General features: G+C 36.0%; 9 protein-coding genes across 21 annotated transcripts; 3 read left to right on the forward strand and 6 right to left on the reverse strand.

Moving 5' to 3' along the window:
- Window positions 1-897: 897 nt before the first annotated feature.
- On the reverse strand, window positions 898-4425 carry LOC132061398 (probable WRKY transcription factor 30). The gene is made up of 5 exons (XM_059454227.1): window positions 4159-4425; window positions 2833-2875; window positions 2589-2751; window positions 2339-2443; window positions 898-1507 (listed from the first exon to the last, which is right to left on the reverse strand). The coding sequence occupies exons 1-5, from the start codon at window positions 4423-4425 to the stop codon at window positions 1327-1329; spliced, it is 759 nt and encodes a 252-aa protein (XP_059310210.1). The 3' UTR covers window positions 898-1326.
- Window positions 4426-43963: 39538 nt separating this feature from the next.
- On the forward strand, window positions 43964-46843 carry LOC132061399 (putative disease resistance protein RGA3). The gene has a single exon (XM_059454228.1). The coding sequence runs from the start codon at window positions 43964-43966 to the stop codon at window positions 46841-46843; it is 2880 nt and encodes a 959-aa protein (XP_059310211.1).
- Window positions 46844-50067: 3224 nt separating this feature from the next.
- Window positions 50068-55586, reverse strand: LOC132059824 (pyruvate, phosphate dikinase, chloroplastic-like). Of its 9 annotated transcripts, XM_059452612.1 has the most exons (12): window positions 54601-54922; window positions 54433-54503; window positions 54169-54335; window positions 53732-53818; window positions 53454-53659; window positions 53264-53347; window positions 51997-52161; window positions 51753-51914; window positions 51578-51667; window positions 51179-51317; window positions 50809-50854; window positions 50068-50416 (listed from the first exon to the last, which is right to left on the reverse strand). In XM_059452612.1, exons 8-12 carry the CDS (start codon window positions 51807-51809, stop codon window positions 50386-50388), a joined length of 363 nt encoding a protein of 120 aa, XP_059308595.1. In that variant the 5' UTR covers window positions 51810-51914; window positions 51997-52161; window positions 53264-53347; window positions 53454-53659; window positions 53732-53818; window positions 54169-54335; window positions 54433-54503; window positions 54601-54922; the 3' UTR covers window positions 50068-50385. The 9 variants fall into 9 exon arrangements, with proteins under 9 accessions (XP_059308595.1, XP_059308594.1, XP_059308593.1 ...); XM_059452611.1 differs by lacking the exons at window positions 54169-54335; window positions 54433-54503; window positions 54601-54922 and adding an exon at window positions 55309-55586 and having other exon boundaries at window positions 52462-53347; window positions 53454-53649; XM_059452610.1 differs by lacking the exons at window positions 54433-54503; window positions 54601-54922 and having other exon boundaries at window positions 52462-53347; window positions 54169-54373.
- Window positions 55587-62071: 6485 nt separating this feature from the next.
- LOC132059826 (transmembrane emp24 domain-containing protein p24delta9) lies at window positions 62072-65040 on the forward strand. The gene is made up of 4 exons (XM_059452618.1): window positions 62072-62525; window positions 63211-63420; window positions 64509-64585; window positions 64663-65040. Exons 1-4 carry the CDS (start codon window positions 62316-62318, stop codon window positions 64805-64807), a joined length of 642 nt encoding a protein of 213 aa, XP_059308601.1. The 5' UTR covers window positions 62072-62315; the 3' UTR covers window positions 64808-65040.
- Window positions 65041-65636: 596 nt separating this feature from the next.
- Window positions 65637-72960, reverse strand: LOC132059827 (ARF guanine-nucleotide exchange factor GNOM-like). 2 transcript variants are annotated; one of them, XM_059452619.1, is made up of 3 exons: window positions 72820-72960; window positions 70652-71488; window positions 65637-69763 (listed from the first exon to the last, which is right to left on the reverse strand). In XM_059452619.1, the coding sequence occupies exons 2-3, from the start codon at window positions 71384-71386 to the stop codon at window positions 66164-66166; spliced, it is 4335 nt and encodes a 1444-aa protein (XP_059308602.1). In that variant the 5' UTR covers window positions 71387-71488; window positions 72820-72960; the 3' UTR covers window positions 65637-66163. The 2 variants fall into 2 exon arrangements, with proteins under 2 accessions (XP_059308602.1, XP_059308603.1); XM_059452620.1 differs by having other exon boundaries at window positions 70652-71492.
- A 25083-nt stretch (window positions 72961-98043) lies between these two features.
- LOC132059828 (uncharacterized) lies at window positions 98044-101056 on the reverse strand. 3 transcript variants are annotated; one of them, XM_059452621.1, is made up of 2 exons: window positions 100231-101056; window positions 98044-98549 (listed from the first exon to the last, which is right to left on the reverse strand). In XM_059452621.1, the coding sequence occupies exons 1-2, from the start codon at window positions 100669-100671 to the stop codon at window positions 98391-98393; spliced, it is 600 nt and encodes a 199-aa protein (XP_059308604.1). In that variant the 5' UTR covers window positions 100672-101056; the 3' UTR covers window positions 98044-98390. The 3 variants fall into 3 exon arrangements, with proteins under 3 accessions (XP_059308604.1, XP_059308605.1, XP_059308606.1); XM_059452622.1 differs by having other exon boundaries at window positions 98045-98467; window positions 100210-101056; XM_059452623.1 differs by lacking the exon at window positions 98044-98549 and adding an exon at window positions 98895-99183 and having other exon boundaries at window positions 100231-101037.
- A 4236-nt stretch (window positions 101057-105292) lies between these two features.
- Window positions 105293-106011, reverse strand: LOC132059829 (18.2 kDa class I heat shock protein-like). Its single transcript, XM_059452624.1, has one exon. The coding sequence runs from the start codon at window positions 105905-105907 to the stop codon at window positions 105440-105442; it is 468 nt and encodes a 155-aa protein (XP_059308607.1). The 5' UTR covers window positions 105908-106011; the 3' UTR covers window positions 105293-105439.
- A 21596-nt stretch (window positions 106012-127607) lies between these two features.
- On the forward strand, window positions 127608-135617 carry LOC132059830 (isopentenyl phosphate kinase). Of its 2 annotated transcripts, none has more exons than XM_059452625.1 (12): window positions 127608-127815; window positions 128947-129177; window positions 129735-129832; window positions 130225-130267; window positions 131178-131239; window positions 131368-131424; window positions 133918-133953; window positions 134064-134141; window positions 134407-134473; window positions 134587-134640; window positions 135033-135136; window positions 135254-135617. In XM_059452625.1, the coding sequence occupies exons 1-12, from the start codon at window positions 127761-127763 to the stop codon at window positions 135347-135349; spliced, it is 981 nt and encodes a 326-aa protein (XP_059308608.1). In that variant the 5' UTR covers window positions 127608-127760; the 3' UTR covers window positions 135350-135617. The 2 variants fall into 2 exon arrangements, with proteins under 2 accessions (XP_059308608.1, XP_059308609.1); XM_059452626.1 differs by having other exon boundaries at window positions 127642-127815; window positions 128942-129177.
- A 649-nt stretch (window positions 135618-136266) lies between these two features.
- LOC132059833 (eukaryotic translation initiation factor 5A-2) lies at window positions 136267-139623 on the reverse strand. The gene is made up of 6 exons (XM_059452627.1): window positions 139269-139623; window positions 137738-137860; window positions 137591-137647; window positions 137426-137500; window positions 136453-136678; window positions 136267-136422 (listed from the first exon to the last, which is right to left on the reverse strand). Exons 1-5 carry the CDS (start codon window positions 139389-139391, stop codon window positions 136577-136579), a joined length of 480 nt encoding a protein of 159 aa, XP_059308610.1. The 5' UTR covers window positions 139392-139623; the 3' UTR covers window positions 136267-136422; window positions 136453-136576.
- Between the last annotated feature and the right edge of the window lie 4556 nt (window positions 139624-144179).

The following is a 144179-nucleotide window of genomic DNA, read 5'->3' on the forward strand; positions in this document are numbered from 1 at the left end:
ATTTGAGGCTATTAAGTTGTTTCTGAATACTGAATTAAGAATCAACGGCCTAGGGAAATTGTATTATTTTCTAGGCATGGAGGTTTTGAGGGAAAAAGATGGTTGCATTGTCAGTCAGAGAAATTTTGCACTGGAATTACTAGAGGAGTTTGATTGAAGCAATTCGCCTATGGTTTCTTCCGCACTTGACACTTCTTCAAAACTCACAATCTCTTCAGGACCATTACTTACTGATCCAACCATTTATCGAAGGTTAATTGTGAAGCTTAATTACCTCACCCACACAAGGTCGGATTTATCATTTGCTGTACTTGCTCTTAGTACATGCAACAACCTTGTATGGGTCATTTCAATGCAGCACTAAGGGTTCTTCGATATTCGCGTATCCATCCAGGTCAAGGTTTGTTTTTTAATACAGATCCTTCCTTATCTCTTATAGCTTTTTGCGATGCCGACTGGGCATCATGCAGATATACAAGAAGGTCTGTGAGTAGGTTCTTTATCAGCCTAGGTGGCTCACCTATCTCCTGGAAATCTAACAGGCAAGCGTCGATTTCACTTTCATCAGCTGAAGCAGAAGGTCTATGAGAAAAGTTACAGCTGAATCCAAGTTGGGGGTCGTTTCTCTCCCCTGCACCTTGAAGGGGGTGTTGAGAACAAGAATCGAGCTCGAGCTGGTTTGATTGCAAGAAAGAAAGAAGAAGAAGAAGACTATGTCAAAACTAAAGAGTCTGTTTTGGGCTGTTTGGAGAATTGGGCTCAAACTCAATCTCACACATTTAAAATGAAAAAGCAACATTGCAGTATATTCAGAAGCAGAAGCAATCAGCCCAATATCAGAATGCAGCCAACATTCCATCTTAACCATACAAAGTTGACAAAACAATACAAGCCACATGATCAACTATACTTTATCAACAAGTACACCTGGACAATGTCACTTTCAGTTTACATTGTAAAGAAATAAAATTAGTTATAGCCTAGCCAACAGAAATTAGACAAAATTGTATAGGTTTAAATATTATTGTTTTATTCATTCTAGTACTTTTCGATATAATATAGAAAATTTTCACCATATTTTCTTTCAAAAAGTAATTACGAGTAGATAGGTTTTAAGGATTGAACAATCTTCGTGTTGAAATCCTATAAATGCATAATTTAGGCATGAAAATTGCTAGACCATGGCTGTCTAGCCATGTCACTTGCCTGCAATGACGCGACCTAGTTTGTAAAGTATCTAAACCCTAGAGCAGATAAGCATTGAATCAACTGCGAAGTTGCAAAAGACGTAGGTGTAAACGATATTATACCGAGCACATTAACCCATCAACATCCAAAAAAGAAGGAAAACATGAAAACCTTTTGATAACTAGATTCCAAATGTCTGTCGCAACTATGCCTTCCCCTGTAAGTGACCTCGAATGTGGAAGGATCATCTTCAGATCTTTGCACCGACCTTGTGGCGAAACAGCCTCTAGTATCTCTATAGATACATCTGTAATATGACCTGCATAGTATAAACAAAATGATGTTTCATGAAATAAGTGTAGCACGTACAAATGACATGACGTGATGTATACGTTAGAGGAGTTAATTTATGAAGAATTTAAAGTTAGGAACATGCTTACTATCAATCAATTATTTCATACAGTTCACTGAAACTTTTCATACTCCCTCCATTCCAAAATAAGTCATTTTTAAGACTTTTTTTTTAAATCCAAAATAAGTGAATTGTTCAAAGTCCAAGAGATCATTAATTTATTTTTTCTTCTCTTACTTTTTCCATATCCCAACACTCACTATTTCAATCTTTAAGAAAAGTTTGGGGAAAGACATAAGGTAATTTAGTCAAATGATCATTTCATTAATGCTATTAATTAGATTTCTTAAGGGAATGGAGGGAGTACTTCCAATAATTGTAAAATGAGCAATAACGACTAATTTTAATCAAATTTTGTTCCATTGAAACATTTGTGAACTTGCAGTATGAGACACAAAAATGCGCCACACAGAGTCTGAAGGTTCGTTTGATGTCATCCTCCCTCCATCTCAGATTATCTGTCATGATCTCTTTTACACATCCCTTAAGAAACATTAATTAGGAGGAGGTTTTTAACTATTTTATCCTTCATTGGTATTTGAACAATCATTACATCACCCCACAATTGAGGTGTCTGTAGTCTTCAAGAACGATAACTACTAAGGTAAAATGGAAAAAAATAGTTAATTTTGTTTGAACTTCTAAAGTGACAAAAAATTTAAAACAACTACTTTTAGAAATAACGATAGATAATTTGAGATGGACAGAGTATAAAGTTATGATTGAAAATTTTGGTACCTCAGGTACTTGGATCCAAGAATTTCTTTACTTCCGTATTTTTTCCAAGCAAAGCCATCATCAGGGTATTCCAACCCAGTCCCGTGCAACCGAATCACTTCTACACTGATCAACAAGAGAATAGGAAAAAAATGAAAATGGTAAGCACGAAACTATAGAGCTGATACTTGATGAGCAAATGCCTGGAAAAGAAAATAAAGTTAAGAGCACCAAATAATTAAAATTTTCACTTGGAAAGACAATTGAGAACCTCTCTGGGACCTTCTTTTGAGGATATTTCGATCTCACTACAGATTCAGATGATAATGTTGATATGCATGAAGCTCCCGAAAGTGTCTCATCATTGCAATGGAGCATATCTCCTTCCTGCGTTCCTGTTTTTTTTTCCCCTGCCAATGTTTTATGCATTGAACACTTTGGAGACTTCCCTTTGGGATAGGTAGGACATGCTGCCACAAATGGTCGTACAATCGACAGGCGTCGTTTCTTTGCTGTAGATGAAAGAACAGATCCAATGCCCTCCACAGTACTCTGTTTCTGCATATATAAAGAGATTCGGGTATCTGAGTTTATGTCTACATGTAGGGACAAATGTTGCCTACAGATTACCCTGTGAACTATTAGAGGTGTGCACAAACTAACCTTGACAACGCTGAAGTAAAAAATAATATGAAAAAAAAAAGAAAAAAAAAAAAGGTATCGTTGGATTTCAACATTTAACTTAGGAATCTAAATGCGAGCTACATGATTCATTCCAGCGGCAATGTTCAAGTTAGCCAGGTGAAAAAGAATATAACCTTAACCTTGTGATAGAGGAGTAAATTGGGCATGGAAAAGTGATTTTGAGAGAAGGACCATCACTGTAGGGAGCACAAGGATAGTACACTTCACCAATCAGTTCTGTTGAAGTGTGTGACCATCTCATCTAGATTTTTATTGTTCGAGAGTACATTTTACTTAATAATATTCTCAACCTCCTTGCTCCGACTCTTCAAAAATGCCGAGGGGTGCATGTCAGATCCTCCAAAAGTGTATTTTTCGAGGATCCGACACGGGTGCGGCAACATTTCTGGAGAGTCCAAGAAACATAGTTCTCAAGACGCACCCTCACGTGCGGGCCTGATTCTTTTTCACGGGCCAAACACGTGTTTTGCTGTGATACCATGTCGAAATGTGTGACATCTTATCTAAAAGCATAAGATGTTGAGAGAGCACACTTTTACTTACGTAATCATATTCTTAACCCCCTGTTTGGATGGTTATTTCCAGCGGTTTATTATTGTATTGTTTTCTATGAAACCATTTTTTTTTCCATTGTTCTTAAAATTATGTAGTATGGTATTGCAAACTCGTTGTAATTTCATGGTTATATAACCATGAAAAACTCAATTTTTGTAACCGCGGATTTGGTGGTTTTTGCGTGGTTACATATTTCATTTCCCCACTATAGCCCCACCCCCATCCCACCCCACCACACCACCACCCACTACCCACACCCCACAACCACCCTCCCACTACCTACTTATTTTTTAAAGTTCCTATTTTATTCTTTACCTTAGTTTTATTAGTTATATATATATATAACTAGACAAAGCAGACAATAAAAATGTTGCACAGCAAACGATACAATCCATCCAAACATTGTATTCATTATTACAGACCAATACCATACTATACTATACCATACTGTACATTATGAAAACCATGGGTAACGACCACCCAAACAGAGGCTAAGAGTTCCTACATACACATCAATCTTGACTATTTCTTAAAGGGTAGATTTCATAATAAAGAGAGCCAATTAAAACCTTTTGGTTTACCTGAGCAGTTTCAATTTCATGTGTTCTGCTGCGCTTGACTCCAGTACGAGCTTGTACTGCCTTCTCGGTCTTCTCTATCTGCTCTATCTGCAGAGTTTGTACTGTCGTTGTATTGTGAGTTGCTCTTTTCTTTGTATTCTGAGTTGCTATTTTCTTCACGAAATCATCTGTATTCTGAGTTTCTATTTTCTTCACGAAATCATCTGTATTCTCATCCATAGTGTCATGACAATCATCGACACATTCGTAAGGAGGGGACTCCGCCATTGTTGCAGGTGCAGCACAATCAGCAAATATAACTAAGCTGAGCACTAGAGAGATGTTTCCTTTCTTTTATACCTGTACTCTCCTATTCTTTAGAAATCATCAAAAACAGAGGAGGAGAAGGAGGAGGAGATTAGGGTTACATGTAAAATGGACAAACAACCAATAGCTTCTCCGTTGACTCCCTATACAGATCTCAGACTTCAGAGTCTCCCTTGCGTTCGTTTGGTTCACAAATAATGTTTTCCAAATTATAGAAATGATTGATAAGTCATCTTTATTTGTTTTATTAATAAAATTTTATGATATACTCATAAGTATACCTCCAACTTTGGATGTGCACAAATAGGCACCTCAATTTGCCCCCTTTTTGTCGGTTGAACACTCAAACTTATAAAATAATACACATCAGCATTTATGTTTACGTGTCCAACTTTATACCAGTTGAGGTGCCTACTTGTGTACACCCAAAATTGAAGGGCATATTTACCAGCTGAGGCCAAATTTGAGTGTCTTTATGTATTATGCCAAATTTTATCCATTATTTCACAAAAATAATTTCCATATAAAGAGCACAGAAAATGATACAAATAGTCTCCAAGTTTGTGAGTAATCAGTTTGAGGATAAATTTCACAAATGGCCAAATATCTATCACCTTTTTCCACCAAAATCACTTAATTATATTTTCTAACACAAAAGTCACATAACTATCACTTGTTTTCACTAAAATAACTTAACTATATTTTCTAACACAAAAGTCACATAATTATCACTTTTTTCACCAAAGTAACTTAACTGTGTTTTCTAACACAAAAGTCACAAAACTTTGAGCTTACTAACACAAAAGTCACTCCTACCAGAATATTCAACTTCCGATGGGTAATATTTTTTATTTTTTATTTTAATCCAATACACATTCAATTAAAAATAATCAAGCTACTAGAAAAAAATCTGGTTTAGCTCGATTATTTTTAATTGAATGTGTATTAGATCAATTTTAACGTGCATAATTTTCCCATTAATATTGGTGTTATTTCTTATATTTCCTATTTGCAATAATGTCTAGTAGAAGACACAATTAGGTCTAGTGTCTATGTGTGGAACTCTTAAGTTATCAATGCATATTTTCCCATTGTTCAACGTCTAGTAGAATAGACAATTAGGTCTAGTGTCTATGTTTGACAGCCAGCAGTTATTTCTTATTTTCCCCCATTTTCAACAACGTCTAGTAGAAGACATAATTACGTCTAGTGTCTATGGGTGGAACTCTTAATTTAACGTGCATATTTTCCAATTGTTCAACAACGTCTAGTAGAATAGACAATTAGGTCTAGTGTCTGTGTATGGTAGATAGCAGTGCAGTTTTTCCCATTTTCCCATTAATATTGGTGTTATTAGTTATTTCTTATTTTTAACATTTTTCAACAACGCTTAGTAGAAGATAAAATTAGGTCTAGTGTCTATGTTTGACAGTTAGCAGTTATTTCTTATTTTCCCTATTTTCAACAACGTCCAGTAGAAGACTCAATTAAGTCTAGTGTCTATGATGGAACTATTAAGTTATCAGTGCATGAAATAAAATGGAAATAAGTGAATACCAATAAAGCCAAGAGCCAACCTTAATATTTACATAGGGTGATTTACATGGTATGTCAAACAAAACAACAAAAACATCACCCTAAACACAAAAACAACAAAAAACATAAACTACAACTACTCGGGGTTGTGAGGGGGGGAAGCTTGAGGTGAATGTGAGGGTGAAGCTTCAGGAGAATGCGAAGGAGAAGGAGGGGGGGTGCGGGGGTTGTTGTAGTCTTCGAGCACCTCTGATCTCCATAACATTCTACTAACCCGAGGGTCTTCGTAAGGCTGTTGGGGTGGTTAGGGTCATGATGGCCATTTGGAAGGCCATTGGGAAGGTCTGAGTTTCGTTGAAGTTGGCCCTTTTTAAGACTATAGGAGGTTTATGAAGAGTTTTTGAAATCTGAATTTTTATGATCAAAGATTGAAGATGGAGGGGTTTATTTATACGGATTAAAAATGAGTGTCTTTTACACTTCTCATCAAAGCATGAGTTGTAAAACCCTCTTTTCATTATTTAGTGCTTGAAAAGCCACATTGGGAAGGGATCATATAGGTGTAATCATTAGATTTTTGGCAGAAAATATATAGCCAAAATTAGATTTTTCCACTATATGCGTGTGCATCAATTAATCCATAGACCACTTGTGCGCGATTGTCGATGCATTTTCAAAGTTTAATTTATCACATCTACACTTAATCTATATCCATTTGTGGAATTATGTTTACATTGGGTAAACATGTTGTTGTTTTTTATTTTACAAATTGTCCTAATAGTACAAATCAATTTATAATTGGCGCAACTGATTAATTTGAACATGTAGAATTGATTCTAAAAGTTAATATAAATTAATGCAACAACAAACTTAATGCTTAGTGCAGCTATTAAAGTCATCCATTAAATCTTCCCACAAACAAAGATAATATTACAAATTGTCCACAACTAAATCAATTGCCTGATGCATTTTTTTAAACTCAACAATTGATTTCTCAATTGCTGCAAGTCTACCTAGAACGGTATTCGGCCTCGACCACACTCCTTGCAAAATCCACTTCTAGAAATCAATGCATCGATTTCCTCATCCACTACACGTTGTTGGCTGGGCTCTCTTGGCCTAGTGATCCATGTAGCATCCGCAATCTCCTCCCTCAATGCATCTATTTCCTCATCCACCTCATCGTCGTCATAAGGCACAAGATTTCTTATGTAGTCCTTCTCTATCTCACCAACAGTTGGGTAAAGAAAAGGACGCACTATAACGACCCGCTAAGTCGTTATGTGTGTTTTGAACATTTTACCCGTGCTAGTTCATTTCCGAGACTAGGAGCGAGTCTAGTGATAACTTAAAGATTCAGAATTCTAAAACAAAGGCATTTGATTGTATTTTGTGCATTTTGTTGAAATTTTTTTTAATCCGTTAGGGGGTTGACTTAGTAAATTAGACCTCTGTTGTGAATTCCGAGGCCACGGATGAGTTCGTAGCGTGATTTTACATGTGTGTGCATATTTGGTTGTGTCTGTAGGGCCTCGGATTGATGTAGGTATTTTGGGTGAAAAACCAAAGGTCACTGGTCGAATACGACCACTGCAACGGGCGGGGTGCAGCTACAGCGAGTCAGCCGTAGCGTGACGCCGGTCGCTGCCGCGGGAATTCGGGTTTAATAAGGTCCACCATAGCGGGGGAATTTTTCGCTACGGCGAGACCGCTGCAGCGAAGCTATGATTTGCGCAGCGGTCGACGGGAGACAGAAATCCAATTTTTATATTGAAAATTTCGAAGTCGTTCACCATATAACACCAAAAACAGTCCCAAGAAAGTGAGAGGCGATTTTCTAAGGCTGGGGTGAAGTTCCTCCTTAAAGGTAAGTGCTAACCTCTGTGTAGTTCATTCCACTTTCTTCTTCAAGTCCCATTGTCACACCCTAATTTCCGATAGGGCATGATGGGCACCCGACCCTTACTTAGGGCCGAGCGAACCCGCTGACTCTCGTAATACTCATAATCATACTGGGCCCGCAAAATATGACATAAGCACATAATGAAAATTTTTCAGAAAACAAACATGCCTTTCGTCTTTTTCAAATCAAATAAAATCTGTAATCACAACAAATCTGTAACATAATGCATAATCATATACCGGCTTACATAGCCGCTTACAAACTGACGTCTTATACACACGACACTGTCTGCAAAGTCTCTACCATAACTTCAGACACCATACAAAAGTACTCTGACTCGGCAGCACTCTGGAGGCAATGGAGCTCGCCAGTCCAGCTGGAACATCTTCTGCTAACATCACCTACTCATCTGTGGGTACCTGCGCGGCATGAAACGCAGCCCCCGAAAAAAGGGGATCAGTACGGAATATGTACTGAGCATGTAAAGCATGGCATACAGAAAACGAGGTCATAACCAAAGTACGGAGTGCAGAAAGTGAGCATAAAATCCAGAATACCAAAGGGCTCGCGCCTGAAGTACAAATCATACATAGGCGGTACAGAAGACAAATGTGATAATCCGAATGCCAAAATGCTTAGCTTTCTTTAATAAAACGTTTCTGTCTCATATATATAGAAAGTAGAACAAATCATATGGCCGACATTAACCGACCGATCATGATCCGTCGTCAAAATCACATATCATATGCACACATATCGTGTCCCGCCTACAGTGAGGGACTCGGCAAATAAGATCATATCATCATATTATCACATATCACATACCACATATACACATACCGCGGTCAAGTACCCAGCGGCCAATATCACACATACGGCGGTCAAGTACCCAGCGGCCAATATCACATACACACATACCGCGGCCAAGAACCCAGCGGCAATATCACATCACATACCGCGGACAAATACCCAGCGGCAATATCACATCTGCAGCATCCGCGCCAAGAATCCAGCCGGTCAATATCACATACCTAAGATACCTGGGGGCAAGAATCGGTCAATATCACATACCTAAGATACCGCGCCAAGAATCCAGCGGTCAATATCACATACCGGCATACCGCGGCCAAGAATCCAGCGGTCAATATCACATACCGGCATATCGCGGCCAAGAATCCAGCGGCAATATCACATCACATACCGCGGACAAATACCCAGCGGCAATATCACATACCGGCATACCGCGGCCAAGAATCCAGCGGTCAATATCACATACCGGCATATCGCGGCCAAGAATCCACATCAATATCACATACCTAAGATACCGCGCTAAGAATCGGTCAATATCACATACCTAAGCATACGCGGCCAAGAATCCCCGGGCAATATCACATCACATACCGCAGACAAATACCCAGCAGCAATATCACATACCGGCATACCGCGGCCAAGAATCCAGCGGTCAATATCACATAGTGCGCACAAAACATACCGGCCCGAGACTCGGCGAAAGACATACAACAAAATGCACGAGCAGAATCATAAGTAACCAAATACAGTTTAAAACATTTTCAAAGACTTAATAGGTTAATCGAAACGAACCATCATTTATAGGCCAAAACAGTAGTCAAATCAGATTTTCTTCCGAACGTCACTCGGGAACATATCAAATCGAACTTCAGAAACCGTAGCTACGTATCAAAATCATATACATAAAAATCCTTATTTCAGACTCAACAGATAAATAAGTAATCATACTCGGGGGTCGAAAAAATAGTCATATTACGCTCTTTCAAAAGTCATCAGCACTATACAAAGGAAAGTCGCGGGACCCACGGACGAGCGCCAACCCGATCCGGGCCCGCCTATGAAAATCATAGTCCTTATACGTTATAGAATCATTTGCGAACATATCAAAGCCATCCGGTTCTGTCTGTGAAAGTTACGGACGTTCGTAGTTTCAAAACTCTTCTGAAAACAAAACTTTTTATGCAACTTTTAAAATCCAATCATACGGAAGACATAAGGACCATAATCCGACCGTATCAAAATGCGAACATCAAGAAACGAGTGTGAACCATAAACATGTTCGGAATTTCAGAATAGAGTTACCCCCAAAGCTCGCAACATATCATACCTTACTCATATCTAAGACATGCCAAAAGAAGGAAAGGTAAGCTTTACATACCTTGATTGCTTCCTAAGCTAATCCAAACTCAAGTCTCGGCTTCTCAAAATCTACAACACGTCATTAGACACCAAACATTAGTCATAGGCACCTCGGAATCCCATTTTAAGCTCGCACTTTATTTACGAAATTTCAAAAAGATTTCCCGTAAATTCAACACCCCGAGACTTCAACTCGGCCAAATATCCAACAACAATACCAACAACCACATCAACAATATCCATAAGCAATTCCAAACGCATTAATAACTCCTTTCTACATAATTCAACAACATTCATGCATTCAAACTAATATCAACGATCGCATATTCAAATACCAATCCAAAACCATTCAAACAAGATTCCAGATCATTCCAAACAATCCGCACAATAATCAAACAAGCCAATCCAATACATGCTTCTCACCCGAAACCATTCCAATTCAACAAGAACATTACCAACACCTTTCTTTCTTCCACATTCATAAATTATGTCAACAATACATACGTTTGACAACTTCATTTTCATAAATTCAAGAAACCATATCAAGATCACATTATCTTCCAATTCAGCCCACACAATTATAACCTTAACTTGGATCATTAAAACTTCATTTACATCATAGAATTCACAACTACGACAACCAAAATACTACATCACATTAGTCCAACATGCCTACACCAAATCAGCCCATTTTCGGCCACAACAACTAACCCACAACTTTCATGATTTTCATCCATTTTCACACATTACAACAACACCCAAACATGTTAGATACAATTAATTTACCACTCCTACACAATACTATATATACACGGCCACACACCACACATACACGGCTATAACAACAACACCACATATTCATGAATTTCATTCATTTCCACACTCCACAACATACACAAACCATTCATAACATATTAAAAAGAGGATTAAAACTCACCCTTTCCACTTTGTTCTTCACTTGGCTAGGGTTAGGAATTGCATGAACAAGGGATTTGTTTGCTCCAACAACCACTTTATGTTGTTTAGGACCTTCCATTTGGTAGGAAAACTAGAAGAAATAATTTTTTTGTTGATCATTTCTTGGACCTCATTCTTTTCTCCATGGCCGAATAGCTCCTTGGTTTCTCTCCAAGGTTCTATACGTTTCTAAGGGATGAAATAAAAGATGAAGATGACTTAAGTGTTCATCTTTTGTGTCCATATAAAGTTTACACATGTGGCCCTATGGCCCACACCCACACATGGCCACATATGGCCATTTTCATGAAGTATAAAGTTTCCAAAATTTCACTTCTAGCCCCAAATTCTCATGAAATGTTCAACTTTCCAAATTCACTTTTAACCCCAAATTTTTTCTTATTCCAAATTTACCCTTAACGCTCCATACCGATGAAAAGATGAATATGCAACTTATGCACTTTTAACAAAAATCAACAAAACCTAAAATTAAAAGCCTTGCCCATAACTTGTCGCAACCGACTTAGAATATTCCAACGTACAAAGTACGGGGTATAACACCCATGACCAGCCTAAGGTCTATTAATGGTGGGTGAAGGCCCTAGAACCCTAGAATTGATAAACCCCTTGAATAAATTGTGGAATGTTGATTTTATTGCTTTTCCACCACATAAGAGTGTAGATTATCACTTTCTAGGATGAGAATTTGATTAATAATGATGAGAATTGTGTATTGAGACTTAGGGTTCTAATAAAGATGGGAACTTTGGCCTAAAATTTCTTCTGAAAAAGGTAATTTGATTAGAAACCCACAAATCGGAAGAATATGGTCGTTGGGATTGAGAATATGATAAATTCACCGTTAAATGATAGTTTCACCCATTTTAAAAGGGTAGAAGTAATTAGGTCTTCTTCCCCAATTGTTGTTCTTATTTGATTAGAAGGTCTACTGCTTACTTAGCGTTATATTGCTAGACTTCGAGCGTTGCGTTCCAAAGCATTGTGAAAGAGGAAAGCTCCGGAGTAATATTTGTTCCAGTTCTGCATCTGAGGTAGGTAATGGTTTACTTGAGTTAGACTTTGATTATTTGATTGTATATGTAGTAGAATTGATAGGAGAAAGCATGTATAGATCTTCGGACATGACGTCTGGTTGGATATTTCTTAGGTTGGTACTGATTGCTGAATTATGTGGGCTTGTCGTCATTACTTTAAGTATTGAAACCTGAGGTGAAATTGTTTTGTTATGGGAAGGAAGGAGTCAATATATACTCTTCTTGTTGATTGAGATGGTTGCATATTCTTGCTGTTGTTGAGTTGAATTATCTGAGTCTTGTTATGAATTGTGGCATGGTGCCTTGTATTTCTTGACATTGACATTATTGACTGATCATGCTCCATATTGACTGTTGAACTAGAAATACGTTGAGATTCATATTGTGATATATATATATATTAAGGCACATTTTACAGGGGGTGAGGATTTGGCCTAGTTATGGGCTCGTGATCCGAGGTCAGTTTCGGAGCGAGTGGTACATGGACACCATGGGTTCCCTGCAGGTCATGACTAATGAGCGAACATAGCCGTTGACATGTGTGTACAGTTGAGATACTATCATTGGTCACGTTGCATTGCATTGGACCTATCTTAATCTTGTGATGCATTATTGATTTGTTGATGTTTGACTTTGATACCTGTGGTACTGTTGTGATGTTGAGCCTATCTGCCTATTTTGTTGATTTTATGAATGTATGCATGGTACTAATCTTATTCGTCCTATGATATCTATCGGTACATAGTGTTTGTACTGATACTACCTTGCTGCATTCTTTTTTAGTGCAGATTGTGTGCCAGAGACATCTTCCAGGCCTCATATCTAGCTCGAGGCTATTTCTTGTCCAGATCAAAGGGTGAGCTCCTAGCCATGCCATGCCGCCTGAAGATCTTTCCTATCTCGATGTCTACTTCATTTCAGACATTTATGTTATTTCAGACAGTTGTTATTTCTTAGACAGCTTATGTTTTAGAGTCCTTGTACTAGGGCAGGGCATAAACACCGAAAATCGAAAAATGGGACCGAACCGAATTAATTCGGTTTTTCAGTTCGGTTTCAGTTTTTTTTTTATTACAAATTCGGTGTTTCGGTTCGGTGTTATGTTCCGGATCAACGGTTCTTCGGTATTTCGGTTTAACCGATTTTTTATTTTTTATTTTAAGATTTACTACATGAATATTTTTTTTTTATAACACTCAATCCACTCTCTCAGGCCCAAATTAATGTATCCAAGCCCATTCCTATAGAGTATAGACCCACCCTAATTTCATTCACTTAACCTAAGCCCTCTTCATTTCCTCAGTTCCTCTCCTCTGTCCTCAGTTTAATGAACTGATGAATTGCAGTTAGTTTAATGATCAGCTTGACATCCATAATACAAAAGATTAAATCACGAGTTCAAATTTTGCAGTATTCATTCTTAAATATGATGTCTGTCCTGAATATTGCTAATATTGGTGCATCTTCAGTTGTTTGGTTTATGTATATCAGAAGTTCAAAACCTTTAGTAACTGTTCTTCATGTTGGCCTTTGATAGGCTCTGTTCATTAGCCATTTTCTTGTTGCTTCTTAGCTGCTTAATACTCCATTATTTTCTGTATGATATCAACTTCTATGTCCTCTTATGTGTTTTAAGTTAGGTAACAAAACAATGTGGTATTGGAAGTTAACATAGAAGTCAATATTTTGGTGATGATGTTTACTTATAGGACTTCGGCATATATATGAAGCATCTCTTGTTGAACCAATCAATAAGCATTCAATAATCAGTACTCTGCAGTCTACGCAGAACCACCAAATTAAATTGACCATGCTCGATAAAATAATTATTAACTGATAAAAATGCTCACTCCTAAATTTACAATCAGAAATTAGCCCATTTTAGGCCCATGTTGAAAAAAACCGAATTAGAAAATCGAAATCGAACCGAACCGAACTTCAAAAACCTAACCGAACCGAACTAATTTGGTTCGGTGTCCACTTTCAAAAAACCGAAACCCAAAAAATTGAACCGAACTTTGAAAAAATCGAACAGAAAAACCGAACGCCCACCCCTACCTTGTACGATGACTTTCACATTTTTGGGTTGTAATAGTTAGACTTCCGCATCTTTATTTTATTTATGGCATGACTAGGTTGTTTCATGGTTTTATTTCTTGTTATGGATTTATAATTGTACAATTGAACGAATAATTGGCTAAAGGGATGGTTAGCCCACCGGGGGGGTTAGTGTGGGTGCCATCACGATGGGTTGGGTCGTGACACGCACCCTCTTAATTTCAAGAAATCAACAAGATCAGTTCATAAAATAAGTAGTTTATAATGTACCAATATTGACATTCTAATAGATTTAATTTCAAATTGTTACAGCAGGTTTTTTCTTTTCGAATGCATCAAATAGTTTATAATGTACCAATATTGACATTCTAATAGACTTAAGTTCAAATTGTTACCTCTTCAGCAGGTATTTTCTTTTTGAATGCATCAAGTAGTTTATAATGTACCAATATTGACATTCTAATAGACTTAAGTTCAAATTGTTGCCTCTTCAGCAGGTATTTTCTTTTTGAATGCATCAAGTAGTTTATAATGTACCAATATTAACATTCTAATAGACTTAAGTTCAAATTGTTGTCTGTTCAGCAGGTATTTTCTTTTTGAATGCATCAAGTACTTTATAATGTATCAATATTGACATTCTAATAGACTTAAGTTCAAATTGTTACCTCTTCGGCAGGTATTTTCTTTTGAATGGATTAGGTTCTTTTTGGTGTGAAGTGTGCCATATCAGCATCCTTGGAGTTGGAAGTGGAACAACCCCTGATTTGGCACAATTACGTCCAACAAAGGGGATTGCTTCATTTTCCCATGTCTGTAATGGAATTCAACACATAATAGGGTCAACGGAATACCAATGGTCTATAATAAAATGATATCGGTATGGATAACTTACCATGAATGCCCAGAGGAACCCGTAAAGACATATTCTTGGCCTTGTAGTGGGGTCGTTTTTGAATTGTTTAAACAATTTCAACATGTCTACCTTGTTCGTCAAGTGATCCAGTGTCAGATCAAAGCATATCTTTCCCCAAGGATATTTGTTAAAGCACGGCAACAAATCCATCAAGTTTATCCATTTCTTCTTGACTGTTTTAGACTTGTTATGTGCCAATAAAATGCAGTGAACAAACCACATCAACGACACCTTAAGCTTGTCCAATTTGATCAGTGATTTGTTTTCCAAGCTTTTCACGAGCAAATCCTTGGGTAACACCTGAACCAACTTTTTAAAGTGTTTTAGTGAACTTGTCTCCTTTTGTACAGACCTTGAAACTTAACTCCTTTTCACTAGGGATGGCACCACAATTCAACCCAGTGACCAATGCAAACTCCCTTAGCCCAAACCAACATGGCATATCCTCAATCAAAAACCACATCTCATGCTTTTTCTTTCGATTATTAATTTGCCGTAGAAGAAGCGAATGAACAAACTTTCCACTAAATTTATCCCAATGTAAGGGCAGGTACAAAAAGTGGCCGAAACAAGTTTTACGAAACATATTTAGAAGTTTATGCTTTTGTAATTGAACTTTAAAGTCAAACCACGAATTCATAGAAGACCTTACTATGATACCGGCCGGGAAATCAATGCCTTCCAAAATTTATGAGGTCAATCCGAGCCTTTCCAGCTTTTCTACGGCGATGGACTTGACATTTTCATGAACGGATTGGCGATCACGATTTTCCTCCTCATCTTCCGGAACCTCGCATTCGCCAAATTCCTCTTCTCCAGCACCACATTTGGCTAATTCTTCTTCTTCTTCTTCTTCTTCATCGTCAAATTCAAATTCATCAATGTCCTTGAAAATCTTATCAAGAGACGTCTCGTCTGCCTCTTCTTCATTTCGTGTATTAATTACCTCATCTGGTTATTCATTTCTTCTAATAATAACCTCATATGGTTCTTCATTTCATCTATTAATCACCTCATCTGGTTCTTCATTTCGTCTATTAATGAACTTATCTGGTTCTTCATTTTGTCTATTATTTAATTCTTCTTGTTTCTTTGGTCTATTATTTAACTTCTCTAGTTGTTTCTTTCCTCTATTATTTAACTTCTTTGCTTGTTTCTTCTTTGGGGCATCAACTTCACCTACGTCAAATCTAGGTCAATGACCTCTATTCTTAACCTTTTTCTAGATGAACAAGGCCTGTAGTCAACTCTCCAAAGTGATCCGGAACGCCCTCTAGTCGTCACCATGACTATAAACTCAAAAGAATCAACAAATAAGACATGCAAAACACAATAGAACTTAACAAAATAAGACATGCAAACACAATGGAACTCATCTAAAAATCAGAAGAAAAAAAAAAGAAATTAGGGCTTCGCCATGACTGTAGAATAGGAATCAATAAACAATCAGAATCAACAAATAAGGGCTTCGCCATGACTGTAAACTCAGAACATCATAGTAAAAATACCATTTCGAACTTGAAAGAAATCAGAGTAGGAAAAAAATTAGGGCTTCTATAACCTGCAACTATTCTTCAGCTGAAATAATGAAATATTGGTTCTTGAAATAGCTTTTTTCGATCCCAAAGCGGCATTCAAAGTTTTTTGGAGATGAAGGGGTGGGAAAATTGGAAGCTCAAGATCGGTGGAGTTGGAGGGAAAAAGAACGAAGAAGTAAGAGGGAAAGAAAAAAAGGGACCCTGAAGTTTTTAAAAATACACAAAGGCCCCCGCGTGTTTGCTAATCAGATGATTAGTAATTTGTGGACCAAAATAAATGGAAAAGAAAATGGGGGCCCTGCCACTTAGAAAAAAAGTTTTGGGGTCCTGCCACCTTATTCTTCCCAGAGTCTGCCTTGGGTTCGTTTGGTTCACAAATAATCTTATCCAAATTATAGAAATGAGTGATAAGTCATTTTTATTTATTTTATTAATAATATTTTATGATATAATGCATAAACAGACCCTCAACTTGTCTTTGCTTTGTTGGTTAAACACTCCAACTTACAAAATGATACGCATCAGCATTTGTGTTTACGTATTCAACTTTATACAAGTTGAGGTGCCTACTTGTACACAGCCAAAGTTGAAGGGCGTACTTGCCAGCTGAGGCCAAGTTTGAGGGTCTGTTAATGTATTATGCCAAATTTTATCCATTATCTGATAAAAATAATTTACATATAAAGAGCACAGAAAATGATACAAATAGTCTCCACGTTTGCGAGTACTCAATTTGAGGGTAAATTTCACATATGGCCAAATAACTATCACTTTTTTTCACCAAAGTCACTTAACTGTATTTTCTAACACAAAAGTCACTTAACTATCACTTTTTTTCACCAAAGTCACTTAACTATATTTTCTAACACAAAAGTCACATAACTATCACTTTTTTCACCAAAGTCACTTAACTATGTTTTCTAACACAAAAGTCACAAAACTATCACTTTTTTTTTTTTTTACCAAAGTCACTTAACTTTGTTTTCTAATATAAAAGTCACAAAACTTTGAGCTTACTAACACAAAAATCACACCTACTAAAAAATTTCCGATGGGTAATAGTTTATTTTTAATCTAATAGATACAAACTCAATTAAAAAGAACCGACCCAACCCAAATGATACGGAATCAATCCTTTCCACCAAATATATGATCCTTCCCTATAAAGGCTATTAAGCAAAAAATGTGTGGAAATAAAATGATCTTTCTAGGATTAAATTTTTTCAGGTTTGATAATTTCTCTGCATCTTCATAATTTTAACGCAATTGAAAATATTTTTCTATGTGATTCAGTTTTATGAGCTGAAATAAAATGTTGTGATGCTAATTGCTGGATGGTGGAATTCACATGATTGTGGTATGCAAACAAAATATATCGATGGAGGACATGACAATAGATAAGCTTGTCCTTGATTATTTAAAAAAAATTGGAGAGTTGTACTCGGAAAAAAGTTACCTTCGTAAATATTATATTGCTTTATGTGAGTATTAGTTAACTTAGATTAATTTACTCGAAATAACTGTTTTTTCAATCTTAGGGCATTAGCCTTTTTTCCTAATACATAGTGAAAAGTGTTACATGTTGTTGGATAGTATAAAATTGAAATTTTATGGAGTAATAGTTATTACTATTTGCATCGGAAGTAATAATCTTGTGATAAAAAAAAAATCAAATTTATTCACTGTTACGATCCGTTTTTAACATTATGGTAAGAACGTCTCATAATTTGACTATTTGTGTGAAAACAGAGTCGCTACCTAATTTTTACGGAATTAGGAAACCATTTTTTAAACGGTGTTACGAAACCTTATTTTGAAAAACCAGAGAAAGGTAAGGGTTCTGATGATTACTCAGGGAAGATATCAAGCACCCTAAGAAATCCGCAAATGCGATTATCAACGGGTTTAAACATTTTTGTGGCTAAAAGATCAAGTTTTGCGCAAAAAATAAAGGAATGATTTAAAAATGAATATTTATATAGTAACAAAAATATTGATATCGGTATATGTATATGAATATGTGTGTAGTTAAATATTAGTATAAAAATGAGTGATGTTAATATAAAGAAAATAATATTAGTAGATGATAAAGTAATCTCGGTATGAGTCACATTAGTATAAATAAAAATAATATTTAGTATACGATAAAAATAATGTTAGTATAAATAGAAAAATAATGTTAGTAGAAGAAAATGACGTAACAATGAAATGATGTTAGACTACCGGGCATTGACTTGGATGCTTCAAATAAGAGCAGTTCCTATCTCTGCTTGTTCATTTTAAAGTCCGATACCATAATCATTAAATTAAAGCTTCATGCTTTGTAAGTCAAAATTGTTGAAAAATACTCCATTTATCTTGAGTTAATTGCTTTGAATTTTACTGACAAGGAGCTGATCAAGGCTTAATTTTGTGGTGCTTTTCAACCCAAAATTTATACGAAATACACTACTCAACCAAACATGATTTTTTGTTATCAATCAAAATAATAAAACATGTTGCTTTAAGGGGAAAAAAAAAAAGAGAGAATAAGAAATGGTTACACAGGAATAAGACATGTTTTGCCTAGCTTAAAGATGTAAAAATGTGTATTTAGTTAATCTAGTCATAAAAATGTGTTTACGGCCTAAAATTTGCCTCAACGATTAGTGAACTTGAAATAAACACAAGTAATACTCTCCCACCCGACATCCCCAAAATAAAGTGTTCACTATACTATAAATTTATGTTTTGTACAATTTTAAAAGATACGGAAAGTAAATACAAATAGTGATTCAATGAAGATCTTCTGATTCGTTCCGGGCGTCGTCTTGGGGTGTATCTTCGGGTATCTGCATAACCACTTAGTAAAAATGTTAGTAAAAAAGTAACATATAAATAAATAAAATGCAACCGTTTGACAGAGAACAATTATAAAACATATAATTTTTTTGGGTACCATATCCTTGATAAAATTAATATATATCTGTCTTTTAAAAATGAAGGCCTCAAAAATCGACGGTTATCTTTTCATTGGCCACGTGTAGTATTTTTTTTTTCTTTTTCAAATCAATTATATCCGACACAAGTAAACCAATAAAATGATACCACAATATTATAAAAATAAATACAAAAATGGGAAAACTTCATGGACAAAGCAACAATAGCAGTAGCATCGCATCAATGCAACAACAAGAAGAGAGGCATCAAAACATGCAAAATAAAAAAATAAAATAGAAAATGGGACAACAGTCAGTTGGAACTTGATGAATTTGAGAAAGAAAGTGGCGGTTGGTGTTCGCTTTTTATTCGTCTTCGACCAGATCTAATAAAATCCGGCCATAGTGTTTTCCCGTTGAAGCTTATCCAGCATGACAAAATGAGAAGAGAAATATAATCTATGCATATGTTGAGGTAGTATATACAATTGTATGTTTACATATGTAAATGTGTGTAACTGTGTATGTACAAAAGAAGTGTGTTTGTTGTAGCGGGTCGATATTTTTTCCGATTCATATTCGCACTTGCCCCATTTAAAAGGAAAGTGTCCCGGAAAAGTACGGTTGTCAATCGTACCGCGAAAAAGGAAAAAATATATCTCTACGTAATGGTACTCTAAATGGATATTGTTTTAGAGTCGCTACCTAATTTTTAGGAAATTAGGAAAACCAGTTCGAAAAGGGTTCATTCAACACGGTTAAATTTTAAAAGAATCCTAATCTAACCAAAGTATGGGTAAGGGTTCTGGTGATCCCCCGGGAAAGGTGTTAGGCACCCCAGTATTAAAGATCCGTAATATACGGTTCACCTACGGGTTCTAATAGTATGTTTTTGTAGATATGAGTTATTTATAGTGAAAAAATTGTTTTAGCTTATATTCCCGCAGTGAAAGAGTTTAGTCATTCATACAAAATATGTCACATTTTAAGAAACGAAGTGGTAAAATCCTGCCCAAAATTGGGCGTTTGGGTGTCGGACTAGAACATTTAGGCTAATACCCGAAGGCTCTTAACCTAAGTAGGACTCTACGTAAGTCCACCCAAAATAGTTTTAAAAAATATTTTTTAGGAAAATATTTTTAGGCATACTATTATAGTCCGTATTCTAATCGTATTTTATATATATTTCGCAATCCTTTAGTCCAATATCAGTCCAAGGTCATTTTGTGTTCATTTTGATCAAATTGTCCATAGGTACGGTCCCAATTATTTTTGTCTTGTAAGTCCATAAAATTTATCAAGTCATTTTTTATCCAAAATCATGATTTGCGTTCAAAGAAGGTCCATTTTTTTATCCGTAAGGCAGTCTTAGTCTCCAAAATCATTTACACGTTTAACATTTATCGAAAATTATTTTTTTAAAACTTAAAACCGGTTTTGGCAACTCTAGATTCCATGACCATTTTTAAAGGTTCCAACAAATACATTCTAAGTAAATAATACAAGGTAAAGAGGGTTGGGCCTACCAAGCCCAATAGAAATAAATGCAATTTTAAACTTATCCGCTCCAAATCTGCTCCAATTGCTCAGCCTATCCATAATGAGGTTGACTCGATCTAAGTGAGTTAGTGGGCCTCGTAGGACCCACCAACAAATGGGGAGGTTTACAAATAAAGGGTATAAATACATTAATATCTAATCTTAAGGACAAATTAAATTTACAAAGCCAAAATTTAAATTACAACACAACTGGCTAAGCCCATAACTAAATAAACGGAGAAGGGACATACATGCGGAAAAAAAACTGAACCGGTGTACGGGCCCAATTGGCCCAACTCTTGAAATCATGCGGGAAATTTTCTAAGTGTTGAACCGTGATATACATGGTATACTAGGTGATATACTCACATATAGAGAGCAAAATCCCTTAAAGGGACATACCCCCTATATACACTATATACTCCTCCCCAAATGCCACATTTAACTACTTATGAAATCCTCAACCTTCCCAGCAAATGCCAAAGGATTTTCAAAGTTTATACTACTCAAGATTCAACTAACAATTCAGGCAAATACACAGTCAAGGTCACAATTTCAAGAACAAATTCAAGTAGGAGCATCAAGAGGCAATCGAGCCAACACAAGAAAGGGGGAAACAAGCAATTTCAAACCAACATAAGTTACTCATGAACCAGTTTCAAAACACTAATGCAAAGAGTAATCTCTGAAATCAAAACATGATCAATTAGACTAGAGTAGGACAATATCAATCCAGTTTTTGGCAGACTTTTTCTTCTCCGTTTCTTTTCTAAAGAAAACTTGAAATCACAGGTTTTTACTAGTCTCACTTAAAAAATTACCAAACCACAAGCAAAGTTTAGAAACTGAATTCAATTGTCAACACGTCTTCCAGGAATTCAGGGATACCAGGGGTTCAACAATGGTGCACACAAAGTCTCTTGGCATAGATCAGGCCAAGCTAACACAAACCAAAGTGACCAATTTTGCAAGGCATACACAGATTTTGAAGAAAAAAAAAATGCAATCTTAAGTCTCAATTTGTTTCAACACCTTGTAGAGCCAATGAAGGCCATTGTCAACTACACACATAGTTTTAGAGCTCAGCCAAGTAAAAACACCTACACAGATTCCAATTGATCTCAAGTATAAGCCCAATGAAAGAACAGCAATTCCAAACTGAGAACTTCATCTAGATGATCATGGAGAAGTATTCTTATAACACAACATCTTCCTCCAAAAAGAAGGGAACAGAATTAAGATATTTCCTATTAGTTTTTCTTAATTAGTCAAGTACATCAGTCCAAACAAGATTCAAAGAGGGTTCGAGACAGTATCATTGAGGTTTAAAAGTGAGATCACACACTAGATGAAACTGAGAGGAGCAGCCAGGCTAGACAATTAAGGGCAACTTCATTTTTTCCAAAAATGCTTACTGTTTTCTTTTCCAAACCCTTGCAATCAATTCTCCAGAATAGCAATTAGTTTACAGTCTTGACTTAGCATTTTTTCAATATGTAAGGAAAAATCTAAGTAGATGAAAAGTTGAACTTTCACAGAATTCCCTAAACATTATATATTGTACCAAGTGCATTTTTTGTCCAGAACCAGTGTACTAATCAAGTCTTATTCATTATTAAAGGAACCCCATCTAAATATAGGGTCCAAAACAGGCAATCAAATGAACCAAAGGACACATACTTTCACAAAAGGCTTAAAGTTCTACTTTTACCATTTTTAGTAGCCTATTAACTGAGTAAGCTTAGTGATCATTGGTAGGCAAAACAAAATTCATAATTTCAACTTCAATAACTCATTCAGGTTGCATTACAACACTTAGCAAGAGTCATTAAGATCAGTCTTGACACAGGAATGAATTTCACTCAATTTCAAATTTCAGATTTGAGAAAATAAGCAAAATTACAAGTCATAACACAATCCCCAATCTTAAAGTCAAACATGTTTGTTTCTTACAATTTTAGTCAATTTTAGTCTTGTTTAGAAAACAGCAAACTCAGTTTTTCTCTAGAATAGCCAAATAGATTCAAGACAGTGCCAAGCTTCAAGATATAACATAGCAACATTTTATCACTTCAGGGTCAATAATAGGTTCCTTTTAATCCCTGTATGACTTAGATGATTCAAAATAGGAATAAGTGTCAAACAAAAGGGAACTTCTAATCTTTTGCTATTTCAACTCTTAAGACTTCAACTAGGCATACATAAGCATTTAAGAACCGATTAGGCTCCATTTTAACAAAAAAAAAAAAAAAAAGTCCCCATTTTGATTCCCATATTAACAATTTGTAATCTCAAGGTCCTACAAGTTATATTCTAAATCATTTCAACACTATTAGAATACTCAGTCAAGCTTGATAGGTCATAAAACTTATTCAGTTCCTATTTTCAAAACAGTAATGACACTTGAACAATTTTTGAAATTTTAAATTATAAATCAGCTTCCAAACATGACTTAAGGCCATCTTCACAAAGAACTGCAAATACATTAGTCATAAACCAAGTTGTAAAGGATTTAGTACTAGTTTTATGTCATATTTTTAGCAATCTAGATAGTAGGGATGATATGGCATGATCTTCAAACCCAAAGTAAATGCAAAGTGTCTAGTGTCACAGGGTGCAGCTTTACCATAATCCCCTTTTAGGTCTCTATATCTTAGCTTAAACTCATTCAAAGGTCATAAAGGCTCAGCTAATTACAAAAAATTGCCTCAGCATACAAGCAGTCTTGTAGAGAACATTAAGAGGGGGCCTTAAACTGCTATTCTCACTTCCTTACTTCAGGACTTAAACAAACAGATTCAATCACAAATACAATATCAAAATAGAGTCCAACTAAGATATAAGAGATAGTCAAGTCCTAACCAATAAATCCACAAGAATAGGAGGGAATATAAGACTATCCCTAGGAATGAACATGAGTCAAGTAGGGTCAAAGCAAATCACAAGTGATGGAAAACTCACATGGAAACAATTACAAGTCTCAAAGGAGGTTCATGTCACTGTCCTAGGTCACAAAGTGATATACTTCAAGAGTATTACAGTCAACAGGATAGCATATGTAAGTTGCAAGATCAGTCATAAGAAAATAAAGAAGGGAAGTCATGAAACTATCACTATGCTCAGTTTCCAGAATCCCATTTTTTAGGCTAAATTCTAGTTTTTATTAGTGTCAGCATGGTTTGGCAAGCAAGGAGGATATTTAGAACTTATCTAGCCAAGGCAAACTCACAGAATATATCAGCAATGATTCAAATGAAGGATTGATACACACACAAAACCTAAGAGATTCAAATCATTCTGGTGGACTAACTAGACAAGTCATAGACTTATCCAGTTCCTACTCTTAGACAAATTCTTCTATTTTCTAGAGCCTTTAATCCACATTTAACCATTCTAGTGTTCCTCAAACAAGTATACAAGATCATTTCCACCTCTCAGATGTCTAGCAAAGTTAAAAATGGCAAATGCATATCAAATAAGGCAAACAGTCATAAAGACAAGCAAGGAGTCCCTTCCTTATGATCTTAACATGTCACTTAAGTCAAGTAAAGGAGAATCAGGGATTAAGAAGTCATTCTTTACAGATTTGGAAAGAAAATCATCCCAAAGGAATGAAAACAAATTCTAGCACACATAATACCAAACAAGCAGAAGTTTAAATGTCTTTCAAGTTCAAATATACATGTAAAGGTATAAGCATCATATTCTAAGGTTTTAAAGTTATTTTCTCCATTTAAGTAATCTTAGAAGATCATTGAAATTAACACACAAGGCAGATTCAAACAAAACCAGAGGTGTACATGAACAAGTCATTTTTTCCAAAAGAGAATAAAGCCTTAAGTTCATTTTTTGAATCCAGTTCTTATTTGATGATCACTTAACCATTTCAGAGATGTTCATATCACTTCAAGATACCATTTAGACTAGAACTTAACTACTGATTAATGAACACAAGAAACAGGCTGACTTTAAGACTCTAAGCAGTTTTTAGATGATAAACATTTGGCAAACATCTATAAAAATAAACCAGATGATCCACACTTTATTAAAGACCATCCAACAACTAGAAGGTGAACTAAATAACCACGACAGGACCAAGGGTACTCAGAAACTATAGAAACAACAACCAAATGGTCTCAAAAAATGAAAAAATACCCTTGACCTTTTAAGACTAACAAATGAGGCAGTAAACAAGATCCAAAGCAATTGACTTGAGCCTTGGGGTGCTCCCTTTCAAGGTCTCAAGTTCGAAACCCGCTGGGTGCAAACAATTTCGAGGCCATCTGACCGGGGAAACCCTGAATTACCCGTGGTGCACTTGCGGGAAACTCCTTGCCGAGGGCCTGTGCACCCCCGGGATTAGTCGGGGCTCAAAGAGACTCGGACACCCGGTGCTTAATCAAAAAAAAACAAGATCCAAAGCAAACACATAACTCATTTTAACCTAGTAAACCTTAATACTCAATAGTTAATACTAAAAATCTTTTCTTTTTCTTTTTCTTTTTCTTTTTGAACTTCATTATACCCACATTATATCATGACGACCTTAAAGTTTTAATGAAACAGTAACTGAACAAGGCTTGTATCAAAATAAACTTAAAACCACATACAAATAGATACAGATACTAAGTTCTTCAAATGGAATCTTAAAGTAGCTTTGAAATCACACATAGGCAGACAATACACCAAACAAGTTGAAACAGGAAATATAGAAAAGCTAGAATAGGATAATACCTTTTTATGGGGCAACCAAAAGATCAAAATAAGAGAGATTGGATCACAACTTCAGCACCAACACTTAAACCTTTGGAAATCAACCTTTTCTTTGATTTTTTTTATATCAGTATATCTAGAGTAGTCTAAATAGAGTATGTATTTGTAATGCTCTTGTACGGTCTAGTAGTGATATAGTATAGAGTCTATAAAATATAGGTGGTATATCGGTTGAATATTTGTAAAATATTTGGAGATATATATGAAGAATTTTTTTTACTTCGGATTTTCAGATCCCCCCCCCCCAAAAAAAAAAAAAGAAGACCTCCCTCGAGTGGCCACTTTCTTTCTATTTATAGGAATAGAAATAGGTCTAAGGGACAAAAATGGAAAGGAAGCCAATCCACCACCGAATTCCCCCCAATTTGAAACCCTCATTCAAAATATTCAAAAGTCCAGTAAAGGTCCAACAGATTTACTGCCAATATTTGTACTAATTCGTACCTCAACCAATAAAAAATTCACATATCACACAATATAAAAAATTTATATCCTCAAATCAAAATAAAAATCCAACAAATCAGCAAAATACTAGGATAGTACACCTAGTCATTAATAGGACAAAAAACCAGTACATTCCAACTGCTAAATAGGATAGAAACCCCTAAAATGGTACCCAATCTGAGGGAATTTCTAGGAAATTTCCCCAGGTTCCCTCATTTGAGTGTGTATGGCGCACAAGTTGGCTAAAAGCTCATGACCTCGACCATGGCAACCACACACACGAGGAACCCTAAGTAACGTCCTAAAAAAACTCAATTTACGATTGGTAATTAAAACTTATACAAAATTGAACCTGGAAAACGTAAGAGCTCATGACTGAGCATGAAAGCCCTTTCAAATCTGCCCAAAAAAATGGTTGTGGAATGCCGTGGCATCGCCACCATGGCAGAACCCTAGAAATCGCTTAAATCGCCTGAAGGAAGAGAGGTGAGGGGTCGGGTGTGGGAAATGAAAAAGTGGGGGTGGAATGTTTATTTGAATAAACTTCCAAATTAACCCTCCTCCCAATTTGAATCAAATAATGACTAAGTATATAAATACCCATATAACTAAATAAAAATAGTTATTTAGGCTAATTAAAATTTAAAACTCGTAAATTTAAAATATTAGCTTCAAAACAAGCCTAATATTGACATAGTTTCGGAGAATATCTAAAAATGTAAAAAATGCGGTCCACATGAACCGTAATTCATACGTCGTCTTAATTAACAATATTCCCGAGTTAAACGGAGCAAGACTCACATTTTCTTTTTGAATTATATTTATGAAAGTAAATAACTCGTAATTTTCTTGCAATTATCAATTTTTACAGAGTAATAATTAAACGTCAATTTTGCAATTTTCTCGGGATTTTTGAATTTTTAATTTTTTAGGAGCATCCTAGCTCCGTCTTTGACTCGAAAATTTTGAAAATTAAAATACGCGTCTTATGAGGTGAAAATTAGGTGTCAACATTTGTTTGAAGAAAAGAAGAGAATAAAAATGATTAAGGTGAGGGAATAACTCTGCAATAAGAGAAAAGACATAGTAGGAGTTAGGAAATTTTTTTAAAGGATGAGAGATGGAAGAATTTAGAGCCTAAATTTGTGTCAGGCTGTTTGAGAGATTCTTGGGTTAGAAAGGACTGGGGGGACCACAATAGGTTCCTCAACAAGATGAGTGCCAAAAATTACAACAACATCTCCATTTTTTAATTGAGGTACAATACCAATAATGTCCCTATCACTTTTAACTTCTACTAGATACTGACAATTAGGTGGTCTAATATGTACACAACAAGATGAAACACTGTAACCTATTTCTTTAACATAGTAAACAAACTCAAAATAAGAGAATTCATCAACATCAACATCAAAATGATCTGTCATGAGGGTTTTTTTTCTAAATTACCTCCGTGGTTAAACCTCAAAGTCACAAACACATCATCCATTTTCTTCACAAAACCTAAAATCGAAAACAAATGAAAAATTACAAGAATCAGTTACCATTTACACAAAAAAACAAAAAACAAAATAGAAGTTAAAGATAAAGTTTTTTTTGCAAGTAAAACAGTAAAATCGAAATCTTAAGAAACCCTAACTTCAAAATACAAGAATCGTGTACCTTTATGGCTAACTAATCATCAATATCACTCTAAAACGACAAAGTTTACATATATTTTGGGTTTTTGACTTTAGAATGATTGGTTGTGTAGTGTAAAGGTGTGGTTGTGTAGTGCAAAGGGGTAAATGTCGATTTGGAACGATTGTTGGGTATTTGTTTGGGATGGGTCGGGTTATTTTGGGTCGTTTTTTTAAGTGAGGGCGGGTAAAAATAAATTGGGGAATAAATAATGACATGGACCAATGAGCTCACAGTGTCAAACAATACCCCTCCTCAACCTGTGCCGGGCAATCTGAGGTTGAAAATAATTGAAACTTCAGCTGTTAAGGGTGGTATATAAATACAAGTTAAGTTTAGTTGCTAAAGTAAGTTTTCATACCAAGTTCAAAAGGAAAATGATGCTTTTTCTCATTAAATAAAATAGTACAACAAAGGGGACAAAAGATAAGGTTGGTGGGTAATTGAAGAAAAAATGAGAGAGGGAGAGTGAATTTAGAAAAAAAGTCAAAAAGGAGGGAACAAGTGGGGTCCATATTTGAAAAAGAAGGGAAAAGAAATCTGATGGATGTGCCCCAATAAAAGAAATACCTTTTAAATTAAGCCCCCGTTTGGCCATAAGAATTATTCACTTTATTCCGGAAATTCTTTTCACTTTTTTCTAATCGCCGTTTTGGCCATGAGAACTCGAATACAAGTTAAAACAGTATTCGAATACCAAAAAACTCAAAAACTTGTTTTTCAAAATTTTTTCACCTTTTTCACTTTTTTACAACTACATTTCACCAAAAACTACAATTTCAAAAACTATGGAAACACAACTCCAACTCCAAAATTCCAAAAAAAAAGTAAATTTTTTTTTGGTATCTATAAACAAAGGGGGCCTAAATTTGACATGCACAGATGAAGCTGTGTGGATTTCTTTCATCTGGATTGGTGACGTGTCCTCACGAGATTGACTACACAGTATTGTTTGGACCTTTTGACACAGTCGGATCCGTATTTAAAATAATTATTTTCGATTTCCTGTACTGATGGACTGTATTAAAACATAACTAATTTACTTATAAAATATAAATAATAATACCCAATTAAGAAAAATAAGATAAAATGTGATTGATACTTGAAATATGCACCGTGTTGTGAAGAATTAAATATTGATTATTTACTGAATAAAATTGTAGTGTTGTGTTGTGCATGTGCATATATCTGTGAAAAAGTAATAATTATTGAAATTAATTTAATGACAACAAATTGATAAAATTCTAATATTTTCAAAACTGAGGATAATTATCAATAAATTATGTTAAAAATTGAAAAATGTGTAAAAAGTGCTATTTCGTGCTTTTTAACGATCAAGGCATAGAAATAATGATAATTATCAATAAATTGCTGAAAAATGCAAAAATGTGTAGAAAGTGATATTTTGTGTTTTGTTTTGTTTTTTAACAATCAGGGCTTCCTGAGACGTTATCTTTTAAATATGGTGAGCCAAAATTCGGCGGCAACAACTATCCCTCTTTGACCAGAGATGATGCAAGAGTCTTCGGGCAAAGAAGTTGACACAGTGGCCAATTTTGGCTCGGCTTTGATGAAGATTATTTTCCAAAGCTCTTGCGGCCTATCTCTTCTTCTTGAGTTGGATGAAAGGTAAAGTGCTCCGATGGCAACTGAAGATTATCCACGATAGGATGAAAGGTAAAGTTGCTCTGACGGCAATTGAAGATTATCCACGATAGGATGAAAAATAAAGTGGAAGATATTGAATGGTGTGACCGAGCCCATAAGGCACCTACGTATCTGTTAGCGGAAACGTAAAAGAAAGAACACAAGATTTAACGTGGTTCAGATTAAAATGATCCTATGTCCACCAGAGAACAATTGCCTTTATATTATTAATAAAGGAAGGGGAGATTTCCCAATTACACCTAAGAGAATTGCTCTCTCAACTCTCTACTCACTACAATGTATTGTATGACTTTTTGGGATGCTAAACAAAGAAGAATTGCCTCTCATTTTATAGGCATAAAATGACTTGGGCTCCAAGTGTGCTACATGAGCTCTTAAATTCTCCTCCACATCTTAGCATTCTTTGGCTCCAAGCAATGCATCCTTTGGCTCCAAGTATCCTTTGGCTCCAAGTAATTGAGCATTCTTTAGCTCCAAGTAATTGAGCATCCTTTGGCTCCAAGTAATAGAAAATCATCCAACACATAGATTTTTCTATCACATAACAAAAACCAACTCTTTCAATCTCTACCTTGGTTTGCATTCTGAGCATGCTATGAACAACTCTGGCCAAAACTTCTAAGCTTACTGGGCAAACCCGTTGTAAAAAACAAGAAGAATCAAACCATTGTTGAACATACCACCTCTACCTAACAATCGGTTCTCGAGTTGCATCATTGATGTGTACCCCCAAGTCCTTGCAATGTGCAAACTTAGCCGTCGGGACTATCTTGGTCAACATGTCATAGCGTTATCGTCCTGTGATAACCTTCACGACCTTGATAGTTCCCTCTTCAACAACATCTCGAATAAAATGAAATCGACATCAATGTGTTTAGCGCGCTCATGAAATCTCGATTTTTAATCGGATAAATAGCACTCTGACTATCACATCTAAGGGTTGATTCCTGCTGAACCAAACTCAATTCCCCCACCAAACCTTTCAACCAGATATCTTCTTTCACCGCCTCCGCTGCTGCCATGTATTCTGCTTCTATCGTACACAAAGCGACAATCGACTGCAAAGTCAATTTTCAACTAACGGCACTGCCAACAAGAGTAAAGATGAATCCAGTTGTGGACCTCCTTCTGTCAAGATCCCCTGCATAGTTAGAATCCACATAACCGAGAATTGAAATACCTCCACCACCTTTTTGAAAGGTCAGACCAACATTAAAAACTCCCTTGAGATATCTCAATATCTACTTGACAGCCTCCCAATGCCTCTTTCCTGGGTTGGACATGTATCTGCTTACCAGACTTACAGATTGAGCAATATCTGGACGTGTGCATACCATAGCATACACAATGTTACCAATCGCGCCGGCATAAGGAACCTTTGACATATGCTCTACCTCATCTTTCTGACCGAGGCATTTGTAACTCGAAAGTTTAAAATGAGGAGCTAACGGTGTACTTGCTGTGCTTGCATGTATGCATATTGAATCTCTCGAGAACCCTTTCAATGTACCTCTTCTGAGAAAGATGTACAACACCGTCTTCTCTTGAAATCTCCATACTAAGGATTTTCTTTGCAGCTCTCAAATCCTTCATGTCAAATTCTTTACTCAACAGTTCTTTAAAGCATTTATCTCTGTAATGTTGTTAGCAGCAATAAGCATATCATCAACATACAACAAGAATAAATCATTGAGTTACCAGACATCTTCTTGTGATACACACAGATATCAAATGCACTCCTTGAGAATTCATGTGTAGTCGGCTGATCCATATAGATTGTCTCTTCTAGATCACCATGTAAGAAAGCAGTTTTGACATCAAGCTGTTGAAGCTCCAAGTCAAATTGTGCAACCAATGCTAGTAGCACGCGACCGAGCTATGCTTCACTACCGTGAGAGAAAATCTCATTGTAGCCAATTCCCTCCTTCTGACTGAAACCCTTTGCAACCAATCTCGCCTTGAACCTGGCATCTTCCACTTCAGAAATTCCCTCTTTCTTTCTGTAGACCCATTTGCATCCAACTGTTCTCTTCCCCTTTTGCCTTTTTACTAAGACCCATGTCTGATTCTTGTGAAGAGACTCCATCTCTTCGCATGGCTAACCGCCATATGTGCAAAGATCCTTGCAAGAAGTTGCTTCAACATACGAGGAGGGCTCCGAATACTTAATCTCTTCTTCTGCAGCTACGAACGCATATGCAATCAGGTTTGCTTGATCTATAAGACGTTTCGATTTTCATATCTGCCTCTTCTCCCTTCCCTTTGCAATTGTGTATGGTTCATTGACAGCAAGTTCTTCAAGATCTACATCTTTTGACTCATCTTTAACTTGAGTCTCTTGATCCTTTTCCTTAGTAAGCTCCACCGAAAGCTCCACCTGCTCGTTGTTCACGTTTCCTGAAAACTCCACGAAAACTTTAAAGGGATCAAGTATAGAGGATTCATCAAAGGTGACATCTCTACTAACTATAAATTTGAGTAAAGACAAACACCAAAGTTTGTACCCTTTTACTCCATCCACATACCCTACAAATATGGCCTTCTTAGCCCTTGGTTCTAGCTTTCCTTCATTAACATGATAATAAGCTGGACACCCAAATACTCGTAAGTATGAATAGTTAGAGGGTTCACCTGACCATACTTCATTCGGAGTCTTAAAGTCAATCGCCGATGTTGGAGATCGATTGACAATGTGAGCAGTGGTCTGAGCTGCTTCAACCCAAAATACTTTGGACATTTTGGCTTGTAAGAGCATACAACGAGCCTTTTCAAGAAGAGTTCTGTTCATCCTCTCGGCAACTCCATTCTGTTGTGGGGTGTGCCTGATAATCCTATGTCTTGAGATTCCAAGAACCTTGCAGAAATCATTAAACTCTTCATTGCAAAACTCCAAGCCATTGTCTGTGCGAAGATATTTGATTTTTCGCTCTATTTGATTCTCAACCAAAATCTTCCACTCTTTAAATGCTTCAAAAGCATTACTTTTTGCCTTCAAAAAACGCACCCAAACCTTTCGTGAGAAATCATTAATAAAAGTAAGAAAATAACTTTTTTCGCCCTTCACGGGAAGTTTAGAGGACCCCAGCAAATGAATGGATGTAGTCTAGAACCCCTCCGGCCTTGTGCTTGCCAGTGCTGAAGCTGACCTTCTTCTACTTTCCTAGAACGCAGTGTTCACAAAATTCAAGGGTGCTGATCTTCTCACCTTTTAAAAGGTTATGGTTGCTCAACATCTCCAGTCCACGTGAGCTCATATGACCCAATCTCATGTGCCATAATCTTGCTTTGTCATCATTAGATAATTGCACTATAGATGTATTTGCAGAGCCAACAATGGTGCTTCCTGCCAATGTGTAAAGGCCATCCTCTAGCTTGCCTTTCAGCATGACTAAAGAACCTTTAGTCACCTGCATAGTTCCTCCTTCGCTCATGTACTTGTAGCCTTGTTCATCCAGAGCACCTGTGTGGAGATCAAATTCTTCTTCGTATCAGAACATGATGGACTTGTGTAATAGTCCTCAAAATGCCTCCATCATGGTAGCGAACCCGAACTGAGCCAATGCTAACTATTGCATAAGTTGCATTATTTCCCATTACTATGGTTCCTTCACTTTTCTCATAGTTGCTAAACCAGTCTTTTCGGAATGTCATATGCAGAGTACAAGTAGACTCTAACACCCATTTGTTTCCATAACTTCCATTATTGTTTGATGTTGTAAGCACATAATCATTATCAGAATCAAGTACCTGTTCAACTGTGGATGCACTCGCCTTTTCCTTGGACTTTGACGTTAGGCAATCTCGTTCAAAGTGCCCCTTCCTGCCGCAGCCCCAACAATCTGCATTCTTCTTGTTCACACGAGACTTTGATCCGTGCTTTGATTTGCTCCTTCCCCGTTCAGTCCGCCTCTCGCAAAGAGCCCACTTGCTCGATCATCTCTATCTCCTTCAAAATCCCTCCTCACATCACTCGAGTTAAGTGCTTGCCGCACTTGCTCAAGGTTGATAGGCTTTTGCTATACATCATTGAATTCTCGATATCACGATATCCCGAAGTCAATGAAAAGAAAGCATACGCAGTTCGTCTCCTCGTCCTTTTTAATTCCTCGCAACCGTAAGTCCATGACAAGTTTATCGAACGCGCCTAAACGATCATGTAACGAAGTACCGACCCCATCTTAAATGTGTGAAGACGCCGTTGTAACAATATCCTTGTTGTCACCGATCTGGCCCCGGTAAAGCCTCAGAACTTTGTCCCATAATCGGTGGTCGTTCTTCGTAGATTGTACTCACTTCACAAAGAACGTTAGGTGCAAGGGACAGTTGGATTACACTCAATGTATCTCCTTCAATCTTCTTCTTGTCGGAAGCTGATGTATCATCGGGATACTTTCCGTCAATAGCATGGATTGAACCTTCCCTCTACAGTAACGTCATCATCTAGATTTTCCAGATATTGAAGTTATTGCGTCCACTGAATCTATCGATTTCAAACTTCATGGAACTCATCTTTGCTTGTTCTTCCTCCTAGGATCTTCAAAGATTCCTAACGCTCTGATACCAATCGTTAGCGGAAACGTAAAAGAAAGAATACAAGATTTAACGTGGTTCGGATCAAAATGATCCTACGTCCACCAGAGAGCAATTGCTTTTATATTATTAACAAAGGAAGGGGAGATTTTCCAATTACACCTGAGAGAATTGCTCTCTCAACTCTCTACTCACTACAATGTATTGTATGACTTTTTGGGATGCTAAACAAAGAAGAATTGCCTCTCATTTTATAGGCATAAAATGACTTGGGCTCCAAGTGTGCTACATGAGCTCTTCAATTCTCCTCCACATTTTAGCATTCTTTGGCTCCAAGCAATGCATCCTTTGGCTCCAAGTAATTGAGCATTCTTTAGCTCCAAGTAATTGAGCATCCTTTGGCTCCAAGTATTAGAAAATCATCCAACATAAAGATTTTTCTATCACATAACAAAAACCAACTCTTTCAGTATCTCATTGGGATGAGAACAGGTCGAACGTAGTTCCGGAAGCGATATCAGAGTTTGACACTACTCCTTGAAATAATGTATCCGGTGAATTTTTTGAGAATCTTTGAGGATTCTCGAAAATTTTTGTCCCAGTGTCACTACATTGATGAGCTCTCATATTTGATCTTGGAATTTTTGAGATCTTCTAAAAAGTTCTGTCCGCTTTCTTCCCAAGGGAGAGTGAACATTTTGTGTGACGTGATCGAGCCCACGAGGCACCTACGTATCCCACAAAGACAGGAATCAGGTCGTGCATAGTTCAAAATGCTACTGGGGAATGGAAATCTAATTTCGAGTTGTATGACCGAGACTCCATGGAAAAAGAGAATAACTTTTGTGCAAGAGAGTGATCAAAACTTGAAAAATCATGATGCAGCATATCTTTTTTCTTTTTAATTTTCGTAAAATAAAAAAGACGGAATCACGTCTTGATTTCAGTTAGTACCAACAATTAGTATTGTGTATAAGAATTCCCGCTATTTTCTTTTGTCTAACCGAGACTGAGTCCGGAGTAATTCTCATAGCTTCAGATAGTACATCAGACATACCTAAGTATAAACAGGATTTGTTCGTCTTGCTTTAAGCAAAGGTTTCGAACTATACTTATCCTCACGTTTCAAGTGCGCTCACTAGAAAAAAAGTCCCTTCCTCACACATGTTTCAGTATTTTTGGATTTTGGGACGTCTAGAGAAGTACACTCACACTCAGAAATATGTTCAATGCATGCAATTGTAATACCATAGGCTTGACCGTTATGTAAGTATCCACTAATATGAGAACACTTGGAAGAGGATCACGTAGGGTTTGATATCGGCTTGTAATGTAGGCTTAGGAATAGGTAGGATATCGTTTGGGTAAAGAGTGACTAATCCTTCCCTGGGCGTTTCACTGTGTATGTGCTTGATACTTGATATGCTTTAATGCTAACTTGTTTTGCCTTGATGTCCCTTTCTTTCGTATTGGCTTCTTCTGAATCTTTCATTTGGAGCTTCTCTCCCTTCTCAGTGTTACTTCCTCATTCATCTTTTTTCTTCTTCGAATTTCTCCTTCGGTTGACATTGTTGAGGTTTTTGGCTCTTTTATTGTGTGAAGTCATTCTTTGTTTTTTTCTGGGACTTTCGCAACTTTTGCCTTTGGCAGTTTCGAACTGGGTCTTCGTCTGCAATTTGCACATTTCTAGTGCACTTAGGGAAGTCGGGCCAAGAGAGGGATAGTGCGTGTAAGCACTCAGAAAGGTATGAGCTAAGATGTGGTTGTCAAAGAAAAGGCTTTAGGCTCAAAGGGGGAGTGCGAGGGATAATGTTATTTGGAAGGCTGGAAAGGCTCAATCGGGTCAAAGAAAGCCTACGATCCTCTCTTACAATAAGTGTTACTCAGTATTTTGACTTAACAGACATTCAGGCCAAGTTCTAGATCACAATGCGATGCCATTGAACTTAAACTAAAGCTCACCACACAATGCTAAAGCTCACCAGACAGTGCAAATGAAACAATGAGGTCAGTTTTGTTCTTATCTTAGATGCATGCAAGAGAATATTTTCAAGTGTCACAAAAGTACGAATGAAAGGTACCAAAAGAATCTACGGTTTATCACGAAGCCAGTGTTCTCTATCATACTAATTGCTTCTTGTTTTTCTTATGCACACTCCTAATTGTGTTGGTACCAACCAAGTCAATAATATGATTCTAAAAATATTTTTGTTATCTTGAATAAAGAGTACCGAACCCAAAAGGGCTGCCTACGCATCTCATTGAGATAAGAATCAGGTGAATGCAAAGTAAAATTTCCATGATGGGACAAATGCAAAGTAAAACTGTCCATGATAAGACGAATGTAAATGAAATGACTGTCCACGATAGGAAGAATGCAATGGTCCTCTTGGCGACTGATGATTGTCCACGATAGGATGAATGCAAAGTAAAATTGTGTCCATGATAGGACGAATGCAATAATGATGACTGTCCAAGATAGGACGGATGCAATGGCCCTCTTGGGGACTGATGACTATCCATAATAGGATGAATACAAGACTCACGACTGTCCACGATAGGATGAATGCAATGGCCCTCTTGGCGACTGATGATTGTCCACGATAGGATGAATGCAAAGTAAAATTGTGTCCACGATAGGACGAATAGTGATTGTCCATGATAGGACGAATGCAATGATGACGACTGTCCATAATAGAACGAATGCAATGGCCCTCTTGGCGACTAATGACTGTCCATGATAGGACGAATGCAAGACTGGAGACTGTCTACAATAGGACGAACGCAAAGTAAAATTATGTCCACGTTAGGACGAATGATGATTGTCCACAATAGGATGAATGCAATGGCTCTCTTGGCATGCAAATGATGGTCCCCCATAAGATGAATGCAAAGTAAAATGCGACTATGATAGGACGGATGCAATGGCCCTCTTAGCGACAGGTGTTATCCTCGACTGGATGAATGTAAAAGGTTGACAAACGGAATGTGTCCCTTTCTGAGGTGGATGAGTCAGATGTGTCCCTTTTTAAGATAGACAAGGAGGTGTGTCCCTTTCTAAGGTGGACGGGGAAGTGTGTCCTTTTATTAGGTGGACAACTCTCTTTCTAAGGTAGACGAGGCAGTGTGTCCCTTTCTGAGGTGGACAAGGAGGGGTGTCCCTTTCTAAGGTGGACGGGAAAGTGTGTCCCTTTGGTAGGTGCATTCTACTTTCGGTGGGTAGCATTCCATAAGGACTAGATTTTATTTATTTAAGTGGTGTCGGACCCAAGAAGGGTTGCCTACGTATCACACCTGTGTGGTGAGAATCAGACACGCGTAGTTCGTCAAAATATGTTAGAAGAAGTACGATCTAAAGGGATTTTTCTCTAAATTGACTTTGTAAAAAAAATAATGAATATCAATTAAATGTACAAAATACAAAAGTATAGACAAACTCGGAGCGATGCCTCGTTGAATCTAGTGCCAGCTAACTTTGAAATCAAAGGAATGTCTCCCAATTATTTTGGGAACTACTCTTTGTTATGCTCTTTTTTGGAACGTCTCGGGAGACTATATATTATTAGGACCATCCCTGACTGTTTGCAGGGAAGGTCTTCCTGCAAAAAATAAAAGCAATGGGTGAAAGTAGGAAAGTCACAAGAATAATAAAATGGATGAGTGACAGCATGGTCAAAGACCCCCCTGATTGGTCTGTTCAAATCGGAAGGTGATGCTTCGTAAGGTCCGAGCTGTAATGTTCGGAGCGGTGTACCCTGCAAAGTTTAGGAAAAATGTGAGAGGCACTCTAAAATGTAAAATGAGAGGAACTAGAGTTAGGCCACGTGGCCAATCAATTGTCCGATCGGATATTGATACTCCGGTGAGTTATGAGAACGATGTTGTCTCTCTTGAAAAAGGAGAAATTTGACTTATGTTTTGTGAAAAGGATAGTGTGGTCCTCATGAGTCAATCATTTTTTTTTTTTGGTTTTGGAAATTGTTTAAACAAGGAAAAATAAAAAGAAAAAAAATACGTTAGTATGTGAAAATAATGAATAAAGACACAACAAATAAAGTCCTGTAGCGGATACAAGATGAATCAATTTGTAAAATAATCAAGTAATTCAAATAAAAGTGTGTCCTAATATACATGTGACCGTTATGCCAAAGGTAAGCCTAGCGAGTTCGAAGGGTGTATATGCCGTTATGAGACGTTCTGTTTGCCCCCAAAAATAAATTTTATACAAACTGTATTAAGCCGAATGGGGGATACACAATAAAGGAAAGGGATACAAATGTCATTCCTGCACATGGAAATTTTTAAACTAATACTCTGTGGAAGATCCTTTGCTCTTGGACTTATCGACGATTCTGAGCGCCTTTCGGATGAAGAATACCCTTCTTTCGACTCATGATACCTGCGAAATAGAGAAATGGTTAAACAATCCCCAACCCCGAGAGCATACGATTCGTATAACTTGGCACGTACATCCTTCAAATTTATCAAGTAGTTGGATGACTGTCTTTAGGTCGTGGACCTTTTTCGACATAAGGTGTTCTACTAATGGACTGGACACACCTTGGGTATTAAGCCAACTTAAGTGAATGCACCTAAGAAAAAATGGATTTTGGCTTTGCTCTATCTTAAGTTGACTAGAGTGGGCTTTGAAAAGAGACTTGTACCCGAGTGGACAACTCGAGCTGGAATAATGACAACCATTGGACGGCTCGCGAACCAATTAATCGTCATGAAATTCCGAAAAGGGTTTTTAGTAAAAGACGGCTGCTAAGATCGCATAACCGCTTTGTGAGTGTGTGAAAAACTGTTTGCTGCCATTTGGCGGTAAATATGCCATGAAATGCAATGTCAGCATACGTATAAAATAAACAGATAAAGAACTTAAATAAATAAAGCAATTAAAAGTTATCCACAAAAATATCACGAAAAACCTTTTGGTTAGAATCTGGATAAATCCCCAGCAGAGTCGACATGTGTTACGATCCGTTTTTAACATTATGGTAAGAACGTTCATAATTTGACTATTCCCACCTAATTTTTATGGAATTAGGAAACCATTTTTTAAAAGGTATTATGAAACCTTATTTTGAAAAACCAGAGAAAGGTAAGGGTTCTGATGATTACTCAGGGAAGGTATCAAGCACCCTAAGAAATCCGCAAATGCGATTACCAACGGGTTTAAACATTTTTGTGGCTAAAAGAACAAGGTATGCGCAAAAAATAAAGGAATGATTTAAAAATGAATATTTTTATAGTAACAAAAATATTGATATCGGTATATGTATATGAATGTGTGTAGTTAAATATTAGTATGAAAATGAATGATGTTAATATAAAGAAAATAATATTAGTATATGATAAAGTAATCTCAGTATGAGTCACATTAGTATAAATAAAAATAATATTTAGTATACGATAAAAATAATGTTAGTATAAATAGAAAAATAATGTTAGTAGAAGAAAATGACGTAACAATGAAATGATGTTAGACTACCGGGCATTGACTTGGATCCTTCAAATAAGAGCAGTTCCTATCTCTACTTGTTCATTTTAAAGTCCAATTCCATAATCATTAATAAAGCTTCATGCTTTGTAAGTCAAAATTGTTGAAAAATACTCCATTTATCTTGAGTTAATTGCTTTGAATTTTACTGACAAGGAGTTGATCAAGGCTTAATTTTGTGGTCCTAAATTTATACGAAATACACTACTCTACCAAACATGATTTTTTGTTATCAACCAAAATAATAAAAGATGTTGCTTTAAGGGGGGGAAAAAGAAGAAGAGAGAATAAGACATAGTTGACATGCTTTGCCTAGCTTAAAGATGTAAATTTAATCAAGTGTGTATTTAGTTAATCTGGTCATAAAAATGTGTTTACGGCCTAAAATTTGCCTAAACGATTAGTGAATTTGAAATAAACAGAAGTAATACTCTCCCACCTGACATCTCGAAAATAAAGTGTTCACTATACTATAAATTTATGTTTTGTACAATTTTAAAATATACGGAAAGTAAATACAAATAGTGATTCAATGAAGATCTTCCGATTCTTTCCGGGCGTCGTCTTGGGGTGTATTTTCGGGCACCTGCATAACGACTTAGTAAAAATGTTAGTAAAAAAGTAACATATAAATAAATAAGATGCAACCGTTAGACAGAGAACAATTATAAAACATATAATTTTTTTGGGTACCATATCCTTGATAACATTAATATATATACGTCTTTTAAAAATGAAGGCCTCAAAATCGACGGTTATCTTTTCATTGGCCACTCGTAGTATTTTTTTTTTCTTTTTCAAATCAATTATGTCCGACATAAGTAAACCAACAAAATGATACCACAATATTATAAAAAAAAATACAGAAATGGGAAAACTTCGTGGACAAAGCAACAATAGCAGTAGCATCGCATCAATGCAACAAAAATAGAGGCATCAAAATATGCAAAATAAAAAAATAAAATAGAAAATGGGACAACAATCAGTTGGAACTTGATGAATTTGAGAAGGAAAGTGGCGGTTGGTGTTCGGTTTTTATTCGTCTTCGATCAGATCTAATAAAATCCGGCCATAGTGTTTTCCCAGTGAAGCTTATCTAGCAGTGACAAAATGAGAAGAGAAATATAATCTATGTATATGTTGAGGTAATATATACAATTGTATGTTTACATATGTAAATGTGTGTAACTGTGTATGTACAAAAGAGGTGTGTTTGTTTGAAGAAAAGAAGAGAATAAAAATGATTAAGGTGAGGGAATAGCTCTGCAATAAGAGAAAAGAGAGAGTAGGAGTTAGGAAAAATTTATAAAGGATCAGAGATGGAAGAATTTAGGGGTCGTTTGGTATGTGCACTAAATTATCCCGGATTATAATTTCAGGATTATAATCCTGGGACTAATTTATCCCATCTCCTAGATGGGATAAAATAATCCCAAGGTTAATGGGATAAGGTGGGATATTTCATCTTTAAGTTTGGACTTCATTTTATACTTTGTTTGGTAGAAGGTATAAATTTATCCCAGGACAAATTTATACTTTCTATCAAACATAGTACAAAATTAATCTCAAAGTTAATGCTAACATATCCACCTTATACCGTGTACCGAACGACCTCTTAGAGCCTAAATTTGTGTCAGGCTGTTTGAGAGATTCTTGGGTTAGAAAGGAATGGGGGGACCACAATGGGTTCCTCAACAAGATGAGTGACAAAAATTACAACAATATCTCTATTTTTTAATTGAGATACAATACCAATAATGTCCCTATCACTTTTAACTTCTACTAGATACCGACATTTAGGTAGTCTAATATGCACACAACAAGATGAAACATTGTAAATTATCTCTTTAACATAGTAAACAAGCTCAAAATAAGAGAATTTATCAACATCAACATCAAAATAATCTGTCACACTACCTCCAACATACTTAATACGAGGGGTTTTTCCTAAATTACCTCTGTGGTTAAACCTCAAAGTCACAAACACATCATCCATTTTCTTCACAAAACCTAAAATCGAAAACAACTGAAAAATTACAAGAATCAGTTACCATTTACACGGAAAAAAAAAAACGAAATAGAAGTTAAAGATAAAGTTTTTTTGCAAGTAAAACAGTAAAATCGAAATCTAGAGAAACCCTAACTTCAAAATACAAGAATCGTGTACCTTTGTGGCTAGCTAATCTTCAATATCACTCTAAAACGACAAGATTTACATATGTTTTGGGCTTTTGACTTTAGAATGATTGGTTGTGTAGTGTAAAGGTGTGCTTGTGTAGTGCAAAGGCGTAAATGTTGATTTGGAACGATTGTTGGGTATTTGTTTGGGACAGTTCGGGTTATTTGGGGCTGGGTTGGGTTTTTTAAGTGGGGGCGGGTAAAAATAAGTTGGGGAATAAATAATGACGTGGACCAATGAGCTCGCGCGTGTCAAACAATACCCAGCCCTCAACTGGTCTGAGCAACTGGAGGTTGAAAATAATTGAAACTTAAGCTGTTAAGGGGGGTATATAAATACAAGTTAAATTTAGTTGCTAAAGTGAGTTTTCATGCCAAGTTTAGAAAAAAATGATGCCTTTTCTCATTAAATAAAATAGTACAACAAAGGGGACAAAAGATAAGGTTGGTGGGTAATTGAAGAAAAAATGAGGGAGGGAGAGTGAATTTAGAAAAAAAGTCAAAAAGGACGGAACAAGTGGGGTCCATATTTGAAAAAGAAGGGAAAAGAAATATGATGGATGTGCCCCAATAAAATAAATACTCTTTAAATTAAGCCCCCGTTTTGCCATAAGAATGATTCACTTTATTCCGATTTTTTTTTTTCACTTTTTTCTGGAATCAGCGTTTGGCGTAGAATTCCGAATACAACTTGAAGTTGCATTCCGGAATACCAAAAACTCAAAAAACTTATTTTTCAAAAAAAATTCACTTTTTTCAATTTTTTACAACTACATTTCACCAAAAACCACAATTTCAAAAACTATGGCCAAACACAACTCCAACTCCAAAATTCCAAAAAAAAAAAGTGATTTTTTTTTTGGTATCTATGGACAAACGGGGCCTAAATTTGACATGCGTAGATGAAGTTTGTGGATTTCTTTCATATGGATTGGTGACGTGTCCTCACGAGATTGACTACACAGTATTGTTTGGACCTTTTAACACAGTCAGATTCGTATTTAAAATAATTACTTTCGATTTCCTGTACTGACGGACTGTATTAAAACATAACTAATATACTTATAAAATAAAAATAATAATATCCAATTAAGAAAAATTAAATAAAATGTGATTGATACTTGAAATATGCACCGTGTTGTAAAGAATTAAATATTGATTATTTACTGAAATAAAATTGTAGTGTTGTGTTGTGCATGTGCATATGACTGTGAAAAAGTAATAATTATTGAAATTAATTTAATGACAACAAATTGATAAAATTCTAATATTTACAAAGCTGAGGATACTTATCAATAAATTATGTTAAAAATTGAAAAATGTGTAAAAAGTGCAATTTCGTGCTTTTTAACGATCAAGGCATAGAAATAAGGATAATTATCAATAAATTGCTGAAAAATGCAAATATGTGTAGAAAGTGATATTTTGTGTGTGTGTGTTTTTTTTTTTTTTTTTTTTTTAACAATCAGGGCTTCCTGAGATGTTATTTTTTAAATATGGTAAGCCAAAATTCGGTGTCAACCTCCACCCTTTTAGAATATTAATTTCTGCATGTGTTTTGGGTCAAGTCGATTATTTTTAATTGAATGTGTATTAGATTAAATATATATATATATATATATTACCCATCGAAAGTTGAATATTCCGGTAGGAGTGACTTTGTGTTAGTAAGCTAAACGTTTTGTGACTTTTATGTTAGATAACATAGTTGAATGACTTTGATGAAAAAAAGTGATAATTTTATGTGGTTTTTGTGTTAGAAAATATAGTTAAGTAACTTTGGTGAAAAAAATAATAATTACGTAACTTTTATGTTAGAAAACATAATTAGTGACTTTGGTAAAAAAAAAAAAAAAAAGTGATAGTTATATGATGATATGTGAAATTTACCGCCAGTTTGACTAGGACCAAAAGTAATTTCCGTCTTAAAGAGAAGGGACCATTTATGTTCAGTCTTATATAATAAGGACCAAAATGTATTTACTTAAGTTTTGTCATCTGTCTTCTTTCGAGAAGTCAAGCTAAGAGCCAAGCAGTTGGCTGGTGATAACCACACAATTTTTCTCTAGCTGCTTCTGTCTCCCTTTTAGAAATCTTTCTGCATCTGCTTTTAGAAATCAATCTGCTAGGTATTATGGGCATCAAGGATGAGCTACGTTCAGGCTTCATCTCGGCTTCGTTCCAGGTTTTACTTGGTGGGTTAGCCAAGTTTGCTTTAGAAGAGATAGGCAAGATATGGGGTGTTGATGCTGAACTAAGAAAGCTGGAAAGAGCTCTTTCAAGAATCCAGGCCATGATTGAGTACGTGGAGCATGGCCATTGGAACAGTTTCTTCAGCAACAGCAGCAAGAAGGCATGGCAGCTCTGGCTTGAAGACGTCAAGACGCTTTCAAATGTTGCAGATGACCTTCTAGAGGAGATTTCATTGGAAATGGATCTTGCCAAGTCCAAAGTTGATTGTTACCAAACATCTAGTGGAAACCTGATACGCAATGAGATCTTGTCTTCAGGAAGACTAGATGTGCCGCGTGAAATTAGTAAATTAAGAAAAGACTTAGAAGATCTTGCTTGCGAAATGGATAAATTTTTCACTTTTGAATCACTCAAAGTTGAGGGTACAAAAGTGACGTCCTTAGCGCAATCCTATTGTTATAGTGCTAACAGGAGCAGTTCATTCGTTGATCATTCATTAATTGTTGGGAGAGATATTCAAAAGGCAGACATCGTTCAAAGGTTACTATCTGACGCTAATATGGTTAGCCATAATTTATCTTTAATTTCCATAGTTGGAATGGCAGGAATAGGCAAAACAACACTTGCTCAAGTTGTTTACAATGATGAGCAAATCCTAAAATACTTTGAATTGAAGATATGGGCCTCAGTGTCTTTGGAATTTGATGTAGTTAGAGTCACAAGATCAATTATTGAGTCAGTCACGAAGAAAAGTTGCAAACTCACGGATTTAGACCCACTTCAAGGAAAACTTCAAGAATTGCTTAATGGTAAAAGGTTTTTGCTTGTGTTAGATGACTTTTGGAGTGAGAAGTACAATGATTGGCAGGTCTTATCCGCACCATTAAGATCTGGTTCAAAGGGTAGTAAGATTATTGTTACTACTCGAAGTAGAGGTGTACCAAGTCTTGTTGGTTCAGATCCATACCTCGTACCATTTTTACATGACAAGGATTGTTGGGAATTAATGAAGCAAAGGGCACTTCTAAATAAAAATATTTGCACAGTAGAGAATGTTGATGCATTAGGATTACAGATAGCCAAAAAGTGCAAAGGATTGCCCTTAATGGCAAATATACTTGGGAGTACAATGAATTGCATTCCTTTTGAAGAGTGGGATGCCATTTTGAAAAGCAATTTGTGGGACTTGACTCAGTTGAGAGATGATATATTTCCAGCTTTAGCACTTAGTTACCATTATCTTCCTACAGAATTGAAGAAATGTTTTGCTTATTGTGCTTTATTCCCTGCAAATCATAAGTTTGAAGATGAAAATTTGGTGTCACTTTGGATGGCAGAAGGATTCATTCAACCTATGGGTGAAAGAAGAATGGAAGACATTGGTAAGCAGTACTTTAAGGATCTGGTCTGGAGGTCCTTTTTTTACCCTGATCCAATAGACAAGAAGATACACAAAATGCATGATCTCTTTCACAAAATGGCTCAATTCATTTCTACAGATGTATGTTTGCAGATGGATAATGATAGACCATCTTGCTACCCATCATTTATAAACATTCGTCATTTGTCATTCTGCTGCAACAGTTCTTTGTCTGTTGAACTGAAGGAATTTCCTAAGTGCAAAAGATTACGGACCTTCCTTTTGACATGTAACAATGGTGCAAATGTTGGTCAAGGAACAATTTACCTCTTTCAGAAATTCAGTATGCTAAGAGTATTGGATTTGAGTCAAGGGGGCATTACTGAGCTTCCAGATTTAGTTGGTTGTTTAAAGCACCTCCGTTACCTAAATCTGTCTGGTAACCCTATCAAATTTGTTCCAAATTCAATAGGTAAACTCCCTTATTTACAGACACTTAAGCTGATTAATTGCAGAGAGCTTCTTTGTTTCCCGAGGAACTTCAGGAATTTGGGAAACCTTCGGCATCTTCAGTTTGATAAGAATAGGCGAATAACACACATGCCACCAGGATTTGGAGAACTAAAAAATCTTCAAACCCTGTCTGCATTTGTTGTTGGTCAAGGTGAAGGTTATACTATCATGGAACTGAAGAAAATGGCATTTCTCAAGGGATCGCTTCATCTCTTGAGACTTGAAAATGTAAAAGATGAAATTGAGGCAGCAGAGGCCAAGTTAGACATGAAGCCGTGGCTCGAGGAACTTGAGTTGGAATGGACCATTCCTAGAAATAAGCATGATGCTGAAATAGTCCTTAGTCACATTCAGTTTCATGGAAATCTGAAAAAATTGGTGATAACAAACTATTGCGGTGTGGCTTTTCCTCCACGTTGGTTAAATGATTCAGTTCACTCCCAACTCAGAACTATTCACCTGCAGAGTTGTCGAGAATGCTCGTTGCTCCCAGTTCTTGGACATCTCCCGTTCCTTGAATCTCTCCGTATTGAAGATATGCCTGCACTGGAACGCGTTCACTTTGAATTTTCTGTGGGATTTCCGTCATTGAAGTCACTTGAATTCAGGAACATGCTGGAGCTGAAAGAATGGGAGGGTTTAAGAGATGGAGATATGTCTTCCCTTCATGTTCTCATATGCAAAGATTGTCCCAGCCTAATAAGTCTACCTTCTCTTCACATCCTTAGTTCTCTCACCGTATTAAAGATCAAACGCTGCTCAACACTTCAGTCATTGTCTGAAAGGATGCCTATTACTCTCAAGAAGCTTGACGTAAGAGGAAGTACGACTGTTGAGGAACGATGTGAAGAAGGTGGAGAGGATTGGTTAAAGTTAAGATCAATACCAGCCCTCAAGATTGTTAGTGACAGAAGCAGTATGAATGAACCGACTCCAATGGAGCTTTGATTCGTCTACTACTTGTGATGCTGGTAGAGTTGGTGCTTGACCATATTTTTGTTTTGAATACTTTCCATTTTTCAAAGATCTCTCGGGTTGCTTAGTTACTTTCTATTGCTTCGATGTTATGTTTGTGGTTCAGCAGCAGAGTACCCAATTTGCACCCATGTTTTCATGGAACTGTCTATATACTTCCTTATAATTGCAAATTGGATTTTAACATATTTTCCCCTTTTACTTGTCAGTGAACTAGCAGATTTTGAAAACTTACTTATCCTGAATTTATTATGTACCATTTATTCTACTTATCTAATTTAGCTAGGACGGTTTCAATCTGCATCACTGAATGTGGCATTGCTAAATCTGCAACTCATATTTTGAGCTAATCTCAGTTTTTACATGGTGTGGCATTGACATATTGTTAGCAGTGCAGAAATTTTGCCCTCATTTGTTGATTATATAGACGTTATGGCTGCTTCTCTTTCTTAATTGCCACTGGAAAAGATAAAATAAAGAAAGATGCTTGTCTGGGCAATTGTCAATAATGTGATCTCTTTAACAATGAAACTATATAGACACGGTTTCTTTAACTATGAAATATATCGTGTTTGAAGCCCCGTCCATCTTTGCCAATCCACAAAATTGCTCTCGGCTTACTGTCTTCCCAAGTTCCAAGAGCAATTTCAATAAACGCGTTTGGTAATTCTGGGCTATCTTATTATCACAGAAGTGATCTATTTCGGTTAGGAATTAACTGGAGAAGTATTTGAACTGCCCCATATAATTAACGTTAGGAATTTACTGGTAACCTCTGTATTTCATATATACTTATCAATTATCCGTGAATTATTTGGTACTACGGGAAAGTATTTATACTAACAGTACTGTCGAAAGTACACGGCTAAATTAAAGTCTCTAAGTCAGACAAAATGCCCTTCCGTATATTCTTCATCAGTTTGGCGTAACTTGAGCCCATGAAGGAAGCTTGCAAATGTTAGTTGACTAATGCAATTTTAATGCTAGTTGTGCCAGAGCAAAACAGAATATATTTTGGCACTTCTTAGTAATTTCTGCGATCAGCAATCAAGATCCTGGAGCTAATCATATAACATTTCACTCACCTTAGCAGTCAACATACAAAAGTTAACACAGTTCTTGGTGTTATGCCAGTAGATTTTTGGACTTAACTGTTTGTTATTAATGACATAAAAATTGTCCATCTTAGAGAGCTGATGTCCATCTTAGAGAGCTGAACTTTCACTTTCTCTATTTATTTTTCTTGTTTGAAAATAGATTGTCCCGTGTAGTCTTAATAGAGTTTGAGAACAGTTCAACTTCATTCATTTATCCATGTGATGTACAATATTTGTGGATAAAGCAAGATAGATTCTTCTACTGTCACCGAGCCTTTTGCTGTAAAATCATCTAAATGCTTTTGCCAGCAGATCTACAAGTTAAAACAGTTGAAAAGATCGTGATTTCTTTCTACTGATTTAGGTTGATCCATGGAAAAGACAGACTTTGCATATATACAAACACTAGTAGCATTTGGCCCGTATTAAATCAAAATTTTTACCAAACTATATTAGATTTTTCAAATAAACATTTAAAATTAAATAATTAAAAGGCTTGAAACAGCGAAAGGAATTGAAAAGGTAATGGAGTAATTTATTTTTCTTACTCTAATCTTTCCTTGTCCTTAAAAAATGCATGTTAATAAATGATGTATTTTTTTATTTTTTCTTAATTTAATTTATTTTTTAAAGAAATCTATATTGTAATTTCTTAAACGATGTACTTTCAGTATACGTTTAACTAACCACTTGTCCTAAATTATACAAAACATTGATTATATTATCTTTTGTAAAAATTCAATATTCAAAAATGTGAAATGATCACTCTCATTTTGAATTATTTAATTATTATAATTCTGATAACTTTTTAAAAAAAATTTTTTTACCCCTCCCCCAGGAGCTCTTCTCCTTTTAGTCCCTTGGTGACTCGAACCCACAACCTTCGGGTTGAAAGTGGGTGCTTCTATCTGAGCAACCCGCTCTTGTTATTATTCAGAGGGCTTAACTGTATTTTTTTACTTAATGTTTTAAACATTTTTAGTTATCTATGAAAAATAATTTTAGTTTTTATAATTAAGTACTTAGGTAGAAAGGGAATGTCACGATAACTTGTTTACTTGTCTATAATAAATTTCATAGGGAAAACAATACGTTGAAACAAATTTAATAATCATTTCCAGAAAAAAGAAAGACAATAATTTTTGGATTAATTTTAAACTTGGTTGAATAAATAGATCTTTTGTGGTGTCACTATCACTCAAATCCACATCATCACTCCTTGTCGCATTTAAGAAACCCATAAAATTATTCAAATTTACTAAAATGGATGAAAACTTATAATGCAATTAAAGCTTCAATTAGGGATAAAATGGACAAAAATTTTCATTTGAGGACTACAAAACTTTGAGATCCTGTCTTATATATAATAGTAATGTGAAGGCTAAGTTTGGCAAAACATTCTGCTAAAAATAAACGAACACCTCACAAACCACAAATTACACTTCCGCGTATTGATATTAACTGTTAAAAAAATGTTTATCATCTTGGTTGAACATATGCGACTAAACCTTCTTTGTATCCTCATAATGTTGAGCGTGTGCATATTTTAATGTGTCTTAAATGACCGAGGCTGCCTCTTCACATGTAATTGAAATTAATGTCACCCTGCAGGTCCTTCTGCAATCAGATATTCCAAGGCAAATAGTGTTGCCCTCACCAGCAAGTGGCATGTTTTTTAATTGACAATATGTTACATTTTTCACTTGACAAGTAGATCTAAAAATACAACACTACACCAAAAGAGGCTTTTAGTGACAATAAAATTTTCTTTTAACGGCAATATTTGTTGCCGCTTTAACATTTACTGGCAATTGATTAAATGCCATTGAATCCAAAATCGCTAAAGCCTATAGCGGCATTTATACCAAATGCTGGTGAAGACTCGTATAATTGCCGCTAAAACTAATTACTTATAACAGCATTTATTTAGTGGCAATTATTATTGCCAGTAAAACTACCCTAGAAATGTTCTATTCAACATATTTTGCGGCTTTTGTTATTGCCAAAAAACCCGTAACAATTGCCAGTAAAGATGATATGTTTTGTGGCACTGATTATGGCAGCTAAAATTGGTCATGAGTTCACCTTAATCTGCATATATACCCAAGCATTCTTTTATAGCATTAAATTCAAAATAAAACTCATAAGAGCAATATGGTCATTACTGGAAGAATTATCAAACTCAAAACTACTTCATTCACTTCGAACAAGAACCACTTTTTGATCCTCTAGCAATCATCAAGTATGATTATCATTATCAAAACAGAAAGAATGCGTCCAGCAACGGAGAAACAAGGAAATCGAGCCACTATTTGTATTCTCCCTACAGAAACTATGGCAAACAGCTTAGTGGTTGGTTTAGTTATGATCTTCTGCTCCCCTCAATGTGATATTCTTGGCGAGAAGCCCGCAGTTCTTTCATCTTCCCTCTAACTTGCTGCAGCATTTCCTGCATTTGTGAAAATTGCTTTGTTTCAGCTCTCATTTGTTCGACGATCGTTCACCCTATAGCCTTGCAACACCCTAAGCATTTATTTTCCTCGAGTGGCAGATGTCCTGTTTGTATGAAAGAAGGGTGCAAAAACTGTCTCTTCAGTTCAAAACTAGCAATAAAACTCTATAGTATGGTGAAGACAAGTGCCATTAGTCAATCCAGTTATAGAACGACATTAGTTAATTTCTATCAAACAACCTTTGTGAAAGTGCTTATGGTAAAACTCAGTGGTGGTTGGGTTACTGATAAGAATAGGATTATCGAACAGAAAGTAAATAATAATACAAGCCAATGCATTTCGGCATGGAACAAAATATGCACTTGAAAGACAATTGGACCAGACTTACATCATGTCTTGCAACTGTTGACGGTATTCTGGACTTTGTGGCATCCCTGTGATAAAAATAGATGCAAGACCCTTTTAGGTTTATCTGATAGAGGAAGTAGATTAAAAAAAAAAGTTTTAAAAACTTATAGCAATAAATAATTAATGGCAATAAACTCTTGTTCTTGAATCGTCCTACAACGTAGCAATTCAGACAGAAACAGTCAGCCATAAAAGAAGAAATGAATCAACCATAAAAGAACAAATGAATTTTACTCTAAAACCTGAATCATGAGTTGGTTAATCACATCTACCGCAAAAAGAACACTAACAAGAAAAGTTGCACAACTTGGTGTATATTAGATGTTAATATTAGTTGCTACTAAAGTTACCATTCATTGCACGAAAAATGCCCTCAAAGTCAGATCTCTGGTAAGGCAACAACGAGTCGAGCGCTTCCTTCCTCTGCTCAGTAGTAGCTACCATTATCATCCTTCTCACAGCTTTTATTCTTTCATCTGATGCAAAGAACTGAAAGAGAGATATACATCAATTCACATCGAATAATTAATGAATTTCATAAATAAAAGATGTACCTTTCAAGGTGGGGGTAAAGTTTGCGTACACTCTACCCTCCCCAAACCCCACATTGTGGGATTCCATTGGGTATGTTGTTGTTGCATAAATAAAAGATATGAGACTTCTCTTGAGACGGTACTGATTATTATTCCCCTTCATTTTGCAAAATTTTACAACAAGACAGTATACATAGTAAAAGAAGAAAAAAGTACCATGTGCTCTGTCCGGCATAGACCATTCCCTTCAGCACCATTATTTCTTGCTGCTAGTGCATCTTCTGCTGTGTCAGCATTTTCCATAACCTAATACGTTGGCAACATATTCATGATCAGTTAAAAATATCGTAGTTACTTATGCAACATAATACTACTGTATATCCAGCGGCACCTTGATGCGCCTGATCTTATCATCCCAAGACATGAAGATCTCCAAATCACCACTCATAGCTGGAGGTGCTAGTGGCTGCTTTCCCAAGATTACGTCACCTGTTGATCCGTTCAATGAAAGCCAATCTCCTTCATGAATCACTTTGTCTTCAATTATGAGAACCTGCATTAAACTGGTCAAATGATTTCTTCCAAGTTCCTTGATTTCAACAGGTGTGTTTCAGTTTGAGTAGTTATAGCAGTACGTTTTCCGACTAATTGACACGAATTTTAGCACACCCGGACACACAACATTTACCCCAACCATGGGATACAACGGCTGCATGAAATGTCATGCCACCTCGTGCGGTTAAGATCCCAGCAGCAGCATGCATGCCTCCAACATCTTCTGGACTTGTTTCAGTTCTCTCCTTTATATGCCATGCCGGAAAAGTTCAAATTCAAGAATAGAGAAACTGTTAATTGCACAAAGAAAGAATGTTGTGGATGTTGTTTCCAAGATTTCCAACCAACATCCAATAAATGGTTGATGAAAAGATTTCAATAAACAATATCTAGGTTTGTAGTTACCTCCCAACAAACCCATTCCGATAGCCTCCCCTCATCCATGAGAACAATATAAATAAAGGATAATTCATTTAAACAAAGATACGACAGTGTGGTAGCATAGCTATCACCTTAATTAGATAAAGGTTAAGGTCAGGAAATACCAAAATAGCACTCTTCCCTTGAGCATGCCATGCTTCAGCATCTTCAGCGCTGAACACAACATGTCCCACTGCTGCCGCAGGAGAAGCAGGAAGGCCCTTTGCGATCACTTTATCTGCGCTTACATCCTTCTAAAGATCCATCAGTAGTTAAAATTAAGAAAAGGAGTTTTGGCAAAGTCAGATTATATAGACATGTGCATCAGATGGTCAAGCTTCAATACAACCTTGCTTTCAATGGTTTCTTATTGACCTCCAGTTTTACCAGGTTGAAATATAGTGTCAAAACATAATGACAGTTTTCCTACATGGTAAAAGAAGGAGCAGGGTAGTCCAATAACTTGTCGCATTAATGATCACATTTAATGTTGAGTTTCACAGACCTATCAAGGTTTTGAACACACTACACAAACTCAGTTGACAATCTATTCCTTCAAGACCAAATTGGCATTGATCCAGTTGGCTCGTAAACATTTACGAATTTGATGAAATCAAGTTCATAAACATGTCTACAAATAAAAATTATGTGATGCTTAAACGCACAGCTGAAACTTTAAATTCTTAGAGCACTTGAAAAAACTTATAAGAACTTATCACTTGTTTGTAGAAAACTTATAAGGTGTTTTTTTTTTTTTTTTTTAAAAAAGGTAACATTAAAACTTATAAGATTTTTGACAGTGTGAAAATCCACCTGAACTTAGCAAAGATACTCAATTGATATTTCTTTGTAAAAATCAGAAGAAAACTATAGATAAGAAATCCAAAGGAAGAGATACCACCAACCACCATGAGAGTAGAATCGAACCATCTCTTTTTGTCGATCCATGTGATTGGAGATCAAGGTAGTCAATTCAGTAAAAAGCTTTTCTGTTTCTGCTCTTGATTGTTCCTGCAACAAATAAGGAAATTAACAGTGTGAATCCCACTATCAGTAGCAAAGCAATCCAAACAACTAGAAAGCTTATAATAAAGGAAATAAAAGAAGGAATGTCAACCACTGGAATATGGTTGTCAACTTATCATGTGATTCAAGAAAGTTGTGACAGAACTTCTCAACACACTGGATGTATTCATTTTGCCGATACACTGATGTTGCTACTGAGTTGGAAAGAAAATCAAGTTGCTTCGCAAAATCAGTTTGGAAGTTGTTCACCACTGACCTATTGTAGGCAGTCAACTTGTCTTCTCTGGCTGCAGAAAACTATATTAGAAATATTAATTGATCCCAACAAATCATTTCTATATTTCTGCAGATTGTGATTAGACGCCTTACCAATTTTCAGAAATAATGAAGCATTGTCTTTAAGTGATATCTCCAACTGATTTCGTAAAGTACATGATTGCTGAGCAAGGGCATTTTCTGTAAATATTGATCACAAATTTAAGACCAAAGTCATGTGACATTCAAAACTAAAGGTCAGACCACGATACCAGCATCAATAATAAGAGCTTATCTGGTTAATGAAAGACTAACTATAATGAGATAAACATAGGCCTTATAAAAATTTAAGTTGCAACAATCAAGAAAGTGATCTCCTGACATCCATGCTCTAATATATGCATACATTTCACTTTTTCTTGTTTTTGGTTCTTTTCCTATAAGCATTTTCCTATTTCATCATGTTCTAAAATAGTGTCAATTTTCTCAGATAGTCATTCATATGGTTGTGTTTCATTCTTCGAGATATCTCTGCTAAATATATGACTTACGATTGAGATGAATGATTTCATCTTGTTTGGATCCCCATTTTCACGAATGAGTGCACATTTGCTAGTTATTAGTTCTGAGAAGAACTACTCCAAATGCAAAAACATCTGTTTTGGTAGCTATCTGTAGCTATTTCTTGCACCACTTTTCTCAATAGGAATGCTACACGCTGACATATTTAGATATCCAACTAATGTTAGACCATATAATTTATTCATATAGAACAGAAATTCCACGACTCAACGTATGTAATTTAAGGTATCTACCCATTCTTCCGCTCAACGCTTTCATCAAGAATCCCATTTACAACACTTAGAAGTGACTGCGTTGGGACAATCTGAAAGCAATTAAAAATGAAATGAGTGGAACAAGTATAAACTAGCAAGATAGCTTCATTGACGAAAAAGGGGGGACAAGTATAAACTAGAAATTACGATTGATTTCTCTCTCAGTCATTTCATCGAACACCTTGCATGCAAATCAAGGGTTGCTCAATTTGTTGGTATTGGTGCTTTCATTTCAGCCAAGGTGAATATTTTTCACAATCCATTGCGATGGTCTTTGTTTATTGACAAAAAGGTATGTCCCTCTTCTGTTACTCTGTCTTTTTTTATTGAGTTTTCTCTCAGTCATTTCATCAAACACGTTGCATGCAAAATAGGAGTTGCACACTTTATTAGTACTAATAGTTCTTTAATTTCAGCCAAAGGTGAAATTTTTTCACAATCCATTCTGAAAGAAAATACATAAAATCCAGATTACAATGGCTAAATTTAGTTATCTACATTCATATCGAAAACATCACAATTTCTATATTTATTTCAGATGTCAATGAAAATGAGAGATGTAATTTGCCCTAATTTGAAGAACAGTAAGTTGCTTTCAGCTTTCAATTTGATATAATTTGCCCTAATTTGAAACTTAGAGAGCAGTGAAGAAAATAATAAAAGTTGCTTTCAGCTTTCAATTTTTACTGCCGACCATTTCCTCTGGTCGTTAACTCATTACCAGCAGAAATTTAATTGCCGGTGTCGCTTAACTTAGACGACAAATTAATGGCAATTACTCAATTGCCACTAAAAACCTCTTCTGTCGTAGTGCAAGAAAATAGATCTGAAATATATAGAGTTGAAGTTTTGTACTAGTGGAAACCAGCTGGGGAATAAATTGAAGTGAAGGATATCCTAGGAGCTATCTGAGCAGTTCTTGTGACTTTTCCACATTTTCTATGTCGCCTCTCATTGCTATCGGTTGCTTGTTAATTAGATATCCTTATTCTATGTTAGTTGTATGAGCATTGTGATTCAGGTAGTTTGGTTTGTTTATGCATAATTGAGAGATTGATTGAAAGATTGCTATCCGCATGTTCCTTTTTCATGGTTTCAGTTTCTGGAAATTACACCCAATGACCTTGGAAATGTGCGGTTTTGAACTTTTGACCCCAGCTCTTCCCATGGCAAACATGTCAAAAGTCAACGAGTTAAACTTGAACTTTTAGCCAAGGGGCAAGCGAAGTCAAAAGTTCATGACCATCCACTTCCAATGCCATCTTGTAAATCACCCTTCTAGTTTTACTCCCGTCCGCTTTTTCGATCTCAATGTTGCATCTGTGTGGTGCTCCAGAAGCTTCCAATTTTCTATTCCCTTTCAATGAGGGGGGTGTAGGTTAAATTGAAAGACCATCTGCACAAATTATATTCCATTGAGTTGCTTGTGTATTGCTATGACACGATAAATTTTGAATCTGCACCATAGCTGCAATTTTACTAGTTTTATGTTGTCCCATTCATCAATTTAACCCTTTTGAATCTGAATCCACATGAATTCTGTATGGAAGTCCAAGGTTTGCCTTCAGTTAAGTCTGTTTTTATCTGTTCTGTAAAAATGTTTTCCCCTCTTTTTTGTGTGTGTGCCATAAACATTTAAAAAAAATTCGTTCTCTAGCTTTTAGTCAAATCCTTTTGGCCGTATGTAATAGTTAAAGGTTTGAGCAGCATTGGCTTATAAACAAAACAACCAAATTCTAGTTATAAGTCAAATATCACTCAAATTTGCTAGTTAGTCTGAAGAAAGGGTTCTAATGTATTACTATGAGTCTATGACTGAAACTAGATGCCAGTTTTAAACCATGGCATATATATATATATATTACTACCAGATACATAGCAGCTCCAATTTTGTCTTGGATTACATACTGAATTTATCCATGAATTTGAAAATCTTGTATCATTGCTTTGGTAGCTTCTGAAGGGAGAAGTATAATTGCGTTTTTGCTCTGAAAGCGATTACAAATGGTAGTCAATCCTTACTGTAGGAAAAATGCATGGGATAATCTTAAGATGTGACAGCAAAATAGGAGCGAAAGATAGTTGCCATATAGTTAATTTAGGAAACCAAAAGGGCACAAGCCATAAAGTTAGTGGCTGTTGAATATGAGGGTGGCTCAGATGGTAAGCACCTCCATGTCCAATCGAAGATTATAGATTCGAGTCACTAGGGGAGCAAAAAGGGAAAGCTCTTAGGGGAGGGTAAAAAAAATGGTTGTTGAACATATTGTATTGTGTGGCTGCTATTTTTTTTTTTCCGTGCTCCTGTGGCCATCTGCATAGCTCAATGCTTTTACTTAAATTAAGGGTGTCAAGTGGGCAGGTTGAAGTGTTGAACTGAATTTGGGGGGTCAAAATTAGTTGAGTTAAATGGATGTGTCAATAAAGTTACTTTGGGCTGAAATGGATCATAACACAACCCGTCCAATTCTTATCAAGTTTTAATTTTGTTTATTTATTTTTTATAATTTGTTTAAGTACCCATGACAAGATTTCTCATGGGTCAATTCCAGTTACATATCAGCTTAAATTTTCTGTGGGTGAATTGGACAAGTCAAAACGGACTGAGTTAATAAATGAGCAGGTAAAAAAACGTGGTGCTCAATATGAATATAAATGGTGGAAGGAGGACATTTTTGTGCTATTTTTAATACATTAAAGGCAATTTTTATCTTTTTCCATTTAGGAAATGCTGCCCAGTTTGCAACAAACTAAAACATGCAAATAGAAACAGAAGATAAGATAATATGAACTGTAACAATGAGCAATAGCAATCATCTGCCTCAAGCATTTTTTAGGAGGGTCAAACACATACTTTTCTTGAAAACGATTTACCAACCATTGAACTACCTAGTCACTTTATAAGTGTGTTGCATATGTATTTCATGTCAACTTGAAGGATATATATCCTTGTACAAAAATTTATAACATTATTAACAAAATCATGTGAACTTAAGTGCACTAGAAATGATTTTAAAAAAAAAATCTCAAATTTTAATCTAAAGAAACCTTTCATTCCCATCTAAAAATTTTGGACTTCTTTTTTCCGCTAATTAAGAGAATAGGAATAAAATTATTTAGCTCATATTTAACTCGGTTGTATATACTCGTTAAAAGAATTACACGCGGTGTCTAGACTAGGTATAAATCAAATCAAGAAAAGATAGTTATTTTTTTTTTCTTTCAAAATCACTAATCAATGATTAGTGGCAAATATATAAAATCAAATCAAGTCTTACAATGTAACAAACAAAACAAAAAATAAGAAGTTGCATTTGGAAGACAGTTCCACCATGCAGTAAAACTGAATAGGGGCGGCTCAATGACATTTGTGGCCTAAAGTAAAACTTTAACGAGAGGCCTTAAGTTTTTTGGTGAGAGAAAAAAAAATTCATATATTAATTTATTTGAAATTAATTTTTCTAGGTTTTTGAGATGCAAAATTATTACAATAATTTGTTTATAATCGATTTCTTCTAATGGTTCGTTTTCGATTGATAATATAGTTCATCCGTTGATTTTCTTGAAGGTATCCGTCGTTTTCTCATCAACTTCTTCTACTTGGATTTTATTTTATTGTCTAACTTAACTATATCACCAATTTGCGCATCTACAATAAACTCTCCCATAATTTTTCGATTGTAGAATTTTATTGATTATTAAAATTTATCAAGAGTTCCATTTTGAGATTGTATTCAAGTTTCAATCTTTTTTTTTTTTTTTTTGAGTTTTAAATATACGGATTCATACTTTCTAGATGGCATATTTAAAATTTAAAAGATAACTAAAAAGATAATATATACTATGAAGAAAAAAATATAAATAATAACAAATTTTAAATGCAAAATAATAAAATATAGAACAATCAAACCTAGTTCGGCAAATATAAAACTTGATATTATTTTCACTGCTTGAGTACTGTTGATGCAACACTAGAATTTGAGAAAAATAAAAGAATTGACAATTGACTTTTTTTTTTTTTTCAATGAAAAACAAGACTTGAAATCTGGAGAATGAAGAAAGGCCAAAGTGAAATATAAAAGTAAAAGTAAAAATAATGTGGGCCTGACAATGGTGATGGTGCATAAATGAAGGAAAAAAGCCAATTTATGGGAAAGATTCCCAAAAATACTTTCACTTTTCAATTTTTATGAAAATTGTACTTTATTTTTTATTTTATTTTTTTATTATTTTGAACTAACATGTACTACTTACAAGGAAATTTTGGGGCCCCCATAATGACGAGGCCTAAAGCAGTTGCTTGGGCTGCCTTACCCTTGGGCCAGCCTTGAAACGGAAATAAAAAACAAGGAAATGAAATGTTGAAATTGAAAAATGCAGGATAATCCACTGTCGTGGTTTGATGCCATCCATGAACAAACCAAGTGTCAACTTCATCTTGCCAGTATAGTCTATATTTCTTGCTCTGATACCAACTATAGGAGTGGCTTGTCCTCTAGACAAGTAAGACAATTGCTTAAGACCCCATAATTATGGAGGCACCATATTTTTTTTAATAAATATATGCATATTTGTACTGTTCTTTTTTTAATAATAAGTACTATACAAAAATATAGTACTAGTACATTAGCGAAAAAGAAAGAAAACTAGCTCATAGATGACCATTTAGAAGGGAATGAGAAGTGTTTGGTGAGAGAAAAATGGAAAGTACTACTCCATAAAAGTAATATTTTTGGGACCACGTTAGTTCGGACAAAAAATATAGCTCTTACATCTATGCTCTCATAAATTATTATACTTTATATTTAACATTATAATTTTTTCTCAACACTCGCCACTTATCAAATACAAAACGTTTCTCATCCAACGCTCCCTTTGATTTTTATTCTTCAATCTCCAACTTAAATCTTCAATCTTTGTTCTCTATGGGTTCAAAATCAATTGATCAGACACTATTTAGAGGGGTGGGGGGGGACTCAAAGTATATTAAACAATATAAATTGTGTATTCTTTTATTTCTTTCTCAGGTTTTCAAGGATTGTGGATTTTGAAAGAGCTATAAGTTATTTTAAAATCAAGTAATCCATCTCATGAGAGGTTTTATTTTTCAATCTTTTATTAGTTTTTCATACTTTTTACTGATATTAATGTTTCTTTCGTATAAAGTGTTTTTTACATTTTTTAATTAGAATTTAATTATGCCAAATAAAAAATATGGATCCAGTTAATCAAAACTTCAAAAAAAAAAAAAAAAAAAAAAAGAAGAACTAAAACTTTAATATAATCACAAAAAGGAGCTCCTTGATACAAAGGAGTTTTTGGGGTGTGCAATTGACCGCCATGGCTCATATTAGTTGATTTACTTAATAACAATGAATGATGTTTGATTTATCATTACTGTGCACATGATGATTGAAATATTTATTAAACCTTTAAGAATGTGTGTCAAGTGGGAGAATGTAAGTTATGGCCCACGTGGCTATTTGCTTGGTTTAATAATTTAATTGTTATGTTAAAATCCTAATTAGATATGAGAAGTTCCCTAATAATATTAAAACTACACACCCCTCACTTTGATAGAACCATTCAAAAAAAAAAAAAAAAAACTTTTTTATAAAAGGGTCATCTCTCTCTGCCAATTGAATACAACACTTTTGCATTAGAATTTTTATAAAGCAAAGGAAAAGCGAAAGGAATTCATCTTCTGAAGAAGAACAAGAAAGAAGAACCTTCCACTCTAAACTCAAGAAATATTATGGTTGATTCAGGTATGTTTTTCTGACTGTAATTACGAATATTGTAAGTGTATGTGAAAATCATATAGTTCCACGTTTCTGAAATTATAGAAAGAATTTTATATAGATTGTTTATGAACGCAGTCTAGAATTATAAAAATCCTTACATGTGCTATCAGAGCACAGATTTTCAGAACTACTGATTTTTCCAAAACATTAAAAGCTTTCTTCTGATTGCGTGAACTTTAATTGTGTAATTAAATGGAATAGTTCACGAATAATGATTAGAAAGAAGTCGAATAGAATTCTTTAATTGATTGGAACTTCTTCGCTTTAGCTAGCTTATTCTTACTGTTACTGTGTAGAGAAGAAATTTCAGAATTAAATATTATAAAAATATTGTAATGATGCATTGAAATTAGTCTCTACATCAAAATGTTTCGCAACCTTAGCCAATAAAACAAATTGGTAGAAAGTGCTAAGGGAGATAGTAAAAGAAGAAGATAATACTCTAATCCATATACTCAATCAGATAAAACGACTCAATCTTTTCCAAATGCTTCTATAGCTTATAGAATAATACTGACAGTTCATGTTACGGTTGCCTCAGCTGAATGAATTTTTGCAAAACTGAAATTGATAAAGTCTTACTTAAAATCAATAATGTCTTAAGAGATATTGAACGGATTAGCTATATTGTCAATTGAAAAAAAAATTATTAGAAGTTATATTATAAAAAATTTACTAGTAGTTTTGCGTCTCAAAAGCTAGAATTTTTTTTTCCAAATAAATAAATATATATAAAAAGAATCAAGTCAAGGTCTCCCATTAGAGTTTGGTTTTAGGCCCCCGATATGGTTGAGCTACCCGTGAAGAATATCTGCACACCGAAAGTTATATTCACCCATGAATCAATGGTAAAAAAACACACCTGAACTATTACTTTTTTGCGAGTTTTATATCCCAACTATCAACTACTTGAACTATCACCATCTATCTATGTATTAAAACGCACATTGAAGCCGATTAGACAAACTATCAGCTATTGCCTTTTCTTACCTGAACTATCACCAAGGTGTGTTTTAATACATAGATGGTGATGGTTCAAGTAGAAAAAGGAAACAACTGATTGTTGCAGTATGAAAGTCGCAAAAAAGTGCTAGATTATGAGTATTTTTTACCATTATCTCTTCACTTATCTCTTTTATCCATAGGACCTCGTGACATACAATAGAAATATTCGGCTAGATAACCACTTTTTCTCTCTTTTTACAGTTTTATGTACTAGCGGGAGGAGAGAAGTTAAAAGTCTTAATGATAAATTCTATAATTAGTTGTTAGAATCTGTAGGTTTTCAAATTTTCATTTGAAAAAAATGAAAATTCACCTACCAGATGATTTCTATACTTTATGAAAATTGAGATTCTTGATCCAAAAAAAATATATATTTCCAATTTTGTTCGATAAAATATCGAGGTAGATGATTTACTAATTCATACTAGAAATAATCATAGGAAATTCTTTGATAATGTGAATTTCTACTTCTCGATGATATTTCACGATTAAGATTATTGGCTAACTCTCATAAAGCGGAGATAATGAAAGCTAGAAAATTACACTCAATGACCTTAGGAATGAGTAATAACTTTTCACACATGCTCAGCCCATAGGCAAACTTACGAGGTCAGAAGTCAAAACTTATTAAGTTTGAAGTTTTACTCATAAGACAACGGAGATCAAAAATTCAAGATCACCCATTTTCATAATCATTCTCGTAACTCACGAAGTAGATACTAGACAGTAAAGACTCATTTAAATTACATGATTTTGTATACACCTATAAAACTTAAACTTATTACAGAAACAAAAAATAAAAAATAAAAAGAAAAAAGAAAAGCTTCCAAAGAAGTAGAGTTTACAAGAAATCCTCCAATGGTTCGAAGACATAACCAAATCAAAACCTTTTTCCTTTGACTCACAATAACAATCTTATACTTCAATCCAAGTTCTTGTTCACCTAAACATCTAAGCCCCATCTTTTTTTTTTTTAAACTCTTCTTTTAATTACACCCCAAATAAATCCATCAATAATTACTCTCTAACTCTCATTTTTCCTCTTAAAAAATCATGATCCCTGCAAATAAATCACTCCCTATATTTCTAATCTTGATATTTCTTTCAACAAAAGTAAATTCAGTACAATTTGAAGTGTTATCGGGTCACACAAAATGCATAGCTGAAGATATAAAGAGCCATTCTATGACTGTTGGAAAGTACCATATTGTTAATCCCAATGAAGGACATCCTTTACCTGATACTCATAAAGTCACTGTTAGGGTAATCTTGATTTTTATTGATTATTGGGATGTGAAGTAATTGGGTGTATTTAATTTGATCTTTTTATGGTAAAAGTCATTTGAATTTCTGGGTAAGCTAGTATGAATTTTACCTGTTAGATGTTTCAGTGAAACTACCAATTTGCTTATAATCAAAACCTTGTACAACGACAATATTAATATGCCTTAATTCCAAATTAGTTAGTATGGGTTGTATTCACATAACCGACATTAGTTTGAGGGGTTTTTTTTTTTCGTTTCACAAAAAGGTGGACTCAAATTTTACACTTTTTGGGTCCAACGTGAGATAAAAAGAAGTCTCACACAACTAATATCATAGAATTTATCTGTTTCATTCTAATAGTACCGATGTAGTGTAGCGTGTGTCAAAAAGAGCACGTCCCAATGCATTGACTATTGTGTCGATTCCTCATAAATTGACTAGTTTTACGCTGGAAGTCATCTTTGTCACTCTCCTTTATTGAGATTGTCTTTAAATCTATATGAGCGCATGAGTAATAAGGGTTTGTGTGATCTAAGGATTTTCATAGGTTTCTTTATCAAAAAAGATGATTCCCGTAGGTTTAAAAACGAAGATCTTTTTGTGTATCATGTGTTATTTGATCAGACTAATCAGTTTCCTCTGGTAAAATAAAATGAACTTTTATATGGTTTGTGTGATTTAGGTGACATCTACGTATGGGAATACCTATCACTATTCGGACAATGTTCCTGAGGGGCATTTTGCTTTTGAGACAGCAGAAGCTGGGGATTATATGGCTTGCTTCTATGCTGCTGATCACAAGCCCCCTATTACTTTCACTATCGATTTTGACTGGAAGAGTGGTGTAGCTGCTAAGGATTGGACCAATGTTGCCAAGAAAGGCTCTGTTGATGTAAGCCTTCTTTCTTCTTCATGCTTGTTTATGTCAATTCACACGTATATGGTAGTCCCTATCTATTCGTCTCGAGTAACAATGGCAGTTTCGCACATATATACTCATGTATTCTTGTAACATGTAGGAGTTGTTTGGTTGCTGGTTAGAAGGGAGTTATACATGTATTAAAACTTGCATAACTGATACCAAGTTTGGTAGCTTTTTAGTTGCTTTGTATAAAACTCAGTACACCAGGTGTTCAGTTATCATCTTACCATCCCACATAAATAAACATGTATAAGGTATGAGTCAATTTATGTGTATTTTATGTGGGATAGAAGATAGAATAACTAATACATGAATTAGTAATATATGAATAATTATACCCTGCATAACTAATCCATGCATTACTAATACCTGCATAACTCTAACAAGCAACCAAACGACCTTTTAATTTCCTATATTGTGCCGTGATGACTCCCTTTTGTTTCATCAAAACTAATGTTCAGATTGGAGTGTATAGCTCCTAGAGCTTTTCACTTTAACAATACAAAAGAAACCATTTATTGAATAACTTTTAAACGTTCATGAACTTTTGATCGACAATCTATGTTAAAGAAGCATCTTATGCCGCGTCAAAGACTGCAGCTTTTTTCTCAGGCTCACTGTTGGTTGTTATATACTTTCTCTGATCCTGACTTTCTTAGAAGAAGAAAAAACAAAGAAATGATTAGATTACGCAGTTTGGGGGCTTTCATTTTTTTGCTTGGCAAGGCATGAGAGTTTGTGGGCCTATGAGATAGCACTCCTTTCAGTGAGACGAGGAGGACCTTGGTTGGCTATATGATTGTGAATTTTAGTTGAATAATTGAATTAAAGCAGAATAGTGCACTTTATTCTAAATTTGATTTGCAGTGTGATTATTGACCCTGAACTAATACCAAGTAGTCTCTCCTTGCTTTATTTCATTTTCTTAGTCCTATATGTTACATATCTCATTCAATGATTAATAACCTTCCTCCCTAGTTCCTGAAAAAAGATTGTTAAGAAAGGTATTCTTTCGACTGCTATATTCTGTAACGAGTTTTCATCTGTCTTCTTGCTAGCTAATGGAATTAGAACTGAAGAAGATGTATGAACACGTCCAAGACATCCATGATGAGATGTTTTATCTACGTGAAAGGTGAGTTAACATTATTCTCGTTATCAGTCTCATTAAGCTAATGAAATAGAGGTTTGAAACATTTCGACATATTACAGGGAGGAAGAAATGCAAGAACTGAACAGATCAACCAACTCCAAAATGGCTTGGTTGACTGGACTGTCAATCTTTGTTTGCTTATCTGTAGCAGGATTGCAGTTGTGGCATTTGAAAACCTTTTTCGAAAAGAAGAAGCTAATTTAATGTTATTCCTGATATTTTCACTACTCTTATGTTCGGGTAGAATTTTTATAGACAACACAATAGTAGAAGGAAAGTTGTGTTTCATGTACAATTTGATAGACAATTATATTCTAAAATGTAACTGTTACTGTCAGAACTCTGGTTCTGATTGTTCCCTCAGGCCTTATGTTGGGTTTCTGATGATTTGCTGGACAACTAAACTTTTCACCTGGAATATATTCAGCTTCTCTGGATACCAGTAGTACCCCCAAAGCTTTAGAAAAGAGTTAACAATAAGATAATTGTTTATTTGGGGAGTAAGCAAAAAATATTTTCCAGAAAATATAACGTGACAAAACTAACTTATTGGGGGATGGCGGGCGGGGGGACCTTAGGAGTGGGTGGTGGTGGGAGGGTGGAAACCATAAGTTGGAAATGGCATGGAAGAGTTTCGGAGTGAAGTTATTTTTCCAGAAATGAGAGGAACGTGCATTTTCAAGAAAATTATTTTCTAAAACATTTAAGCCAACGGAACATGGGAAAATTGAATAAAATGTTTTCCACCATAGCCAAGCACACCCTTTTGTTTAAATATTTTAGAAAGTATTTTAAGTAATCAAAGAGTGATTACTGAAACTTCACTGACGTACTAGCTTTTTCCAACGATAAATTAATATTTCAAGTTTCCCAAAAAAAATTAGTATTTCTTCAAGATGCAAATTTGGAAACGATGTTAAAACCCTCTGATTCCCGACATATGTAATTTCTGAGGGAAAATACTTATTAGGGGAACAAAAACCATTTCTACAACATGAAGCTAAGAACTGAAAAAGCAAAACAAAGAATGGTGGACATGAAAATTGAAAATATTAAGCATGATCTCATCTTCTTACCAAACAAAATCCAAAATTCACCTCATATAGAGTGATACAAAATACAAGGGCCACTAGCCATTCAATACCAAGATTCTTTAACAAGCTTAGAGTTCAGAAAATTCAACAACACTCCCTATGACAAAAATTCAAATACAGAACGGGCTGATGCCCAGAAAAACTGAATTTGTTAAATTAACAGACTACAAAATTATGGATTTAAGGCAGATTAGTAGAACTCGTGCAGCAACACGCTGACAATTCAAAAGGGTAAAAACTTAGGTTAAAACTTAATGTTCTGTACAATGATCTCAATCCAACACAATTATCTGAGGAAATTCTTTGTTGGAATTTCTGGCGGAAAATGACCAGACATTCATCTCTGTGTTCTCTTTCTGGACAACCACAGTAATCCTCCCCCTTCCGTAGTGCAAAAACTGCCACCGACATAACTTCTATCCAAGATGCCTCAAAAGAGGCAAGGTTGAATAAATTCCTCGACAAGCTATTCATTTGGATTGGTTTCAGCAGACCCAGGATCAGGCTGTACATTTTCCGAATCATCATCAGGGAAAACCTCAGACTGCAGAGAAGGAACAATGTTATTTACATGCAACCATGTCAACTCCCATAAGCTATCTCCCCCGAGGGTGCTCCTCTTAGCAAGTATCCCCTTAGACTTCATTACAGTCAAGGTGTTCTTCAGAAGTTCAGGGACTAGTTCTTGAAGCTTTTCACTTTTTTTACCTCTAACTTTCACCTTCATACATTTTTCCATCCTGTTGAGGACACCCAACCACAGTTTACAGAACGTGGTCAATTGAGATAGCTCATGAAGCAACTGGTGAAAAACTTTTGCAAGGAGCTTTAAGGCAAGAATGAGTGTCTCTTCCATGTTCCGGTAGTCTTTTTGTGATGCGAGCTCAATCAAGTCATCCAACATTGTAAAAATGACCATATCAAAACACTGCAACCAGAGACCATTTGGAAGGTAAATTTCATGATCTCCTGTCAAGCACATTTGTAGGGATAGAAGAGCATGATTCCTAACTTCTCTCTGATCCAAACTAACTTTCCTCAGCGCCTGTACAAGCCTCAACCACATCTCTCCGATATCTTGGGACAACTTCACAGCTTCAGTCTCTGCCAGAGCTTCCCTAGTATCTTTGGACCAACGTGCTAAACTAGCAACTGAACCTGCCATAAGATCCACAGCCCGAGCAGGTCTATCAGCAGGTCCAACACGAGACTCTGCAAAATTTCTTGCTGCATCGATGCAAAGAACATAATTAGCTGGGGACAAATGGGCTCCATCAGACATAATGAAAACCAGGGCATCGAATCCTGCTTCAGAAGCTTCAGGATGTCTTGCTGTTATAGAAAGTAAAAGAGTAATTGTTCGCCATCCCATTTGAGAACGAATGTGTGTGGCATTTGCTTTAACTAGACGACTGACTTCCTGTGTAATCTGCTCACAGTATGCATCAGCAACCCGGGCGTCAAGCTTGAGAACAAGCTGTAGTGACCTCAAAAGTTCATCAGCTAACTTCTCTTTATAGGGAAGCAACCTGAGGCAGATGCGCAGGAGTCCAAAAATAGCTTTCTCAATCAAAGCACAGGGCATTACTGTTGAGTGGACAATACTAGCAATATGCTCATAAACTCCCTGCCAAAGAAGTCCTATTCTATCTCTGTTGTTCAAGGTGATTGCAATCAGCAGTTCCAAGCAGAACACTGCAGTGTCTTCATCTTCAGGAGAACTACTACCCTTCTGAGGTCTCCCTGCAGCCCATATGAGAGCCCGTGCCAATTGTAGCAAGGAATCCGCAAGAAGAAACTTACTTTCTGTAAAGATGCTGTCAATGCGACACTTCTGAATTGTCTGCAGTGTGCGTTGGTGAGCAGCGAGTTGTTGCTCAGTAGGTTGCGACCTTGGCTCTTCAGTATCTAAGGATAGGAGCTGACTAAATCGCCCCATAAGTCCGGAAGATCTTCTAGGAGTACCTATGGATTGCATATGAGCAGAAGATAACGAATTTGGCAGGGACTTCCCATGTCCTCCTGTATCAGAAGGTGCTTCTGAGTCATCAGCTGCATCACTTGCAACACGAGCAGGAAGAAGGCCAAGCTTGTGCAATCTCAAGATGCAATCCAAGATATTTCTCCAACCAGTACGGATGAAATCACCGTATTCGTTTGCAATAGTGAAAACTGTAACAGTTGCCATCCTTGCTTTTGAATCGTCGCCAAATGCTAAAACAGGTTCCTCCACTAATGAAGGATTCAAGAGAGTTGTGAACTTACATAGAGATACTACCAGATCATCCAAAACATCTTCAAGATGATGGCAAGCTGAAATCTTTGCAACAGCCAAGAAACCATCAATACAGGTTTTGTAGACATCCTCATGTTCAGCATGATCAAATACCACAGAGATAGCAGCAATAGTTGGACCAGACATAGTGGCAAACATATCATGATCAAGATAGGCTCTCGAATCACACAAAATATATGGAGAAGTTTTCTTGGATTTATGCATCAAGTCAATCCAACGGCTTGGATTCATTTCAGCAAAACCAGCACTTTGTTCTGGTGTTGTGCGGATCTCATTGTTGCAGATAGAATTATACAATTCAGATAGATATTCACGAGGGAGATCATTACCTCCATTGATGCTCCGATTATTTCGAATGAAATCTTCCTCTGTCATCTTCTTCTTTACCTGAACATTATGTTGGTCAGTATTGAGCATTATTAGTGAATACGACAACAACAAAGCAGCATCTTTATTAGCTAGAATCTGTGGAGATTGCTCATAATATCTCTCTGAAAACGCCTCAAGTACCCTTGCAATTTTTTGAGATTCCCCAGGCAGCCGAAAAGTTTCCAAAAACAGCCGCAATGCAATATCCAGATTCATGTCTTCGAAATCAAATGTTCCAGCAAACTCATGAAGAACCTGAATGCAAAATTCATCGTGATTTCCGAGAAAGTCCCCCACAAGATTCTTATCTAACCCAGCTGTAAACCTGAAAAAGCAGGCCACACTCTGGGGATCAAGTTTTTCTGGCAACAGATATGTTCCTTGGAGAAATTCTAGCCCTTTCTTTGGGTCCCTATTAAAATGATCAGCTCCAATCATTAACCTTCTCTTTATGTGCTTCCGCCTACGTACAAACGGTACCCAACGATCAGGATCACTATAGCTCTCACACTTAACCATCCAGAATGGAGCATACTCCTCAAGATTTATTGGATTTTGCTGTGACCTACCTCCATTGCTTATCCTCTCAGCCATTCCCTGAATTACAGCAATGAGACCATCCAAAGCAAGAATGTTCATGGCAGACAACGGAGAGTTCACTGGGAATGCACTCTTTGACAATAAATTCGCAAGTTCTTCAAAAACATTGGTGCAGGTGATATCACAATCTAAATTTGCATACATTTCTACCATGAAGGATTTCTGCCTACAAAAATCAACAAGAGCCTCCATGGCCACTTCCTGCTGCTGGTACGAAGCCCCATAACGACTTTGTGCAAGTCTCAAGACAACACAAGACAAGAAGGCCTCAAGCTGTAGCTTTAGCTCAGTACGCAAATGCTGATAAAGATTTAGAACAATGCTGCAGACAGTTGAAAGAATCACTGGACTCATTGACAAGCCAAATATCATCAGATTTTGGAATAATTCATCCTGAACCAAACTCAACAATCTAGGGTGACTGCGTATAGCAGGGCCACCTAGTTCAATGGCTGAGTTGATCAAACAAAGGGCAAACAGTGGAACATCTTCATCAAATGCTGTGGTATTTGCTCTGGGACCCATCCCTATATGTTCGACAACATTTAACAAAGAACACAAGAAGTGAAATATCTCAACCATGCATGGAACTCCATAGGGTTCAGTCATTAGATGCAAATCAGGAACATTATCCTTCCCATTATCACTCATCACCATGCCTTCATCTATAACACTGTTAAGAAGACCTGTGGAATCAGAAGAAGTAAGAGCTCCAGAAAGTGGCTGGCCATCATATTCAGAAGTACCAGTACCATTCTGTGACTTGCTGTTGAAACTGTACTCGTCATCAAGGCCCACAACCTACGCTAGAAGAAATTAACACATAATACTCCGAACACATTCATATAGAAGAATAAGCAAAAAGAAAATGATTTCTAAAACATTTTGTCACTTCTAGCATTTCTCTTTGGTGCTAATCGGCAGCGTAGCAAGGATTTTCACTAAGAGGGTCCAAAATATAAATAAGTAAACACAAGAAGAAGCCAAGAGGATGCAACAACTCCTCTCTCTCTCTCTCTCTCTCTCTCTCTCCCTCTCTCTCTCTCTCTCTCTCTCTCTCTCTCTATATATATATATATATATATATATATATATATACGAAAAAATAATTTTGACCTTGTATATACAATGTAACCCCACATTGCGGGATTTCACTGGGTACGTTGTTGTTGTTGTATATACAGTGTAATTTCTAGCGAAGAGGGTTTGGATGAACTCCCTTGTGCTCCCCCTAGCTCTACCTCAAGTGCTAATATACCAAGAGTACCTTGTTAGAGCATAATTCTTGTCCCACTCCTCCCACCAACGGCAAGAAAAAGAAAAAAGAGGGTTTTAGATGCACAGGCAAAAGAAAAACTACTCATTAGCTTATAATGGTCTTGCTATTTTGTCTTGAATTGCAAGATCCACCTTATCTAAAATCTTAGGCTTTTAATGTGGCCACTTAGCCTTTTCTTTGTACCAACACAAAGAAATATTGTTTTATCAAATGATGCCCATAAGGAAAAACTAAATCATGAGAAGTATTATACCACCATATATACTGCCATTCTTATTGATTTAGCACTCTAGGACAGGGACTGCAGATAATTCTGAAACATCATTATTTCCCAAACCAGGAATAAGTATGGAACATACTGCAGGAAGGATAATTTCGAGATACATAAAAGAACAAAGATGCACCAATACCTTGTTTTTGGTGGAACTGCCTCGTCTAACTGTAGAATGCTGCATGTTGTCAACTTCCAGAAGGTGGGAAAAAACACACCTCACAAGTTCATGCATGGTGTGACGTGCACTCTGCTGTAAGAGCTCACTCTTGCTTCCAGCTTGATGAACTACTCTAAAGCACGTATTGACTATGGTGCAAACATGCTGATTACTCAACATAACTGATGCTTTACTTCTCATGCAGGCCAAAAGTACTTGAAGTATCTTCATCAATACAACCTCTTCTGATGCAGGATCAGTTACCTCAAATCTGCAACTGGTCACAGCATCCACTACAGAGTGCATGGCGTTTTCAACATTGACAGTATTACGATCAAGAAAATCAAGAGTCAAAATCTTGTAAACAGAAGACAATGCAACACCAGTGATTGGAGCCCCAGTTTCATCAGATCGAATAACATCCAGAAATGGCTGGAGATATAAGGCTGGACTGACAGATTGCCACTGATGCTGCCATGAAAATATCTGTTTACGTAATGTCTTCAGAGACTGTATTAGCGAGTGCTCTAGTTGATCATCCCCGGACACATAGCGACCACCCCATCTTACGTTTCTTCTCATAATTGCTAAAACAGCACTCAATTCAGAGTTAATCATACAAGCTATAGCAGATTCATTGGAAGACGTGGTCTCGCAATCTTCCGGCTCCTCTTCAATTGCCTTGATACTAGAGTGTAGCCTTAAACGCCCCATTCCGGAGAATGTGTAATCGAATGAACTCTGAATATGTATTCAAGAAAAAGGTCGCAGGGTGTATGCTGAAGCAAGTCACTGTCCACGTCCCTCCATTTATGCCTGTCTAAGTCCAAATATTATAAGAACTTAGTTTCTCCAGCACTAGAAGTTCTTACATTTTCTACCAGCATATAAATTCCTAAGAAATCTAAAAGCTTCAAGCAGACATTGGACTTAAAGTAAACGTACTAACATTTCTAAAACAAAGAATAAGGGTTGAAAATGCATTAAAATAACTAAAAAAATACATAACACTAACAATAAAAAAGAATAACACCAACATGATGTGACTAGTGACCAACTACCCGTCAATAGTCTAAGTTATATGAACTCATCCGGATTCCGGCCGTCAGTGCAATCTCTCCTTGCTGATAAAATACCAAAGAATAAGAGAAAACAAAGAATTTAAAACATAGCCACATTGTCTAAGTGGTGGAAAAAAGAAACAAAATGGACAAAAGTGGACTATTTTAGCAAATTTTATCACTTAGTTAATGACCAATGCAGAACAAAAGAGTGTTTTTTGTTCAAAACACCAAGCAAGCACACACAAAACTTGCAGTTCATTTACCTATTTGCTTGCTAGTAGCAAAATTGGAAACTATGGATATTTAATCACATTAAGAGATTTATTAGATTCTGAGTGAATTATTTATCTTCACTTTAAAATAACACTTGAGAAGTCATTTTCATTAAAATAATTTTTTACAAAAAAAAAAAAAAAAAAAAAATCACATCAAAGCTTAAATTCTGAATAGTTAAATAAATTTGAATGCCTGAAAGTCCTGATAGTATGTTAAGTATAGCATATTATAATAAATATCACTTGCCGAATAATGTCAAACATTTTGCTCAAATTGGAAAGTGACATACAAATTGGAAGGGAAGAAGTATTTAATAATCCTAGTGGACAAAGAAATCAAGTACTTAATATTTTAACTCGACTAATCGACAGTTTGAATTATTAGGAGGATCACAATATTATGTAGTTGTACAGAATGCTGAAACAGGCAAAAAAAAAAAAAAAAAAACTTAGTACTACTCCCTCAGTTTTAATTTATTTGTCTTACATTCCTTTTTTACAATTTTTTTAATTCCAACTTTTTACGTGGCATAATCACAAAGATTAAAGAGCATTTTGGTATATAACCACAAAATTCAAAAGTATTTAAACTTATTGCCAACTCAAAATCAGACAAACAAATTGAAACGGAAAGAGTACTAAAACAGAAAGAAAAAAAACAAATCTTCATACTTTTACATAATGTGAAGCAAATTAGAACACATTTGTAGTAAAGATCACACAAAAGCAACTCAGTAAAATGGAGCTAAAACTTTACTGGAAAGTTAGGGTTTCTATACGACAAAAAAGGAGAAATGTCGGAACTTACGGCTTCAGAGGAAGGAAGGGAGATCGCGATGAGAGAGGAGAGTGGACTTATTTGAAATCAATTGCTAAAATTTAGGCCCCAAAAGTGAATTCCATAAACCTTAGTTGCCCTCCGTCCAATCTATTTTAAGAAGAGCATCACTGTTATAGTATTTGCAACGTCAACAGTTATACGATTTATTTGATATTTGTTTTTTTTTTTTAAATCATATATACTAATGAAATAATTTGATTTTTAAATATGTAAGTTCTATTTAAAAAGAAAAGGAAATTAAGGTTCGAATTTATACTGGAAATTAGATCCGTTGAATATGAATTTCGATCTGGTTATTTTTTTAAAGGATGGAAGGAGTATACCTTTCTAAATAGATTTCATTAGTATAGATGTTTATACAGAACCTTTAAGTAACTTTTTTGGACAAAAAACGTGCATAGTTTTAATAATTTTTGAGTATCTTGAAGGAGATTTTTTCTGTGAACTATACTTTTACTTTTTTCTAAACACTATTTTCAAGATACAAAAAGATTTCCAGAGACAAACGTTCTTTTGTTTAACAATTGGAGTTCAAAAGAATGATGATAAACTGAGTATACAAAAACTCTTCTAAAAACATTTCAAGTTACTGAATATTACATATGACTTCTAGCTGAATGCTTAATTTGTTTTTATTAAGATTAAGATGTCTAAATCTGAATACACATCTAAATATTAAAATGTTATATTAGAATTTAAAATTAAATACTATTTTCAAGATACAAAAAGATTTCACAAACAAACGTCCTAAATTTCTTTGCTTTAACGATTGGGTTCAATAAAATGATAAATTGAGTATGCAAAAATTATCTTTAAAAGATTTCAAGTTACCGAATATTACATATGGCTTCTAGCCTAATGCCTCATTTGTTTATATTAAGATTAAGATGATTGAATCTGAATAAACATCTGAATATTAAAATGTTATATTGGAACATGAATATTAAATAACTATATACTATTATTTTCTCAGCATGTGAATATATAAGACTTGTCTTTATGTAAAAAATTAAAAAATATAAAAATTAAATAAAATTATAAATTAATCTAATATTATATCAATAAAATATTTGTCATGACCCAACTTACGAGCCATGCGAGCACCTACCATATTACTAACTAGTAGGCGAACCCTTACCAACCAACCCAAAATTCAGCTAGTTTATAAATAGCAACTTCAAATAAACTTCAAATAATCACAATGTTCAAAAGTAAAAGTTCATACGATTTCTGTTTTTTAGATACAAGAAGGCGAAAGAACTTCCGGGACCTAGTACGAACGGGTACAAGAGCTCCTACTACATAAGGAAAGCAAAATAAATGACTCAACCTCTGTCTGGAGTGAGATGAGCGAGGCCGTAGGAGAATGCCTAGTAATCCGCACAAAGAAACTTCAACTTAAACCTGCAACATACCTACACCCAAAAAGGATGTAGCAAGAATAGTATTAGTACACCACACGTCTTTGGTAAGCATCATAGGTCGACTAAGATTAGTTCACGTAACACAATATAAAGTCAATAAGAAAAGCAGATAAATCGACGACCCTCAAGGCTCTCAACAAGGATTACTATATCGTTACGGACTTACCTTCCTACTCCCAGTTATTCACTTCTCTTATCCCCCATAAAATTATCAGTCCTCTAACTAGTCATTGAAATCCCATTCGACCTTCCCTTAAGCCAATTAATTAAGTCTAAATCTCCTCATTTACATTAACATCTAAATTCTAACCTTTAGCGAAGTAGAGCTTTTCTATCCCAATTCACTTACTAAGATATGATGCCCTCGGGACGACTCACCATTGAAATTCGTTCTCACGCTTACCCTCGTGATACTCGCACCTCGCTCAACCTCGACGAATCATAAAGATACACAATGCAATATAACAGACTGACATCACACAAATATACGGACAAAGCAGTGTGAAATGTAATGCAAAGAAAATGCGATGTAACGCCCAATCATGTTGTACATACATGCTAACTGATGTCATTGCTCAGTAGTCATGACCTGCAGGGGACCCATGGTATCCATGTACCACTCGTTCCAGATACTCATTGGACCCGAGCCATAAATCCTCTGCTCCAGAAAGAACCTCGGACACGGATCAACATCATATAAATATAATCATCGTTACCTTACTGCCAATGATTGGCTGACAATTAGTACCTTATATCCAACCCAGCTCGGCTATTTGACCGGATAACACAAATGACACGTACTCAGGCTTTCTGCTCCATGCATTATCTCATAACCACATGCCATGTATGCAATGATGCCAGTGAATGAAACAATATCATAAATCATGCCCTTGAATGGGCGTAGCACTACTATACCTTCCTTCAATCCTCTTGATTAGCAAGGACGACAATCATATGAATATTTCAACAACTTCTAAATAAATACGGAAATCACGTCTACCTAGGTATACATATCTTAAACAACACAATACCCCCTTATTAATCATGACAAATAATCACTTCCTACTCCATAGCGCATAAATCTCAACAATAGTAGCACTCAACACTCAATTAAACACTCGTTGTTACCCTAGTTACTATTTAGACATAACTTTCATCAAATTGCGAATATATCCATCCAAACTCCGTGTCCAAAGACCTAATCATGAAATCTCCCGTCAACTCTACATGTATGTACGATTTACTAATCAAAGTCTAACTCAAGTAAACCATAACCTACCTTGTTGACGAATAGCTAATTGAATTTCCATGAATTGCTCGCCTCCCTAGCCTTTGTCTGAATCCATGAGTGATGATAATTGTGGGAAACAATGTGGAGAATGTTGGGCAAAGCCTCTTCTCTTGGTGTCAAGGGTTTTTCCTTCTTGAGGAAACCTAATAGCAGCCTTGGGAGGTCTTTTATTAAAAAAGAGGGTGAAATATAAACTGAGTATCAAAAACGAGCCTACGGCCCAGCCTCGCCCGCTGCGGTGGTCGATGTTCCACTATAGCGAGACCGCTGTGGCGGTCCCTTGACCACTATAGCGGTCCAGTTCTGGCCCAGACCCACAATTTTTAACTCTTTCCGAAATTGATTTTTCCCACTATTAATCCTTAAAACACCCCATGGGGCTTATTATTTATGAACATAGACCTAGATTGGGCATGGGTTCATGAAATATTAAATAACGATCGGACGGGTCGTTACACCAGATACCAATTGAGCCACCGTTCGTCCCCGAATAGAGTGGGGTGAGGTAAGGGTCACACTCCTGAGCCCTACACCATAGGAGACAGGATTTCGAGCTATCGTTACGGAAAAGAAAATTTTCAACAAAAATAAAATTTCAAGGCCGCCCGCTGCAGCGGTAAATTCACTTCCCACTTATTCCCATAACTAAAACTCCTCCCTTCCCATGAAATTTATCCCCCCCTATTCATCTATCTAGTCCTCTCATCTCCCTCACCACTCCCCTTATAACCACTCTACCCGCCTCCATTCCTAAAAAACATTACCCAAAATCAGAGAAAAAGAGGAAAATCTTTTTGTACTCCAGGGTTCACTTTTTCTTGCAAGGCTTGCAGATCTCTCGTTATTTCAAGGTATATGCTCTCTTCCACTATCCTATAACTTGATTATGGCTTTCTATTTCGAAATTTCCATGAATTTCCATGCTTACCTTGCTAAATTAGAGAAGATTTTGGTTTCTTTGAACAAGGGTTTTGATTTCTTGGGGTGGGAAGTTTCTTGGATCATAGAGGATTATTTCGTCATTCATTTTGTTCTAGCAACACTTTATACTAAAGATCTGCTTAGCACGGGGTAGTTTATGTTGGGGTGGAGTTATTTGTAGTGGTGCAATTTTTTGATGTTCTTGCTCAAAATTTTGGTGCCCATTGTAGCTGGAATAGGGTGTTATAGGTTCAAAAAGTCTTGCATGCCATCATAATGTTTGATCCTAGACAAAAATGGGGAAACTATGGTGAAAATTTGGGTTTTCTAAAAGTTGGTTTGGGAGGTTTTTTGGACTGGGAAAAATGGGTCCGCTGCCTCCTATCGCGACAGCGGTCCCGTTGTGGCGACTGTTGGTTGCTGGGAGCGGTCCCTTCTGATGGTAGGTACCGGTTGTAGCGGGCCCCTGCTCGCTATAGCGAGCCCGCTACAGCGACGATACAGCGCCATGGCGACGCCTTGTCCGCTGTAGCAGCCCTTTGGTCGCTATAGCGGCTTCGCCGCAGCGATAGTCACACCGCCACAGCGAAGTTGCTTGAGGCAGAATCCAAAATTTTGGGTTTTTAACTACTTCATGCATGCTCTATCCTTTGTTGAATCTTAGTGCCACATTATTCTAACTCGGTTCTCCCTTTTTCAGGATAACTCTCTTATTCTACTATGGCGGATTCTCAACAACAACAAGATCAATAACAACTGGAACAATAACATCAAGGACAACAACCACCAGCTCCCCCACATACAATAGGTTCGCCTATACTTTTGGCGGCGCTATAGGAACGAGCGGGCGAGGGCTGCTCCGTGAGCGGGCCTTCATTATGGACCGGGTGGAGGGAGGCGGCCCCCGAGATTCTATCGGCTTCTACGTCGCATAGGTTGGGGTCGCTAGTCGAGCCGGGGAATATCCGTAATTGGGTTAGGGAGTTCTATGCTATGCTCCTGCCGTTGATTGGGCTGCCGAGCCTCAGATTACTATCAAAGGGGTCAACATAAAAGTGGTCTGAGGCCTTTAATGCTGTTCATGGGGCGCGACCGCCCGCGGGAGCTTGAGGCTAAGGATCACGAGGGGAGTGGGCCGTGGTTGGTGAGGATGCTAGTGAAAGAGTCAAAGAGGAGGAAGGCTACCTGGGAGGTCACCCGTTCTGCCATTAAGAGTCGACACTTCACTCTTGAGGCTCGGAGGTGGCTGAACGTCGTAGCCTAACTAGTTCGCCTTTCGAGCAAAATTACTGATGTCACTTACCTCCGGGCATTTATGGTGGCTTGCATTCTGGATGGCGTGCCCGTGAATGTGGGGATGCGGGTGATCGAGGAGTGGCGGAGTTTTATGGCCAAGGGGCGGCAGAGTTTGATGTTTCCCACGATTACCCATCTTTGCCATAATCTTTGGGGTACTGGAAGCCTGGGTGAGTATGTGGAGTGTGATGTCGCTTTTGACCCACTGAAGGTCAAGGGAGCACTGGCAAGGGCAAAAGAAAGAGGATTGGCTCGGATGACAGCGATGGCCCACAGAACGAGAGTGGTCAGTCACAGACTCGGGGTACCTTGGAGCGTATGGAGGCAGATATGGCTGCGGTGAGGGCAGCCATGATGGGGTTTGCACGGCCTTTCGTGGAGGCCGGGTCGTCCAGTGATGCTGCTGGTACTGGCTACCTTACTACTGAGCAGATGAAGGGTTATATGGATGCCCAGACCAAGATGGGGGAGGCTGTGGATACCTTGCAGGGTGCCTATGGATCCTTGGCCCAGGCCCATGTTGATCTTCGGGATAACTTAGATCGGGAGAAGAAGAAAAGCCGGGCTAGGGATAAGTTGTTCGTGAGGATGTGGAAAGGTGTCAAAAGCCTTTTGAAGGCCCTAGTCCCGAAGGCGAAGCCTCCCAAGGTGACCACTAGAGATGCCCCTCAGTTCTCCTTCCTTAGCGCGTCCGGACTCGGCAGCGAGGACTCTAGTGATTCGAAGGATGGTGGTGACGAGGCGACTAGCCATGGAGTGGCTTAGAGATCCCCCTCCCCCTTTTATATCAGCTTTGGTTATCCCTTGCCTTGGCAGGGTTTTATGTTCAGACAATTTCTCGCTTTGGTTTGTTTTTGGAATGTTGGGATAATTTTCTTTTTGTTGCTTTTGGTAGGGGTGCCCCGGTTTAAGGGCACTCATAAGATAATTGCCCTAGTTAGGCTGAAATTTCTATGAAGGTATTTTGCTTTGGACATGGCTTTTCCTTGAATTTGTTGATAAATTGCAATGGTTGGGAAAACAGGGAGCTGAAAGAGGAGCTACTGGTTCAGGGTACCGCTACGACGGTGACTTGATTCTTTGCGGCGGTACTACTATGGCGATTGAAGCCTCGCTATAGCGGGACCCTGCAGAAGTTTGGGTCTGCTATGGGGGTCTGATGCTCGCTATAATGAGCCCGCTGTAGCGGTCCCCTTATCGCTGCAGCGGTGCTACAGTGCCAGTAGGCGGAAACTTTTTCCCACTAGCTCAGTTCGCGTAGGGGCTCACTTAATTGCTTAGCGCGTAACAACATGGTTTTCACCTAATGAGTACGAATGCGCTATTAACTTGCTAATCTTCCTAAAATAAACACACAAGCTGTAACACTCACATTAACACAGAAATTCCGTTCGCCCACACAATTAACGCGCACCTACTCATAGAAGGTCTTCCTTGAGTCAAAATAGAGAGACACCAATTAGAATCGACAGATACCAATTAGCCCATCAAGATACTAATTGGAATCACCCAGATACCAATTGGATTCAACTAGGAGACGACATATTGGGGTAGCACGATAGAATGAATGAAGGGAAACTTCTAAATGTCCCATAGCTTCTTGCGGACGGGTGCAGACAGGTACGGACGTCATCGTACCATTCCACAAGACTCTACTGGACATTTGATCCTGTACTTGTGAGACCGGTAACCTAGGCTTTGATAAAATATTTGTCACGACCCAACTTACAGGACGTGCGGGCACCTACCATATTACTAACTAGTAGGCGAACCCTTACCATCCAACCCAAAATTCAGCCAGTTTATAAATAGCAACTTCAAATAATCACAATGTTCAAAAGTAAAAGTTCATACAGACTCTATTTTTAAATACAAGGAAACTGAAAAGAACTTCCTAGGACCTAGTCTAGACAGGTACAAGAGCTCCTACTACATAAGGAAAGCAAAATAAATGACCCAGCCTCTACCTGGAATGAGATGAGTGAGGTTGTAGGAGAATGCCTGGTAATCCGCACAAAGAAACTTCAACTTAAACCTGCAACATACTTACACCCAAAAAGGATGTAGCAAGAATAGTATCAGCACACGACACGTACTGGTAAGCATCATAGGTCGACTAAGATTAGTTCACGTAACACAATATAAAGTCAATAAGATAAGCAGATAAATCGACGACCCTCAAGGCTCTCAACAAGGATTACTATATCGTTACGAACTTACCTTCCTACTCCCAGTTATTCACTTCTCTTATCCCCATAAAATTATCGGTCCTCTAACTAGTCATTGAAATCCCATTCGACCTTCCCTTAAGCCAATTAATTAAGTCTCATCTCCTCATTTACATTAACATCTAAATTCCTAGCCTTTAGCCGTAGAGCTTTTCTATCCAATTCACTTACTAAGATATGATGCCCTCACGGGACGACTCACCATTGAAATTCGTTCTCACGCTTACCCTCATGATACTCACCACCTCACACAACCTCAACCCAAATCATAAAGATACACAATGCAATATAACAGACCGACAACACACAAATATACGGACAAAGCAGTGTGAAATGTAATGCAATGCAGATGCGATGTAACGCCCAATCATGTTATACATACATGCTAACTGATGTCATTGCTCAGTAGTCATGACCTGCAGAGGACCCATAGTGTCCATGTACCACTCGTTCCGGATACTCATCGGACCCGAGCCATAAATCCTCCGCTCCGAAAAGAACCTCGGACGCGGATCCATCATATAAATATACTCATCGTTACCTTCGCAATGATTGGCTGACAATTAGTACCTCATATCCAACCCAACTCAACCATTTCACCGGATAACACAAGTGACACGTACTCAGGCTTTCTGCTCCATGCATTATCTCATAACTACATGCCATGTATGCAATCATGCCAATGAATGAAACAATATCATAAATCATGCCCTTGAATGGGCATAGCACTATTATACCTTCCTTCAATCCTCTTGATTAGCAAGGACGACAATCATATGAATATTTCAACAACTTGGAAATAAATATGGAAATCACGTCTACCTAAGTATACATATCTTAAACAACACAATACCCCCTTTTTAATCATGACAAATAATCACTTCGTACTCTATAACGCATAAATCTCAACAATAGTAGCACTTAACAATCAATTAAACACTCGTTGTTACCCTAGTTACTATTTAGACATAACTTTCGTTAAATTGCGAATATATCCATCCAAATTCCGTGTCCGAAGACCTAATCATGCAATCTCCCGTCAACACTACATGTATATACGATTTACTATTCAAAGTCTAACTCAAGTAAACCATAACCTACCTTGTTGCCGAACAACTAATTGAATTTCCATGACTTGCTCGCCTCCCTAGCCTTTGTCCGAATCTATGAGAGATGATAATTGTGAGAAACGATATGGAGAATGTTGGGAAAAGTCTCTTCTCTTGGTGTCAAGGGTTATTCCTTCTTGAGGAAATCTAATAGCAGCCTTGGGAGGTCTTTTATTAAAAAGGAGGGTAAAATATAAACTGAGTATCAAAAACGAGCCTACTGCCCCGCCTCGCCCGCTGCGGCGGTTGATGTTCCGCTATAGTGGGACCGCTGTGGTGGTCCCTTGACCGCTATAGTGGTCCAATTCTGCCCCGGGACCCACAATTTTTAACTCTTCCCGAAATTGATTTTTCCCACTATTAATCCTTAAAACACCCCATGAGGCTTATTATTTACGAACATAGACCTAGATTGGGTATGGGTTCGCGAAGTATTAAATAACAACCAGACGGGTCGTTACCATATTTTAAAAAATTATATGCCGATTGGTGATTGTGGGTAATAGCTAGTGGTGATGGTGGCTGACAATAGTGATTAATTACAGTGGTAGTTGGTGGTGGTGACACATAATTGTGGTGGATGATAGTGATAGTTGATTGTGGGAGTAAATGATGACAATGGTTGGTGGTGATTATTGGTAACGATTGTAAATGGTGACGATTGACTGTGGTGATTGGCGGTGGTGATGGTTGTGGCTGAAAATGATCGCTGTGGGTGGTGGGTAATTGATAATGGTAGGCGGTGGCGATTAACGGTGAAATGAATAGAGTAGTGGTGAACAGACACCTTTGTAGAAATCATTGAATAAACATTTGGGGTTTGAGGAGGGTAGAGTATACATACACTTTACCCCTACCTTAGCAGGTAAAGAAGTTGTTTTCGATAGACCCTCGGCTCAAGTAATACAGAAACAACATCAAGATAACAAGAAAACTAAAGCAGAAGAGACAAGAAGTTGTAATAGAAAACTAAGAATAAGAAATATGCAAATACCAAAATAAAATAAAAAATACAAGAAAATGACGGAAACAATACTGATTCAACAAGAAAGGAAAATACTAATAATCCTACTATTAGTCTTCTACCCTGATCTTCGACCTCCACGCCTCCTATCTAAGGTCATGTGTTCGGTAAGCTGAAGACTAGCCATATCTTGCCTGATCACCTCTCCCCAATACTTGTTCGGCCTACCTCTACCTCTCTTCCAGCCCTCCATTTCCAACCTCTCACATCGCCTCACCGGAGCATCTGTGCCTCTCCTCAGGACATGTCTTGTCACGACCTAATTTCGCTAAGTCATGCGGGCACCTACCTTTCCCACCTCGGTAGGCGGACCCTTAACTCATCATTCACAAATAAATAGAAAGAATAGCGGGAGAAGGTAAAATAACGTAAGTCTCACAATATAATATAAATAAGTGCGGAAGTAAATGAAATCCAACCCCAGTATCTGGTCTGATCATACAAGAGCATCTAACTAAATACTATAAGTCTGAATAATAATACATCAATAGTCTCAAAATCATGTCTTAGAATGGAAATGAAGACATAATAATAGGAAGAGTCTTCGGGCAGCGAACGTCCTCATGCTCACCTTGAAAGACTCAAATCAGCAATCCTCGAATATCAGCCACGATGAGTAGAAGAAGATCCCACCTGGTACTCTACATTCATAAAAGAATGCAGCAAGTGCAGGTCAGTACAAACAACAAGTACTGGTAGGTATCATAGGCCGACTAAGACTAGCTAACGTATATAAAGATAACAAATCAAGATAACACGTAAACCAACAAAGTACAAGTCAACACGAATCCATATCCACGGTACAAGTCATCACCTATGTTTTAGCATCTAAACCCAACTGTGCCAAGTATCGGTATAATCAATCCGAACCAGTACATCACAATCATATCACAATAAGTCATCACTTATGTTATAGCATCTAAGCCCAACTGTGCCAAGTCTCAGTATAGAGCCTGTTTGGATGGGCTTAAAAAAAGCAGCTTATAAGCCAAAAAAAAAAAAAGTTGGGTAGCCCAACTTATTTTTTTTGTCTTATAAGCTGTTTTCAGCTTATAAGCTGCTTTAGATAAGCTAAGCCAAACGGGCCAATTAATTTTTTGGACTTATTTTAAGCACAAAATGGCTTTAAGCTGCCCAGCCAAACACTCAAAAAAGCTGAAAACAGCTTATAAGCAACTTATAAGCCAATCCAAATGGGCTCATAATCATTCCGAACCAGTATATCATAATAGTATCACAACATATCTCCAGAAACCAACAGGTACAATGCAATGCAATAATGTATGTACGATGAATGCAATGCATATTCACCGTACACATGTACTCCGACGATGGAACATCACATCTCGGTAGCACAACCTATGAGGGACCCGCGAAGTCCATGTACCACTCACTCCGAAAAATGACCTCGGATCACAAGCACTCTCTTGATCCAGGCAAGAAACCTCGGGCATCGTACACTCATTCGTTCCCAGCAAGAAACCTCGAGCAACGTACACTCATTCATTCCGGCAAGAAACCTCGGGCAACGTACACTCATTCTGCTCCAGTAAATGGCCTCGGATCACGGAATCTCATCTTCCTTTTACGCTCTCCGGCAAAGACCTCGAAGGCTACACTCTCTCACTTATCATCATCAGTACCATAACCATGCAATGTCGATGTATCATGGAAATGAGTATGAATACGATACAATGTAATATAAACAACCAATTCAATCTCAAACAGTACCACACAGGGCACACAAGTAATATCAAGAATAAGGCTACACAATAAGCCACAATGGAATCACAATTCTCATCTCAATATCAAATCAAGGTAAAGTACCGCAATATCATAATCATGATATATCACTAATCACCAATACGCAACGTCTCAACGTGGCAATGAGCCAATAAGTAAATAGATCAAGATAAGTCAATAACGCAACGGGGTGGCTATCCCCCAAATCATCCAACAAGGCCCAACTTAAGACAATATCCAACCCAACTTCATAGCCGAAGGTTTACATGCATTCTCCGCCAATATCATCTAAATATAGGCTTTGCGGACTGAAGTCTCACTATAAGGTAAACCAAAACCTACCTGGAGAGCCGAACAGCAAAGTCTCCAATAATCAAACCTTAGTCTTTCCCTTCCTTTGAGCCTCGAGATAATGAAAGTCTAAACATATCCAAATCATGGAATTAGAATAAAAAAGAACATCATTCAAACCTTACTTCTATTCAAGACCCAAATTCCAACCTATGGAATGGGGTTTATGAACTAGAAAGATGGAATAAGGAATCTATAGGTCTCAACATGAAATTAATGTTCTAAGTGATCAATTCCCATCAATTATAAGCTAGAAGAACCAACAAATCACTTAAATTCGGATTCTAGGCAAAAACCCCAAAGTTGGGTATAAACCCTAACCTCCAATTCCATAATTTAGCCACTAATTAGGAAGAGATCATGCAATAATAGATTCTAATCATCAATTCCATGCATAATGAAGCTAACCCAATTAATAAATCAAGATTTAATAGCCTAGAATGAAGAACCCATTGAACCCTCTTTTAATCTCAAGCTCTTAATGAAACTAGCATGATAATGGATTCCTAAGGTGATTAATGAAATATGGAATAGCAATGAAGATGGAAGGACTTACCACAATGATTTTCCCCCAAAAAATGTCTTGAAATGCTCCCAATAGCTCTATTTTCAGAATGGTAATGAATGAAGAACTTAGGGATTTTAACACTCATTTAATGAATCTAACTGCTCGTCACCCGCTTCTGCGACCAGTCTACCGCTTTAGCGTCACCGCTTCTGCGGTTCCACTACCGCTATAGCGGTCCTGCCTCAAATTACTTAGGCCTCTACAGCAGCAGGGTGACCGCTTAAGCGGTACCTCTGCCGCGGTCCTGGTGCCATCATAGCGGGCACCAGACACCAGAATCACCCAACTTTCACAATCTCAACCCGAAATCTCGACTATCACTCGAGGTCATATGCTCACATACCATATATGCAGACATATATAAAAACACGCTACGAACGCACTCATGGCCTAGGAGTTCCCAACAGAGGTCTCGTTGACCGAGTCAATGTTACGGTTCGCTTTTACGAAGATTAAGGCATAAAAGTTACTACGAGGTTTTTGGTGCTCTAATTGGATTTTAGTAATTTTAGAATCGCCACCTAATTTATTAAAGGAAAACTAGGAAAATCGGGTAAATGATTTTTCAAGCAAGAGAGAAATCTTTTGGTACCAAAGTTCGAGGTAAGGATTCTGGTGATACCCTAGGGAAGGTTGCACCCTAGTATTAAAGATCCGTAGAATACGGTTGACCTATAAGCTTCAATGTGTGATTAATGTACGTATTTGTTTAAAAATGTTTAACTTTCCGCAAAATGTCATTTTTTGTTCATATCATAGTTTCAAAAAAAAAAAAAATCGGCAAAAAGTCCCCTTATAAAAGAGTTTTTTGGGTTTGAAAATCCACATAAGTGCTCAACTCACTTTATTGCCGAACTAGGACACACCCGAGATTTCTCCCGTGTAGAGTTGCTACTATTCTAGTCCTAATAAGAAGAGTTTAGTTCTTACAGGTTTTTATTTTTATATAAGAAAATATGGAGTATTCTCCTATATTTATACATACATATGTATATATAAGAAAAAGGAAAGTTTTATTAAGTCTAATTTTTATTTTTATTTTGAAACCCATAAGGTCAAACCATATTCCAAGTCCAAAGTCCATCATACCTCAATCTAGGTCCAAAATATTCCTCTTATTTAAGCCTAATAAATTCTGGGCTTCTAGGCCCAAAACAATCTCATTTTTCCCAGAAATTTCATAAGTCCGGGTTCTAGTTTTTTTTTTTTTTTCAAGCTTATAAAATGTCCAAGTTTTCATCAATTCAAGTCCAGAAAATTGCTCCTTTGGTATACAAAAAATGCCAAATTTTTTGAAGTCAACTCGTTTCCCAACTTTATCTCCATTTTAAGGTGAACCCGTCAAACAACTCTACTATTTTTTATCCCGCGTTTAAAGCCAAAACTCGTTACTTATCATTTGAAGAATCCTTTTTGCATTGATCCAGTTTTAGACTCATCCAAAAATTTCATTTTTTGTCATACACTTAGCTGTGGTATTACACCAATTTTAAACCCAAAATCAAGCGAAGTTTCAATTTCATGCAAAGTTGATCATTATCCGAGTTTGGAAAAAAAGTTTTGGCGACCTCCTAAAAATACCATGTGTTCTTCCTAAGTTCTAGCATGCACAATGGTTTCATTATTTACACATTCAGTACATATACAATATATGCATGCCATATATCAAAGTAGGAAGAGGGAAGAGAGTAGAAAAAAATATTTGCAAACAACTGATGGGCCTATCCAAGGCCATCAGTGCCATTTTCACCCATTGGCTGGGCCTTCCGCAAATTTCAGCTTCCCTTTCCATTTTTTCAACGGACTCGATCAAGAAAATTAATTGGGCTCTTGGCCCAACAGGTTTATGTAATAGGAGCCGACCAAACAATGGTGTTTCATGCAAACAAGGAAGAAAAGAAAATATGGATTAGAAAGCATATAAAACTAAGATTTAATGAAGACAGAGCTTTGTATAACAAACACACATAAGTCATATGATTCTAAAAATATACTACATTTGATGAAATGGAAACTCGACTAAAACATACACACCCACATGGGCTGAAACGGCAAAGAAACAAAACCCAAAATGCAAATATATAACTGTAGGCCTAAAACTTAAGGCCCACATAGATTAAAATAGCACAGAAACAGGCCCAAAACTGGAATAAAATAAACAGGAACATAGGGTCATTTTTCTTAAACAATGATGAGTAATGCCCCACAAACAGATATACACAACTATCAGCCAATCACATACTTAATCAATTAAATTAATATGGCACAAAGGTCTGGCCAAAATCATAGATGGCCCAACTGGACCGAAATTTAAAAGAAATGAAGAAAGTGGAAGGACCAAACTCCAGTCATAAAAGAGAGTAGCAGAAGCAAGCAAATATAAGCCCAATATGTTAGAACAAATTAAAGATCAAGCCCAACTGAATACTGGTTAAGGCAAAAGAAAGATTCCTAATTCATATGGGTGATATACCTCACTTATACTAAATATACAAATCCTTGTACACCAGAGGCTTATCAAGCTGTGCATACCTGGTATAATGGGGTATATCCCCAGCTCAAGGCACTAGTATAAATGATACATAGCAGGTAAAAATAGGATTTTCATGGCTGTCACTCAATTCACATATAACAAACCAAGCCAGTATACATCCAGGATTTTATAGAGAAAAGGAATGCCAAAATTTCCAGCTTACAGTTACTATTTAGACAAACAAGACCTTCTTAATAGGGCAAAGTTTTTATCCTCCCAGAATATGACATAAAATTATCAAGGGGCATGTTTTTTTTTTTTTTTTTAACCATAAGTCAAGTATTGATCATCAAAACAGACTCAACTTACACTTGAAAGCATAAGAAGATAATAAGACTACTACATTCACTTAAACAGACCTCAATGGATTTAATGTACTCAGATGAACAGCTCAAATATCCAATTTTAATTATCTTTGTGGTGGATTAGTGAAGCATGGTTTAAACCAGTATTTCATAAAGGGTAAGTGTTTATTTTAACCTTATTGAATAGGTGAATCCATTTAAGACAAACAAAGTGATGAAGTAAGACACCTAGCAAGTTATCATTCACTAGATTAGACTAACTCATATATCAACACAGCAAACAAACCATACCAAAGAAGATTTGACAGTTTTGAAATAACTCAAAGTGTTCCAGTTTTAAAATCCATAGACCAACTACAAATTAAACACCCAGTCAAATAGAGACTCATACTTAAACAAAGAGAAACAACTAGGAATCTAAGAGCAAATTCAGAATCCAAACAAATCACCACTCAGTTAAGATGTGTCTAACCTCTCTTTTAAAAGAAAAATTGTAAACTAGCCATAAGATTCAAACAAGGGAACTGACCATATTAGTTAAGCCTGAATACTTCATTTTTTAGACAGTGTCCCAATAATAGGGGAAGAGTGAAATGGACCTTGGTTTAAAGCCTAGTTCTCTATTAGTTTAAAACCTTTTTAAACAAAATTCAACTAAAACAGGAGACAGTGTATATTAATTAGCCTTCAAATGTTGATTTAGAATAGGGGCTATCACATTATAGCAAACCTTTCTAAAGTAGTGAAACTCATTTTTTGCAGATTGGGGTGTTCCAACAAAAAATACAGACCAAGACTCAAACCAAACAGGACATTCTCAGTTTTCTTTTCATGATTAGAGACAATCCAAAGCTAACTTTAAAGCTTCCTTACTCTAGATAGAGATTAGGCAAACACTTCCATCAATACAAGACATACAGAAAGCAACAGTTTCAAGTTTAGACAGGTTTAACATGTTATAACTTAGAGAATAATTGAGTCTGGGCCATTCAATCACAATTCTAAACACACAAATGTATAACACAACCTCTTAACCTTAAAGACAAATCACATAATCCTCAAAATAGAATCATTCTTTATCACATGGAAGCCACTTTAATCAACTTATCAATAAAAGACATTTCAAGCAAACTATTGTATGCTACCCCTGGCCATTAATGCATCTCTTGACCTTATTTATAGTAGGCATGATTCTAAACAAGATTCTAAACAGTCCAGACCACAACACTCAGTCCCAGGCAGAGCAAATTAAACTAAGCACAACTCTACACTTAATCCACTACATTAAATCAAACAAACAGACTAAACCATATTGAGTGCAATTTTATACCAATTATAATATTAAGCAGGACAGGTTGAATGACTAGACATGGTTTCATTCTAAATACCTAGCAAATAACCCTAATGATCAAACACAGTTTCATGTAACTATAATACGAAGCAAAGTAAGCTAAATGACCAAAACAAGTTCATGTAATTATAATATTAAGCATATAAACTAGATACCTAGACACAATTTCATACCAACTATAATACTAAGCAAAATGAACTAAATAACTGAAAACACTTTTATGTAACTATAATACCAAGCAAAATAAACTAAATGACTAAAACAGTTCCATTTGACTACCATAGTGGACCAATAAGCAAGATGGCTAGACACATAACAACCAACTTATGATTACATAGAAACTAAGACCAGAAAAATAAATAAAAGGATGGAATATTACCTCTTTTAAGTGCAGCCTTAGCTGAGTGTTGGAGTTGGAGATTTTTATACTCCTTCCGCTCTTACTCAGCCACAAACTCCAAAGAACAAAGAAAGACACAATTTTTTTTTTAAACACAAACTTCACTCAGAAAAATTTAAAGGTCTCAACAATGTTTGAAACCTTAGGTGTTTTCGAGTTATGAATATGCAAAGTGAAAAATTCCAGATTGCCCTCCTCTAAGTGCAAGTTAGGGGTCCTTTTATATAGAAATCCCTAAATCCCCCAAACCCTGGTTTAGCCGATGTGGGATAACTCCCCTTTTAGGGGTTTACTCCTCACATCCCCTGTTGTAGGGTTAGGATTAAGTGCAAAAACGAACAAAGGGTCAGATTTCACCCTCAACTAGTCGATCCATTTGGTTCTTCATGAACCAATTGTTATACCCCATTTTAACCGGGTCAAAGCGGAGTACAACATATTGGTGATTCCTAATTATTTAACTTAAGGAGTCGCCACCTAATTATTTTAACGGTGAATTAGGACACCTAATTATTAACTAAATAATGCTAAACTAAACTCCATTTTTAAGGTCTTACAAACCTAATAAATTCTAGGTAAGGGTTCTAAATATCCTAATGGGAAGGTGTTAGGCATCCATTAGAATCCATTAAATATGGTTACCGAACAAACTTAGGTTAACATAAGGAATTTTGATAAAATAATATTTTAATATTCTATAAGTAATTTAAAAAAAGTATTCAAGGCCAAATAGTTAAATAGTTTAAAAAGTTTGTGTCTAATACCGTGGCGTCTATTTTTAATTAAGGGAAGGCCCTACCGCCCTTTCTGGACTTAAGTATTTGCACTCAAAAATAATAAAAATAATTCGAAAACTTAAGTGTATTAAAATGTTCAATAACTTTAAGAATTGAAATTTATTTTACTCGCTGTGGGAAAGCCTAAAATACCATAAGCAATAATCTGTGAAAGTCTCTTTTGAAATCAAAATTTAATGATGAGCCGCATATTTATATAAGAAACTTGATAATAATTTTTTTTAGTTGAAGACAAGATTCAGCGATAAGAAAGTCAACTTTTATTAACTCCGAGGTAATTGTTTAAACTCTTAAAATCCGTTTGCACTGGTTCACGTATTAAATCATATCTCTAGATATATGCTTAAATTCTAAAAGTGTCTAAAGCGTTATCGGTTACCAGTGAATAAAAAGGATTATAAATATATACCAAGGTTCTAATAACCTCAACTGTTGCAGGACTGAAAAAATAAGAAATAGTTGGTTACTAACTTTCCCTTTATGAACTACCCTTTCTAAACTCATAATGTTCTAGGTCGTATTCTAAAAGAACTAAAATATCCCAAGCACAACCAAACGAATAAAACATAACAAAGTTATAATAAGAAGACTATCATAAAGTTATTCCCTGCTCCCATTTCATGTTCGGGTAGAGGAGTGAAAATTATGGATACTGAGAGATGGAAAGTCATCTCGCCCTTTCAATTCGCCTTTCTGTTCGGAGATGTCGCGAAGTAGGCGCGACATGCGTATGAAGGAAGAAATGCAAATTTCTCAACTATCGGAAAATTTGAGTCTCGCCCAACTCAAGAGTGCTCCCATATGCCATGAAAAACAAAGAAAAGAAAAATGGGAATTAGGAAATGAAACAGATTTAATAAGGAAAATAATAGACAAAGACGAATTCTAAAACAATGACCAGTCAAGTCCAGCAAAGAAAAACAAACGTGAAACTTAATTACAAGCACAACTAAAATCAACAGGATTCAAAGAATCACTATTCGAATCATTTTTAGGGACAGGGCAGGTTAAGAGAAAGCACATTTGCTAAGTTAAACATATTCAGATCAGTAAACTTTCAATCAAGTATAGAAATCCGCTCTTTTAAAAGTAAGGCCTCAAGTTAAACAACTTTCATCAGCCCTAAGTTTATTATTTGTTCAAATGATGGTGTTTTTAATCAAGTGCAGCATCTGAAACATATAGCAGCAGCTATTTCTTCAAATAAGCATATGTTCCTTTTTGAAATAGGCAGTAACTCAGTCACCAAAACATAACAGGAACTCAAGGGCGGGAACTGATTTTGTTCCTCATATCCTATTGAAATGTCTCACCTGGACACTACGATACAATAAATTTCTACTTTTAAATGCTATAATAATAGGCTTGGCACATCAGCTATCCGCTAACATATAACAGTAGCAGGACAGCAGCAAAATGAGTTCAGAAACCTTCAATTGTATACCTCATCAAGTGTAGTACCTAATTTTTAAAACACATGGCCCTATGGGTACAGCAACAAATACAAATAGCAAGGTAGCAACTCCTTTATCAAAGTAAAGCATTTTGAGAACCCCTCTAGTGCAATAATTTTCGCTAGTTCAGCAGCAGCTCGGGGACATTTGGGGATTTTGGAAATTTCCCCCAAGTCATGCAAAGAAAGGAGGGGGTGAAGGATGAGGATCCGACATACAAAATTTTAATCGAACAAACCGAAATAGAATACTTCTATATTAACATCTTAGCTTATCCAAGTTAACAAATAGGTTGTTATTCCAAAAGAAGGTTAGGGTAGCCAAAATATTGGTTTTGATATTTTGGGAAGAAAACAGTCTAAAATGTCCAGAATTACAATTTTTGAAAAGAGTATCAATATTGGTTTTAAGGTTGAAATCTGAAACTTAATTTATTCAAAGAACTCTGTCTGATAATTAACTGAAAATAGCTGGTAGATAAATAACCTGATTTAGGGAACTTATTCACTAGTTAGATCCTAACTCAGCTTTGAAACAGTTTAAAATGAACCATGTATGAAGCAGTTTCAAGAAAAACTTCAAATAAGATGCATATTTGTCTTTTAACTATCAGGAATTTGGGTCTGGGAACAGAGTTCAGTTGTTCAAAACACAGTTTAGTTAACATCTCCAGCTACCTAGCTAAGAATCAAGAAGCAACACACATCCAACTCATGAACCTTCTAAGGAAAACTATCTTAAACTTCAAAGACCCCTTTTGAAAAGCAACAGAGACATCCAATAGGTAGAGAGTCTAGCTTTTAAAGTCAGTGATCTAAGTAGGGCCTACTCAAGTCACTTCTCATTATTAAAGCAGTAACTACACATGATTCTCTGAACTTTAAAATAAATCAAACGCAACTTAGCATGCTTACAGTTGTAGAGAGAGGGGAACCAGTTAACATTCATTAAAATGATGTCACGGAAGGGAAAAGACAGGGGTTAGATTCCAGTGACATTATTCATTTAGACAAACAGGCATTTAGCTAAGTTTCATAGAAGGTTGGTTCATGTATGCAAATCATAGCTTAGCATTTACAAAAAAAAAGGAATTAAAAACAGATCCATTCGCTAAAACAGTTAGATTCATAATAAGGTGAGTTTGCTTTCAACAGATCCTTTTTAGGCAATTTAAATTAATATCTCGTTCTTAAGGTTATATGAGACACAAACATCATGAAGGGGAGGGATACTATGACCTAAGTCTATTTATGTATGAACACAGTTTAAGAAAAAGAATGCCACTGATCAAGTAAAACACTTAAAAACAACACTCAGACTCAACTATGCAGTTAAATGATGAGCCCTTCAAATCATTACACTATTACGAGCCTTACTAACTAACATAAGAATCTTAATAACTATACTGGACCATCATTAGTAAGAACATATACGAGCAAGTAGCATAAGGTTTTCAATTGATCCATAAGTGACACAGCAAACTGCTCGGTTAGGCAGTTAAATGTTCAGAGACAATGAAAAGGTAAAATATTATTTCCTACATGCTAAGCAAATCCTTCCATACACCCAGATTTATACTAAGCATTAAATCCTAATCAAGTTTAAGCTAAACATGATAACTAGACACCACATTCATACCAAAATGAAACTAACTAAGCTCTCAGACTGAATTAGGCACATAAGAACACATATAATCATAGAAAATCAAACATACTGAAATTAAACCCAGAGGAGGAAAATTTGCATAAATCATCAACTTAACCTTAGGATAAACTAAATCACTCTAATTATGGAAAGATTCGAAATAAATAAAACCAAGACAAGAAAAGAAGATTACCTTTTTCGGGTGCAGCAAACTAGGGCTCTTAGGTCCTGGATCTACACTCAAACGCGACGAACCCGAATCCGCTTGAATTAACCAAAAATTTCAAATCGAAAAGTGAAAATGGAGTGATATATTGGTTGTTCTTTATTTTTATTTTTTTAGAGCAAAGCTATCCTCCCGAAAAAAAACCCTCCTTAAATGAATGCTTCCCCCTCCTATTTATAGCCATAAACTAGGGTTTTCCAGGTCGAATTTTGGGCGGGATTCTTTAAAATAGGGATTGCAAAACGTTAGAGAATGGCCAAATCTCATAGTGATTTTTCGGGCAGAGCAAAAATCATGTTCTTTGTTAGAAAAGGAAATCTTGAAGGGGCGATTAGAAGCAACGTCAGTCCAACTTGCTCAATCTCACCAAGGTTTGTCTGGTACCGAAGATTTGATTTAAAAACTTGCTCGAAATGGAGGAATCTTGGCCTGAATCGGAGATCTTTGACTCTCCAGATTCATCAACTTAGAAAACCTCTCTCTGGGGTGCTGAATATGGCAGAAACGCAGAGCCCTTACTCGAATTGGGGCAGGCCAAGTCTGAGCTAGACTGATGAAGGGCTAAAAATGGACCCAAAAATGGGGAAGATGACAGATTAGCTCCTGCCATGGGAGGCGTTAGGGAGACGTTTACAGACAAAAATGATTAGGGTTTAGGATTGGGAGGTCGTTTAATCCCTTAGAGGCATATTTTAATTATCAGCCAATATGGGGGCGACACGTGGCAGGGACATGTGGGGAATGTGGGAGGCATGTGTTGGTAATGTGGGAGATGTGTGCTGGTAGTGTGTTTTTAACCATTTGGCGCAGACGTGGCGCTTGTGTGGCATCCACGTGGAAAAGTTGAATGGAATGGGATATGGGAATTGGGCTATTATTGATCAAATTTGGACCAGATTTTATGTAAATTTGGACTCCAAAAATTAAATGACGGACACTCTCTATTTAATTATATAGTAATGTGCGTTAAAATACTACTTAATATAAAGTATATTTATTAGTACTCAAATAAATAAAATAAATGTGTATATATTATAACAATTGTGCAATAATATTTATAAGGTTCAAAAGTAAGAAAACGCTATCGTTCAATAAAATAAATGTCATGCGTTTTGCATAAGATGATAAATAGAAATGGTAAGAGTGATCATCGCGATTATAATATTAAGTGCTCGCAGTATGATAAATAATAATAATAATAATAATAATAATAATAATAATAATAATAATAATCATAATAATAATAATAAGACGGCGATTATAATAATATTAATAATTATAATATTAAGTGCTCGCAGCATGATAAAATAATAATAATAATAATAATAATAATAATAATAATAATAATAATAACAATAACAATAATAATAATAATAATAATAATAATAATAATAATAATATTAATAATATTAATAATAATAACAATAATAATAATAATAGGCGATGACTATAGTTGGACAGTGGAAAACGACCATATTAATAGAAAGCAAATAATTGTAGTAAAGTATACATAACTATTCGCAAATAAATAAATATTTTGGAAAAAGGCGGGACAAAATCGGGTGTCAACACCAATGAGATCCATGGATTCAAATCCACAAACAACCGAAAATAATCAATAGATTACAAAGTATTACCGTTTGAGACTCAGAAAATAAAGTAAAAATGGTAAAAAAAAAAAAAAAGGCGAGATAGCACCCTGTTTGGGGTGGCGTTAATTGAGAGAAGGTGGAAACATTTATTGTTTCCCCTTCTCAACCTTGCAAAACACTGAAGAAACACAGTACACCTGCCATATTGCCATTTTTAGGCATCAAAGTGACGAAGAGAGAGAAAGGAGAGGGGCGGCGGCGCTAGGGTTTTCCCCCCTTTCTTCCGCATTTCGCGCTAATGAGACCTTAGGGTCTGTGTGTGCTTGTTGTTTGTTGTTGTAAAGGAAAGGGGTTGGGCCGGGTCTGGCCTTATTGGGCTAGACTCGGCTCAACCTTTTCTTTAAAAAAAAAAAAAAAAAAAAAAGGGGGGGGGGGGGGGGGTATATATATATATATATATATATATATATATATATATATATATATATATATATATATATATATATATATATATATATATATACATGAGTATATATGTATACATATACATGATATATATAGGCGGGTGAATATGCAAAATTCAACGAATAGCCCAAATTTAAAACGATGTCCACTAATTTGACATTTTAAAAATAGGACCCCTTTTAAACTGATTGGTCAAATTTTAAAAGAAATAATGATACTAAAAAATAAATAAGTTTTTTCAAAAGACCTTAATTAAATTTTACTAGTTCAAATTATTGCCATAATTGGCTAATAACTAATCATTTCAATTACAGCCGCTTAATGGCAATTTTCAAAATCAATTACAATTAAAACTTAATTAATTATGATAATAAAAATTCGATAATTTGATTAAATAAGACTTGAGGGGTAAAAATTGTTAATTTACTTTATTAAACATATTCCCTACATTAAACAGAGTAAAATACTTTGCAAATTGACACTTTAACAATTTGGACAATTGAGTGAATAATTATGGCAAATAATCCTCTTTTCTGGTTAATTTAGCAAAAATATTATAATTGTGAAAATACTTAAAATAATATTATAGAAATTATTTCACCAAACAAAATTGGTAAAATGTTATCTAAATAATTTTAGAAAATTATTATGACTTAGAAAAAAAAAAGCGTATTTCACTCTGCTTAATATTCGAAGACTCTGGGTAATTAAAGTAACTTATGGGAAATCAAAAATTAGGTTTCAACAGTCAACCCCCGATACCTCAAAACCAACTTCCCAACCTATGTTCCAAAATGCACTCGAGTGCATTGGGAACCGAATCGAATATACACACAAATTCTAAAAAACCATCCGGAACTCTCGGAATCGACGGATTCCAGAAAAAGGTCTGTTTCCCAAAAGTCAACTTTGAGTCAACTCTTTTTCGCTTTAAGCCCAAATTTCCCAAAACGTCACCCAAATCATATCCAAAGACCTCGGGAAGCGTGCCAACGGGTCCCCTCGGGTCAAATGTGAGCTAGACAAGCTCAGGAAAGGGTCAAAAGTACTGAAAGACTGTAACGACCAGACATGTCTGAACCATCTCAATCTCGCCTCCCACATCTTGTCCGCCATGGAGGCTGAATTTCTTCATTTCTAACCATATCTCTCCTCGTGAGCCCACACATCCATCTCAACATCCTCATTTCCCTAACTTTCATCTTCAGGACATGAGAGTTCTTGACTGACCAACTTTCCGCTTCATAGAACAGCGTCAGTCTAACCACTACTCTGTAAAACTTACCTTTAAGTCTTGGTGGCACCTTCTTATCACACAGGACACCATTAAGTGATTGTAAATAAAAGACTTACCTAATGATTAAGATTCAAGCCTAAAAAGTAAATAAACTTAATAACTGAAATCTGAATCATTAAAATTAAGACATTCATTAAATGCAAATAAATAAGACTTGATAACCACTAACCATTGCACTTGCATTATGCATTTTCTTGTGGCAGCATGTAAATAGTTGTCCAAGTGATTATAAGCAATAATAGTTCCTTTGTTAGGAGTGTACTTTATAGGTAATTCAAAAATATAATGTGCAAACCTTTTTTATATTAACTTTGAAATTTGGAGGATCATGATACAAGGTTTAAGATATGGTGAATAATAAATAAGGCGTTCTATCTTGCTCTGTTTATGGGATTCAAACTCGTGACATGCTTCTAATTCACACATCGTGTACTACGCTCTTACCACAAAACAAAGTCCTGAAAGCAAACACTAATGTGCTAAAACTGTAAAATCATGCCAATCACTATAAACTACTTTAGGAAGTCTGATTTTATCCTTCATCTAATAGAGTTGCCGAGGACCAGTAATGCAAGGTTCAAAATTCAGTGAATAATGAATCTTTCCCGTTATCCTACTCCACTTAAATATCAAAGATTATGTCAGCAGCAAAGTTCGAACTCATGACATGTGTCTAACTTGCACATCATGTTATACCCTCTTAACACTAGAACAAAGCCCTAGAAGCAAAAACTAATGGCTAAAACTGTCAAATCATTCCAAATCACTATATAGATCTGCATATCACGACAACTGCCCCAGGAAGTCTGATTTTATCCTTCATCTAATAGAGTTGTAAATACTCCTCAAGTTTCTGAATCTTACATGAGCAACCCTCCATGTACAAAATGGAAATCACATGATATTGACTGGTCGAACAGAAGAGGAACTAACACAAATTCAACTAAATTCATTGCTTTCAGTTTGATTCGCAAGCATATATGCAAAATGAGTTATATTGTTTTGTATGTGTGTATAGATTAGTCTTTTTCTAAGCCCACTTACCATAAATATATATTCGCAAGTCAACAAGAGTAACTTCACAAACAGGTTCTTAATTATTAGTAATGAAACCCTTATAAATGGTTCAAAACCTCTAAGTCTCGAGTGATTCACACATAAAACACCTTAAAATTTTAGTTGAGAAATTGCTCATTAGTCACTCTTGGATTCCAACCATATATAATTTACTAAGTTCAGAATGCATCAGGAAAAGAACCTTATAACAGAAAGAATCTGAAAACAGACACTGCGTGCAACACTTGAGAGGTGGAGCAAAAAAAAGGACAAATATAGGCATTACAAGAATGATCTAACACTCAAGCTACTATTCCCGAAGATCTTACAAACAAACTGTCGACATACTTCCCCATATTTGAAATGGTCTCTCCAATGTAGCTAGGTAAACTGTCAACTTGCGCACAACTATACATTTCTGTGGACAATCGTGCACGACTCAAGTAATGTTTCTGCCAACTGCTCACAATTGTGCGCTTCTGCAGGTAATTGTGCACAACTCAGGTAATATTTCTGCCAACTGCGCACAATTGTGAGCTGCTGCGGGCAATTGTGCACAACTCAGGTAATGTTTCTGCCAATTGCGCATAATTGTGTGCTTTTGTGCACAATTCTCAGCATACTGCAGTGCAGAATATGAAACTTGTTTAAGTAATTCAATTGGACGATGACAAAATATTTAGATTCATATAGCAGTCAGTGTTATACAATCGTATACTTGCGCTCCAAGTTCAATCCTTATTAAGCTCGTAAAGCAACACATCATCTACTGGCAAAAATCCTACTGAATCAAGAAATTAAAGCCTAGTAGAGTCACTCTTGTTCAACCAATTCCAGTACTTGGTGGACCGGGAAAAGGGTTTCAGAAATGCATCATATATCGTTATATATCTGGCAAGTAAACCACATATATGCACATATTACTTCTTTTAAACACCAGCAAATAGAAAGTTAAAGAAGGGAAGGATTGCAATGAAAAACACTCAATAGAGTACTTATTCCATGCCAAATACTGATAAAAACCTCATGTTTCTCCGTACAGTATATATCCTGGTTTCTTTAATTATTCTTTATACTTTTGATTTGTAGATTTCAAATTCAACATTCAAAGAAGAGAAAGCTCCGTGTATACGAGGTTGTCCAGCAAACAATTAATGGCTAGTGATCTATTAGCCTACTCGAAGAACTGGAACATTTCGTCGTGCTACTAGGGAGTCATTCATCTGGCTAATTTGGAGCGATAGCTGGTCAATTTTCTGCAAGAAAGAATCGGTCGTTAGACAGATGAATCAAAATATAGCATGCACATGACCAAAAAAAAAAAAAAAAAAAAAACCGAATTAATGTTCTCAACTTTATGTAGAATATGTCTTAAAGTTTTCAAGAAATTGTTGTACAATAGATCTTTGCAGGTTCATATATAAGATATGTGTTTCTTATAAGAAATCTTATTCCCTGTTAGGCATATCAAGGTTTACAAAAGGGCCAAAGTATGATTATTGCTTTAGTTCATACTATAAACTACATTTGTCAAGGCACTTTGTTACAGAGTAAACAGAGATTACACTCTAGAATTATTCCTTAAAATTTCATAATTTCTGAAGCACTTATAGGATAGATAGTGTAACCAATCTTGATGAAATCTTATCATTTTGACTGTTTAAGGTAGAACATCAAACGTGCAGCATCAAGAATTGAATGAGCGAGTTTAACTTCTGTACTAACAGTGTAAGAGAATTTTCTACATTATCAAGTCACTTAAAAGACAACTGCAAGTAACCATCCACAAAAGGAATTAGTAACAAATAAGACATACTACCAACACTAATTCTTTTGAAATTGTCAGTTTATATAAGTGTTAAAGGTAGGGCAAAAGATGATTGTTACTTTGTTGCTTGTACAACTCAATTCATACTATAAACTTCATATGTCAGGGCACTTCATTACAGAGCAAACAGAGATTACACTATAATTATTCCTTCAAATTTCACCTTTTCTGAAGCACTTATAGGATAGATAATAATGTAACCTATCCAGAGGAAATCTTATGACTAGGAAATGGTAAGAACCTGAGACCTGCGTCATCAAGAATTGAGTGTGGGAGTTTAACTGCCTATTTACCAACGGTGTAAACAAATTACTATTCACTATCATGTCACTTGAAAAGTAACTAAAAGTAACAGTCCAAAAGAGAGGAATTAGTAACTTGGAAGATAAGGTATATTATCCATCACAACACGTTAAAATACACTGATAGTATAAATTGAACTTTTTTACTTTACCAGTGTATATAAGTTGAATACCTGGTCTTTTTCTTGGATAAGAAGCATAAGTTTCTTAGAAGTATCAATCTGTCTTTGCCTCCTCCATTTTTTCTGTATCATCCAATAAAACAAGGAAACCAAAAGCACCGCCAATATTCTACTTCTATTAGAAGTGAAACAAGCAGCATAATTTCTGATCTTGGAAGCAAGCTTAACAATCCAAGAACTTAATTCTCTTAAATTCTTCTTGATGAACCACTTATTTCCTTCACTTTTCTCATGAATCCCATCATTATTATTATCAGTACCCTCAGTCAATGGCAAAGTAATAATTTCTGTAGCAGCTATTTGAGTATCATTAATTGGTAAGTCTTCTTTGGAAAATTGAGTATCATTATTATTGACTGTAGGTGAAGATGGAGATGGAGATGGGATTTGCTGCCATTCACTGAAGCTTTCTGAAATATCCTCATCTGCCATACTTTTTGATTTTGTGGGAAATTGAGTGACTAATGAAAATTGTGGAAGTTTAAGCTAGCTATAGTATAGTAGTGGGCGTTTTGTTTCATAAAAAAAAATCTAGTCTTGGATATTGGTTGAACTTTCTATTTGTGATGAAAATTGAATGACTAACGAAATTGTGGAAGTTTAGCTATAGTATAGGAATGGGTATTTCTGTCTTCATTTGTTTCATAAAAAAATCTAGTTTTGGATATTGGTTGAATTGGGTTAAGGATATTTTGCTATAGAAATATCCAACAGAGCTTGGCAACTTGCTTACATGTCTTCACCAATAACTTTAATTTTACTTTTGGCATTCAATATTTGAGATTTGTTGTCCTGACTGATTTGAATTTGCGTCGATTGGCCCCATTAGAGTAAGATAAAGTATTCCCTACGCAAACAAACTTTTTACTGTTAGGACTTGAATCCGAGATTTCTAACAAAATGTAGATGAATCTCCACCACACACCTAGGTGATCCCCTTGACAAATAACTTGCTGGTGGCTGTATGTGTTACTTTCACTTGGGGGACCAACAAAAAGAGATAAAACAGCTGCCCTACACTTCAAGCCTAGAAATACTGATTGATATGCAATCAAGTTAAGTTTTTCCTGTGTTTCTTAAAGGTGAGAGTTACAATACTGTTATACTTTTTAGAGGGAATTTTCTCATAATGGTTACTTAACTTGTTGAACTTTATTTATTAAAAACATTTTTTTTTTTAAAATTTCGTATCAATAAAATCACTTAACTACTCCTTAAGGCACACACGCTACAAAGCCTCTGGAATACAAAGTTTAAGTATTAAATGCTTCTTTTAATGTATAACTAGTGAAATAGGCTGCGCTTCACGCGGTTATAAACTCCATTAGTAAACTTATACTAATTGACACTATTGTAAATATATTCAAGATAGAATAGATTAAAATTTTCAGTGTCTTCATATGATAATTAATTTTATATGTTTAATTAAATTATACTTACAAATATTTATGTTAGAAGTATAACTTAGTTGAACTTTATTTCTTATTAGAATATCTATAATATGATAAAACAGAAAAAGAATGTGCACATATGCCAGCATAATTTTAATACAAAAATATAGATCTCTTAGTGTACTTATTACTTCCTTTGCCCCAATTTATGTGGTACAATTGAAATTTCGAGATTCAAACTTCTAAACTATGACTGGAAATTCTATCATACAAGCTTTAAGTTTTTTGAAATAAAATTTATATATTTAAAAACTACATAAAAAGTAATATAAATCACAATAATTAACAACTTAAACAATTTAAAAGACATATAAATAATGAAGTTTAAGTGGCGGAAGCCGTTAATTAATTGTGAGCTTGCTTACAACTTCGCGGATATTATTATGGTAAGACACCGGGAGAATGACCAACCGTTATAGAGTAAGATGAAAAGATATAATTAAGAGGTGTAATTAACAGAATTAAGAGAGTGATTTTTAGATTTTTGAATGTATACCAAATTAATTTAAAATGAGGGGAAAATATTTTAAAAAGGAGAAAAAAATGGCCTTCTAGACCATGGAGATGTGTCACGTCACCTTGTATATGCCATAGTTATTTCAAATATGCACCATCTTCTTGGACACTTTTTTATTTATATAAATCTCTTCAGTGTTTCGCTTTAATGGAAGAATCACTTATTTTCTCAAATTTCTCTTTCTCAATTCTTCAAACAGAAATACACATGCTAATAAAGTTACTTACGTACTTTCAAAAGTTTGAATCCTTTGGATCTTTCACCCTCAAACACCTAATATTAGATTTTGCTACTTTTATAGCAAATTAATTTAAAATGAGAGGAAAATCCTAAAAAGGTGAAAAAAAATGAATGGTCTTCTAGCCCTTGGAGAAGAATCACTTATTTTCTCAAATTTCTCTTTCTCAGTTCTTCAAACAGAAATACACATGCTAATTAAGTTACTCACGTAGTTTTAAAAGTTTGAATCCTTTGGATCTTTCACCCTCAAACACCTAATATCAGATTTTGCTACTTTTATAGCAAATTAATTTAAAATGAGGGGAAAATCCTTAAAAGGAGAAAAAAAAAAAAAGGAATGATCTTCTAGCCCTTGGAAAAGTGTCATATCACCTTGTAAATGCCATAGTTATTTCAAATATGCACCATCTTCTTGGACACTTTTTTATCTGTCTAAATCTCTTCAGAGTTTCGATTTACTGGAAGAATCACTTATTTGCTCAAATTTCTCTTCCTCACTTCTTCAAACAGAAATACACATGCTAAGTTAATTACGTACTTTCAAAAGTTTGAATCATTTGGATCTTTCACCCTCAAACACCTAATATTATATTTTGCTACTTTTATGTGACCCAAATATTAAAGGGAAAAGAAAACATAAAAATATGTTGCAATAGTGTAAGAAACCATACCTTGATTGATATTGTGGTTTGTTGGCTTGATATTGAGAGCGATTTCTTTAGCATCAAGCCTCCTAATGATAAAACGTCATGAACGATATTAATTTGTTTTGAATCTATTTAAATAGAAAAACATCAGGTCTATTAGATAATGATACTGCTCCAATACAAATAAAAATAACAATAAAAGAAGAATACTAAAAGAAATCGAAAGATTTATAAGAATACCGAATTCATCATAAGTAGAGCAATATGTTGTTATAGAAAAACTACCAAATTAATTACTTGAATGAAGTTTGTAACCAGAAGAAAAGAATTGATAGGAAAAGATCATTATTATTGCAATAGAATTAACTTGCCTCTAAAAAAATACTCCATTCCTTTCGGTGACCAGTTTCATAGTTGAGATATCAATGAAAGAGGAGATATACATTTTCTCGTTATGGCAATGCTGGATGAGAACCAATCTTTACTTTTGAGTATGAAATTGTGGGAAAACACAAATGATATATGGATATACTATCTGACGTTAAAACTTCAGAGGATTGTTGTAAAATTATATACATTTACTAAGGACATTAAATGGAAAAGGGGAAAAGCTGGATTCGTATTAGACTATTTGGTACGGTTAAGAGGAAGATGAAAACGTATAAGTATGTAGGAGGTGTGATTAAGAGAATTAAATGGCTTTTAGATTTAAAATATATAGCAAATAAATTTTAAAATGAGGGGAACTCCAAAAAAAGGAGAAAAAAGATAAATGTTTTTCTAGATCATAGAAATGTGCCACATCACCTTGTCTATACCTAGCTTTATATTATATATAGATATAAATTGTGGAACAAACACATATTCAACTATATAAGACACCCATTTTATGATGCACCTATCTTTGGTAAATTTGACATCATGAGCAGCGAAAGCGTTAAAATTAATTAAGACAGATCTAAAATCACATTGCAGGAAGTTATATAAAAACACGTATGATCCCTTGAAATTCATGCATACTTATCTAAAAATAGGGGCATAATAAAAGAAAAAGATCTACAGGATCGATATAATCAGTTCAAATTATGCTTTTTCATGTTAGTCTGTTTTTTTTATCCTATAATTAATCATATCAGAAATTTGTACATTTCTATGAATCTTTTTAATCATATCAGAGATTTTTATGTCAATAAAAATCGAACTTTTAGTACTTTTATTTTATTTATTACATTATTTTAGCGTACTGTTTATTTGGGATGAGCTTATATGAATGACATTATTGGTGAAAATTAGTATATTTGATACGAACTTGAAGTGAGTTGTTACTTTCGTCCTAATAACTAAAGTCCAGCCTAACTTAAAGTGACATTTGATGATTACATGCTAATTTTTTGGTTTCGGAAAAGCTTTCCAGAAACTTTTCTAAACCAAAAACCATATACTACCAAATTGATGTTATTAAGTGTAATCCAACCATAAACTGCAGGAATAACCAAAAACCATATACGGCTAAGGCCCCGTTTGAACATGATTTGAAATCTGATTTTAAACCATGATTTCAAACCATATTTAGCCATACAATTTAAATATTCTAAGTTGTATTTTTTCATATAAATATAAAAACCTCACAAATTGTGAAAACTATCAAAGCATTCTCAATTCTTATACAATCTTATCAAATCATAGTTTATAACAAAATTAATACACTACTAGAAGACTTTTCAAAAAAATATAATATCAATTGATCAAACTTTACTTCAATAAAATCGAAAATTTAACATGAATAGTAATGTAATTACTATTTAATATAATCTTTTCACATAAATTAAACGTTGGTAGACAATAAAAATTGGTAAAAGTTAATGAAATTGATAAATAATTAATAGGGATAATTGTTAAAAATATTTATCAATTAATGAATTTTTTTATAAAATATTAACTTATGGATTAAATTTTATATTTAAAAAAATTAAAATTATAATTTCAAACTCAAATCATACTTTTTTGGATGATTTAGATTCAAATTATGATTTCAAATCAAATTTCAAATCACGATTGAAAATTGATGGCTAAACGCTGATTTGAAATCATGATTTCAAATTATGATTTCAAAATTGATGGCCAAACGCCTACTAAGTATAATAATAGTTTTATAAAATTCTAACATCAGTTCCATAACAAGCAATAAAACAGGAATGTAAAAGACAGAAACAGTAAAAATATTACTATTAAATGACAATCATTAATCTCTTGATCATTACAACTGCAAGTATAACACTCACAACCACAAACCATTACACAGACACACAAAATTCAACTAAAAAGACATTAGAAAACAAACATTATTAACCAGAAATGTCAATAGCCTTCACATCAGGCTTCTTCTCTTCTTCTTTCGGAACAGTCACAGTGAGCACACCATTCTCCATTGCAGCCTTAATTTCCCCCATTTTAACATTCTCAGGCAACCTAAATCTCCTTAAAAACTTACCACTACTCCTCTCCATACGGTGCCATTGATCATTCTTCTCCTCTTGCTCTTTGCTCCTCTCACCGCTTATCTGTAAAACTCGCCCCTCTTCAACTTCAACTTTCACTTCCTCTTTCTTTATCCCTGGAACGTCCACTTTGAAAATGTGGGCTTGTGGGGTTTCTTTCCAATCGATTCTTGCATTTGCAAAAGCAGAAGTTTCACGAGCAGAGGACGGGACATTGGCGATTGGGAAGCCCTCGAATGGATCCCATACGTCGAGTGAAAATGGGTCGAAAATGTTGCTCCTGCGACCACCAAAAAAGCTTGGAATCAGAGACATTTTGGTTGAAGAAAACTGAGGATGTATGAAGTTTGAAATTTTTGCTTTAGATTGTAGTGTTTGATTTTTGCTTGATGACTTGCTGATGATGAACGAGAGAATGTAGCGGTGATTATTTATAGGGTAAGAACCAAGAAAGTTGTTGCAATTCTAGTGTAATCTAGGATGTTCTTTCTAGTGTAATCTAGGATGTTCTTCAGCTAATTTTTGTTAGTAACTGAAGAGGTCTCTACAATATTCTTTAACATAATCTTAACGCTTTTTTTTTTTCCTAAAAATAATAATAATAATCTTAACACTTTTGAAATCATCTTGAACACACTCAAAAGTTAATCCACCGTTCAAAAAGATTATCTTTCTTTCCTTTTTAGTATGTTTCAAAAAGATTGATATTTTTTTATATTTAAAAATAATTTAATTTTATGAGATGATTTATAACCACACAAATATTTAAAATTTATTTTGAACAATATATTTTAAAAAATTTCATTTATTTCTTAAACTTTATATCAAGTCAAATTAAAACAATCTTTTTAAAAAAGAGCGAGCAATAGGAACATGAAATACATAAATTCAGGAGGCATTTCGACTATGTGGAATTTTCGAAAAAGAAAATATATGTAACTTTTAGGTTATACGCTGTAAAATTTTCAAATAAAATATGTCCAAATAACAATTATAACCTCAAAAAAAATTAAAATAATTTGTTTTCGAGTTTCGATCAAATCTATATGCAAATACCTAGTTAACTCTCATGTAAACCTTTTAGCAATAATACAATGGATAACCTCCTCAACTTCGGCATCAATTTACACTTGGACATTTCAATTCACATTTGTACTGATCAAATCAATTTTAATTTTTAGGGGTGTTTGGTATGTAGGACATTTTTGTTGAAAAATAATTTTTAAGTTTTGTATATTTGATTGGTCAAAATTTTAAAAATTATTTTGTCTAAGAAAATAAATTCTTCAAAATGAGAAAATGATTTCCCTAGTGAAAGTAGAAAAAGCAAATTCCACAAGTTGATTTTGTCCTCTTCACCCTCCCCATGGCTTCCATCCCCATCACTCCACTCCCAACCTCTCCACACTCATCTATTATCGTATTTGTCCAGATTCTGAGTGTATTCAGTACGTAAGCAAAAAATATTATCTTAAAAGTATTTGTATATAATCTATAAAATAATATGAGATGTGAGGTCGTGGGAATGGGGCTACGGGGGTGGCTTAAAGATTAGGTGCGTTGGAGGATTGAAAGATACAATTACTGTGGAATGTCACCTGTGAAACTTATTATCTCTACTTACACTAGTAAAACTATTCCTGTTATTTTTAAGAAACTTATTTTCTTAAAGGATTTTTTTCTAAATTTTGATCAATTAAACATGAAAATTAGAAAATGTTTTCTGAAAAATGGATGCATTGAATAATTATCTTCGTCAAAACACTAATTATTGGAAAGTGGAGTTATTATCTTCGTTTTGAAGAGGAGAGTCTTGCTTGAATCATGTGGGTAATAAGACCAATTTTCCAATCCACTGTTGGGGAAATATTGAACATAAATTAAGATTGCCACTTGTCTCTCTCTTCACTCTTGTCTCCCTAACATAACAACAACACACAATCCTGCAGAATTGAAGAAACGGGAAAAGCCAAGCCATCTTCCAAATTCCAATATAGAAAGCCATCCAAAAAACAAACACACCGATCTCTCTCATCTTCTTTCCTTTCCGATCCATCATCATCAATCCTTTAATCATATATCCAATGTCCAGTTATCCACATACCCTTAACCTGTGGGGAATACTTTCCCAATCAAAACGCATAATCAATGCTCACTCTCGTCATTTCTTAGCCCTTTCTGTTTCCTTCCTTTTACCTCTCTCTTTCTCCTTAATCATCTTCCCCACCCTTCAACAATCCACTCTCTTCCACCACTCCCATCCCAACCTCTCCTTATCCTTCCTCTCATTTCACCCCACCCCACCCCACACCCACTCCAACCTTAATTTCCACCCACACCCAACTCACCTCTCCTCCTCCTCCTCATATGACCCGACCCGACCCGACACCGAATCATCCAATTCCAATCCTTTCCACCCACCTCACCTCTCCTCCTCATATGACCGTATCAGGAATCTGCCCCGACCCGACACCCAGTTCCTTCTTCTTCTCTTTCTATACACCCTTTTTGCTGTTGTTTTATCCATTTTGGGTTTCTCTACGATCGCCTACAGCACATTCCATGGGTTTTACGGTAGACCCGTGAAGCTTATTTCGTCCGTAAAGTCTGTTCTTTACTCTTTCTTGCCTTTAGTCGCCACCCTTATCGTTTCTGGACTCATCCGTGCTTTAATCGTTTTACTATTCGGCTCATTCCCCGCGATTTTGGTGCGCTGTGTTGAGTTTCTTGGGTTTGAAGTGGACTATGATTCCAACTGGTTTATGGGTTTGCTTGTTTTATTAGGCGTAGCGGTTTTATTGGTTTTTTTATGGTTACAGGTTAATTGGTCGTTAGCGTATGTGATTGTGATAGTGGAATCGAAATGGGGTTATGAACCGTTGCGAAGAAGCGCTTATTTGGTGAATGGGATGAGATGGGTAGCGTTATCGGTGTTGTTGTTTTTCGGGGTTTTGATAGGGTTGTTAGTGGGTGGTTGTTCGAGTTTTTTGGTGACTGTTGGAGCTGCTAGTTCGGGTTTGTGGTGGGCGAGTTTTGGTTTGATTTTGCAAATGGTGGTGAGTTCGGGTTTTGCAACTTTGTTGATGCTTCAGAGTATTGCGTCGAGCGTTGTGTTGTATATGTATTGCAAGGCGTTGCACGGGGAGCTAGCTTTGGAGATTGCGGAGGAGTTTGCTCGCGAGTATGTTTACTTGCCTTATGACAATGAGAAGGTTCCTCATGTTGTTTGTGTTGTTCAAGGTTGAAATTAACAGGATCAGGTTAGTGGGGTTTTCAAGATGCAGCCTTTACTTTGTATTTTGTAGAAATTTGGTTTTAATCTTATGGTGGTTGGGAAATCATGTGAAGATGTGTTATCGATATGGATTATGCATCTCTATATGTAATAAGTTTGTTGAAGCTGGTACTGATTTGGAAGCTTAGATCTTTCTTCTAGCTATTGTGTATGTACTGTAAAAATAACTTCTACCTTTTCTTCAATAAAAACTTAGTTGGCCGATCTTCAGTTAATGCTCCATGATGTACTCTTAAAATTTTGTTGGTATCTTTATTACTTTGAAGAAGCCTAGCATATTTCTTCCATGCTAGAAGGTCAACGATGTATTTGTCTTGTTGTAGTAGTGCAATAGCAGATGCAAAATTTTAAGTGCATTACATTGTCTTTAAATGCTTCTTATGCTTATAGATATCTCAGATAAGTGCATGCAGTTTAATGGTTTGCTCTTACTCCAAGTTAAATATTCGGAAAATGCAAGCCAATGGATGATTTATATTCCCCCCCAACCCTCTTCCCCCGGAAAGTTAGAATTGCACGAGTTTAGAGATATAGTGCATCTATAATAACGTGTCTTAATGAGCTTCAAGGGTTTGAATCTCTTTATTGTATTTTTCTTTATAAGAACAAGCTTCAAACCCTATGTGGTGAGGAGGAGTACCAGAAAGTTGAATTGTTCTTTTAGTACATCCGGGGAAAAGAAATAATCACAGATGAGGAGGATGGACTAGGTGTGAGAAAATTAAAATGTGTAAAGTTTCCTAATAATGCTCTGGAGGTTAGTCATGAGAATGTAGTTCTCTGGAGAAATGTTATGAAAGAAAAGTATGGTATAGATGAAGAAGTTTGGTGTACAAATGATTTAACATGTTGTGGTGTGGGAGTACGGAAAACATTAGGGAAGTGAGGATTGAGTTGTATCCTAATATTGGAGATGGAAGAACAACAAGATTCCAGACCATCTCAAAAAAAAAAAAAAAAAAGAAAAAAGGAACAGCAAGATTTCAGAGTGTTGTTTGGCTGGCCATATTCCTCCAATAGAGCAATTTGAGGATATGTAAACTTTTGCTGATTGCCATGAAACAATTGTGGCGCATGGTTATGCAGGAAATAGTGGTGCAGTTGAGAATATGATCTGTTCATTTTTGGAGTTTCTACTAAATCAATGAAAGAGACTCTAGCAAGTTGGAGAGTTGTCCAAATCATATTGGCTGCAATCCCAGCTTGCATCATATGGCTGGGTCAGAAAAAAAGATACTCGAGATGTTTCGAGCAAGGTTGGAATCTATGCTTCTCCTAAAACGTGTGTATGAAAACTTTAGCTATCGGTGCAAACACGAAAATGATACTGAACTAGATGTGATGATAAGAGTTTCTCAGCACCCACCTGGCTAAAAAGGCGAGTGTTTCCTCTGGTAAACAGCATGTAAATCTGAATACTACGTGCATAATGTTGATTTTTGTCAACAGTATATCCATCAACAAAAGAGTTGGTAGATAGTAGAAGACCATTAATGAAATTTGCGGCTAAGTTGCTCAGACTCGGATGCGGGTATCCGATACGGGTACGGATCCGGGTGTCGGGTTCGGCTAACTCTAAATCTTAAGATTCGGGGGTGCGGATCCTGTTATGGATACGGCTGCGGGGATTCAGCTAAGAAAATTCAAAATTATAAAAACAGAGCAATAAGTCCGAACTCAGAACACGACCCCTTGAATTCTTGGTTTCTTACCCACCACCAAATTAAGTTATATTGAGCCTGCTATTTAGAATTCATTTGAGAAGGAACTTGTTGGATTAGTAATAAGAAGTAAAGCCCCTTGCATTTCCTCTAATGGGAATGATGAAGACTTGAAGACATCTTGATTCACATAGACTTTCTGTTCTTTTGTACATACAAAGTAAATAATCGGATTTCCTTTAATACTGTCATTTGTGTTAATTAGTTACCATGAAAGGACTACGTCAGAATCCCTGATAAGTATATTTCATACTTTGAATTTGGGGCGAACATATTATTCATCCTTATTTTTAACTTGCTTCTTCATTCAAATTTATTTATAGTGATTCATTTTTCTTTCCAATCAACACTCAATGGCAAGGCTTAAACAGTAAGAAATCCTCTAATTTGGGTAATTATTAATATTACTTATCCGAAGAAAAAAAAAATGGTACGACTTAAAAAGTGATCCAATAGTAATATTTGTTAATTTTGAACATTGAATGTTGGGTTAAGTTCTCTTTAACTGTACTACTGATATGACCTAAAGAAGACTGTTTAAGAGAACTGCATTTTCACATGATTAGCCAGTTGTTTTTCCCCCTTTACCATCATATACTAGATATCATTTATCACTTACTAATTGGTTAATGAACAAACTTAAGTTGGGATTTGGTATTTGCACTTTTAGTTGCTTCTCTGAGATATTGGCATACTTCAGATTATGAATTTGTCTACAGATCAGTGGGGTGCAAATTGAAATTACTCTTCAGGGCTAAGGAATTGTGAGCTCTCATGGAATAAAATATGACCTTGTTTGAATGAACAAGCTGAAAACAGACTTCTAGATGTCCTGTCCTTTCTGCAGCATTTTTAGCTCGGACACATATTGGTCATTGTTTGCATTACCCTTAAATCATGAATTATATCTAACATTACAAGATGTTTAGTCATTTACAATTCATGAAGAGCAAAAATAGATGAGCGTGGTAGCAAATTATTTGTTCTCAGTTGAAATATGAGATGCATCATAAATGCAAGTTGAGAAACTATCAAGGCTCGTTCACCACGTTCTTATCATTCGCTCGCAATTTTTTGATTGGAGAATTTGTTTGTTGCATTGTACAGTTTTCCTACCTGTTTGTTGATTGGAATTATTTTATTAGTTTCAAACGATTATTAGTGTACCTTACAAGGGGCTTAATGGATGGCTATGTGGCTTTATTCCCTCATAGTTATGGCCAAGTGTTTAGGACACTGTAAAGAAATGGACCTAACTTAACTCCAGCTAGTTGATTAGGAGAGTTGTCCAAATCCATATAATGAGACCATCGATTTGGACAATCCTCCCCTCATGAGCTAGCTTTTGGGTTGAGTTAAGCTCAAGATCCATATAAGGAGACCACCATCTCATTAATCACCCATGTGAGACTCTTCAACAAGTTCTTTACAAGTGGATGAACACTTGTCTTTCTTCTGGACTATCTTCGCATGTATAAACAGCCAAAAATTTAGCCATTCGGATCATCAAATTCCAAATTTCCAATTGAAGCATTACTTCTCTTTCTTAGCAATCATTAAACTACCTTTTCTTTTTTTTTGTTTTTTTTTGAGAAGGTAACATGTTGTATGTATTAAACACAAAACAGTACATGGGTTGTACTGAAACCATATTTACAAGTGAGCAGAAGAGAGTAAACCAGTCTACAGTTCTAACAGGAACCTAATGAGTCTAGGATAGATATAGTATCCTCTGGGTAGATCTGGTTACACCAAAAAGAAAAAAGCTTAATACAGTTAAGTTTGATCTCCTGCATTGTGTTGCTGCTGTTCTCAAAGCATCTAGAGTTCCTTTCTTTCCAAATTGCCCACCAAATGCAAGCAGGGACCATCTTCCATCTGCTTATGTCATCTGCTCCAGCTCCAGCTGCCTCCCAACTAAAGAGAGCTTCAGTAATCTTTCTAGGCATTGTCCAGGCTATGCCTCTGAGATTAATGAAGATCTTCCATAGCTGATCAGTTATCCTGCAGTGCAAAAATAAGTGACCAACTGTCTCTACTTCTTTTCACAGAGAAAACATCTTGAGCACATAGTCCAGTTCCTCTTCTTTAAATTTTCATGTGTGAGCACAGCTTCCTTTGCCAGTAACCATGAGAAGCATGCAACCTTGCATGGTATCTTGGTCTTCCAAATATGCTTCCAGGGCCAGTTGGTGACTTGGGGTGTTGGTTGGTTTATCATTTTATAGGCTGCATTAACACTGAATTTTCCACTACTATGTCCCTGCCATCTCAATGTGTCATCCCCGTTTTGAGTTCCTGTGAAGTCATCCAGTTGTTTGTAGAACTCAACCATTCTACTTATCTCCCAATCATTCAGGTCTCTTCTGAGTATCAATTCCCAACCTTGAGGTGACCACATTTCAGCTATAGATCTCTGTTGGTGATGAGCTAGAGCATATATGTCAGAGAATAGATCCTTCAAAGCTCCATTCCCAGCCAATTATCATTCCAGAAGGATGTCCTGTTACCATTTAGCACTCTGATTGAAACTTGACTCTTTAGAGCTGGCCATAGTACCCTTATAGACCTCCAAAGACTAACTCCATAAGTTGAGTTCACTGGTTTAGTCATCCAGTTGTCTTCTACTTCATATTTGGCCTTGATTACCTTGCTCCATAAGCTTTGAGGGTCTTGAGAGTACCTCCATAACCACTTCAACTTGAGGGCTTTGCTGTGATTCTTCAAATTTCTAATTCCCAATCCACCTTGAGCCTTGCTGAGAATTACCTCTTCCCACTTGACCAAGTGATAGGCTTTTTTTTCTTTTTACCTTGCCACAGGAAGTTCCTCCTTATGTTGTCCAATCTTTCAATGACCCCCACAGGAATGGGAAAAAGGGACATCATATAGGTTGGTAGAGAGTCTAATACAGAGTTAATCAGAGTGAGCCTTCCTCCCATTGACAAATATTGACACTTCCATCTTGAGAGCTTCTTTTCACATTTCTCCAGGACATTGTTCCATATACCAGTAGATTTTGACTTGGCCCCCAGTGGCATGCCAAGATAAGTAGTAGGAAGAGTCCCCACTTCTCCCCAAGATCAGTGCTAAATCCTCCATGTTTGTTACTTCATTAATTGGGAAGAGATGACTCTTTCTCCAATTAATATGCAGCCCAGAAATGCCTTCAAAAAGGACCAGTATAATTCTCAAAGTTCTCAGTTGTTCCACTTCTCAAAGCCTTTAATCCACCCATTAAGTTTGGCTGTTTTGACCATGTTGTTCAAACCTTCCATAGCTATTATGAAAAGAAAAGGTGACAAGGGATCACCCTGCCTGAGACCTCTCTGAGCAGAGAAGAATCCTTCTGGAGAACCATTGATGATGACTGAGAATCTGACAGTCGATATGCAAAATTTCATCCATTTAACCCATTGTACTCCAAATCCCATTTGTTGTAACATGCTTAGTAAGAAGTTCCAATTCACATGGTCAAATGCTTTCTCAATATCTAGCTTGCAAAGGATGCCAGGTTTCTTCTGTTTCTGTCTTGAGTCTACTGCTTCATTGGCTATTAGTATGGCATCCATTATTTGCCTTCCTTTTATGAATGCCATTTGTTGAGAATCTACCAATTTTTCCATCACCTTTTTCAGCCTCTCAGTCAAGACTTTTGCAATAATCTTGTAAATGCTGCCTATTAGGCTTATAGGTCTGAATTCCCTCAGCTCCTTTGCACCATTCTTCTTAGGGATCAAGGCAATGTAGGTTGCATTGAAACTCCTTTCAAATAGGCCATGGGAATGGAAGTTGTGAAACACCCCCATGATGTCTTGTTTAAGTACCTCCCAACATTTGATAAAGAATCCCATTGTAAAGCCATCAGGTCCTGGTGCCTTGTCCGCAGCACACATTTTCAAACACCCCAAAACTTCTTGCTCATCGAATCTGCTTTGTAGCAAATTCTTATCTTGCTCAGTTATTGTTGGACAATTCCCAAAATTGCTTGCAGGTCTCCATTCTTCAGTCTCAGTGTAGAGTGTTTTGTAGAAATCTACTATCTCATTCTTGATTCTCTGTGGATCTGTGATTAATTCTTCCTGTATCATTAAGTGATCAATGTTGTTGCACCTTTTGTGAGCATTGGCAGTCTTATGAAAGAACTTTGTATTCTTGTCTCCTTCTTTGAGCCAGATGGCCCTGGACCTTTGCCTCCAGGCCACTTCTTCATTCTTCAGAAGATCTTCATACTTCAGCAATAGTGATGCCTTCTCCTCCATTTCCCCTTCAGTTAGAATTCTTACTTCTAGTACACTGTCCAGTACTGCCAATTGATTAAGCAGGTCTGATTTTTGTACTTTCAGGTTGCCTTGGCTGCTTTTGCTCCACTCTCTTAGTTTACCTTTCAAAGCCTTCAATTTACAAGCTAGAATATAATCAGGTTTCCCTTCGAAGTCAAATGTTGTCCACCAGCTCTTAATTTTATCAACAAAGCCATCAGTATTCAACCACCAATTGTCAAATTTGAAATATGACTTTGGTTGGTCCCAATCTCCACATTGCAGAACAATAGGGACATGATCAGATGTCACTCTCTGAAGGAGAGATTGTTTAATATTGCTAAAACTATCATCCCACTCTTCAGAGATCAGGATTCTGTCAATTCTTGAAGCACTAGTGTGATTGTCCCCTCTGTACCAAGTATAAGGACCTCCTTCTAGCTGAAGATCAATAAGACTCATATCCTCTATGAAGTCTGAGAATTCCACCATAGCTATGGACCTTTTCCTACAATTTCTTTTCTCTGTCGGGAATCTAACAATATTGAAATCCCCACAAATTGCCCATGGGCCTTCTATCAAACCCCTGACAGCACTTATTTCCCACCAAACCTCTTCTCTTTCAATGTCACAATTTGGAGCATACACCCCTGTAATATGGCATTCAAAGTTCTGTAACTGGCCTTCAAATCTGCAAGTCAAAGTATATGACCCAATCTGAAAAATCTCCCTTTCCATACCCTTCTATCCCATATCATCATGATTCCACCTCTAGTTCCACTGGCTTCTAGACATGCATAACTTGCCCATCTTCCTCCCCAAATATAATTAACAACATCTTCTATATCCCCCTCAAAGCTTTGTTTCCTGCAAACATATAATGTCTGCACCCCAATCAAGAATAGAATTCTTCACCAACCTCCTCTTATCCATGTTATTTAATCCCCTCACATTCCATGTGACTAATTTGAGCTTCATTGATCAATTAAAGTTAAAGCCCTTCCCCTGCTCCTGTTTCCATTACTTTTGAATTTAACATCAAAAGAGGCCAATCCCTTCAGTTCTTGTGTCCCCTTGAACCTGCTCTTCTTACTATTAATCTCTGATTCCATCTTCCTTGCTTGTCTACTACTATCAATCTGCAAGAGAAGTTCCATGGCTTCTTCTTCGTGCCCCTGAAAGTCAACTCCAAACAATTTATTTAGCTTGAGTAAGTATCGGCGGACCCAAATAGGCGTATCTGTTTCTTTGTCTGAGCATCCATCTTGTTGATGAACCAAAATTGGTTCGGCATCCTCAACTTCCCAGATTTCCCCACAATTCCCCAATTCTGCAGTATCGCAAGTAAGCTTTGGTTCCTCCATTACTGTGATAGACATCTCTCCGCTGGTGTTCACCAGTCGTGTTTGTTCTCCTTTTTTCGAGCTTCTTCTAACGTAGGTCGACAATTCTCTGCTCGTCGAGTCAATACGTGAAGAGTCCACTAATATCCTGTTAGAAGTAGGAGTAGAAGGGGAATATTGTTGTTGCAACACATCCGCATATGTGTCTTTGTGACCCTCTTCTTCGATCATATGTAATTCTGCATCGTTCTCTCGGAATTTTCCCCGTTTTCTTCCTCTGGTTCTTCCCTTACCCTCGAAATTTCTGCATGCATCACATCTTCTGAATAAGAATAAGTCTCACTTGGCACTTGTTGAATCGCCTGATTCTGATCTGGATTAGAGAATTCCAGTAGTTCAGCCAAGGATACTCCTCTTGTTTCTTCCACGGCTTTACCAGAATATCATTAAAAATGACTTGGGCTGCTAGATCTGGCCCAAGCTTATTTTTAAGAGACTTTCCAGGTCTGGCTGCAGACTTTAGCCCTAATTTATCTATAAGAGTATCAGCAGTTCTGGGCCCAAGTAAAAGGCCCAATTTAGAAAAGAAGTCAATTAAACCCTCCACCTGTGGGTCACGTGCTCTTTCCATCTCAATCTGGCCAGCTGTAACACCAGTACTGCCCACGTGATTTCCCACCAAATCCCTAAAAGTACGACTGTCAAGTACGTCCTTAATAGGGTTTGATCGATTTGTCCAGTGGGTATTTGCATGGTCCAGTTCTGCGACTTCTTCCTCCTCAACAGCGACTGCCTTCTCTTTTTTTCCGATGACCTCTTCTTTTGAATGTGAAATTAGGTCAAACCTTGTCTGTCTCTCCACCCAGATCGGGATATAGAATTTAACACCATCTCTCTCGATGACTACCTCGCTTGGTGTATTCCGACCGTCGCCTGCTATTTGAATCCTTGCCCATTTTAGATGATTTTTTAATTCAGTCTCTTCCTCCGTAGCAATCCACCCACCACACAAATCCCCAATTTCTTGGAAGATTTTTTGGGACCAAAGATGAACGGGGACTCTGATAGCTCTGATCCAAGTGTTTTTAACTGGAGTATCATTAGATATGCATCCAGCTATGGGGTTCCACCACTCTAAATAAAATTTAGAGTTCTTCCATCTCCATTCTGCTTGGAGTGTCTTCTCTGCCATATTTCTATTAGGGAACTCGAATAGAAATAGGTCATCCATCATCTCATAAATGTTCACTCCGATGGCTGTTTTCCAGTTAACAGAGGTCCACCTCCTAATGTCTGATAGAGTGGGTTTCTCTGAGGTTTCCTTCCCCAGATGCCCAACTACACATCTATTCAGCAAACCAACATTCTTTGATCCAGATGATTCAGAGATAGAGATGTGACCTTCCTTAGAGCTGACAGTAGCTTCGCGAAGGCTTTTTGATTGCCATTTACTCTCTTTAACAGCTTTTGCATAGGGGTAGTTTGCTTCAGTGATTCTCGGAGGCTCAACCATCTCCTTGCGTGGGGAGCATTTAATGAACCTTTCTATCTTAAATGCAATGTCTTTCCAGCCAGCATTCAAAGCTGCTTCAGGGATAATTAACACCGACCTTCCTTCCCCTTGTAAGGACAAAACACTCAGATATCTGCCATGAGCATTGTACTTTCTAGTACAAAAATATTCTGTCATGTGGTCCTTAGTTCTCCATCTCCTGATCACATTCTTCTGATCTTTTGAAGCTTCTTTTAGAGTGAAACAGATCCACTCCATGATCTTATTGCTCATGGATGAACGTCTCATCATATTGCAGCTTCTTTCCACCCATTCGTACCAAATATTCCTATCGGATGACCATCTGGTGATATCAAAGGATTTAAATCCCGCATTGAAATAAATTCTGCTTTCCCCCATCTCCAATAACCACGAGCCAAGTATGAAAGAAAAGGTTTGAATCAGTGTCACAGAAGGTGAAGACTGGATTAAGGTTAATAAAAAAGGGTTGACTCCGGCGGAAGATCACCAGAAAAGGTATTCTGCAATCCTAAGAAGTAGGAGAGAGAAAATTAAACTACCTTTTCTTTGCAATCATTAGTTATTATTCCTTCAGTAGCTAGCCACTTAAAATATAGAATAATCTTTGTTCTACTTCAATAAATTCCTTCTCTTATTATTAAGACTTGCTGCTGTATAATTAATTTAGTTGATTCCTGCATCCTTTTTCATAGGGGTAAGCTTGTTTGATTTTGGGGAAATATTTCACATTGTTGAATAGTTTATTCGATGTCCTAAAAGTATACCATTGGCGAACTTCTTAATTAAAACTTACCAAAAAGCCTTTGCTTCCTTGCTACTACCATACATCAAACAATTCGTTAAAAATAGCCTGTAGTATAGTATGACGACATACCTTGTTGGCGTATTGCCACAATTCCTGTATTTTGTCATCCACGTCTGCACCAGATTGTGGATGCAACAATGCGCGTGCAACACCATGAGAATTTGTTATTATTAATAGTATTACTTATCCAAAGGAAAAAAAAAAAAAAAAAAAAAAGGCATTACCCAGAAAGTGATCCAATAGTAATATTTGTTATGTTTGACCTTTGAAAGTTCTCTCCTTGTAAGAAATCTTCTGTATTTGGTTAAGATTTATTTTAACGTATTATTGATATAACTTTAAAAAGTCTGCCTAAGAGAACTGCATTTTCGCCAGGTTGGCCAGTTCTTTTCTCTGTCACAATCCAATAGTATTCAGATACTAGGTATGATTTTTCACTTCTAGTTGGTTAATAAACAAACTTAAGTTGGGAATTGGTATTGACACCGCTACTAATTGAGTTGCTTCTTAGAGATATTGACATACTTTAGATTTTGAATTTGTCTAGTGAACATTTTGGGGTGAAAATATTCTAAAAGGGTAAGGAATTGTGAGCTCTCATAGAAATAATTATGGCTTTGTTTGAATGAACAAGCTGAAAACAGACTGCATTTTTAGCTCGGGCACAAATTGGTCACTGTTGGCATTACTCTTAATCATGAATTGTATCTAGAATTACAAAATATTTGTTCATTTACAATCCATGAAGAGCCAAAATAGATGTGCATGGTAGCAAATTATTTGTTCTCGGTTGAACTATGAGGTGCATCATAAATGCAAGTTGAGAAACTATCAGGGCTTGTTCACCACGCTCTTATCATTCGCTCCCAATATTTTTTTAAAAAAAAAAAAACTGTTTGTTGCATTGTACAGTTTTTCTATCTGTTTGTTGTTTGGAATTATTTATATTAGTAGCTTCAAGAGATTATTAGTGTATTATTTTACAAGTGACTTGACGGATGGCTGTAGGAGACCATCCATCTCATTAATCACTGATGTGGGATTCTTCAACATCCCATCTCACGTCCAGGGCTGACACTAGAGCGTGGGCAATTTAATATGGGGCTCAACATCGAGTGAGATGGTCCTAATCTGGTACCATGTAAAGAATAGATCTTGAGCCTAACTCAACTCCAAAAGCTAACTCACGAAGGAAGGATTTTTCAAGGCCGTATAAGAGACCATCCATCCCTTTCTCATTCCACGTGAGACTCCTCAATGCCCCACCTCACACCCAGAGTTGGATATCTGGACCATGGACAATTTAATATGGGAACAGATGAATGGTCTCCTTATTTGGACTTGGACAATCATTCGTTCATGAGCTAGCTTTTAGGATTGAGTTAGACCTATGATCCATCTAAGGAGATCACCAATCTCATTAATACTAATATGGGCCTTTTTAACAAGTTCTTTACAAGTGAACGAACACTTGGGTTTTCTTCTAGACCATCTTCACACGTATAAATAGCCAAATATTTTACCATTCTGATAATCAAATTTCAAGTTTCCAACCGAAGCATTACTTCTCTTTCTTGGCAATCATTAAGCTACCTTTTGTTAGCAATCATTAGTAATTATTAACTTTACTTGCTGGGTACTTGAAATATAGAATAAATCTTTGTTCTACTTCAATAAATTCCTCTTTTATTATTATGACTTGCTGTTGTATTATTAATTTTGTTGATTCCTACATCTTTCATAAAGGTAAGCTTGTTTAATTTTGGGAAAATATTTCACATTGTTGAAATAGTTTATTTGATTGTGCTAAAATTATAACAATTATGAACTTCTTAATTAAAGCTTGCCAAATAACTTTTGCTTACTCGAATCTATAAAAATCTGAAAAATTATTAGAAATAGTCTATGACATAATATGACGACGTATTTGGTTGACGTATTGTCACAATTCCTGTATTTTATGTATGTGCACCTGTTGGGAATAAAATAGAACCGCAAAAATAATATTCACGGTATTAGTGATAAACGCGGAACACTAAGTTATGGTTAAACCAAAGAAGAATAAAAATGCAAGAATAATGACACCAAGATTTTACGTGGAAACCCTTCGAATAAGGGAAAAACCACGGCCAAGAAGTAAATTGATATCACTATAGTAAGGAATTTTTCACTATGTAGTCACGAGTATAAATACTCCAAAGACCACTACACACTCAAAAAGAAAAACACTCTTTTGATTTTTCCCACCTCACTTCAATATCGCTCACACTCTATTTTTCTTCACAAACTATTTTCTTATACAGTCTATGGTATACCTCACTCTGCTCTCACTCAGATGTATTGTCAGAGATTTTTCGGTGTATTTGGAATGAACCATAAGCTGCCTATTTATAGGAATGAATTGCTCCTCCTTATGTCATCAATGACATCACTTTTATGCAAAAGTCTTCACTTCATACCGAATATATCTTTGGCCAATCAACCAAATCGCACACCATTGAAAAACTCATACCAAAGGAAGAAAAACAACTTCCTGTAAATGGGGCTGGACCCCACAAATCTCCCCCTCCAGACCCATTCACCTAAAGGAGGCTACACCGGGCTTCTAGTTTGAGTGCATCCCGACAAGTTCCTTGCATAGCTCGAACTTGTCTCTTGGTACCATCTTGGTTAGCATATCCGAAGGATTCTTAGATGTAGGAATCTTTTTGACCTGCATAGATCCGTCCTCTATCTTTTCCCGAATCCAGTGATATCGCACATCTATATGCTTTGTTCTTGCATGGTACATGGAGTTCTTGCTCAGGTCTATTGCACTCTGACTGTTACAATAGACAATATACTCCATCTGTTGCAATCCAAAGTTCTTAAAGAAATCTCTTGAGCCATATCATCTCTTTGCCAGCTTCAGTAGCCGCAATATACTCCGCTTCAGTTGTAGACAGTGAGACACACTTCTGCAACTTCGACTGCCATGATATAGCTCCCCCCGAAAAAGTAAACAAATATCCAAAAGAGGGATTTCCTGTTATCGAGGTCACCTGCCATATCAGAATCAGTATAGCCCTTCAAGATTGGATTTGATCCTCTAAAACATAAGCATTCATCTAAGCTTCCCCTTAGATACCTGAGTATCCACTTCACAGCTTCCCAATGCTCTTTTCCTGGATTTTCAAGGAATCTCGTTTAACAACACCGATTGCATGAGCAATATCCGGTCTAGTGCATACCATTGCATACATCAAACTTCCGACGGCAGAGGAATAAAGAATCTTGGCCATTCTCTCTTTTTCCTCCATTGTTGTAGGACACATCTTCTTGCTTAATTTCAGATGACCAGGAAGAGGTGTGCTAACCCACTTAGCACTCTTCATATTGAAGCGCTCTAGTACATGTTCTATGTACTTTTTCTGTGACAAATAAATCTTCCTTTCATTTCTTGAACGAGTAATTCTCATGCCCAAAATCTGCTTAGCATGACCCAAGTCTTTCATTGCAAAAGACTTATTCAACTGTTTCTTCAACTAGTCAATCTTGAAAGCATTCTTGCCTACAATCAACATATCATCCACATATAGCAGGAGGATGATAAAGTCATCATCAGAAAATCTTTGTACAAACACACAGTGATCTGAAGAAGTCTTCTTGTAGCCTTGCTCCCCCATACCGTACTCAAACTTCTTGTACCACCGTTCGGGAGCTTCTTCAATCCATAGACTCTTCTTAAGTTTGCATACAAGATTTTCTTTACCTTTTGCCTTGAAGCCCTCAAAGTTGTTCCACATAAATCTCCTCTTCTAAGTCACCATGAAGAAAAACAAATTTCTCACATCCATTTGCTCAATCTCCAAATCAAGACTAGCAGTCAAACCAAGAACTGTCCGAATGGAGGACATTTTCACGACAGGAGAAAATATTTCGTCAAAGTCAATACCTTTCCTTTGACCAAATCCCTTAACAACCAACCTAGCTTTGTATCTGGGCTTCAAGCTGTGTTCTTCGGCTTTAACTTTGAACACCCACTTGTTCTTCAAAGCTCTCATGCCCTTAGGCAATTTCACTAACTCATAAGTATGATTCTCATGCAGAGATTTTATCTCATCTTGCATGGCTTCAATCCATTGATCCTTGTGCTCATCTTCCATGGCCTCCTATAACATTCGGTGTTCTCCCCCATCAAGCTGAGTAATACATACTCATTAGGTGAATAACGGGAAGGAGGAACATGTTGTCTAGTAGACCTTCTAAGTGGAATATCTGACTCATCCACGACTTCATGAGTAGGCACATCTACCTCATCAATAGCAGCATCGTTATCATCATCAACATGCTGATCTGGAACATGATTCTGGGCATCACCATCGTTATCGAGCCCACCAACGTCATCAACATTTGTATGGGGGCCTTGATCAAGATTAACTAAACCTTCGTAACTTCGAAGATTTTATCTTCTCTCGCTTTGTTAATATCTTCAATGGTTTGATCCTCCACGAAGATAACATCACTCGCTTCTCACGACCTTCTTCTCAATCGATCATATAGCCCGTAACCAAACTCATCAAGGCCATGACCAATGAAGATGCACCGCCTTGTCTTCGCGCTAATTTTGACCTCTCATCTTTAGGCACATGTACAAAAGCTTTGCAACCAAACACTTTGAAGTGGTCATAGGAAACATTCCTTGCCATACCAAACTCTGTTTGGAACATCACTTTGTAAAGCAACCGCAGGGGATAGATTAATAACATGTGCGGCGGTCAACAAAGCCTCACCCCAAAAGGAATTCGGCAACTTTGCTTCAGAAAGCAAACATCTGACTCTTTCCATCAAGGTCTTGTTCATCCTCTCTGCCAAACCATTAAGTTGAGGAGTCTTAGGAGGAGTCTTCTGGTGTCTAATACCCTATTGCTTGCAGTATTCGTCAAATGGTCCACAGTATTCACCACCGTTATCAGTACGAATACACTTCAGCTTCTTTCCTGTTTCTCTTTCAACTGAAGCCTGAAACTGTTTAAAGACACCCAACACTTGGTATTTAGTCTTTAGGACGTAGACCCAAAGTTTCCTTGAGCAATCATCAATAAAAGTAGCAAAATAAGGTGTACCACCCAAGGTCCTTGTTTTCATTGGACCACATAAATCTGAATGCACCAATTCAAGCAACTCTGTCTTTCTTGAAAGAGGATGAGATTTGAAAGAAACTCTATTTTGTTTTCCAACCAAGCAGTGCTCACACTTTTCTCATTTAGCACTTTCGAAATTTGACAATAATTTTTTTTTGGCCAGAACATTTAGTCCTTTCTCGCTAATGTGGCTAAGCCTCTTATGCCATAATGTTGTAGAGCTATTGCTCTCAACTGCATTCACCATATCAACACATGTAGAGGCCGTAGTCCAGTATAGACCATGACGCTTTTCGCCACCAGCCACAATCATGGAACCTTTCGTAAGCTTCCACTTTCAAAGACCTATCGGTACTGACATATCCCTCACCATCCAAAACACCAACAGAGATCAAGTGCAAACGAACATCGGGTGCTTGCTTTACATTGTTTAAAACTAGTTTAGTTCCAATACTAGTTTCCAGACAAATTTCCAGACAAATCGTTCCAACACCAGCCACCCTAGATACAGTCTCATTACCCATACTCAAAGTTCCAAAGTCACCCGGAGTATAGGATGAGAAAAATTCCTTCCTTGATGTCACATGAGATGCGGCACCACTGCCCATAGCCCAGCTTGACTCATCATAGGCAATATTTATCAGATCCGCATCAAGGACAGTAACAAGATCTACCGTAGTGACGGTGGCCACACGATTGCCATCTTCTTTCTTTTCCTCCTTATCTCTATTCTCCTTTTTCAAAATTCGGCAGAACTTCTTTGTATGCCCTTTTTTCCCGCAATGATAGCACTCAATATCTTTAAGTCTGCTTCTGGATTTGCTTCTATGATGTTCTCTATTTTGAGAACCACGATTCTTGCCTCTCCCCCTAGTGTCAGTCACCAAGACATCTAATGAGGAGGAACCTTGAGATTTTCTTCTCATCTCTTCATTTAAAAGACTGCTCTTGGCAAGATCCATAGAGATCACACCATCCGGAGCAGAATTTGATAATGAAGTTCTAATAATTTCCCAAGAATCTGGTAGGGAACTAAGTAGAAATAAGCCTTCAATTTCTTCATCAAAATTAATGCCCATAGCAAAGATAATCGGTTCATGATCCCCCCGAAAAGTATTCGGATGATCCGTCGTTGCGGAACCATCGTGGTATTTTAAACCCAACATCTACTTTATCAAAAACATCTTGTTGTTTTCGCTTTTCCGAGCATACAAACTTAAGAAATGCTCCCGTATGGTCCGAGAGCGTGTCTCCCCCAATATGGTTCAAGACATTATCGTCAACCCACTGTCTAATAAAGCCGCAAACCTCGCCCTCTGTGTAACAATTCCACTCTTCATCTGATTTATTATCAGGCTTTTTAATGGAAAAGACATATTGATGAAAATTCTTGACATAGAGCAAATCTTCCATTTTGCCCTTCCAAATGGCATAATTTACGCCACTCAAAGTAACCATTCTACTAGTGTTGGCTTCCATCGTTTATCACAAATACAAATACTATTTATTAGGAGACCAAAGTAATTCTTTTCTGATGTAGAAGTTTAGACTATGCTGCAACTACAGAGCATACTCAGACAGAACCTTGGCTCTGATACCACTTGTTGAATGAATTGCTCCTCCTTATGTCATCAATGACATCACTTTTATGCAAAAATCTTCACTTGCAGTTTGGAGGGGGATATTTGTGGGGTCCAGCCCCATTTACAGGAAGTTGTTTTTCTTCCTTTGGTATGAGTTTTTCAATGGTGTGCAGATTTGGTTGATTGGCCAAAGATATATTCAGACTGCAAGTGAAGACTTCTGCATAAAAGTGATGTCATTAATGACATAAGGAGGAGCAATTCATTCCTATAAATAGGCAGCTTATGGTTCATTGCAAATACACCGAAAAATCTCAGACAATACATCTGAGTAAGAGCAGAGTGAGGTATACCATAGATTGTATAAGAAAATAGTCTGTGAAGAAAAATAGAGTGTGAGCGATATTATAGTGAGGTGGGAAAAATCAAAAGAGTGTTTTTCTTTTTGAGTGTGTAGTGGTCTTTGGAGTATTTATACTCGTGACTACATAGTGAAAAATTCCTTACTATAGTGATATCAGTTGCTCCTCTTGACTGTGGTTTTTCCTTTATTTAGAAGGGTTTCCACGTAAAATCTTGGTGTCATTATTACTGCATTTTTATTCTTGCTGATTTAACCATAACTTAGTGTTCCGCGTTTATCACTAATACCGTGAATATTATTTTTGCGGTTCTATTTTATTCCCAACAGCACCACCATGAACATCAAGCAGTGAGAAAACACATTCTTGTCACCGTTTGAAATTTTCATCAAGTAGCAAAAATTTTAATATTTGACATGTCCGAAAATGACTTGGCATATGGTAGGACAATTGGAACAGAAATGGCGTGGGAAACACCAACATTAACAGTATCAGGAATGAAAACCTCGTTGAACAGCAAAATTATGGGAGTCGAAATATGATTGATGAAGTCTCTAACTTACATTAAGAATTATTGGTTTATAGAAATTTATATTCCACCAGTAATTTCATGGGATAAATTTTATCGATCTAAGTTTGGTTCATAATCCAAAAACTACCAAAGCTTTGGGCAATTTGCACGATTTCCTTCAAAGGCTCTGGTCTTTAATTTTTGTCCTTCGCTTAAAAAGGTGGTCGAAAATATTCTGAGGTCCCGGATCTGGAACCCCGCTCAGTAAAAAAAATAAATCCGCAAGGCATAAGTTCATATGAAACTATGCCTATTCAATATATAGTTACATAGAAATTATGCCGGACACAACAAAGGTTTCTATGAAACTACATAAAACCTATGCCTATAGGCATAGTTATGAAATTAAGGCAGAATTTCATTTCCACGAATCTTTGCCGGACAAGGCATAGGTTCTATGTAACTTCTTTCGAACATGAACCTATGCCTCGCAAAATTATAATTATTTTCGACTCTGCTCGGGATCGAAGCCAGAATCTTTGGTACAAAATGGATACTTTAGCCCATAAATTTTCATTAAATGAGAAGTAGGACAAAAATTAAAGACCAGCGAATTGAGGGTCAAAAGTTGAAGACCTAATGAAGGAAATCCACGCAATTTTTTGCAAACTTTTGCATTTGGACCATGCAAATCCAGTATGGTTAGCTTTGGAACTCGGTTTTAAAAAAGGACAAAGTTGTGAATTTTTTGTTCCTTTTTAGTTTTGGGCGTTCCCCCCAAATTTAACAATTTTTTTTGTGAAGGCTATAGATATTGCATAGATTTTCAATGAAAAATTATGTGCTTTCACATATAGGATAGCTATGAAAATTCCACTTGGTGAAAATGCAATCTTGTACTCCTCCATTCCTTTTAAGTGATTTTCTACCCGTTTAAATGAGCTCTAAAATAAGTATTTTTTAAAAAAATTGGTAAAGTATTAAAAAAATTAAAATTACCTTTATTTAAAAAACACAATTTTTTTTTTAAAAACAGTCTATGGAGCAGGGCAAAAGGAGGGAAAATGTTAAAAGGGACATGACAAGATGATTTAAATTTTGGGTGCATAAATGTTAGTGTTCTCTTTCACGTCCCGCGTTTGAAATTTGTGAGGTAATATAAATGTTTGAAATTTGTGAGGTAATATAAATGATAAATATTTATGTGACTATAAATAATCTTATTAAGTGTTAGAACAAAAATTTAAAATTAAATTAATTTTCTAAATAAAAAGGTAATTCCCTCTATCTCAATTTAATGACAAATCGGAGAGTCAAGCTTCTTTATTGCGCATTCCATACATATAAGGTTTTTGAAAATAATTTACATATTTAGAAATTACATAAAAAGTACTCTTATAAGTCACAAGTAGTATAATTTTTTCCTGTTTGACACTCAAAATCATCGTATAAATTGGGACGAGGAGTATACATTTTTTTTTAAAGGATTAAAAAGATTGAAACAAGAGAACATCACCCTTGGAAGAAAAAGGAAATTGGCATTTAATTTGTGTTTCCTTATTTTCAGCTACTCAAACTCAACAAAACACTGTTTGGATAGCAACTAAAAGGAGAGATTATTAACGAAAAATGGAGCACAACAAAAATTCTCCAACCAAACGTGTCCGCTGCGTAGTCAAACTCGGTTAGCTAATCCTTTTTTTTTAGTGTTCAATCTTGTGATTCACTCAAAATATCTTTTTTGTTTATTTTTCAGTTTGTTCCAGTTTCTTTTTTTTTCACTGTTTGTCTATATTTGATCTGATATCTGTTGATTTGATTGAAAAATCTTAAATTTAGAATTCCCAGTTTTTTTTTTTTTGAACAATACTAGAGATAGTGATCTGGTATCTTGAGCATTTGCTAATTACTTGAATGTGGGTCTAATGGGATGATATGTAAGCCTAAATTGCCCCATGAGAAATCTTGTCAAAATATCTGCAAAAATACATTCTTTTTGTTTGATATGTTATGTATAAAGAAAAAAAAGTTACAGAGATATTAAACTTAGTAAGAATTGGCGGGTTGGGTTATAACCAGCTTTTTAGCCATTTTAACAACCCATTCTACCAAGTAACTTTTGACCTGTCCATTTATTACCCATTTTAACCCATCCAAATTCAGTCCGACTAGCCCATTTGACACCCTTATTTCTATTTGGCACTAATTTTGTGATATATTTAACTATAAAAAAGAAGGAAAAAAGGAACTCCATTTAATTGCAAAACATGGTCAATCCCAAGCATGGATTAAGAGGATTATATCAGGTTGACAGCCAGTGTAAAATAGTCAAGCTAGATGAATCCTTTGACTTAACAAAGGATACCCCTAGACGAGTTCAACTAGTTTATGATCGATGAGAGTTGATTTCTCAGATGGTAACTCAACTAATAGTTATTATCTCAGGAAGTCACTTTCTTTGTTGAAGGAAAATTGGAATCAAGAAGAAAGGTGACTTTCTGAGATAATAACTATTAATTGAGTGACCATCTGAGAGATCAACCTGATCGATGCATAGTTGATTGATTGACTTTACCTATAAAAAAAATAGAAATAAGAATATGCTGGTCACTGTAATAGAACTTAATAGTTAGAATGGAGCAGGTGCTTTCTTCTGAGTTTGTATTTAACTATGTAGGTTACTCTTATCAATGTATAAAGTGCATGGGTAGTGACATCAAGTTGGTGTAAATAAGGGGATAGAAAATTTCCCTACTTATTAGCATGTCTTCTTTTTGAGATTTTGGATGCATTATTTGTTTACTATTTAGTTCAGGAGGTGCAGCCATCACGTGTAAAAATAAATTGGAGACTATAGATGAGGAGAATCTTAAGGAAGTTTCAACCCATCTTCGTCAAGCATTTCTTCCGGATTCTACTTCTGCAAATGTTCTTGGAATGGATTGGAGCAAAAGGCCGGGACAGTCTGAAGCTCCAAGTTTCATTGATGATTTCGGTGATCAATCAGTTGCGGATTCAGAAAGTTTTATTGTTGTTCATGGAGCAGGTTGCTACTAATTGTGTGTTTAGTCATTAGCAGGATTTGCAAGGTTCATTAGCCATAGCAAAACTCTTTGAATTATGAAATTAATAGACATAAATCGATCCAATATTGATGCTCTAGAAGGACAATTTAGTTTTTAGAGCGTGTTTGGTATGAAGGAAAATGTTTTTACTGGAAAATAAGTGATTTTCTGGCGTTTGGTATAAGTAGAAAATATTATCCCCAAAACATTTCATATATAATATACACAAGGGGGGTAAAATTTTGGGGGTGGTGGAGTTGGGGTGGGGGTAGGGGTAAGATGTATTGGAGGGTGGGGAAGAGACAACCAATACAGAATGACACCTATGGAACTTGTTTTCCCTACTTCCATTAGCGAAGTCATTTTCCTCATTTTTAAGGAACTTGTTTTCCTAGAGAAAAATGTTTTCTAAACATTTTGACCAACCAAAGGTGAAAAAATTGGAAAACATTTTCTGGAAGATATTTTCCTCCATACCAAACACACCCTTAGTTTCAAATAACTTGTGGCCCTTTGACATTGTCGTCATTGTCGTCAGGTTCCTTTGGACACTTTCAAGCTAGCAAGTCAGGGGTTCATAAGGGTGGACTAAGCCGACCTCTTGTCAAGGCTGGCTTTGTTGCTACAAGAATTTCAGTAAGATCCATCCCTCACCTTTCTGTTTTCAAGCAATATCTTCGTTCCACCTGACACATATTTTCAACTCTATTATGTAGCTGATATTTTGTCTTTATTCCTTTTCTACCTTCTGCTTGTAACATAGTACTAGAAGTGTCGTTGTTGAAACCAGGGAAATATTTGCTTCCCCCTGATTTCTTTCGCATTTCTACTTTCCATGGTTTTTATCATTTGAGTCACAACATGACAGGAAATATTCATGCATGCATCGTAGTTCTCCTCTTGTTTTGGGTGTATTTCCAGGATCTTATGCAGGCTAAACTTTGATGTTTGATTTCTTGACTCCTTTTATGTTTTTGCCTTGACTTTCAGGTGATATGTGACAGAATACTGATTTTTCTTTATTGCAGGTCACATCCCTCAATCTTGAAATCGTGAGAGCCCTAGCAAGAGGTACTCATAACAATTTCATTTCCATACCACTAGCCTCTAAGCTTGTCTGAAATAGATCTTATTGCGATTTAGGGTTTGTTCGGTATGGAAAAAAACATTTTCTCAAAAATGTTTTTCAATCTTCCATATTTGGATGATCAAAATAATTTGGAAAACACTTTCTCTAGGAAAACAAGTTCCTTAAAATGTAGAAAATGACCTTCCAAGTTCATTGTCTCCTCCCCGTCCCCAACGGCCCCCAACCGCCACACCTTGACCATCTCATCCAAACTCCCACTTCCCATCCCATCTCACCCCCATAGTGTTTTCCTAGATTACATATAAATGCTGGACAAGATTTGTTTGCTTACGTACCAAACACTAGAAAATAAGTAAGAAACTCACTTGTTTCCCAAGAAAACATTTTCTAGGAAAACATTTTTCGTTCATAACAAACACACCCTTATGTAACTAGTAGCATAATATGTAACATTTTCACATCTGCACTCCGTTTACCTCCATTGGGTCTCACTTTGGGCAGGGTCGGGATTTGAAATGAATTTGGATGTTTAGGTGCCGAGAATCTCTCTCGTAGCCCAACTGCTTTACTGCATGATAAGAAATAGGACTTGAAAAGACACTGTGAAGGCCATAGGCAATTATCATATCAGATTGGACGGGCTATGATGCTCTGTGGAAGATGTTACGCGGGCCTAAATTGGTTTGGTATTTGCTTTTAAGTTGCCACATAAAGCTAACATCCTAATTAATCAGTCATGATATTGATCTCAATAGTACTTGACAGCTGTCCATCCAGTCAAGGGCATTACTTGATTTCGCACTTCACAGATTACTACGCTATTCTCTAGATCACAATTTTATATCTGTCTCTTACCGGTGGATCCCTAACAAATGGTTTATGTTGTTGCAGAGGGTATTCCTTCCATCGGAATGTCTCCATTCTCATGTGGTTGGTCAACATGTCAAAGAAATGTTAGAAGGCGAATTGAAGATCATTTTTATTAAATGGATATATTGCTCTATTTTTAAGCTCTTTTGAGAAAACAAAATTGTTCCTTGCTGTGAAATTGTTTGAAATTTGACAACTTGTGCTTTTGCAGATGAAGGAGGCTGACATTTCAATGGTCACTAAAGCTATAGATACTGGTTTTGTACCTGTAAGTTAAACTCTTTCTTAGCCTGAAACTCTCATAATTTTTCGCACATAAATACCTCCTTAGGACCTAGGCACTGCAATTATTTTTCAGGTTTGTTTTTATGTGAAACAGAGACTTCCAGACCATATTCTTACTTCTGCCCTAAATCTTCCCTGTCCATTTTCTTAGCCAAGCATATCATTAGGAATGTGCATAGTGTAGGTAGGTTTCTCATGATGTTTAGACTTTTCATGTCATGGAGGTGCTTTCTATCAGCTCTATTTGATGGGCATTTATAAGCTTGATGTTCAACATGAATGTCCAGAAGAATGTTATAACTAGTGCAAAATTTCATGATCATATGGTTTTTGACAGACACCTAATGCTCAAAATATCCTGTACAAGAACTAGGAGAAAAGGAAAAAGTTCTACTACTCAAAGACTCTTTCTAGTTTTAATTTCTACTAATTGACAAACGAGTACTGGGCGACGGCGAAGGAATTAAACATGAAGATTCAAAACTGGGATTGACAAAAATTCTCGCAGCCTCTTCTACTTCAAAAGGGCATCAGACACTCCTTTTCATTGGATTGCTCTGGGCTTAAAATTTTGTGACTCGTAATCCCTCCTTATCTAAACCGAAGGTTTACCATGTAACAAATGTGATAGAATCTGTGCATCCAATCCAAATCTTCAATATAATGGATGGAGTAGCCTGGGACAACGATAAAGCTTTTCTGGAACTCCTATCAAGGAATTCTCTGGGCTTAAAACTTTGTGACTCGTAATCCCTTTTCGCACGTTTTATCCAATTGTAGGGTTTATATATAAACATATATGTGTATGTGTGTGTGTATATACATATATGTGTATGTATGTGTGTGTGTGTATATACATATATGTGGATATATATATGTGTGTGTATGTGTATATATATATATATATATATATATATACACACATACATATATGTGTGTATATATATATGTATGTATATTATACTTCTAGAAACTTGAGTTTTAAGGTGGCTTGTAGGTTGAAGAGTGAGTATAGGGCAAAGAGATTAGGCTCAACAACTTGATAAATGGATCTGGAAGATCGAAGCAAGAAACTGGGTTCACGAGTTGAGGAAAGATCCTAGAGTAGAGCTTGTGGCTCATTAAGTCTAAGTAGACTGAGCAAAGTTCAAAGTGACAGATTAAGGTAGAGACAATATCCAATTAGACTAGAAGTAGAGAGAGAACTGTTGCAAAAACAGATTTACATGGAGAACACTTTTACCTAAGATTAGCTCTGTTATGTTATAAAAGAACCGGAACATTGAACCAAAACCTAGGATAACGTGTGACGCAGCCTAGGGTCATAACCTGTTTGGAAACTTTAACAGATGCATGGCATTGCATTTCTAACAAACTATAACACAATCCGCAGAAAAAGAAAATTACCAAAATTGGGGGTTGGGGCTACAATCTTTTGGAGGGAAGTCGCGTCATGCAAAACATTATTTTTCATTTTGAGGGGAAGTTTATTGATGTCACAGAATGTACCCAATGTTACTTTTGCTTCAAGCTTGTTTTCACTTGCTGGAGCAAAGTGTTTTCCATCTATGAATATAATTTGAGCAAAGTGTTAACTATCTGCTATAGGCAGGAAGGATCAGATTTGATTATGACGTAGGAGCAGATTTCTGTTGAGAGTTGAAGATCTGAAGGCACGGAAAGTGTTTTCTTTTTCTTTTGAAACAAAAAGATTTGATTCATGATATTTAACCACAACCTCGAAATTTTTAGGGAGGTGAACAACTTGCTCCTCACTCCCAGTAATTCAAATTTCTTATGAGGAAAAATTCCACAGATGATTGTCTCTCTTGCAACTGTATATACGCAAGAAACCTGCTGATACGTAGCCATAATGGGTTATGTCAAGAGTTAAAAGCCAAAAAGCTTATCAATGCATGGTATAAAACTATCTGTGTGTAATTTCAAGCTAGCTTTATATCTATACTAAAAAATCAGATTCCTTTATATTCAAACATAACCTAAGTAGGTCTTAGTACAATCGCGAACTAAAGATTATCTAATGCTAATGCTCGTTCATCACTGAATTATTTATGAAAGGAACTGACAGTTAAGTTCATCTATGCAGTCTGGGAGATTCTCAAGATTTTATCTTACTTGAATCAATGTCATATTTATTATAAACAACGTTAATCTTGTGCGAAACAACCATGTTTTGTTAGCAAATATGGAAAGATGCTGTTCTGTAAATGTACCTTAGCTTAGTTTTCCACTCTGCCTTGAGCGAACACTTTTTAGTCTTCTTCATTGCAAGGAACCACTTCTACTAAATTGTTCTTTGTAAAGCTTTTCTTCACTATTCTTTCATAAGATATCAGATCAGTGAAATAAAATATCACTCTCTAATTTGGTCACGTTGTTATTGTAATTGCTTCAATTTTCTAATTTTGTGACATAACTTCAGGAATATTGTAACACAAGTTCATTTGAATTCCAGGTTCTGCATGGAGATGCAGTCCTGGATACATTACAGGTCTGTTTATTATTATTTTTTTTCAATCGTATATACATTACAGGTCTGTTTTTCAAGCATAATTGAACATTAACTTGGTGATCATGTACTTAACTCATTCACTTGTTCAGGAGTGCACTATTCTGAGTGGAGACGTGATAATGCGTTATTTAGCAGCTGAACTAAAGCCAGAGTTTGTTGTTTTTCTTGTATCCAACACATCGTTATGTAGAGAGTGCATTTTGATACTAGTCATGCTGGAGATTTGAAAATAAGAATATTTTCAATAAATACAACTCAAATTAGTTACTCCATAAGACTTGTAGATTCCTCATTTTTACACAAATGTACTAATTATCTCCGAGACTTTCTAGACTCCATATACATTTTCGTCTCATATTCGTGATACTTTATCTTTAATCAATATTAGATTGTGTTATATAAATGTTACTATCCTATATATCTTGAGTAAAGACGGATGTTCTTGGCGTATATGATCGTCCACCAGTAGAACCTGGCGCTGTACTTATCCGGGAAATTGGTAAATGCTCCATTTTAGCCCTAGTGTTAGGTTTATTGTTTTGAATATATTATTTTTCCGTAAAGCACCTATAGTAAGCTGCATCATATTGACATGATGTTTACTTGTTGCAGCTGTACGTGAAGATGGAAGCTGGTCGGTAGTGAAACCTAAATTAGAAGATACAAGTAAGCCTGCTCAGTATAGGACAATCATATTGTCACACCAAGAGTAATTGGCTTACTCTGAGAACCAAATATGTATTGTAATACCAATGTAGCTTTCATTAAGCTGGACTAATTCCACGGGGTACCTGCTACCTCTCACTAGCACAGGTACCGGGTAACTCTACCCACCAAAGCTTTGACAGATGGATGAAATCACCTAGTGTTTTTGCCTTCGTTGGAAACTGAACCTGAGACCTTATGGTTTTCAACCCACTTAATTGACCACTTGGCCAAACCCTTGGGTGCAATTTCTTTATAAATGCACTAACTGCATAACAACTAACTTGCATTCAACTATCTCGGAGACAATTTATTTACTTGGTATTCATCATTCCTCAATCTTTCATCAACAGTTGAATTCACTGTAGCTTCCCATGATACAACTGGTGGGATGGTGACAAAAATAACAGAAGCCGCCATGATTGCCAAGCTTGGAATTGATGTCTACATAACGAAGGTAATGTGTTTTCCTGGAAAACCACTACGGAGGGGAAAAATGTAGCCTATATCGACTATTTTGGAATTGAGGATTGGAATTTGTTTTCCTTGTGTGCTAAGATTTGAGTTAGTGCAGGCAGGAACAGACCACTCAGTGAAAGCCCTTAGTGGAATCTTGAAAGGTGGAATACCGGATGACTGGCTCGGAACAGCCATCCGGTATGTGAGCTAAATCATCGATTGCTGAAGCTTGCCAACGAAACCTGGCAAGGATATTCGTGCAGTGAGAATATTGAAGCCGATGATGAACACAGGAAGAAATGTACCAACTGGACCCCTGAGTGCGAGGGTTCAAATCATTTGAAGAAATTTCATAATAGCAAATTTTCGGTTTATAATGCCCAATCCCCGTCCATGCCTCGCTGAACCCTACTTCATTCATTCACTAAAGCAACAAATTATAACGATTAACCATTTTTGTAAGAGCAGGGATTGTGACTTCTCCTTCTCTTCTTGATTTTTGTTTTGGTCTTTCTACTCTCCTTCCCTTATCATTTCTCAGATTTGCGCTCAATTGTCATTTGTTGCCTTCTTTCTCAGTTGCTGCTTCTGAAGTTCTGCTTCTTTTCTACCCATCGAGCATAATGCGAAGTGTAACTCTAGAAATCGTTTCTGCAGTTCGAATTAATAAAAATTCCAACTCATGAAATTTTCCTGAAACTCAACCTCATACTTCAAACTCCCCACAGAACATCAGATGCAAATTGAACCGACGAATGTTCAAACTCTTGCAATTTTTCTAGGGATTTTCTGTGTTTAGCTAGGAATGTTCTGTCCAAAATTTACTTTCCCCTTAAAAAGTGAACACTACATTTTAAACGTTGGTTGGATATTAATAGGCTGTCTATAAACTGGCTATCCCACCTTAGACCAAGTCCCCAAATGGCAGCCCAATCAAACAAGTTGAACCGGAAACCAACTCATGGATGCTGGTTAACTACAAAGACAATTTTTTTCTTGACCTATGAAGTGTCTTTTTGTTAAGCAATTGACCGAGGAGTTGTGACATAATCATCGACTTCAGAAAAAAGAAGTTAACCCGATGCAAATGCAGGAAAATATACTTAGAACGGTCTTAAGCCTACAAAGACAATTATGTAGCTTCATAAAAACTGAAGGTGCAAAATTTGTGCATAATGCAAGATTAACTTTTCCCCACACCAAATTTGAAGACCTTTAAGATAAATAGATCAAATTCCAAGGCATATTAAAACAACAATCTAACTCAGGAAGTCCTAATATGGATATAGGAACAAAATAGAAATTGGGGCCCCGCATATATCAAGAATACTAAGTAGATGTAGATGTTCTTGAACAAGCTTGGTCCATATCCTGTTTCTGCTACCGTCATGTCCATCTCCCTTGAATAAATATTTTGCCTCAATCGCTCTTAATCGATTTACTTGGGACCAATATCCTTCAGTGCACAAATCTGCTCCTCACCCATGGCAGACATGACAGACACAACAAGGTCTTTGCCCTCAGCAAATCCATCCTTGATCTGCACATTTAGCAAATTAGAACCAGTTGAAAAACCTGCAATGTTTTCTAGAGATAGAAGAATTAACAACCTAACAACAACAACTAGGACCCCGTCCCAAACAAATTTGGTCGGCTCTATGAATCCTCATTTCATCATTTAAGCTCATATCATATCATCATCATCATAATAATAAATAAGATAAAAAGTGAAATATACATTAAAAATATATGTAAATAATACTACTACCACTAATAATAAAAGTTTCATACGAGTCTAAAACCTATCCTCAACTAGTAGTTGTCACTTATTGGATCTTTTTCTTCCATTGTGCCTTATCTTTAGCTAAGTATTGATATCAAGCATTTCCAAGTCTTCTGAGACCACTTCCTTCCATGTGATTTTAGGTCTACCCTGTCCCCTTTTAATACCTTCGCTCACCTATAGACCGGTGCATCTATAGGTAGACGCAGAAGGTCCAAACCATCTCAAGCGAGACCTTCTCAGATTTTATCCTCAATATGTGCTACTTGCACCTTCTGGCAAATGTGGTCATTTCTAACAGAACTCCAGAAAACTGTCATAATATGCACACAAAAAAAACCCTACTACTAAATGGGAATTACACCCACTTAAGCTTCTAAGGGAGTTGGAGCATGCATACCACAATGACTTAATATTTACCATGGCCTCAAAATATTTACTTTGACTTCAAAGTACAACTTGGAAATAGTGTTAAAAGGCTAGATGAGCCAGGTGCTTACTAACCTGTGTGAGAAGGCTCTCATCTGTTGGAAGCCTGAGGTCATCCTTAGTATTACCATTGTCAGTGAGGAGACTCACCTAATAATATAACATTAAAAACACACAGAAGATCAGCAACAATAATGAAAAATAACAAAAAGAATCTAACAATAGGGAATAGAGACATACAAATCCATCCTCAGAGATGTCAATAAGCTGGTAATCTGTACGGTTAACATGGGGAACCTGCAACAGACACAGTTATCATACATGCGGTCAATTTTGCACGGAAAAGAATATTGTGAGATGGACATGAAGACCTCGAGAAGTACATACATCACAATTGTGTGAAGAGGGAACAATATCCTCAAGTTTCTTGCCAGTGAAGATGTCAATTGCAACAAAGTGACATTTGGCATGTCCGTGCTTGCCAGTTTTGGAAGTGGAGACTTCCACAACCTGTAAACAAAACACGGGAAGATGAAGGAAAAATTCATAGCAAGAACATCCTGTTTGATCTAAGAATGAAGAACAAAGGCCAAACTAAATTCTGCATTGAAAGCTGGACCAATGAATATCTCCACAAAGCAAGAATGTGAGAATCTTTTGAATCCAACAAATAAGGTCATCAATATTTTTTTTTTTTTTTTTTATTTTTTTTTATGAAGTAAGTAGATTCATTCTAAGGCATCAAGAAGATGCAAGTGTCGCAAGGATAGATAAATTAAGCTCACAAAAATGAAGGAACCATTTTTTTTTTCTTTTGAGCTAATATATTCCCTCTTTGGGTAAATCTACTCTTAGATTAAGTGGGATAGTCCCGTTATCAAAATTATTGTTGATGTTAACATTATTCTGACAACATAAAAGACACATACTTTTGAGATGTTAATATATTTTACCATAAAGTTTAGTAATTTTACTATTTTAAACCAGCAACAGAATTTCTCGTATCTACATGTTTACTTTTAGCGTATATAGCAAGTAATTGGAATTTGTCATGGTAAACATGATAACTTCAGAAGCAAATATTAAATAAACTGATGATTAAAAACTTAGCATTTTGCATATAAACTGCACAAAATCCAATACCAGATCCATGAATAATGAAATTAATTTGGGACTTCATAAGTTACCAACAGGAAAAAGCACTCATCATCTCTGGTTTTGTTTCCTAGAAGCTGAGGATATCACACTAAAGGGGTCGCCTAGGAATCATAGAGCTGGGAGTAACAACATTGGAAATGAAGATTGAGTGGCAGAGAGAGACCTAACAAGGTAGGTGGAGAATGTTACAGGTTCACGTGAAACAGTAGCTTTTGTCAATACCATGTATATATAATAAGAAATCTACTAAATAGTGAACCAGTTATTATTGTATATTAATACGAGGTTGTTCTCATAAAATTCAAATATTGAATCCGCCTCTCAACTAGGTTAAGATTTACATCTACCTACTGGTCGGCGGACGAATTACCAGGTAATTGCTAAATTTATCGACACAACTATCATAAGAAAAATTCTTTTTGCACGTAATAGCTAACATCACAATAAAAGTCGAAGCAGGACAAATTAACTAGTTAATTACCAGCACCAATATTGACACAACACAAAGTTACACACTTGAAACAAATTACCAAACCAAATTACTAAAAAAAGAAGTAAAACTAATCCCAAAAGGCATCACTAGATCTAAAATTCATAAAATATATATATACACGAGATATTTATACGTCCCAGTGCACAACCATCCCGCAGTAGCATGCCCGAAGTGTGTTAATGTCAGCATTAGTGGCTGCTTCAACGGCTTGAACCAGATATTTAAAAAAAAAAAAAAAAAGAATGATTAAGAGAGAAAGTAGAAGACCTTGCAAGGACGGGCTTTGATGACAATGTAACCGTTTTTACGGATAGTACCAGCTTGTTGTGGGTATGTCTTTGATGCTCCTGCATCTGCCTTTGATTCAAACTGATGCTCTTCGTCCGACATCTTCACAAAAATAAGGAGCTTGCCTTCCAACAGATATTATTATTAGACCAAAATGAATTTGTGAGGCGAGAGCGGCTGGGAGCGCCCTCTTTATATACCGGCTCCAACATTTGGGCTTTACACATTCTTTAGGGTTGCTTCTCTGCCTTCAAACCACGCTTTATTATTTTAATTTATTTACTCTAATAATCTTTTTAGTATTCCTTTCTAAGTTCGCATTGCATAATCCTACTTAGAGCCTGTTTGGATTGATGGTATTTATTGAATTCCCAGCTGCATAGTCGCGCACCTGACGTATGTGCGCGCAAACGGTGCATTGTTTACTGAAATAGACATAATTTTTTGTAAAGAGTTCGGATTGATGAACGGTTTGCGGGCGGGCGGGCTTTCTTTTGGTTGGTAAGTTCATTGAATAACTAGTTATATCTTGGGTGGTGTAATCGTTTGGAATTGGGTCTTGTGCAAGTTCATTTGAAACTTTTGTCCGTTGCGTAGTGTCCAACTTGGCTTGGTTCTACCGTTCTCCTAATTAGACCCTATATCACTTCTAATACACCTCCTACACTTATTATCATGATCACGTGATATGTTACCAGTCCCTAGACCTCTTTGACATACAAAATGTTATTTCAAATCTTAGTCAGCGCACCTTAGAGTCTTACAACTTTATATAAAAAAATTCAGGATCGCTACACATTATTTGTCGTGGTAAGAGGTTTTATAGTGATATCCAAAATGATGATATGAATTAGAGTTGAGTTAGGCGGGTGATCAAATTCCACTAGAATTTTCAAATGAAGTGGAATTTCTTAGGCCCTTTGGAAAAAGTACGTAGAACGTGTAGTGATCCTTTGCCAAAAGTTGCTCATCAACTACCTAATCAGGAAGAACAAGAACCTGGTGGAAGTCACTCTTTGGAGTACTATAATTGCTTGTTTTCTTCTTGTTATGATTTTCTTCTTCTACCATAGCTCTTCATTGTTGGATCTGCGCCGATGTGAAGCAAGACAATTTAAGATTCCTCCAAGAAGGTGTAGAAGGAGTTTAAATACATTACAAACGCTGGTTAACTTTTAAACAACAGCCCTAATAGTGATTAAGGATATTAGCATGCATGTATATACAAGTCATAGAAGTTGTTGGTATTAAATTAGCCAACGATTAGGTGCAGCAATAATTGGCATTTGTTAGTCAATTCTTCCAAAGCAGACAACAAAAAAGTTTAAGTGAAACTTGTCATCCAAATTTCACCGAATAACCCATAAAATACACTAGGTAATCTTTTGAAACCGGAAAAAATGTCAAGTCGCCGGAAAGCCTCATTTCCAACATAGTTTTATCCAAGATTGATTCTACTTTCTCATCTAAAAATATTTTTTCTATTTTTGAGTGGATGTGGTTAAAAGTGGTTTGAAACACCTGGACGAGACTTTATACAGAATTTGAGAAGACTGGAAGTGATTTAAACTAGTTTGGAGTTAAAATTTCAGACCTGAAAAACATTGCTATGACATGTGTATATCACAGTGTATATTTTGTATAATGTTGTATATCACAAACAAGTTTTCATAGATATACATGATATACAAGTAGATACACACAGATATACATGAGGAATACACAAATATTGTAATTTCAACCTTGAGTTTCAATCTTAAATAATTCAAATTCTCCTCAAATCATCTCCGAACACCTTCAAAATTTGTATTCAAGCTCCTTAAGATGTTTCAAACAAAACCCGATATTACCCAACTGTAAAAGAATCACAATTACGCAGATAAAAAATTCAATTAGAGCTTCAATGTCTTTAGTGGTTTACGAATGAAAATGAGAGTTTCGGCAATATAATGTTCTATATAGATTTCTCCTCATCAAGAGGAGTACCGGATTTTGGTCTCTTGACTTTTTTGAAAAATGAAATGTTATAGCTTGAGAATCATGGCAGCACCTTTCATCAAACCAAATACTAAAAGCTTTGATACAAAAAACCCACAACGTATAAAAACAACATGAAGGAGTTTTCCAATCATGGTATTAAATGTCAACACTTTTTCAGAGAACGAATAACCTGACAACTCACACATAAAAAATTTGATGCAGATATTGTTAGGTTTTGTCGTGAGCACAGACAAGATTGAGGATTTGAATTAAGAATGGTGTCTTTTTTTGTTTGTATTTGACTATATATGTTGCTAATTTTTTGTCAAATTAGGTTGGAACTTGCTAATAATTAGTGTTATAACACTAAAATATGTTATTTTTTGCCACAAGTCGGTCATCTAGTCTATAAAACATGTACACAGTGTGTAGGTAGTGTATACTTTATAATAAATATGTATATATATATATATAGTTAACATATCTATACATAACATATACATACCTATACATATAATTAGAGGCGATTAGCCCGTGATGTGCATGGGCCCAATATTTACATAATATTAAGATGATATTTTTTGTCCTTTGTTTCTAAATTGGAAAGCAATGTCAAAGATTGTATATTCAATTTTCTTCACTTAAAAATTAGTAAAAATACAATAAAAAATGTTATTAATTATTATAACGTTTGGTTGTTTTCCTCATAAATAATAGTATAAGTTATACAAAAATTTATGTACGATTATACATTACTACATTACTAATCGTTGCATTACAATTCCTACTATAATACCTACAATATTAATCCACTTCATAACTTGTCTCTGAACAAACGATCCCTTAAGAATAGTTTAGTTTGAGGTCTTGATGAAATATACATGTTAATTTAAGTCTTTGTAATTGTATGAGTACAATAATATTGTTTAAGTATACCATGCATAAACTATGCTTAGAAATTAGAATAACCTAAAATCTGATTGGAGGGAAATATTTCATTATATGAATCTTCTAACTTTTGGTTGTTCCTACAAAATGAAAATTTGATGAACATTTGTTTATTAAATTTGTATTCTATGATTAAGAGTTTTGCCTACAATTAGTACTAACATAACCTTAGATTTCAAACTTATATATCATATAATTATAAATTTATAATATGCTATTTTATTCGGTTGAAGAATTGATTAGAATGAACTATCAGAAACAAAAGTAGGGCCTGGTAAAATTCTATAAGAAATGACATTCCTGGATGAATATTTTACGAAGAGTAGCATTCGGATGAGTTATTTTTTCTCCAATAGAGTACATCCACTGGATATATGCAGAAAGAAAGAAATGATCAGATGAACGCCTAGTGACTTGGATACTTTTCTTTACTCTAATCTAATAACACAATGAATTGAATAGTTAAATACCAAAAATGTTTTTTGATATAAAGAGTTGTTAGGCACAGAAGGGTAAGGAGAAATGAAATTGACAGGCAAAACAAAGATTGGGCCCACAAGTGCTTAACAAAATCCAATAAATACAGGGAAAAGTAAATGGGTCCACAGCCACAGAAAAGCTGATACAACAGGGTACAATGAAGGGCATTTTACATAAATGACTACAGTTTAGGGGTTTAAAACTAGGTATAACTACATTTTTAATATTTACATCATTTTTTTTTACTGTATTCATTCTTTTTGTTGTATTTATGAAATGACTATCTGTATTTATAAACGGGTTCGCTGTAAATACAGTGAGTAAAACTGTATACATTAAACATAGATACACCAAAAATTAATAAAATACACCCTAAAAAAATGAATACAATCTAAAAATTTAACCAAAAAAGCTCAAAAAAGTGAATAGTATTCATAAATACAATAACACCAACTACTAGTTCCGGCCAGATCTGACGAAAAATTTCACAACAACAACAACTAGGAAGAAGTGCATTAGTTGATTGTCCTAGTAGAGGTAAAAGTGTAAAGCAAATAGGGCTGATCCAACCGACTCTAATCCAATAAATATCCACAAATTATGGATCTGATTATGGGGAGGAAGAAGTGTGAGAAAAGGCGTCTAACCTTAGTTACGGTTTGCCAATAGTTTTACAAATTAGGGCTGATATTTGTTCCTATATGTCTGTATGTCAATTCGTCGTTGCTCCGTCGTGTTTCGCCGGAGCTCGTTGTGGCGGCATGGTTCGCTGGAGCTCGTTGTGGAGGCGTGGTTCGTCGGAGCTCCGGCAGCTGTCCATCGACTTAGCAGCAAAGAAGAAAAAATTATAAATAATAAAAATAAAATATTCTACTTTAAATATATATATATAGTTATTAATTGTATTTAACATATTACACTTAACTATAAGATGTAATTAATCTAAACCTAGTTACTAAATATAAATATGTACTAGTAGTTGGTTATGCCGTGTAATTTTCCCTGTAGTGAATGTCAATATGGGCCGGTCTTTTTTGTCCAAAAGTGCAAAAAGTATCTCAATAGAGCAATATGTACAATATCTTTAAAGCTTGAGAGCGAGGGCTTTTTGGTCAATTCACATTGACCCCAAGCTCCTCTATTCTCTCTTATTAGTACAGTCAAACCTCTCTATAATGGCATCCGCATATAACAACACCTCTCTATAACAGCTAAAATTTTTCGGAATCGATCTTTTATGTTATATTTTACTTCTCTAACAAAGATTTTACTTATAACGCATTCGCTAACTTTACGACAAGACGCTCTTTGTAAAATTACCCCCTATATAACACTATCGCTTTTCGGTAATATAGTAGTTAATTATCTTTATAAAAAATATAATATATATGGTTACCAATAGTAAGTGTATAGATTTTGATCAAATATTTAATTTGATACTTTAATATACTATATTTATGACAAAATATTACATATGAATAC

The sequence above is a fragment of the Lycium ferocissimum genome, chromosome 6 (genome assembly GCF_029784015.1).
Source record: "Lycium ferocissimum isolate CSIRO_LF1 chromosome 6, AGI_CSIRO_Lferr_CH_V1, whole genome shotgun sequence".
NCBI lineage: Eukaryota > Viridiplantae > Streptophyta > Magnoliopsida > Solanales > Solanaceae > Lycium > Lycium ferocissimum.

What these genes read in the sequence shown, in the direction of transcription:
- LOC132061398 (XM_059454227.1), bottom strand. Translation starts at nt 4,425, where the DNA reads ATGGCGGAGTCCCCTCCTTACGAATGTGTCGATGATTGTCATGACACT. An exon ending in TGGATCTGTTCTTTCATCTA is followed by an intron (nt 2,752 to 2,832) that starts CAGCAAAGAAAC and finishes AGTCTCCAAAGT; the next exon opens with GTTCAATGCATAAAACATTG. An exon ending in CAAAAGAAGGTCCCAGAGAG is followed by an intron (nt 2,444 to 2,588) that starts GTTCTCAATTGT and finishes CTTGTTGATCAG; the next exon opens with TGTAGAAGTGATTCGGTTGC.
- LOC132061399 (XM_059454228.1), top strand. Translation starts at nt 43,964, where the DNA reads ATGGGCATCAAGGATGAGCTACGTTCAGGCTTCATCTCGGCTTCGTTC.
- LOC132059824 (XM_059452611.1), bottom strand. Translation starts at nt 51,809, where the DNA reads ATGAGTGGTGATTTGGAGATCTTCATGTCTTGGGATGATAAGATCAGG. An exon ending in ATAAGATCAGGCGCATCAAG is followed by an intron (nt 51,668 to 51,752) that starts GTGCCGCTGGAT and finishes CCAACGTATTAG; the next exon opens with GTTATGGAAAATGCTGACAC. An exon ending in TATGCCGGACAGAGCACATG is followed by an intron (nt 51,318 to 51,577) that starts GTACTTTTTTCT and finishes TCTCTCTTTCAG; the next exon opens with TTCTTTGCATCAGATGAAAG.
- LOC132059826 (XM_059452618.1), top strand. Translation starts at nt 62,316, where the DNA reads ATGATCCCTGCAAATAAATCACTCCCTATATTTCTAATCTTGATATTT. An exon ending in CTCATAAAGTCACTGTTAGG is followed by an intron (nt 62,526 to 63,210) that starts GTAATCTTGATT and finishes TGTGTGATTTAG; the next exon opens with GTGACATCTACGTATGGGAA. An exon ending in ATGTTTTATCTACGTGAAAG is followed by an intron (nt 64,586 to 64,662) that starts GTGAGTTAACAT and finishes GACATATTACAG; the next exon opens with GGAGGAAGAAATGCAAGAAC.
- LOC132059827 (XM_059452619.1), bottom strand. Translation starts at nt 71,386, where the DNA reads ATGGGGCGTTTAAGGCTACACTCTAGTATCAAGGCAATTGAAGAGGAG. An exon ending in GCAGTTCCACCAAAAACAAG is followed by an intron (nt 69,764 to 70,651) that starts GTATTGGTGCAT and finishes CTTCTAGCGTAG; the next exon opens with GTTGTGGGCCTTGATGACGA.
- LOC132059828 (XM_059452621.1), bottom strand. Translation starts at nt 100,671, where the DNA reads ATGGCAGATGAGGATATTTCAGAAAGCTTCAGTGAATGGCAGCAAATC. An exon ending in TTATCCAAGAAAAAGACCAG is followed by an intron (nt 98,550 to 100,230) that starts GTATTCAACTTA and finishes TCTGCACTGCAG; the next exon opens with TATGCTGAGAATTGTGCACA.
- LOC132059829 (XM_059452624.1), bottom strand. Translation starts at nt 105,907, where the DNA reads ATGTCTCTGATTCCAAGCTTTTTTGGTGGTCGCAGGAGCAACATTTTC.
- LOC132059830 (XM_059452625.1), top strand. Translation starts at nt 127,761, where the DNA reads ATGGAGCACAACAAAAATTCTCCAACCAAACGTGTCCGCTGCGTAGTC. An exon ending in CAGAGTTTGTTGTTTTTCTT is followed by an intron (nt 134,142 to 134,406) that starts GTATCCAACACA and finishes TCTTGAGTAAAG; the next exon opens with ACGGATGTTCTTGGCGTATA. An exon ending in TTGATGTCTACATAACGAAG is followed by an intron (nt 135,137 to 135,253) that starts GTAATGTGTTTT and finishes GAGTTAGTGCAG; the next exon opens with GCAGGAACAGACCACTCAGT.
- LOC132059833 (XM_059452627.1), bottom strand. Translation starts at nt 139,391, where the DNA reads ATGTCGGACGAAGAGCATCAGTTTGAATCAAAGGCAGATGCAGGAGCA. An exon ending in CCTCTTCACACAATTGTGAT is followed by an intron (nt 137,648 to 137,737) that starts GTATGTACTTCT and finishes TGTCTGTTGCAG; the next exon opens with GTTCCCCATGTTAACCGTAC. An exon ending in ATGAGAGCCTTCTCACACAG is followed by an intron (nt 136,679 to 137,425) that starts GTTAGTAAGCAC and finishes CTAAATGTGCAG; the next exon opens with ATCAAGGATGGATTTGCTGA.